The sequence below is a fragment of the Monodelphis domestica genome, chromosome 3, assembly GCF_027887165.1.
Source record: "Monodelphis domestica isolate mMonDom1 chromosome 3, mMonDom1.pri, whole genome shotgun sequence".
Taxonomy (NCBI): Eukaryota; Metazoa; Chordata; class Mammalia; order Didelphimorphia; family Didelphidae; genus Monodelphis; species Monodelphis domestica.
The window spans coordinates 344,058,269-344,202,447 of record NC_077229.1 but is presented as its reverse complement, the minus strand read 5'-3'; the positions used below and the strand labels follow the sequence as shown (position 1 = coordinate 344,202,447).

General features: G+C 36.6%; 3 protein-coding genes and 1 long non-coding RNA gene across 6 annotated transcripts; 3 read left to right on the top strand and 1 right to left on the bottom strand.

Annotated features, from left to right (window-relative positions):
• The first annotated feature begins 47,147 nt into the window (after nt 1-47,147).
• Nucleotides 47,148-72,246, top strand: SERPINB2 (serpin family B member 2). 2 transcript variants are annotated; one of them, XM_056824228.1, is made up of 9 exons: nt 47,148-47,256; nt 56,995-57,175; nt 57,766-57,942; nt 60,970-61,092; nt 64,377-64,505; nt 66,170-66,287; nt 68,670-68,812; nt 70,760-70,924; nt 71,263-72,246. In XM_056824228.1, exons 2-9 carry the CDS (start codon nt 57,023-57,025, stop codon nt 71,665-71,667), a joined length of 1,413 nt encoding a protein of 470 aa, XP_056680206.1. In that variant the 5' UTR covers nt 47,148-47,256; nt 56,995-57,022; the 3' UTR covers nt 71,668-72,246. The 2 variants fall into 2 exon arrangements, with proteins under 2 accessions (XP_056680206.1, XP_001365843.1); XM_001365806.5 differs by lacking the exon at nt 56,995-57,175 and having other exon boundaries at nt 47,185-47,256.
• A 6,111-nt stretch (nt 72,247-78,357) lies between these two features.
• Nucleotides 78,358-115,751, top strand: LOC100025066 (serpin B10). Of its 2 annotated transcripts, XM_056824226.1 has the most exons (8): nt 78,361-78,797; nt 85,653-85,829; nt 88,097-88,162; nt 88,632-88,769; nt 88,954-89,071; nt 96,552-96,694; nt 100,580-100,735; nt 114,887-115,751. In XM_056824226.1, exons 2-8 carry the CDS (start codon nt 85,662-85,664, stop codon nt 115,289-115,291), a joined length of 1,194 nt encoding a protein of 397 aa, XP_056680204.1. In that variant the 5' UTR covers nt 78,361-78,797; nt 85,653-85,661; the 3' UTR covers nt 115,292-115,751. The 2 variants fall into 2 exon arrangements, with proteins under 2 accessions (XP_056680205.1, XP_056680204.1); XM_056824227.1 differs by lacking the exon at nt 100,580-100,735 and having other exon boundaries at nt 78,358-78,797.
• LOC103101266 (uncharacterized) lies at nt 79,879-99,512 on the bottom strand. The gene is made up of 2 exons (XR_464217.3): nt 98,240-99,512; nt 79,879-80,159 (listed from the first exon to the last, which is right to left on the bottom strand). It is a non-coding gene; the product is annotated as an uncharacterized LOC103101266 (long non-coding RNA).
• Nucleotides 115,752-122,297: 6,546 nt separating the features above from the next.
• On the top strand, nt 122,298-135,234 carry LOC100025080 (serpin B6-like). The gene is made up of 7 exons (XM_016431443.2): nt 122,298-122,365; nt 123,084-123,261; nt 123,838-123,975; nt 125,149-125,266; nt 128,921-129,063; nt 131,748-131,903; nt 134,690-135,234. Exons 2-7 carry the CDS (start codon nt 123,094-123,096, stop codon nt 135,092-135,094), a joined length of 1,128 nt encoding a protein of 375 aa, XP_016286929.1. The 5' UTR covers nt 122,298-122,365; nt 123,084-123,093; the 3' UTR covers nt 135,095-135,234.
• Nucleotides 135,235-144,179: the final 8,945 nt, after the last annotated feature.

Genomic DNA, 144,179 nt, shown 5'->3' with positions numbered 1-144,179 from the left:
ACAGGAAAGTAGGTGAGAACTTGTAGGACTAAGATCAAATTAGTGTAAGCAAAAGTAATCCTGGAGATGGAGTACTCTCTCAATAACAGAAGGGGGAGGCAATATAAAAGAAATAAGGAGATAAAAAGGCATTCTCAGGTAACTGGGTGGCTCAGTGGATAGAAAGCCAGGTTTGGAGATGGGAGGTCCTGGTTCTGGTTCCAGTATAACCTTACATGATTCCTAACTGTGTGACCCTAAGCAAGTCACTTAACCCCCATTGCATAGTCATTACCACTCCTGCTTTGGAACCAGTATTTAGTATATGCTCTAAAATAGAAAGTAAGAGGTTTTTTTTTATTTTAAGGCATTTCAAATGATTATAACTTTAAATGTAAGTATGCTAATGTTTACCACCTCCTCCCACCAATGAAAGAGAATGACAGAAGAGATAAGGAAATATCCTCAGTCTATTGCATACAAGAAAGACATTTTTAAAATTCAGGTATATACAGAATAATAGGAATGATCAATATTTAATAAGCCTTAGACAATTTTTCTTTTAAAAAGAACTGCAATTATGCTTTTAGACAAGTCAACCATGGTATATTCTCACTCTTCTTTCCCTTAGTCCCCCATATATACTTTAGTGGTAGTCTCTCGGTGACCGAGAATGATTGTCTTTGTGCATTATCAACTATTGATGTACCCTCATGTGGCTTTGGAGTCCAAAGGCTGAGGCGCACAGTTTGTGGCACACGGGGCCTGGGACTCCAGTTGTTACGGGAGGTGCGGTTGTGGCCTGGTGTCGGCCTTCATGTGCAGCGGCAAGACGTCAACGTCGCTCATCTTCAAAGGTGGCGGCCTGGTGAATGTGGGTTCGCCAGCTGCTTCTGTCAGAGGCAGCGAGTTCTAGTTGCTTTGGTGTAATGCCAGCCCACTTCAAGTTGGACTTTAGCTGATCCTTGTATCTTTTCTCTGGTCGGCCTTGTTTCCTGAGTCTAGCTGACAGTTCACCATAGAATACCTGTCTTGGTATTCACTGTGGGTCCATGTGGATGACGTGTCCAGACCATTGTAGCTGGGCTTTGAGGACCAGGACTTCGATGCTGGTGGAGTTGGCTCTGTCGAGGACTTCCTGGTTGGTGATTCGGTCCTGCCATCGGATCCTCATGATTGACCGGAGGGAGCGTTGGTGGAATTGCTCCAGCTGTTTCATGTGCTTCCGGTACAGTGTCCATGTCTTGCAACCGTACAGGAGCGAGCTGAGGACCACTGCGTTGTACACTTTGAGCTTCGTCGCAGTGCTTACACCGCTGTGTTGGAGGACTTTGGAGCGCAGCCGCCCGAGTGCCTGGCTGGCCTTTTGGATCCTGGCATTAATCTCGTGGTCTAGGGACCCATCGTTGGCGATGGTGCTGCCCAGGTACTTGAAAGTGTTGACATTAGAAAGCTGCGTGCCATCGATTGTAATGCATGGCTGGTTAGTTGGCCTCCCTGGTGCAGGTTGGAACAGCACCTCTGTTTTGCTGAGGCTGATAGTCAGGCCAAACAGTTTTGTTGTGGTGGAGAACCTGTCCACAATGGTTTGGAGATGATTTTCTTGGTGGGCCATGAGAGCACAGTCATCTGCGAAGAGAGCTTCCAGGATGAGTCTCTCTGTTGTCTTTGTTTTTGCAGTCAGGAGGCGAAGGTCGAAGAGTGAGCCATCCAGCTGGTATTTGATGTAGATGCCCAGGTCTAGATCCATCACACCATGGCATAATACTTGGGTGAAGTATAGGTTGAATAGTACCAGAGCGAGGACACTGCCATGTTTCACGCCATTGGAGATGTTGAAGGGATCAGAAGTCTCTCCACCAGATAGGGCTTCCCCTGTCATGTCGACATGAAAGAGCTGGATCAGTTTGACGAATTTTGCTGGGCAACTGAGCTTGCTAAGGTTGCCCCATATATAGTAAGTTGCTAAATCGTTATATTTCTAAAACATTTCTAAACATTTCCAAAACATTTCTAGAATTTGAATATTTCTTTCTATTTAGCCTCAACCTTAGTCCCACCTCTCATCAATCCTTTCCTAGATTATTGTGGTCACTTCCTAATTGGTCTCCTTGTGTCAAATCTCTCTCCATTCCAATCCATTTTTCTTAAAACCCTAACCTTCAGTCTTGGAATCAATACTGTGTATTGGTTCCAAGGCAGAAGAGTGGTGAGGGCTAGGCAGTGGGGGTAAAGTGGCTTGCCCAGGGTCACATAGCTAGAAAGTGTCTGAAGATAGATTTGAACCTAGGACCTCCCATCCCTAGACCTGGTTCTCAATTCACTGAGCCACCCAGCTGCCCCCCCCCATCCATTTTTCATATAACTGCTAAAATCATTTTCCTTTAGCCCATGTCAAATCCCTAAATAATAAATTCTAATGAATCCCTATTGCTTCTAAATTTAAATAAAACATCTAGTTTTTAAGGCCTTTTCTGATCCCAGCCAATATTTCCAGCTTTATTATACATTTTTCCCTTTCCCACATTATGGTCAAGTTAAATTAACCTTCTCTCCATTTCTCACACTCAATAAATACATCTCTCAGATCTGTTCTTTTATGTGGGCTATACCTTAGCTTTCAAATATACTTCCTTCTTATTTCTACTTCATAGAATCATTCTTTTCCTTTCAAGATGAAGCCCAAACACGATCTTTTAAGTTGTGGAGGAAATATAAATACCTGTAAGGCAGAGATTCTAATCTCATCTTTTATAGCCTGTGACACAATTAAATAATAAAGGCTATGGAGAACATTGCTAAAAGCCATGGATTTAGAATTGGAGAATTTAGATTTGAATCCTTCCCTCATTTGATCTATGTGACCTTGAGCTAATACTTTAATTTTTTCAGGCCTCTGTTATCTCATATATAAAATGAAGAGGTTGTCTTTTACCTATGAGGGAGCTAGGTGGCCTCTAACATTGCTACTCTCAATCCATGATCTTATGATAATAAAAGAAACACAAAAGTAACATACAAACATTAAAGAATGCTAAGTCATGACATTTTTTACAAAATGAAGTAAGTGAATTCAAAAACAGAAGAAAGACAAAGACTTCTCATAAACTAACAAAAGATTATATATCAGCAAAACTGATAAGGAAATGGATTATTACCTAATATATGTGGTACATATAACATATAAATAAACATATTCAAATTAATAAAATTGAAAGTATAAGTTTTTATCTAATTTCTGGAAAATTAGAAGAAATAAACTAAAAAGGTAAGGATGGGAACCTGTGGTCCAAATAGATCTATTAGTTCATTCTATCAAATGTTTAAAAAGCAATTAAACATATTTTATAAAATTTTTTTTTCAGTAATGGAATAAGTGCCCTATTACATTATTTCTTTGTGACAAAAATTTTCCCAGTAATAGAGTTATAGATCAATATCACCAACATATTTTGATGAAAAAATGAAATAAAGTTGTAGCAAAAATACTAGAACAAGATACCTCATTCTAAACAGAGAGCTGCCTGGATAGTTCAACAGTAGGGAAAATTAGCATTGCTAATAAATTACAAAACAAAAACTACATGACAATGGATAGATTTCTAGTAAAATAAGGGATAAAAATCATAAATAAAAAACTAAAAGACATTTGCACAAACAAAATCAATGTTGTAGGATTAGAAAGGAAATTGTTAATTAGGGAAAAAATCTTGCACCAAATATTTTGTAATGAAAGTTTGATAGCCAAGATATATAGGAAATTAATGTATATATATATATATATATATATATATATATATACATATATATATATATATATATGACCCTGAGCCACTATTTAAAAAATAATTGGTAAAAAACATGAACAGTTTACAAAAGAAGAATCGCAAACAGCAAATGATCATTTAGAAAGACCCATTAATAAAAGGATGGAAATATAATTAATTCTCATGTTTCATCACATGTCATGCAAGTTAGTAAAGATAATAACAGACAAAAGTAAAGATAATAACAGACAAAATCTGTTAGTGTTGAAAAAACCATAGGAAGACAGAGATACCAAAACATTACTCTGTCAAACTGTTAATTGCCCCAACCATTCCAGAAGGTAATTTGGGATTGGGTGAGAAAAATCACTAACTTCCTAATAATACATGACCTTAATACCCTTCCACTCAGCATTTGCTCAAAAAGGGATCAAAGAAAAAATATCCATGTCCAAACTTTTTGGTAGAAAAAAATTAAAAGAGTATAGGTTCCCATTGATTTGGGAATGGCTGAACAAATTGTGTTAATGTAAATGTCATGAATTATTATTGTTCTACAAGAAAAAATGAGATAATAGAAACATAAGAAGGTATTTATGAACTACTCAATGTATGAATAGTATTTATAATTCTAGTAACAAACCAAAAGAATACTCAATCAAAACTGAATATTGAGTAATAGTGATGATTAATATTAATTTCACACACACAAAAATGAGAAAATGCAATCTTCTCCTTTCATTAGAGAAGTGGAGGACTATAAATGCAGAATACTATATACATTTTTAGATCATCAACATATCAATTGCTTTTGTTTAATGGTTTTTCTTTGTTAAAAGTGTTACACAAAGGTTATAAAAGCTAAATGTACAAGATGTATCTGGAAATGAAAAATAAAAACACAAAGCATCTATAAGATGTATTATTTTAAAGAATTGAAAAAGGGGACAGAAATATTTAATATTGATTTAATAGTCAATGAACTTAAGAGAAACCTTATAGATTAACAAAAATATGCAAATCTACCAAAATTATTTCTATAATTTGAAGATTTTATTTCTAAAAATACTCCTAAACAAGCACATAGAAAACATTCCCTAGATATCACATCAATGGACAGATTCAGATGACAAATTTTAACCTGTTTCCAGCCTCATTGCCGGGTCCGTTCATAGGAGGCTGTCAAATCTTCCAAAGACAGGGTTGATGTACTCTGCTGCCTAAGTCATGGTGCTTCCTTCTCTGCCTTCTCTTCCTTCCTACACTGAAGGGAAGACTTGAAGTTGCGCGTCTTTCCATGGTGTCCACTACTTCTGTTCTCTTAATCATTTTCTTTTTAACTAAAAACATTACCTTTTCAACCTCTTGTTTTTAAAGAACAAGTCAGTTTTCCAGTGTAAAGTTCTTTAATAACACACAGTTGCCCCTAACATAGGACCCATTGCTGCCCTCTTTTCTAACATGGATTGTTCTCTCAGGATCTGAGGAAGCATTGCAGTATGGCCTTCACACACACACACACACACACACACACACACACACACACACACACACACACACACAGGTCAGCAAGGAACCTGCCTAGAAACTCAGCCAGTTTTTTCAGCACTGAGACCCAAAGCACCAGAATTTAACTTCAGGAAGCCTAGATATTGCTTTTTGGATGCTTATAATTAACTGATTTTTTGTATCTAAAATTCTATATTAGTACTTTGATTTTAAAGTTGATTCCTTACTAAAAAAGAAAATGAGGGTTTTTCTCAAAACATTATTATTATAGGGCAGGTAGGTGACTCAGTGGATTGAGAGCAAGACCTAGCTAGCGATGAGAGGTCCTGGGTTCAAATTTGGCCAGAGACATTTGACCCTGGGCAAGTCACTTAACCTCCATTGGCTAGCCCTTACCACTTTTCTACCTTGGAACCAATACACTGTATTGATTTAAAGACGGAAGGTAAGGGTTTTTTAAAAAATTATTATTATTATTAGCATTCAAATATTATAGTGTAACATATTGAATTGATTTGCTCACTTTGAAAATAATAGGATTAGACAACTCTAGAGTTCTATGATGTAAGCACTGGGACCAGGGACCTATGATTTCACTGGTCCAAGGCCGACATTCTCAAACTTTTGGATTTAGAAAATTAAGAGTTAGGCCTATTCATTGTTACGGAAGATGAAAATACAGTGGAATAGATCACTGTCTCAAATATATCCCAATTTCTCGAAAAATATAGCCATTTGAACTTCCAATTGGATTCCCCCCACCTTTTTGTAATATTCTTACATGGGCCAGAATATATATAGTAACAAAACGATTGATCATTTGTTATAGAGAAAACGTTTCAAGCAATCATAAACTAAACCAGGTGAAAATGACTGTAATAGAGGAATGTTGCCAGAGGGTGTCAGTATATCATAAAAGTAAAAAGAGGAAAGCCTGCTACTTTGACTCTGTACAATGTATTTAATACTGTCAGCTTTTCATTCTCTCCCCTTATGTGTTGAGCAGTGATATATACCTAACTCCAAAGGGTAGACCAAACAAATGTTTATCATTAGCTTTTTGAATGTATATTTTAATTTCATTTAATGTGTAGATATGAGATCTTCACAATATTTGAAGCAAAATAATCCAAGTGTGAAGACTTAACACTGAAGGAACTGAAAAGTTTGCTCGATTTTCTATCAGGACTTGATGGCATCACTTTCAGAAACGAACATGATTGAAAACAGAAAGGCAATTATATTTTTCATTTGAAAAAGTCTTTCTTTGTAAAAATAAATGTATAGGAGCTCTTTGAACCTCATAAATCCTGAGTTCTTACTGGACTATAAACTAAACACTAAATTAAAATTAGTAAAAGCTCAGTGAGCATTTGGTAGAAGTTAGAAAACATTGATTTCTAGTGAATCCAGCCAATCAGGTTACTTGGATTCTTCTAACCATTATGGAAAGTAAAATGGAAATGGTATAGAGACATGCACTGAGTGTGAGATGCTTGTATTTTGGCATAGTGAAAGGATTGATCTGTGTTCCTAGTTTAGGCAGCCTTCTTCAAGGAAGGTGAAGGAATTTGAAGAATGTCTCTCCATGCTCAACAACAGGTCATATTGAAAAGTCCCTTGGTCTTTGTGGTACAAGAGCAAAGGAAATGGTAATGATTCTGAATTAATTTTGTTTCCATTGATAGAACTATGTAGGTTCCTAATGTTGAATCATTTGATATGCTGGAAGCAGGGGATGCTGCTGTTCTCAGGGCTGCACATTGGTGGCATTTTGTTGTGATGGAGATGGAGAAGAGAAAAGATCCCTTTTACAAGGAATTATAGGTCTCTTCTCCACAAAGATGGCTTCCTTTGGTGATGTCTACAAGGGCTAAACTGGCTATTCAATAAAAACCTGAGGTATTTTGGATTAAGTGGTTTCACTCAGAATATAATGGGCTGGCTGGTCAAGAGAAAATTTATTGAAGATCCATAGAATGGACTGAGAAAAAATTATCTAAGGTTTTTAAGAATATTTATCAAAACCTACAGATTCTAGCAAAAATAAGTGGCCAAGGGAGTGGTTGGGTGGCTTGGTGGATTGAAAGACAGGCCTAGAGATGTGAGACCCAAGGTTCATATATAGCCTCAGACACTTCCTTGCTGTGTGACCCTGGGCAAGTCACTTAACCCCCATTGTCTAGCCCTTTCTGCTCTTCTGCCTTAGAACCAACACACAGTATTGATTCTAAGACGGAAGGTAAGGGTTTAAAATAAATAAATACCCCCACATAATGGCCAAAAGTTTATTCCTATAGACACAACTCCCACATGTGGGGAGGCTCATGTGTGGAGAGGACTGTCCCCCACATATAACATGCAGATATATTGCTCAAAAGGAGGTAAAATAGACATCTTTCACTTTTTTACCTCACCCTCTGCTTTTCCAAGGGAAACTTTAATTCCTGACAAGAGGGCAAGTAGGAGGGCAGGTGTCATGGGAGAAGGAAGGGCACCAGGCTAGAATTATAACTATGTGCTCCCTTAAATATTATTAGCCAAGGGGATATGATTTTGAGGTTCAATCAAAGTTCTGATCAATGTTCCTTGTGGAAGTGAAGCAGGGCCTCAAATTCTACATCTTACGTTTGACCTCTTTCCCACCAAATATCCATTGTATAATGAACATACATAGCACTTTGGCAAGAAACCTTTTATCCAAATCAGTAGCAAAACAGATACCAGAGAAACTCTGTGTCTATATCTATATCTAGATACAAATGAGAATATATACCAGACAATATTGAGTGATAGAGCTCTCTTACTAGGAAGGAGGTAACTCAATTCAACCAAGAAATTGTGCCCTAGATTTCACACAAGGGGGTGTTCCCTGAAGTCTGTAGTGTAGCAAGCTGCGGATAGAGACCTAATGGAGAATGCCCAATTCTCTCATATCTTCCTGAAGTCTTTCCTTCAGCCATCTGAGGTGCGGATGGCATCCTCTATTTTTTCTCTGATAGCTGAAAGTATCTTAGTGACTTAAAGACAACTCAAAGAAGTATGAAGAGTTCCTACTCTTACCAACTCCACCCTACCCCTCACAGAGGCACAGCGTATTGATCTCCACCAATAAAGATGGAGTTCCATACCAATGGGCTTTGAAAGGAGTGACGTATATCACCAAAATTAGATATTATAGAGAGTCACCACAAAGAAAGATGCAAATGAATATGACTATAGCAGTTCTGGAGAGAAAAACTCTGGAAAAGAGCTTATAGTAAAACCTCTAGCTTCAAGTGTCTATATATAATTTTCCGACAAACTAATGTAAATATAAGTTGTAATACCCTGAACAAATTTCATCTCATTGGAGTCATTGAACTTTGGTAGGATGAAACCCCATGGCTGGGCTGTGGAGCTCTCTCTCTGTCTCTCTCTCTCTCTCTCTCTTTCTCTTTCTCTCTCTCTGTTTCTTTATATATGTGTATTTGTGTACATATATGTATAGATCCAATATATGTATTGATAATGCTACTTCATCCTATCTCTTTCCCCTTTTATTTATCCTGCTTCTTTTGAATAAGGTGAGTATATATGAGTATGTATGTATATGTGTATATAGAGACATCAAGGTATAAATGGTATATCTATAAATGTAAATATATACATGAAGTCACACTGTATATTAAGAAGATATAATTATGTTAGAAAATACAGGAACCAAAGGAGAGAAACATGATGAGGAGAATTTGGGTGGCGGTCAAAAAAGGGATTGACAATTCTTGTCACTAAACAGAACACCTCGGCAAAAAGAGAAAATAGATGAAGAGTTCCAGGAAACGATCATAGGTCTGGCACAAAAATGTAATGTAGGAATGACAAGGGAATTCAATCATGCTTATATCTGTTGGAGTTCTCAAGGTACCACAAGCAGAATAACTAATACTTTCTTGACTTGCCTTACTAATATTTTCATCCTTTAAAAGATAGAGGAAACAACAAGGGAGAAATTCTATTCTGAATATTATTCTTACTAAAAAGGAAAAATTGGTTGCTGGGATGAAAATAATGGGAACTTCTGGAAGAAGCAGCCATTTTGTAAATGTTATAATAAAGGAGATAAAATCTGGGCCAGCTCTGATATACATCATAGATTTTTGGAAAGCAGAATTTAATTTATTCAGGATAAGATAGTTAGAACATTATAGACATAAAATACCTCAAAGGAAATCAGACTAGGATGGATGAGAGATACTCAGGAATGTCAATCTGGAGATGTAAAAAGAAAATATTCCAATAAGGAGGAAAAGCATAATTTTTCTGGAGAACAGTAATGATGCACAGGAAATTCATAAAAAAACTTAAATTTTAAAAAGAAATGTAGAGAAGATAGAAGTAAGACAAGATAACAGGAGATGAATATAAGAATGTGGGAAATTAATATAAAATTGGGTAAAGGATACTAATGGTCACAATGAGCTGAGGTTGATAGGAGAAGCTAAGGACAACAAGAGGTTACTGTGTTTGTAGGAAAAGTAAGATAAAAAAGCACTATAACCTTTACTTAGGAGCAGATGAAACAATGTATAGCCTTTATGAATTCTGGAAATCTTTATCCCAACTCCTATTCTCATGGATGAATCCAGACCCTATATCTTCCTCTTCCCCCCAGGGCACCTAATGAATTGAGGATATCCAATGTCACTGGCTCAAGACCCCATTTTGGCTTTCTTACACAGACTTCTTTTTCCTTCTTTTTCTCAGCAGCCTTCTTATGGGGAAGACACTTTAACCTTGACTGATGCTCCTCCCATTGGTGAATTCTACCCTATGGTCTCCATTTTAAAAGTCATACATTTCAGCCATACTCACATCTAACTCAGCTCAGCTTCTAATTCTGGACTCTTGTTCTTCTTTTTTCCCATTGCATCACTGCACCTCTTTCAGCTCTATTTTATATGACATCTTCCCCTATTAGAATGGGGGAAGGGCACTAAGAGATAAATTATCAAGGTATCCAAAGGGACAAAGATAATAAAGTAGTAAGAAATCCAAATTGGGCGGACCATAGAGTGCATGAAGACATGTAATGTATATAATAAGACTTGAAGAGGTATCTTGGAGGCAGATTATAATGAATTTTTAGAGTCAAATATAAGGAGGTAGCATTTAATCCTAGAGACAATAGGAAGCCACCAGGGTCTATTAAATTAGAGGACCAACTTAAATCATAAGAATATCTTGCTAGGTCAATTGGATGAAGATGAGAAAAAAATCATCAGAAGTTGTGTGGAAGATAGATTGGAGAAGGAAAGAAACTTAAGTTTTGAAAAAATAATTAGGATTACAATTAACAATAGTCTAGGCAGGAGGTATTAAGAGGGGAGGGGAAATGAATAAGTAGCTCTGTGATGGATGAAAGAGATATTATGCAAGTAAAAGTAATAAGTCTCCATTGCTGATTAGAAGTAGAAAGTAAGGGCAAAGGGCCAGAGGTTCACCTGAACATCTGGCTCTTCTTCCCCTCAGCAACTGGAGTTGATAATGCCCTTCTAGCTCTACTTCAACCTCAAGCTTCTGGCACTTCCAGATATGGAGATTAATCATCAATTTCTTATTCTTTGGACCAATTGGATTCAATTTTTCATTTAATATGATTTTCTTGTACCATTACTGCTGATTATTCGAAGACAGCTCTTTCTGAGCAGACTTTGTATTTATGTTTCTTTTGGGGGGACTAAATAACTGTATCCTTCAGCAGCTGGCAGGACCCCCCAAAAGCTGTAAAGACCATCCTCTGTTCTTCTTCATGCTCTTTAGTCAGTCTCCAATCCAGGCTAGTTACTCCAAACTTGTTGCCCTTGTTGCAAAGCCTAGGATTTCTGGGTTCCCTTCTTAGCCTCGCATGGGTTGGATGGGCTGCTTCTCTGTGGTGGTGTGAGGTCAGGGAATCTCCACTCAGGAATTGCAGTTGGACACACATAATTTTTCTTGGAAGATATATTTCCCATTCTGCCAGGGAAAGCAAGAATTCTGAAAATACCTGCATTTTGAAGGCAATTTTTATACACTGGATGCTGATCTCAATTATAACTTCTTACCTAAAAAAGCAGCCAGTAGGCTTTCCATGGGTGTGCAAAGTGTGGAGTACAGAAATCCACCTGAGGAGGAAAGGCTCTAATGCAATCTCTGCAGTGCTTTTACTCTGTTTCAGAATTGTGGACACACTTGACCACTTTCCACTTTTTGAATCCAGAAGTAATTTATACAATGTTCCACTACTTCATACTGAGAGACCTCTGCAGTAATTTACCCTTATTTCTTTATTTGACCATTATTTACACTCATACTTAAAGTGAAATCTACTAGTGCAAACCCCTCCACTCCCCCTCCCCCCCAAAAAAAACCAGGAAGAGACATTTGCTGCCATCTTGTTAAGAAGTATGGACTTGTCTGTTTACTTCTGTAATAAAGTTTAAGGCAGATTTGGTAGAAGAGCTTGGTGTACATGGAAGTTTTGGAAAGGACAAAAATAAGACTGGATTCCTTCCTTCTCATTGAGAAAAAATAAGTGAGGTAGAGTCAAGTCTTGAAGATGAACTTAAAGTTGTAAACTTGGGTGACTTGAAGCATTGTACAGCCTGGTATAATAAACAGTATGTGGTGTTTGGAGTCAGAGGAACTACATTTGAGATCTAGCTTAGCTACTTACTAAATATGTGACCTTGGGCAAGTCCTTAATCTCTCTGAGCCTTATTTTTCTCATCTGAAAAAAGAAATAATAACTATAACTCCTCCCTCATAGGGTCATTCTTAATATTAAAGAAAATGTTATACATAAACATAATTACATATAAAATATGTAAATATAATTATATATAAAATAAAAAATAAAGATCTTCCCATGCTAAAAAATACTAAACATGGCTATTTCTAGATCTACATGCCCATAACCTATGACTTCTGTTTAAAATACTTCTTTGGTCATGGCATCAGACCTTGTGATAAGTGGAAGAACTGAAATGACTAAGAAAAAAAAGGTTTGAGTTCCTAAGCACAACTAATACATGTCAATTAAAAAACAAATTGAGACCCGGTTTCTTCAGCTTCACACTGGACCCTGAATCCAGGGGGAGACAGATTTTTATGCATTGAAAGTACCAATAAGCAGGATAGAAAATGGTGTATAATTAGGTATTTGGAGGAAAGTTTGAAAGCTTTCTGAGTGGGGAGGGAGAAAAAGAATAGATATAATTGTTTGAGACCAGAAAAAGAGGTGACCCACTCCCCCTAAGTAAGTATCTGTATTTAATCAAAGGAACATGGAAACAATAACTGATTGACCAGCATGGTGCCAGTTTTAGATAAGGCATATGGCTTGCTTGAGATGTATAATTGTGAGAAAACTCCTTGAATCAGTCTTTGGATCTAACTGGGTTTCTGGTCAGCATAACCTAGGTCTCTAGTTAAGGATCTCTAAGCAACAAGTTGAGTGATCTAGCTTCCCAGACATGCAGAGCTAGTTCAAATAATGTAATAAAGCTTTCTTGAAATTCCCAAAATTGAATAAAGTTTTCTCACTAGAAAGAAATTAAAATAGATTAATAATCGAAAGGAAAAGGAATTGAACTAGATTCTGAATTGAGTTGGAAGATGGAATCAGCATGGCTCCCTCAATTCTTACAACTGTTTCTTGAGGTTGTGAACCTATAGATGAGGGTGATAGCAGAGTCTATTGAATCTAAAAGTCACATTTTACAAGAAAAGGAAAGAAAGAGCTATGATTTTAGTACAGTAGGAGGGAAAAGATTGCTTTTCATTTCATTAGCAAAGTGCCTTGAATAGAGTAGGTGATTAATAAATGCTTAGCGAACTATTATTTGGTGAATGCTAAATATGGGCATTACATCCATACTCATTGCTTGGGTCATCTCTACTAAGGGAAATTCCCTAAGTATCTATAACTAGTTTTGAATTTAATATGTACTAGTATGAGTAATGCCCCCACACCTTTTCTTAAGTATGTGCACATGCCTGTGGGAATCCAGAAAATTCAGTGTAAGCTTTTCATCATGCTTTGTTTTTTCACATCACCCTGGATGCATGACTTTGCTATAGTTTAGAGAGTGATTAACAATTAATGCCAAGCTTGTAGGAAGTGCACTTCCTGACCTTCTCACGCAAGCAATTATTCTTCTGCATTCTATTTAAATACTGAACCTTTGTTTCTTTGCATTTGTCAAAGAGCAAGTGTCAGTTGCCACTAGACTTTCAGGACTCATATTTCATTATTTAGTGAGCTTTTATTGTTGAATATTGAATAAAGAATTAGGATTCATTGGATGTTTATTGTTATCAGAATAACAATAAGAAAAATTGTAACTAAGAAAGAACCTTAGAGATCTTGTCAGAAACTTCTTCTTTTACATATGATGAAACTAAAGCCAAAGAGGTGAAGTAGTTTTTTCAAGGTCACAAAACTAGCAAGTACCAAAGTTAGGATATAAATCTCAGTCTCTTGATTTTAAATCCAGTGCTCTCTCTACCTATTCTACAAAAATACATTCACATTCAAAGTGAAAAAGTATGGACCAGGCATTGTCAGGAGTAAAGATCCATAATTTTGCTGATTGTGTCCACTACAAATTCATATTATCTGACCTCAAATAGACCTTCCTACCGTATGGCAATGTTTTTATTCTTTTCTGATTGCCTCTCGAGCATCGTCTCCATAACCTGAAATAGTGCTGCTGAATGAAGGGGGAAAGTATGCCACCATTTTGATTAAATCCTCTACAGATTTGTTACCCAACCTTAATTGGATCTTCAATGCTTCTAGACAATTCTACTGTACTTCCCTTATCATATCACTATCCCACTCTCCACGGCAATTCTTCCAAACACTTTCATCCCACCTCAAATGTCCCATGGTTTTCCCTCTTCACCTCACAGCTAAGAATATTTCCTTAGGTTTTACAGAAAAAAAAAATGAGGCCATTAATTGTGAGCTCCTTGTCCTCTCTTCCTCATCTCACATTACTTCTACATCTTCTATCATTATCTCTTCCCTCACCTTTGTGTCACATAAGGTGAAGGCTTTGAAGTTAGGTGGCACAATGCATAGAGTGCCAGGCTTGGAGTTAGAAAGACTTATCTTCATGAGTTCAAATCTGGTCTCAGACACTTACTACATGACCTCGGACAAATCATTTAACACTGTTTGCCTCAGTTCTTTATTTGCAAAATGAGTTGAAGAAGGAAATGGAAAACGACTCCTGTTCAGTCTCTTTGCCAAGAAAAACTCAAATGGCATTTCAAAGAGTGGGACATGATTAAAACAACTAAATAACAACAATAGATTGACTATATCTACTGTTGATTTAATGTCTCTGATATCAGACAACTACCTGGATAGGGTTATAGAAAGCATTTTTAATTTATTTTACTTCCTTAATTAGGATCCTTTGTTTCCACAAACTATTTGGGAGTTTCTTCCCCATCCCCTCCTCACTTTCCCCAGTCTCCATAAGATTTTCAAAGAGACTGGATGTGCCTAATTGATGTTGGGTAAAGCAGGGAGGATAATTGGGTCATCTTATTCTTCCAAACAGAGTATTTTGGGAGGAAGACAAAAACCATTCTAAGACTCCTTGTAACTATTGTCCCATTTAGGGATGCTTGGACCTTAGAAATTTTCCCTGTCTTTTTCTTCTCCAAACCTTCCAGTTAATATTGAAGGTTGTCCAGGGAGACATAAAGCATTATTTTATGTTTTACAGTAGCCTCAGATTTCTGGGAGGGATCTTCTTTTATATCAAAATCTGGTTTTTGAGCCATCTATTATGTGCCATAGAATGTGTTTGACATTGGGAATACAAGTACACAGCCTGAAATAGGCCCTGCTCTCAATGAGCTTATATTTTACTAGGAATGGTAACAAATATGTATAAAATTATATGCAGCATAATATAATGTTAGAAAAGTGCAAAGCTGTTAAATTCAAGGTAGTATAGGAGGCAGGGCACTAGCAATTACAGGGAGTAAAAAAGCCTTCCTCTGTAAGATAATGCTTGAGTTGCATCTTGAAGGAACATAGGAGCCCCACAAGGTAGAAGTAAATGGATAGGGAGCAGCTGGGTGGCTCAGTGGATTGAGAGATAAGGCTAGAGACAGGAGGTCATGGATTCAAACCTAGCCTCAGACACTTCCTAGCTCTGTGATCCTGGGCAAGTCACTTAGTTTCCATTGCCTAGCCTTTACCTCTCCTCTGCCTTGGAACCAATATACAAATTGATTCTAAGATGGAAGGTAAGGGTTTGAAAAAAAAAAGAGAAGTAAATGGATAGTGAATTCTAGGCATGGTGGACAACCAGTACAAAGGCACCGAGATTGCTAATGGAGTATCATGTATGATAAATGAAAAAAAAGCTAGTTTGGCTAGATCACTGACTATGGGGGATAACATAATATCTCAGTAGGCTAGAACAATGAGATAAGGCTAGGCAAGGACTTAAAAAAATACCAATCCTTACCTTCTGTCTTAGATCTATACTAAGTATAGGTTCCAAGATGGCAGAGTGGTAAGGGTTAGGCAACGGGGGTTAAGTGACTTGCCCAGGGTCACACAGCATGGAAGTGTCTGAGGTGAAATTTGAACCTATGACCTCCTGTCTCTAAGCCTGGTTCTCTATCACTGAGTCACTAGCTGCCCCCATATAGGCTTTGAAAAGCTAACCAGAAAAAATTAATACAAGATACAATGCAAAAAATAAAAATAAAATTAAAAAGATGGTAATGCAAAGCCATTGGAACTGGTTTAAAGGAGAGTCACATACACAGTTAAATTTGGTCTTATGGAAAACTACTTGGTAGGGTTGTGTAGGATAGACTGGAACAGGAAAGAACTTGGGTCAGGGAGATCACTTAGGAATCTTGTAATAATTTAGGTGAAAGGTGATGAGGGTCTGAAATAAAGCTGTAGCTATGTGAGTAGACAAAAGGGGTTGGCTGTAGGAAATTCTGTGGAGGTAGAAATGCCAAGATTTGGTAACAAATTTCTACATCTCCTGATAAGGTTGGCTGAGATATTAGTCAGTCTCAGGCAGTCATGACTTTCCTGATGTTGACTGAGACATCAAAAAGGGGGGGGTGCAGAGAAAATAGTCTTCCCCTATTTTTTACATTTCTCATAACTGTTCCTAGGACCCTTCATTAATAAGACAAAGAAAAAACAACCCTGCATATGCCCTTGCTTGATAAAATTAATTACCTGTTAGACTTTAAAAGTAAGAGCACATGCTGTCTTGTTTCCTGTTTTATAGTTTTCAAATTACTGTCATTGAGTAGAAAGGATGAGGATATCTGGTCAATATTTTTTCCCAGTAGTAAGCTTTAATTTCACTCCAAAAAAAGACATAAAGTATCATCATCATCATCATCATCATCATCATCATCATCATCATTTCAGAGTCCTTGTATAAGTCAGGGGGTCACAGGTAGCACTTAAGTATTATGGTAAATGCTTTGGTGGTCAAATAATAGTGAGAAGGGAAGAAGGAATAGGGGAAACAGCTCCTTGTGTTGTTGCCATCTCTTTCCCAGTGCTAAGTTTTGCTTTTAATGTAGAAGAATATGAACATTTCCAGTAGCATATAAACATTTTGAAGACAGGAATTATTTTATTTTTGTCTTTGTCTCCTGAATGTCTAGCATAGCACTGGTCCCATAGCTGGTATCTCATAAATACTTATTAAATCAAAATAAATTGAGTGTCAATAACATTAAAATACTGCTTGCTTTCCTAAGATCACTAGTCATTCTTGCTTCTACTCCTTCTCTCAGTTTGTTTCAGAGAGAAATAATTCTCTGAAAATTATTAAAAACCCATTAATGGCAATCTTCTGATCATTTCCAAATTCCTCTAACTGTTCTGTTCCTAGCCTCTTAATTTTGTTCACAAGATTAGCATGCAAGTGTCATCAAAAACTTTGCTGAAATCTAGGTATACAATATTTAATTACTCCCCTGATTTATCTGACTAGCAAGTCAGTCAATAAAGGACATGACATTAATCTAGCATGGTGCATTCTTGATGAAACTGTATTGGCTCTTTGTGATTTCTGACTTTTGTTCTAAGTGCCAGAATATCATCCCTTTTAGAATATATCAAGAACTCACAGGAATTAAAGTCAAGTTCAGAACCTATATTTTGAAGATTCCATTCTTTTTTTGAAAATATGCACCACATTTGCCCTTCTGCAGTCCTGCAGCATCTTTCCTACAGGACTATTTTCTTTCAAAATTTCACTCCAAAGTGAATTTTTTTCTTCCAAAAACTACTCCAAAGATATATTGCCAGGGGCAGCTAGGTAGCTCAGTGGATTGAGAGTCAGGCCTAGAGATGGGAGGTCTAGCCTCAGATACTTCCTAGATGAGTGACCCTGGACAAATCACTTAACTCCTATTGCCTAGTCCTTACTGCTCTTCTGCCTTGGAACCAATACACAGTAGTAATTCTAAGGCAGAAGGTAAGGGTTTAAAATAAAAGACATATTGCCTTAGAATCTGCTAAATTGATTTCACTGAGGTCAGCTAAATGCTCATATCTCCCCACACATCATAGAATTCAAGTCCCTGCTAAATACTTTTCCCTTTCTTTCCAATCAGAAGATTATTCCTCTTGGCAGGGAAAGTCTAATAAAATAAAAATTAAGTGATTCCCCCTTCCTTTCTTCATCCATTACCATTGTTCTATTTGTGTCAGAGTTGTCCTCATCCTTCCTTGAGCTTTCTCTTTCTGAAAGATAGTTTAAATTTATTTTTTTCCCTGTTGTGTCTTCTGTATCCAGAGGACTCCTTTCTTCTCCCTCCCCCACTGATTCCACTGAGAACCTGCTGACTAAACTCCAAGGGTGAAGGCTGCAATTACTACAGAACATCTAAATAACAAGGTGGGAAGTCCATCTCCTTTTCAGCTTCTGCTTACAGCTGAGGAAGATATGGCATCAGGACTCACCCTGACCAATTAGAAGAGCAAAGAAGAAGCCCTTTGAGGACAGAATAGCCAAACCCACAGATCCAGCACACAATGAGAGAAGCAAGGCTACAGGTAACTACAGGGGGTGGGTGGGAGGGAAATGGGGTATATATGAGCAAACAACAGAAAAAGAAAAAAGAAATTACAATCGACAGCTTCTATCCAGGAAGTGAACAAAGAACAAATAAAACAGAGGAGGATCAAAGAACAAGAAGCAAAAACACAGAAACTCCAGTGAATTGGGCACAGGCTTTGGAAGAATTCAAAATACAATTAAAAAAACAATTAAGAGAAGCTGAAGACAAAAGGGAACAGAACTTAAAAAGCAAAATAAGGCATCTGGAAACAGAGACTCTTGAACTAAAATGAGAAAATAGTGTCTTGAAAGCCAAAATTAACCAGTTTGAAAATGAGGCAAAGGAGATAAAAGATGACCTCCAAAGAAAATCAGACCAGAAGAAGAAGGATGACCAAAAATCCAGGAAGGAAATTCAGTGTTTAAAAACTAGAATATAACTAGAAGCAAACAATTTCATAAGGCAGCAGGAAACTATAAAACAAAATCAAAAGAATGAAAAAATTGAGGAAAATATGAAACATCTCATGCACAAAACAGAAGATTTAGAAAGCAGGTCTAGGAGACACAACTTAAGAATCATTGATCTACCAGAAGATCATGACAAAAGAAAAAGCCTGGCCATCATACTACAGGAAGTTATCCAAAACTGCCCTGAAAATTTAGAGCAAGAGGGAAAAGTGTAGATAGAAAGAATCCACAGATCACCTCCTGTATTTAATCCCCAACTGACAACACCCAGGAATGTTAATGCCAAATTCAAGAACTACCAGACGAATGAAGGAATATTATAAGCTGCTAAGAAGAAGTCATTGAGATACCATAGAACTACAGTTAGGATAACACAGGATCTGGCTACATCTACACTGAAGGACCAAAAGGCATGGCATATGATATTCCGGAAAGCAAAGTAACTAGGTCTACAATCTAGAATCAACTACCCAGAAAAACTGACAATATTCTTACAGGGGAAAGTATGGTCATTTAATAAAACAGAAGACTTCCGAGCATTCATAAAGAAAAGACCAGACCTGAACAGAACATTTGATGCCCGAACAGAGAACTCAAGAGAATCATCAAAAGGCAATTAAGAAAGGGGAAACAACAACAACAACAACAACAAAACAAACCAAAACCTTTTTTTTTTTAAAATATATTTTATTTGATCATTTCCAAGCATTATTCGTTAAAGACATAGATCATTTTCTTTTCCTCCCCCCCACCCCCCATAGCCGACGCGTAAGTCCACTGGGCATTAGATGTTTTCTTGATTTGAACCCATTGCTTTGTTGATAGTATTTGCATTAGAGTGTTCATTTAAAGTCTATCCTCTGTCATGTCCCCTCAACCTCTGTATTCAGGCAGTTGCTTTTTCTCGGTGTTTCCACTCCCATAGTTTATCCTTTGCTTATGAATGGTGTTTTTTTTTCTCCTGGATCCCTGCAAAACCTTTTTTTTTAAGGAAACCAATAAGTTAAAATGATATATATCCCTACAAGAAAAGAGGATAATGGTAACTCATTTTTTTAAACCCTTGCCTTCTGTCTTGGAATGAATACTGTGTATTGGTTCCAAGGCAGAAGAGTGGTAAGAGCTAGGTAATGGGTGTTAAGTGACTTGCCCAGGGTCACACAGCTGGGAAGTGTCTCAGGCCAGATTTGAACCTAGGACCTCCCGTCTCTAGGCCTGGCTCTCAATCCACTGAGCTACCCAGCTGACCCCAGTGGTAACTCTTAAAAATTGTTATTATCACCTGGGTAGCTAGAAGAATTATACTTAGAGGGAACAGTGACAAAATGTATAGGATGAAATACCAAGACATAAATATGTATAAAGATATATTTATGCATATATATATATATATATATATATATATATATATATATAACTAGGGGTAAAAAAAGAGGTTAATGCTAAGAGAAATGGGAAAAGAAACAAAATTGGGTAAATTTATATGTCATAATGAAGTGCATGGCAGGAGTGGGGGAGAACACCATTACACTGGAAGGTTAAAGAGGTTGGAGATAGGAAATACTCAAATCTTACATGCATTGAAATTGACTCAAAGAGGGAAGAACAATCAAATCCATTGAGGCAGAGAATTGATTTTTGCCTTTAGAGAAGTAGAAGGGTAACAAACAGACTGGTAGGGAAGGAAACAATACAAGGGGGGAGAGGGGGGATGGTTTAAAAAGACTGTAAAGAAAAATAAGAGGGGAATAAGAAGGTGGGGTAGAAAGGGAAGTAAAATAAGGTTGGGAAATAGGGGGACTGATTAAAAACAAAATACTGGTGTAGAAGGAAACAGTGAAAGAAGAAAGGGCAGGACTAGGAGTAGAAATTAAAATGTTGGGAAACACATAGCTGGTAATACTAACTTTGAATGTGAATGGAATGAACTCACCCATAAAATGCAAGCAAATAGAAGAGAGGATTAGAAACCAAAAACCTACCATATGTTGTCTACAAGAAACACACATGAGGAAGGTAGACACACAGGGTAAAAGTAAGCAGATGGAGCCAAATCTATTGGGAGGAATCACAATCACGATATCTGACAAAGCCAAAGTAAAAATAGATCTAGTCAAAAGAGACATGGAAGATAATTACATCATGATAAAAGGCCATATAGACAGTGAGGAAATATAAGTACTCAACATGTAAGCACCAAATGGCATAGCATCCAAATTTCTAAAGGAGTAAATGGTGGAGCTCAAGGATGAAATAGATAGAAAAGCTATACTAGTGGAAGATGTGAATCTTCCTCTATCAGAACTAGATAAATCAAATAAAAAAATAAATAAGAAAGAGGTAAGAGAAGTGAATGAAATCTTAGAAAAACTAGAGTTAGTAGATATGTGGAGAAAAATAAATAGGGACAAAAAGGAATACACCTTCTTTTTGGCAGCACATGGTACATTCACAAAGCCTGACCATGCACTAGGACATAAAAGCATTGCAAACAAATGCAAAAAACAGAAATAATAAATGCAACCTTTTCAGATCACAATGCAATGAAAATAATAATTAGTAGGGGTACATGGAGAGATAAATAAAAATTTAATTGGAAATTAAATAATACAATTCTCCAAAATTGGTTGGTTAAAGAACAAATCATAGAAATAATTAATAATTTCACTGAAGAGAATGACAATGAGGAGACATCATATCAAAATCTATGGTATGCAGCCAAAGGAGTACTTAGGGGCCAAAGCAGTACTGAGGGGGAAATTGAGTGCTTATATTAACAAATTAGGGAGGGCAGAGGTCAATGAATTGGGCATGCAAATTAAAAAACTAGAAAGTGAACAAATTAAAAATCCTCAGATGAAAACTAAATTAGAGATCCTAAAAATCAAAGGAGAAATTAATAAAATTGAAAGTCAAAGAACCATTGATTTAATAAATAAGACTAGAAGCTGGTACTTTGAAAAAAAACAAATAAAATAGACAAATTACTGGTCAATCTAATTTAAAAAAGGAAAGAAGAAAACCAAATTAACTGTATCCAAGATGAAAAGGGAGAAGTCACCTCTAATGAAGAGGAAATTAAGGCAATCATTAAAAACTATTATGCCTAATTATATGGCAACAAATATGGCAATCCAGGTGATATGGATGAATATTTACAAAAATATAAATTCCCTAGATTAACAGAAAAAGAAATAGAACACCTAAATAGCCCCTATCAGAAAAAGAAATTTAACAAATCATCAAAAAACTTCCTAAGAAAAAATCCCCAGGACCAGATGTATTCACAAATGAATTCTATCAAACATTCAAAGAACAATAAATCCCAATATTTTACACACTATTTGACAGAATAAGCAAAGAAGGAGTTCTACCAAATTCCTTTAATGATACAAATATGGTCCTGATTCCAAAGCTAGGCAGGTCAAAAACTGAGAAAAAAAACTATAGACCAATCTTCTTAATGAACATAGATGCAAAAATCTTAAATAGAATACTAGCAAAAAGACTCCAGCAAGTGATCAGAAGGGTCATCCACCATGATCAAGTAGGATTTATACCAGGGATGCAGGGCTGGTTCAATGTTAGGATAACCATTCACATAATTGACAATATTAACAAGCAAACCAACAAAAATCACATGATTACCTCAATAGATGCAGAAAAAGCCTTTGACAAAATACAATACTGATTCTTATCAAAAACACTATAAAGCATAGGAATACAAGGGTCTTTCCTAAAAATAATAAACAGTATATATCTAAAACCATCAGCAAACATCATCTGCAATGGGGATAAACTAGAAGCCTTTACAATAAGATCAGGAGTGAAACAAAGATGCCCATTATCACCTATATTATTTAGCATTGTACTAGGAACACTAGAAGTAGCAATTAGAGAAGAAAAAGAAATTGAAGGTACTAAAATAGGCAGTGAGGAGACCAAGCTATCATTCTTTGTGGGTGATATGATGGTCTACTTAAAGAATCCTAGAGAATCCACTAAAAAGCTTGTAGAAATAATCAACAACTTTAGCAAAGTTGCAGGATACAAAATAAACCCACATAAGTCATCAGCATTTCTATATCTTTCCAACACATTTCAGCAATAAGAACTAGAAAGAATATAAAATACTTAGGAATCTAACTGCTGAGACAAGCACAGGAACTATATGAACACAACTACAAAACACTCTCCACACAATTAAAACTAGACCTAAACAATTGGAAAAACATTGATTGCTCATGGGTAGGACAAGCTAACATAATAAAAATGACAATCCTACCCAAACTAATTTACTTATTTAGTGCCATACCCTTCAAACTACCAAAAGAACCTTTTTACTGAATTAGGAAAAACCACAACAAAGTTCATTTGGAGGATCAAATGATCAAGGATATCCAAGGAAATAATGAAAAAAAAAACGTGAAGGAAGGTGGTCTTGACATTCCAGAACTCAAACTATATGTTAAAGCAGTGGTCATCAAAACAATATGGTATCAGCTAAGAGACAGAAAGAAGGATCAGTGGAATAGACTTTGGGTAATTGACCTCAGCAAGATAGTCTGTGATAAGCCCAGAGATCCCAGCTTTGGGGACAAAAATCCACTATTTGATAAAAATTGCTGGGAAAATTGGAAGACTGTATGGGAGAGATTGGCTTTGGATCAACATCTCACACCCTATACCAAGATAAACTCAGAATGGGTGAATGACTTGAATATAAAGAAGGAAACTTTAAGTAAATTAGGTGAACATAGAATAGTATACATGTCATGTCTTTGGGAAAGGAAAGATTTTAAGACCAAGCAAGAGTTAGAAAAAAATCACAAAATATAAAATGAATAATTTTGATTACATTAAATTAAAAAAAGGTTTTGTACAAATAAAATCAATGCAACTAAAATTAGAAGGGAAGCAACCAACTGGGAAAAAAACTTTTTAACCAAAACCTCTGACAAAGGTAAAATTAATCAAATTTATAAAGAGCTAAACCAATTGTACAAAAAAAATCAAGCCATTCCCCAATTGCTAAATGGGCAAGGGTAATTTTCAGATAAATAAATCAAAACTTTTAATAAGCACATGAAAAAGTGCTCTAAATCTCTTATGGTAGTAGTCTCTTGGTAACCGAGGATGACGATTGACTTTGTGTGTTTTTGTGCACAAAGACACTTGTGCATGAAGATTTAATTGGAAAAGTCGATGCACATAGACAGTGCCACTCTCTCGGCATTGGAAGCCTGGGTCCATTGGCACGAAAAGTCGTTACACTTGGAGACTTCCTCAGCTGCATTGAATGGCCATGTTGTCCTTTGTGCTCCAACATGCCCTAAGCACTCCACAGTGCTTTATGCTGCGTCGCCATCTCAGCCGTTGAACCTTCTTGTTGGTTTCTTCCGCCTGTTCCACTGAAGCAGTCTTCACATGTTGGGTGAGCAAAGCCCTGGTTCACCAGGGGTCGACAACCTGATGGCTACCCTCACAAGGTTTAGCCGGCTTGTCGAAGCTGTTGCCCAGGGTGTGGCCACTGCCACATGCTAGCAGCTACTAGGAGCCACAAGTGAGAGCTGGGTGTCAGGTGAGGGACAGAGGCTGGAGAGCTGCCCTAGGAGGGCACAACAAGCCCTCCATACCAAAGATATTACTAAATTCAAATCAAAACAACTCTGAGGTATCACTGCAGAGCTACCAGATTGTTCAACATGACAGCAAAGGAAAGTAATGAATGCTGGAGGGGATGTGGCAAAGTAGGGACACTAATTCATTGCTGGTGGAGTTGGGAATTTATCCAACCATTCTGGAGGGCAATTTGGAACTATGCCCAAAGGGCGATAAAAGACTGTCTGCCCTTTAATCCAGCCATAGCACTGCTGAGTTTGTACCCCAAAGAGATAATAAGGAAAAAGACCTGTACAAGTATATTCATTGGCTTGCTCTTTGTGGTGACAAAAAATTGGAAAATGAGGAGATGTCCTTCAATTGGGGAATGGCTGAACAAATTGTGGTATCTGTTGGTGATGGAATACTACTGTGCTCAAAGGTATAATGAATTGGAGGAATTCCATGGGAACTGGAATGACCTCCAGGAATTGATGCAGAGTGAGAGGAGCAGAACCAGGAGAATATTAATCATCGAGACTGATACACTGTGGTACAATCGAATGGAATGGACTTCTCCATTAGTGGCAATACAGTGATCCTGAACAACCTGGAGGGATCTAAGAGAAAGAACACTATTCACATTTAGAGGAAAAACTGTACAAACAGCAAAGAAAAACAACTGATTGATTACATGGGTCCAGGGGATATGGCTGGGGATGTAGACTCTAAATGAACATCCTAGTACAAACATCAGCAGCATGGAAATAGGTTCTGATCAAGGACACATGTAAAACCCAGTGGAATTGTGCGTCAGCCATGGGAAGGGGTGGGGGGGGAGGGGAGGGAAAGAATATGATTCTTGTAACCAATGAATAATGTTCTAAATTGACTAATTAAATAAAATTTTCAAAAAAAAGTTTTGGTGGCATTTGATAAGTAATAAATTCTAGTATAAGGTCAAAGTAATCTATCTTGGCCATATTCCCCAATCTCTGGGGAGCTGATAGCATAAATCTTCACAGGATCAAGCAATACCTAGACATGCCGGAGTTTTTTTCCCTATGATCTCATCAGGTCAACTCACCATTTCAAATGAGCAGTTTATTTTATACTGCATGAATTTCAGGTCCCTAGATAACTACACAGACCTAAAGTTTTTATTCCTCTGACAGAGGAATCTAGTTAGTTGCTGTAATATTCTAATACTCCAGAGTATATCCTTTTTAATATTATGGTTAATATTCTAATATTATAATTGATATCTTATACATGGCTAGTTTACTAACTGGGTCTAACTTTTTCTAAAAATCATAGTTGCAGCTACCTACGTAAAGGGTTACATATGATCTATCATGTGGTTTATTAGCAATAATATAAAAACAATAAAGGCAATTGCCTTTTCACTTTCCAGATCAAATGTGCTTTCCACTATAGCACATGCAGTGGAATCTTCCCTCTGTGGAGCCACTGTAATACTTTATATTTCTCCTATATATTTTATTCTTCAATGCATTATACTCTGTTTTTAAGCATCATTGGATCTTTCTGTATAGAGTTTCTCTCTTCTATAGTGTATTTTCTTTGAAGGAAGGGAACATGACATTCATCTTTATATTTTCCTTTTGTCCTGATCAGAAAAATCTGCAACATCATGTCCAACTGTGACTGCCATAATTTAGGAAGGACAACTGGCAAGTTGGAAAGCACTGAGGAGAGAGCATGATGCCAAGAGAAAGAGTGACAATGCTATATGAAAAGCAATTAAAGGAAGTCAGAAATTCTACTGTGGAGAAAGCTTAGATGGCATATGATAGTTATCTTCAAGTATTTGAGGTGCTTTTGTGTGGAGAAGGAAGTTGGATTCATTCTGCTTATCCTCAGGCCAGAATTTGGAGAAATATGTAGAAGTTGAGGAGTCCTATTGATGTCAATCAACTGTTATTTATTAAGCACCAATTGTATACAGGGCACTGGACTAAGTCCTGAGGAAACAAAGATAGGGGAAAAAAAAACCAAAACTACCTACCCTCAAGGAGCTCTTAGTCTAAGGAGGAAACAACATGCAAACAGCTCCAGTTAAACAAGATACATGCAAGAAGCCACCCTGCTTCCAGTATTTTTGTTTTATTTATTAATTTTTTATGCATTCAGTTTACTTATTTTTATTTTCTTTGCCCAAGATATTCTATGACAGTATGATATGGAACAGAGAACCACAGTGTTGTAGATTTAAAATTGGAAAGGATTGGAGAAGTCATTGAGTTCATCTTTCTCATTTTACATATGAGGAAATTGAGATTTAGAGAGCTGAAGTGACTTCACATATCACTTTGGTATTGATAGAATTGGAGTCTGAACCTGGGTCCTCTGCCTTTCAATCCAGGGCTCATCCCAGAAAATCACACTGCTTTTCTAGCTCATGGAGTGAGAAGTAATTCTCAGGAGGATCTTCTTATCTATAGTGACATGGGTAGTTATAAAAACATTTCTGGGAAAGGTTAGCATAAAGCTACACAAATGCGAGAAATTCATAGCAAATTATCCCTTGTGCTTGCCAAGGAGTCTGAGATATCTCATTATTGAGTACAAAAGAAAAGAATCATTACTGTGTACTACAAACATTCTCTACCTGTATTTTAATATTGTAAATGAGATGCTTTATTTTCTGCTTTGCCTAATGGGTCTCTGCCACTTCTTATCATAGCTGAGATTAGCTTGGGGAAATATTTAACCCTCTCATATTCTATTTGCATTTTCTCTAAATGATACAACTTAAAAATATCTCTCCTTGGAAAGACCAAGTATGGTATCACTAAACTTCTGCTTTTGGCTGCCTTCCTGAAATGTTGCAAGCATTACCCTGCTGACTTACCACGTATTGAAAGCAGTCATGTACTGCTGGACACGAGCTGTTACTATAAATATCTGGGAAATGGAAAAGCCAAAGCTGAAGGAATAGATCTTCCTGTCTTTCCTTAAAAGCCGGTAGGCTTCCTGAGGAGGCATAGGAGGCATGGCTATATGTTTTGGACCAACAGCATCCAAGTTTACTCCATGGGGGTTGGGTACGTGGAGATAGGTATGGCATGATCAGAAATGCATATGTGTGAGCTGCGCAATTTGAAATTTTATAATAGTGAAGAGGGGGCAGTTAGATGGTACAGTGAATAGAGTCCCAGCCCTTGAGTCAAGAAGACTCTTATTTCTGAGTTCAAATCTGCCCTCACACATGGGGCATCTGTGTCATTCTGGGCATGTCTCTTAACTGTTTTTGACTCAGTTTCCTCATCTTTCAAATGAGTTAGAGAAGGAAATCACAAAGCACTTGAGAATCTTTGCCAAGAAAACCCCAAATGGGATAACGAAGAGTCAGACATAACTGAAAATGGCTGAACTTAACTTATAATAGTGAAACTATTCACTATTCAAATATTAAGGTATTTAGTTTAGTAATAAGAATGAATAAAAAACATTTGTGCTTAAATGTGTCAGATACTGTGAGGACACAATACAGAATAGTAGTAATTACATAAAAACCATCTAAAAATAATTGTTAACCTTATTCCTACAAAAGTACAATGTCAGAGGCCTAGTGCTTGCTATGGATAAAATATTGACCATTAAAGAGAATATCAGCACTTAACACATTAAATTATTCTTGAGAACAGTTTATGCAGTCAAGGTTTGTATTAATTTTGACTTCAGGTTTCCATTACGAAAGGTGGCACTCAAGCTTCTATGTCAGTGATTTCATATAAAAGAATGTTCTTTCATAGAACCAGCCAGATGCAAACACTGTCCAGTTAGGCCACCATATCTATAAATTTTCATCATTTAGATCATTTGGACTTATAAGCTCATAGTATGCCACCAAACTTGGCCAAACTTTCTTTTTGGGGTGTGAAGCTAAAAGTAGGAGGTGGATTGTACCCCTGGCTCAGCAGGCACATCTCATTTCTTTTCAATTCTCATCTTTTTAGTAATATGGTTGTTCTTATAGTCTCCAACCAATATTTTTATAAATTGCTTTCATAATAAGTATACTCAATTTAACCCCCCACTTCTCCATTTCTGATTTTATTAATATGACCTGACCTTTCTGTCTCATTCTTTTGCTTAAATTTGTTAGTTACTAATCAATTTTATTAGTTTTTTAAAATCATATTTTAGATAAATTTGTCTTTTCAACTATTCATCATTTTGTCTATTTGCTGTCATTAGCTTCTTCTTTTACCTTGTGCATAATGATCATTAGAGGTTGGAGAAGTGATCAATATGAGTATATCCCCTGCTCATTTTCTAACAGTTAACAACAAAGATGAGAATGTGGTGAGATCCTAATTATCTCTGTGGCTCTCAAAAGGGAAAGCAGAGTCTATCAAATAATGTATATACCCAAACTGTATTAATTAGAATTTTTCTCACAGTGAGGCAGATCCCAAGAATGGAACTAGATAGACAGAAATCCCAGCATGAAAATACTCCAATAGGACTGTCTGTAATGTCTTCAGGTCTCCACACAGTGAACTTCCACATCTATGAAGGTCGGGTAACAAGGACTCTGGTTTTAGTGAAATCTAAGAATAAATTCTTCTTGCTTCCAGACAGAGCTTTGTTTCTCCTATTCTAAACTACTTAGTGTATCTGTTGAAGGCACTACCATTCTTCTAGTGTACCAGCCTCAGGGTTTTCTATCCTAGGCTCCTCACTCCCCTATCCTACATAGCTAATACTTTCCCAATTCTTACAATTTCTATCTCCACAGCATCTCTTGGATAGAACTCTCTCTCTCCACTCACATAGCTATTACATTAATTTGGACCTTCTTTGCTTCTGGCCTAGACTGTTGGAACAACCTCCTAATTGGTCTCTCTACCTCAAAAGTCACCACTACAATCTTTCCTATTCACTGCCGCCCAGGTAATTTCCCTCCAGTGCAGATCTGACTGTAATTCTCTACTCAAACAACCCCAGTGCTTTCCTATGGCCTCTGTGTGTTTTCTAAAACCCTTTACAATATGGTCCCAATTTTCCTTTCCCATCCTCATTAGATTCCCATTCTCTTTTCTACTCTCCAACGCAGCTAAACCAATCCTTTTTGGTCCTTACATAACATTCCACCTCCAACCTATCTGCCTTTGAATGTGTCATTCCACATTCCTGGAATGTCCATTTCATAGAGTTCTTCTCTTCCTTTAAGCCTCAGCTTCAGCATAATTTTCTGCACGAAGACTTTCCTGATAAGACCTAAGTATGAGTGCTTTCCCTCCCAAACTACCTTCTATTTCCTCAGTTTCCCCATCTATAAAATGAGCTGGAGAAGGAAACATCAATTCACCCAGTATCTTTGCTAAGAAAATCCCAAATGGGGTCACAGAGAGATGGACACATCAGACACAACTGAACAACAGCAATGATTTCTTTGTATTTCTTTGCTTAATTTATATGCTATATTCAAAGTCATATATTTGTAGATATGTGTGTTAACTTCCCACAATTAGTGAACTCTCACATCTATGAAGGCCAAGTAGCAATGAGTAGCAAAAATGTAGCAAAAAATGTCAGGTAGAAATGTGTGTGTATGTACATATACATACGTATATACATACAGTACATTTGTCCATTGAAATACAAGTTCCTTGGAAGTAGGCATGTTTTTATTTGCACTTGATTCTCAGCAACTAGCAGAATGCCTGGAGCAGAGTAGGCACATAACAGATATTTATTGATTAATTAATTAAAATATTGTAATTTTTCTTCCTCTTTACCCCACTTCCCATACACTATAGACTTTTTTTTCTCTTCAGCCCTTGTTATTGATAATTTATCCACCATTTTAAACTGTAAAGATTAAAATTTAGGGGAGATGGGGAGACTGAGGCAGGTAGAAATTAGTTTCTCTCTGCAAGGAGTATTATATTTTTTAGAGGTTTATTAAAGGTTAAAGATTAAAGAATATACAAGTAAGAAACATGTGCCTAGGCCAGAGGCCTAGACAAAATAACCTCACATCACGCAAGAGACCGCCTGCTCCAAAACGGAAGTCCAAAAAGATCCGAGAGCTCCTCAAAAGCCTTTGAATCAGCTTAAATACCTTCTCGATCTCGGCCCAGGTGAGATTACAAGGCATTCTGGGGAAGTGGAGCAAAGGCTCGTGGGGATTGTAGTCCTGTATTCAAGTCTATTTTTTACAAAACTCCTGGGTTGGGCTTCTCTGAAAAAAAAAAAGGAGAGTCATTGCCCTTATTGAAACTATGGTTTACTTTTGTGCTATGGATACCTCCCATGAAAGTATTTCCCAGCCTCTGAAGTTCATGATTTATTTAATTCATTATCATAGAGGCTTTGAGAGCCTGGGAGTGTCTGCACTCTGGCATGTGCTCATTATTCAGAGGTCCCCGAGTTTCTTTTGACGTTAGAAGGAATTTTCTTGCTTTTCTTGCTAAAATTCCTTAGCTCACATTAAAGATGGAAGTGAGGACATTATTAGAGAGAGAATTTCTTCAATGCTAGTGATCTCTGAGATAGTCATATGTTTCAGATTTCTTATGAACCTGAGAGACAGAGATAGAGAGAGACTTAACAAGGAAACAAGCTAATAGCTGTGAGCAGTGAGAGTTGGCAGGCTTGTTCATTCACCCACTTTGCATTTAACTCTGCTGACTTCCCACCTGGCTGCATATGCAGTCTTGAGATGGTAGTATTCATCATTTGAGTTTGTTTTGGTGGGCATAATGTTTGGGGACTGGGTAAAACAAAATTGTTCAATAAATAAAATTCTTGTCTTTGGTTCTGTATGTGCTCCCTCTTCCTTCACCTCCTTTTCAAGAACATATCTTCTTACCCAGCCAAGTAGTCTGTTACAAGTTATTATCAGGGGAATATTTCCCCTAATTTCCTCCCATTTTACTAACTATCTTCCCCCCTTACCTTAATCCCTGATTAATTGTGGATTCCTTCGTTCTACTTATTATACAATTTATAGCTGTTTCATAGTAGATTAAAAGTTATAACAGACCAGTTTAATAGATCTAGTTGGTATTTGGCTCAAAGATACTCAGAATTCTTAGAGTTAAATATAAAACCATAATATATAGAAAAGGAGTCATCCACATACCTCAATGGCTTCAAGAATCTAGGCATGTGAAGTAGTCATCAAAACAATATGGTATCAGCTAAGAGACAGAAAGAAGGATCAGTGGAATAGACTTGGGCTAAATGACCTCAGCATGATAGTGTATGATAAACCCCAGAATCCCAGCTTTGGGGACAAAAACTCACTATTTGACAAAAACTGCTGGGAAAATTGGAAAACAGTATGGGAGAGATTAGGTTTAGATCAACATCTATTTTTTTTAAACCCTTACCTTCTGCCTTGGAATCAATACTATTTATTGGTTCCAAGGTAGAAGAGTGGTAAGAGCTAGGCAATGGGTATTAAGTGACTTGCTCAGGGTCACACAGCTGGGAAGTGTCTGAGGTCAGATTTGAACCTAGGACCTCCCATCTCTAGGCCACTGAGCTATCTAGCTGCCCCCCCCACCTTTTTAAATCCTTACTTTCCATTTTAGAATCAATACTGTGTAGATAAATTCAGAATGGGTGAATGACTTAAATATAAAGAAGGAAACTATAAGTAAATTAGGTGAATACAGAATAGTTTACCTGTCATGTCTTTGGGAAAAGAAAGATCTTAAGACCAAGCAAGAGATAGAGAAAATTACAATATAAAATGAATAATTTTGAATATATTAAATTAAAAAGGTTTTATACAAACACCAATACAACCAAAATTAGAAGGGAAGCAACAAATTGGGAAAAATATTTATAACAAAAACCTCTGACAAAAGTCTAGTTACTCAAATTTATAAGGATCTAAATCAAGCCATTCCCCAATTGATAGGTGGGCAAGGGACATGAATAGGCAATTTTCAGATAAAAGAATCAAAATTATCAATAAGCCCATGAAAAAGTGTTCTAAATCTCATATAATCAGAGAAATGCACATCAAAACAACTCTGAGGTATCACCTCACACTTAACAGATTGGCTAATATGACAGCAAAGGAAAGTAATGAATGCTGGAGGGCATGTGGCAAAATAAGGACATTAATTCATTGCTGGTGGGGTTGTGAATTGATCTAACCATTCTGGAGGGCAATTTGGAACTATGCCCAAAGGGCGATAAAAGACTGTCTGCCCTTTGATCCAGCCATAGCACTGCTGGGTTTGTACCCCAAAGAGATAATAAGGAAAAAGACATGTACAAAAATATTCATAACTGCGCTCTTTGTGGTAGCCAAAAATTGGAAAATGAGGGGATGCCCTTGGATTGGGGAATGGTGGAACAAATTGTGGTATATGTTGGTGATGGAAAACTATTTATTATGCTCAAAGGAATAATAAAGTGGAGGAATTCCATGGGAACTGGAGCAACCTCCAGGAATTGATGCAGAGTGAAAGGAGCAGAACCAGGAGAACATTGTAGACAGAGACAGATATACTGTGGTACAATCGAATGTAATGGCCTTCTCTACTAGCATCAATGCAATGATCCAGAAATATTCTGAAGGACTTATGAGAAAGAATGCTATCCACATTCAGAGGAAGAACTGTGGGAGTAGAAACACAGAAGAAAAACAACTTCTTGATCAAATGGGTCGATGGGGATATGATTCGGGAGATAGACTCTAAATGATCACCCTAGTGCAAATATCAATAATATGGAAATAGGTCTTGATCAATGGCACATATAAAACCCAGTGGAGTTGCTCCTTGGCTACGGGGAGATGAGGGTGGGAGGAGGTGAGGAAAAGAACATCATTCATGTTACTATAGAAACATTTTCTAAATTAATTAAACAAACAAAAAAGAATCTAGGCATGTTTGTATCAATACATATATAATCTGAAAGGGGATTTATCAACTGTCTCAGTGGAAAGGATGCAAGGTATGAATCACCTCTAAACTGGATAATTCAAAGTTAATTTGTATTGGGCTCTGGAGAGAGTTCTATAACTACTTTTTTTTCTAAAAACTCTAAATTTCTGTTCCAAGACAAAAGAATAGTAAGGGCCAGGCAGCTGGTGGTGTGACTTGCCCAGGATAACATAGCCAGGAAGAGTCTGAGGCCAGATTTGAACCTAGCACTTCCCATCCCTAGGCCTAGCTTTTTATCCACTGAGTCACCTAACTGCTCCTTATAACTATTTTTGCTAGGTATTTTGCTTTACAGGATGTTTTTATGGATAATTAATTAATAATAAATTTTATTTTAATAAAATATAATATAAAATAATAAATAAGAATTAACAATAAAATTCATTGTGTTCTCCAGAGTCATTCTCACCAAGCACTTTCAAGCACATTGTGAGATCATACTAGGCTATAGGAAAAAAAATGAATTGTGATTTTTAAGTTGTAGAGAATTCAAAAGATATGATGGACAGTTGACAGTTGGCAGGTAGAGGCAACTGAGTTCCTATGAAATTAGCATTCTTTTATTAGACTTGAGAGAAAAGGTTTGTCTAATAAGCAGATAAATCCACTTGGTGCATTGGTAAAGAAGAACTATTCAATGAGAACCCAATCCTTTAGAGCAAGGATAATATGTTCTGCCTGATGCATTCCCCATATGGAGGTGAGCCTTCTTCCAGACAGGCACAATGGAGGGCATTGCTGTCCACTTTGGAGCATGTGAAGATATTCTATGACTGCTTCCTCTGTGCTTATTGGGTAGCAAAGAGGAGCCATTTATTTGGATGTTAAGCTAAAACTAGATGAGCAAACAAAAATTACTAACTGGCCAAATGGAGCTCCATTTCCTCCAGGGTTGAGTCTGAGTGAAGAGGATAAACTTCTATAAACCTGGAGATGGGGAAAGGATCCTCTTTCATTAGGAGCTTCCATGAAGTATGTGAGCACATGGCCTCCTAAATCAGTCTGTCTCTATAATAGAGCCACCTTTTATTTGAGCTGTGTCCAACTCTCTGTGACTCTACTTGGGGTATTCTTGGCAAAGATACAGGGTTGGTTTGTCATTTCCTTCCCTAACTCATTTTACAAATGAGGAAACTGAGGCAAACAGGGTTAGGTGACTAGCCCAGAGTTACACAGCTAGTAAGTATCTGAGACCAGATTTGAACTCAGGTGTTCCTGCCTCCAGACCCAGAGCTCTATCCTCTGTGCCACCTACCTGCCTTAGAAGTCTATACTAGAATTTTTTGGCAGCCAAGTCAGAGAAAGTACCAGCAAAGCTCTGAGTTGTGACCTACAGAAGATAGTCTAGCAGTATTTGAGGTGCTGTAGCTTTTATCTCTTCACAACTTCTTCATGCTTTCAGAAATGAATTTGCTGGATTTTTAGTGGCTACTTTAGTTTTGAATTCACCCTCCCCAGTGTCAGAGAATTGTATCCCTGGCTCAGGGAGATGTGTTTGTACTTCTATTCTTTATCTTTCTCTCTACTAGTTGTGTTCATTGGTTAAATTGATAATTGGGCTGCTATTCACTGGATCACCACCTATACGGTTTGGAGGAGGGAAAGAACACACCATAAGGAGGGCTCCAGCACTAGAAGAATTGATCCAAATGAATCACCCTCCAACGCCTTAAATTTACCCCTCAAATTCTGAGGGAAGAGAAATAGCTTGGCTAAGTTCTGAGGGCCTGACCTGCCAGTGAGAGTGGGAGTTGAGCTAAAGACGCCTAGAGATTATGTAGGCTATATATAGACTGAATTCCATGACTCACCAGAATCTGATGTCACTGGAAACATGCAGGTTTCTCAGAGTGAGTTTTTGGCATTAAGTGCGAATGCCGTAGGCTTTCCCCCAAACCTGAATCATAGAATACTGAATCCTTATCCCTCCAGAAAAGGTGTGGGATCTGTTAGTGTTTTGACTTGACAACAAGATAAATACTACACAGCTGAGTTTTGACACTCCCTGATAATGCCATTTTTTTCACTTGCAAACTTTTACAGAGCTAGGATTATTCTGTGGCAAAATTCTAGTGGAAAATAAATTCAATCAGAACCACATCTTCTTGTATGACTATCCTGCCTTTCTTCCACCTCTCACTCTTTCAGAGACACAATACTGCCTTCTGCCTTCTCTATAGAAGTTTGTTCTGCCAAAGACCTTCAAGATCAGTAGTTTACACCTTATACTGGATCTGACCCAACATGCCACATAGTCCAGAGATATTAACATCTTGTCTTATAATGTCCCCCAGGAAAATAACTTTTGAGGGTATCATTCATTGAGCATACGAGGGAAATATTTTCCTAATGTCCTTTTGTTCACCCCTAAAATACCATGTTATATTTCTGGAGTGAAAAAAAAAAACACCATTTGAAAATAAATAATTAATTCCTTTATTCTATTAATTAAAATAATAATTCTTCCATTTTGAAATTATAAATAATTTATTGAACCTTTCAGCAAGCATTTATTAAAGCCCTGCACTGTGCCATAGGGTGTAGGGGACAGAAGAATGAATGACTTCATAGTCTAGTAAAGTAGAAAATACATGTTCACAAATAACACTGAATAAATTGAAGGACAAGATAAAGTATGAAATGCTGGAAGCCTGGAATTCTCTCCATCCCTACCTCTTCTGCTTGGCTACCCTGTGTACTAGAGATGAAAACTTGGTGAATTATAATGGGGAAAATTTAGAGATGCTGCACCAGGAAGTAAGCAAAAGAAAGAGACTGAATCTTGAGCCCCTCCTCTATACTATTTCCTGTTTCTTCCTTCCCAACTGTCTTGATGGAGATTTTCTCATAGATGATAAATTGTAAAATTTCCCACTAATAACCAATCCTACAAAGCTAGTCTTTAACTAAAGGATCTTTTATTCTTTGGGGAGAAGGAGATAAGATGAGGCTGGGGAAAGAGGGAAATTAGGGTCTCACTAATTCTAAATTATCCTGTTGATTGATGGCTTTGAAATAGTCACTTCAGAAAACAAAAATATCTTCCCCCTAAGGGTAGATAATAACAGCACTGTTAACAAGTCTCTTTTGGGCAAAAACTAAATATCTCTTCAGCTCACAGTATAAGTAAAAAGTAATGGCCAGAGAGAAGATGAAGGGGGTCTGTCATCCACCTTCAGGCAGAAACAGTCAAGTGAATTCCCAGGCAGCTGGAGCCTCTAACTGCCTCTCCCTCAAGCTTCCATTGGAACAGTCTCTCCCCTCCCCTGATGATTTCTGTGTTCCAAAAGTTCTGAGCTCTCATTGCTTCATTTGCCCCTGGATTTCTTCAGTTCTTCAATCCAACCTCCTACAGGAAGTCTTTTCTTTTTAACTATCTACAATCATATGAAAAAATGTTCTAAATCACATTTATTAGAGAAATGCACATTAAAACAACCCTGAGGTGCTACCTCACATGTATAAGATTGGCTAATTTGACAGAAAAAGAAAGTGATAAATATTGGAGAGGATGTGGAAAAATTGGGACAATGATACATTGTTGATGAAATTATAAACTCATCTAACCATTCCCTTTGATCCTATAACACCACTACTACATATATATTCCTATGACACGCCAAAAAAAATGGAAAAGGAAAAGAATCTATTTTCACAAACATTTATAGTAGCTCTTTTCATGGTGGCAAAGAATTGGAAATTGAGGAGATGTCCATCAATTGGGAAATGACTTGATCTTTCTTAATTCTAGTACCTTCCATCTCTTGGTTATCTCTAGTTTATATTATCTACAGATTCTATGGACATAGCTGTTTATGGATCATCACACACTTTAGATTATGAGCTTTTTGAAAGCAAAGGCTCTTTTACATTTCTTGTGTATCCAGGGCTAAACACAGAGCCTACTTAATAAATAACTATTTTGAAAAACCTATTTCCAAAAGACTGTAGGCATTCTGCTGCCAAGATCTTTCTTTTGACAGTAGAAAACTTGGAAGAAAAATAAAATGATTTCCTTACAGGCAACAAAGGCAGGATGTGGTTATCGGGCCACAGATAAGTGAATTATGTCTGGATTATTTCAATGATGATGCAAATGCTGATGCAGGGGACTTCTGATTTCACTCGCCAGGGATTGCTACAACATTTTCTGAGCATTCTCTAACTACCACGCATGAAATGAATCAATAGGGAAGTTCTTGTCCAGCAGCATTCAAAATGTTTGCAGGATATCATGCTATAGGCAAGTGCTGAGCATGAACAAGACCCTGGACCGAAAATATGTCCAATGCCTTGACATGCCCCAAAGTGATGCAAAAAATGAATTTTGAGATTAGTCTGAAATGATTTTCTCAATCTTCTTCCTAGATTCTTGCAAAATCAAGTTGTGTTTTTTCTAAATCCTGACACTGCTCCTTCTATAGTTCATCTCTTAACCTTCCTGACAGTTTCCTTCCTAGCCTACATCTCTGTTTTATCATCATGTTCCTTATATTGTGATGTGCCTCAAAATTCTCTAAGACCTTCTCTTCTTCCTATACTTTATCATATGGTGAACTTGTAAACTCCCATAATTTTAATTATCATCTCTACATTGATATCTCCCAGATATTCACCTCTAGTCTCTTTCCTACTTTCTAATAATGTACATTCCACTGCTTATTGGACAAATCAAACTAGATATCCCATAGATATCACATCAAAATAAATGTGTCATAATTAGAACTATTGTTTTTCTTCCACACCAACTTTTTCTGACCTCTCCTATTTCTTTAAATGTTATTAGACATCAGGAAAAAACTAGGCCTGAGAGAACTTTGTGGTACATCTTCATATAGGGAGCATGAACAGAGATGTAGACCAAGAAAAATCACTTGTCATAACAAAGCTAAGAGATAAGTGGAACCAGTATTGGTCCCTACTTTATGGATGAGGAAACTGAGCCTTTGAGAATTGGAATGATTCGATTATGTCCATACAGATCAATAGTGCTGGGGATTCTAACACGGAACTCTTGACTTTTTGTCTAGTACTATATTCACTATGGAACCTAGGTAACAGAGAATTCAGATACTGTGCTCCTAGGCAGCAGAAAATTCAGAAATCAAAGTCGTTCCTTTATATAAATAATTAATGCAATTATTCATTCAACAGACAATTACCAGTGACTATAGATACAGAATTACTTCATAGCCCTCTGGAAGTCAGGAAACTTTCCATAAAATATTACACCTAATAGTCTTGTGACAACACATCTCACCTTATTTGTTTTATAAAGACAAGGAGTACTTTGTAATAAGGACATTCCATCTTTTCTAATGGCCACATTAAATTGTTATCCTACTGCATTACTGAAGTCCTTGATCTTATTCCCTCCTCAGCTACCTCTAGATTTTCCATTGATGATTCATTCCCTGGATTTCATTTGTTCTCATTCTATTATTTTATTATTTTCTTCTGTACTGCCTACAAAAATACTTTGATCTTTCTTATCTTTAATTTAGCACACCCAAGGGGCTTGTCCCTTCAAACCACAATGGCACTGGCAGGCTGGATCCCTAGAAGAGTGGTTGTTACTAGTTCCAGGGTTTTAGGAATAATCTTATGGGTAGTTCTCCTCCCTAACACTGTAGGACACAAATTCCCACTAGGCTACTTCCCCTTCCTCCTTTGGTTTTTTATCTTATTTTATTTTTAAAACCCTTACCATATGTCTTAGAATCAGTGGTGTGTATTGGTTCCAAAGCAGAAGAGTGGTAAGAGCTAGGCAATGGGGGTTAAATGACTTGTCCAGAGTCATACAGTCAGGAAGATTCTGAGGGCACATTTGAACCCATGACCTCTCATCTCCAGGCCTGGCTCTCAATCCATTGATCTATCTAGCTGCTATTTAGAAAAGATGTTTACTCCAACCACAGAGCAAAAATAGTAGTTATAAAACCTTTCTTTCACTCCTAAACCTGAGGTATGTGTCCACATAAATACACACAGAGTTCATGGAAGGGGAATGAGTAGATACTCATATATAGTACAAAGGTAGTATTAAAAGAAAAACTAGGGGGCAGCTAGGTGATTACATGGATAGAGAGCCAGGCTCAGAGATTGTTGGTCCTGTGTTCAAACACGATCTCATATGTCTTTGGACAAGTCACTTAATCCCCATTACCTAGTCATTACCACTCTTCTGCCTTGGAACCAATACTCAATTGAAGGTGAAGGCCGGCAATTGCTGGCCGTGGTGGGATCCTGAGGCCTTGGTCCTTCTTCCCTGTCCTACTGAGGGTGCACCACCTGCCCGTCTTGCCTGTCCTGCCGGGGAAGTGGAGCATGAGCGTGTGTGTTAGGACCCAAAACATGATGAACTATGCCTGGGCAGGGCGAAGATAGAGGAAACTCTGGTGGAGGTCCATAGCGGTCTTGACGTGCAAATCGGTTTTCCAACCTGGGTGTAAGGGCGAAAGATTAATCAAACTATCTAGGAGCTGGTTCCCTCCGAAGTTTCCCTCCCGATAGCTGGAGCTCTAGCAGTGGTCGTCGGGTAGGGCAGGGAGCTCCCCCCTCCCTCTCGGGGGTGGTGTTCCCCTGGCACCTGCCGCCACGCAGTTTTATCAGGTCAAGCAAATGATTGGAGGTCTTGGGGCCGAAAAGATCTCAAACTATTGTCAAAGTTTAAAAGGGTAAGAAACCCGGCTCACTTGCTTGGAGTGTGGAATGCGAGTGCCTAGTGGACCACTTTTGGTAAGGAGAACTGGCTCTGCGGGATGAAATGAACTGCGGGTTAAGGCGCACGCTCATCAGTAGAAGGTAGGGGAAAGGAAGGAAGGAAGGAAGGAAGGAAGGAAGGAAGGAAGGAAGGAAGGAAGGAAGGAAGGAAGGAAGGAAGGAAGGAAGGAAGGAAGGAAGGAAGGAAGGAAGGAAGGAAGGAAGGAAGGAAGGAAGGAAGGAAGGAAGGAAGGAAGGGAGGAAGGGAGGAAGGGAGGAAGGGAGGGAGGGAGGAATTTTTGTTCAAGTCTTGCCATCAATAAGAAAGCAAAGTCAGGCAGAGAAAATTAAGTTTATTGAGTATCTCTAAGCAACATGATAACATTTAGAGAAGCTGGACTCCACATTCAAATTGTGGCTATAATAAGGAAAAGACAATCCTAATAGGTGTAAATTTCTGGAAAAGGATGGATCAAGGGCTCTCAGCTCCTCCCTTACTGATGCAACATAGGAAAATAAGATTAAAGATAAGGAGATAGAATGATGGCACATAGGGCCATTTGCCCCTACCAGGTATTACAAAGCATATGGGGTTGGGATCAAATTATTTACTTCTTTTCTCTACATACATCCTAGCTCATAATGGGACTGGAAACAGTGGGGTTACTGGAACTGACTCAGCACAAATTTCCATAATTCCCCTCTGGTTGTAATCACACTCAGGGTACAGCACCACTAGATCAGCTCTCTCCTCCACTATTTAATCCTAATCTTGGTTGCCTGTAAATGAAAGAGCTGTCTTGTGAATGAGTTCTTTACACCAAGGGAGGCACTGTAAACACAAACATCCCACAATCCCTACCTATGGGTATGCACAATAGAAATCCCACAAAGAGATTCTTTAGCCACTGACAAGTTTCACATCCCAAAATGTATCTGTTGTTCACAGATGGCTGATTCAAGATAATCACTCTGTGGGTTTTCAAATGGTAGGATGCTGACTTTCACCTCCTTTTTTTATCACAGTTTTCTTCCATGAAGAGTTAATTTGACAAGAAAGGCAGCTAAAGTCTACAAGAAAGGCCTATGCATAAATATGGTAGGCAAACCATGACCAGCAAACATGCTATACAGAAGGGCATTCATTGGTTCCTACTGATTGGCATCAGTCCAGATGGAAATGATAAGTAGATTATAGAAGAGATAATTGGGCTATAACATGCATAGGGAAAACAACAGGCAAAGCCATAAATAGGTGAAGAAAGAAACCCAATATAACAGTAGTTTAGAGGTATCGAGTCCTTTTGCAGCATCCATGATCTCCAGATATGTCATAAGCATTTCCTGTGCATCTCTGTATATAGATGAGGGAAGGTGTGTTGAAGCATTTCCTCAATCATTTCCAGACTTCTGGTTACTTGCTGCTAAGTCCTGCTAGTCATGAGACTTTGCATAATTTAGCAAGCCATGACAAAATCTAATCAGATTAGTCTTTCAGTTATTAGTTCATGTGGTTAAAACCCATTCAGTGTTTTTGACTCTAAAACTGTTTCTGAAAAGAATCCATGAGGTCTTGATTTGGAAAACGAGTACTTCTGTCTCAATTTTATCACATAGATACTTCAAAAACACATTTTGGAATTCCATATAGATATTACATATGTGATAGTTCACTCAAACACTCCCTGACCACAGAAAAAATAACAATAAAAACCTCTTGCCTGCTTACTGTAGAACTCCAGACCAACAGATATGCATTTCTTAAGACAAACGGCAAAAATAAACCATTAAAACTGGAATCTGTTGGGATCAAGTTGGCTCAAGTTGTCACTTCAATACATATTATTCTAGGTATAGTTCCATAACCACAAATTATCATATAAATCACTACTATAAGTAAATTGTGAGTGTTCCCACACACATTTTGGTGGTGTTTGTGAAGGGAGAAAGGATTCCAATTTTTCAGGAAGCCAATTTATTATTTTAGAATTTCTCATGATTTAGCAACTTCTTTCACAGGGTTGATAATATTTAATGGTATTTCCCAAGTAGATCCAAGGAATCTGGAGAATACAAATAAGGAGATTTTATAGACAGTGGGATCACTCAGACTTGACTCAGCACAAATTTCAAAAGTAGTAAAGCACATCTGTAGAGAAGATGCACATTTAAGGTGAGTCAGAACTTCACAACTGCAGGGTCACTGTGCCCTTTATTTTTTTTTTTAATTAAAAAATGTTCCACATTGCTATTCTGGATATTCTTTTTTTCTTCAGGTCATGGTATCCATTATGGCCAAGTCACTCTGCTGTTCAGCTAATCTCATTACTTATAGAGTATGGCATCCCAGCTGGACAGTTCAGTTAATCAGCTCCTAGGGTTGAACAAGCTAGTAACTCAGCTGAGGAACTGGCTCCTTACTGGGCTGCAGTGGGCAGGTCATTCACCATTGGACTGCTATAACATTGGGACGAGAGGATTGTTCTACCACCAGGCAGCTGCAGTCACACTGGGCTGGACAAGTCACTCATTTGCTGGAGTCTTCACAGTGCATGGCTTCTCTGCTGGGCGGCCTGACTCCCCTGGGCTCCCTGGACCTGATCTTCAAAGGGATATCTTTTTTCATTTCAGCCTTTGACTTATCTGGCTGATAACTGTTCTCCTCTGCTTAAACTGCAGTTCTATGATGTTCTTTCAGCAAAAACGTGACTTTTACTTTAGAATCGAGAGATATTTCTCCTCTTTTGGACTTTATGGACAAAACTCACAAGCGTTGTCACCTCTAGGCAGGTGAAAAGTCTATCTTCTCATCTTTGACAAGTCTTTCTGGATCATTAAAAGTTCCCTCCATGAGGTACTCTATCTTTACTTATAGTGAATGGTCCATCAGTTTCAATTTCCAGATCCTTTTTGGGTCTTAGGCAGATGGGTGACTGAACATAATGGCCATCTATGCCCTAGTTCATTGTTTCTACTAGTCTTTTCATAATGAGCTATACAAATTTCAGACTCTTCTAAGAGGCAGAGTGCTCTCTGAAAAACCTTCTCCATAATAATTTGATTTTTCTGTTTTCACTTCTTTTGACTTTCAGCTTTTGGTTTTTGCCAGGTCCTTTTTTCAGTCCTATCTGACTCTCCCTGATTCCATTTGGGGTTTTCTTGGCAGAGATACTGGAGTAGTTTACCATATCTTTCTTCAGCATGTTTAACAAATGAGAGATCTGAGTCAAATAAGGTTAAGTAACTTGCCCAAAGTCACACAGCTAAGTGTCTGAGGTCACATTTGAATTCAGATCTTTCTGACTCCAGGCTGAGGACTCTATTCACGGTGCCACCAAAGCATATTTTTACATTAAAAAAAATTTTATGTGATCTTTCCGGCCCCTCATTTTTTTTTTATAATTCTGCTCTCATATTATCCAACTCTTTGAAAAGAAAACATGCTGACTCTACATCTTTCCCATCCATTCTTCAACCCTTACAATCTAGTTTTCAATTTTACTAGTCTAATTGAAAGTCTTAAGGGGCATCATTGTTCTTGCCGTTCTTAAATTCATTGGCCTTTTCCCGGCCCTCATTCTCCTAGGACTTTCTTCAGTTTTTCACACTGCTAACCATCTCTGTCTCCTGGATAGCTTACTTATTTTCCATAACAATGTTCTTTCTTCTTAAGTGTCAGATGACTCCTCAGTTTCCTTTGTTAGTGTTTTATCAATCACTATCCCCTAAAAGTAAGTGTCCTCTGTGGCTACTCTCTAAGTTCTATTTATTCCTTCTCCATGTTCTCTCCTTTGGTGAACTGATTTGTTCCAAAGGGTTCAAGTATCATTCTATGCAGATCTCTCTCAAATCTAGGTATTGAACCTTAATCTCTCTCCTGAATTCCAATCCTTCGATGGCAAACTGCCTATAAATTAGCTCCAATTGCACATTCCATGAGTATATCTCATCTGCAAACTCAACATATATCTAAAACAAAGCATATCAGTTTTCCTCCTAAAACCACAACTCTCCAAACTTCTCATTTCTGTCGAGTGTCCCACTATTCTCCAAGTCACCCAGGTTAATGACCTCAGAGTCAACTGTGACTCTTCTCTCTCCTTCACCCCCCCCATATCCAGTCACCTGACAAATTCTTCCAATTATGCCTCTTTAAAACACCATTTTATCTACTCAGATAAATGCCAAATTGGATTAGGTTTCCCTCACTTCTTGGCTGAACTATTATAATAATTTCCTAATTATTTTCCCTTTGTCCAGGTTACCTATCTCTAATCCACTTTCCACAGAGTTGCCAAAAAGCAAAAGAACAAAAAAGCACTGCCCCCCTTAAAAAAATACCTTCAAAACCAAGAAATGCTTTCCATCATTCCTCTGATAAAAACACTTTAGTGGAGGAAATATAAATTCTCCACCAGGGCATTTGAGACCCTCTATAATCTGGCTTAAAAGTCAGTTGGTTGGCACAGTAGAGTGCCAGATCTGGAGTCAGGTAGACTCATCTTCATGAGTATAAATCTGGCCTCAGGAACTTACTAACTATGTGACCCCTGTACAAGTCACTTAATACTGTTTACCTCAGTTTCCTCATCTGTCAAATGAGCTGGAGAAGGAAATGACAAACCATTTCAATGTCTTTGCCAAGAAAACTCCAAATGAGGCAATGAAGAGTTTGAAATGACTGGACAAAATAATCTGGTTTCAACCTGCTTTTTCAGCTTTATCTCACATTACTCCCCTTCATACATTTGACATTCCAGCGAAGCTTTTCCATGACCTCAGCATTCCACATCCTTCACACAAGCTGACCTATATTTTTATAATGAACTTTTTCTTCATTTTTTTTTCCCTCTCAGAATCCTTATCTTCCTTCAAGGCTATTGTTGGGGATCTCTTTCTCTGTGGAGACCTTTTCTGATCTGCAGTTCTCCCTCCCCCAATTTATGCTCCATTTTCTAACAAACACTCTTATTTTACTCATCAGTGTACATGTGAATCCGCCGACAAAATGGAAGATCTTTGGGTACAGGAACTATTATTTTTTTCTTTCCAACTTTAGGTTCTACCTAGCACAATGCACTGCACATAGTAGATGTTTAATGCTGTAATAAAATTGAATTGAATTTATTAATTTAATCAACAAATATTTTAAAGTACTTAATGTGTATAAGCCACTTTTCCAGTTAAAGAGTATGAAGAAGAAGAAAAAGAAGATCCCAAAAATTTCCCTTAAGGAATTTGCTAGATTAATTTCCCTAAAACCCCACTTCCATGAGGACATGCTTTTGTTCAATTCAAGAGGGTCACTCCAAACACTAAATTCTCTGTGGTATTCATGGGCCTCTGAACCTAGCCTTGCACCCCATATGTAGCCTTAATTGCTCTTTACTGCTCAACATCAAACTGGTGTACATTTTGTCTCAAGTCTTCCATGCTCATTTGTCGCTCTGCTTCTTGGATTTTGATATGTCCTTTCTGTTCTGACAAGATCAATCCTGTCCATCTTTTAGTGAAGATAAAAGAAATCTGGTCTGTGGAATAAAGGTGAGCCCAACTAAACTATCCAAACAATTGTGTTCCTAGGCAAGGAGAAATTCTAGTTTACTGGTGTATTTTAGCCATATTGTTGTTCATTTGTTTCAGTCATATCTGACTCCATGACCCCCATCTGGGGTCTTTTATTAGTAAAGATACTAGAATAGTTGGCCATTTCTTTGTCCAACCCATTTGACAAATGAGCAAAAGAGGCAAATATGGTTGTGACTTGACCAGGATCATATAGCTAGTTAATGTTTGAGGCTGCTCTATCCACTACACCACTTAACTCCCCCATTTTATTTTATTTTATTTTAATAACAAATTTCCACTTAAGTTTTCCAAATTTATATGATTCATGGTGTCTCCCTCCTTGTTCTTTCCCCCTTCCTGGAGCTGACAAACAACTAAATCTGGGTTATACATGTATTATCATGCAAAACTTATTTCCCTATTATTCATTTTTGTAAGTAAATAATCTTATAAACAATCAATAATAAACAAATAATACAAATAACAATAAACAAATACAAATAAAAAAATAAATAATAAACAAAAAACCCCAAATAAAACAAAAATAATAAAAAACAAACCCCCAAATCATATACCCAAACAAACAAGTAATAAATCATATGTTTTCATCAACATTTCTACTCCCACAGTTCTTTCTCTAAACGTGGATACTGTTCTTTTTCATAAGTCCCTTAGAATTGTCCTGAATCATTGTATTGTGGCTGCCCTATTTTCACCATACCTGGCTAGTTTTTATTTGCTTCAAAATATCTTAAGGGATAAAGGATACTTGAGCATATATCCAAGGAATGGTGTGAGTTAAATTTTGAGTTGTTAATAAATAGTTAATGTGAAGTTTCACAACTTTTTCTTCAAGTTATCTAACTATTTATCTATGGATTAGCTCTTGAATAGCACAGATTATTAGTCATTTAAGTCTAGGCTTCAGTGAAGAAAAAGAAAAAGCTTTCAAGGTTGATTTCTTTGAGAGGCCTCTGAACAACATCACTTAACTACTGCCTGGCCTTAGACATATTTTTCTGGTTAAGAAGATATAAATTAAGTTTAAGATAAAATTATGAATTAAAATAACTTTAGTTGGATCTGTGGCAATTTCACATAAATAGAACCTCAAGAAAAGAAAAGAAACATTGGCTCACCTATTTCCATGTCAGAAGGGTGGTTAAGGTCCCCCCCACCAAGGAAGAGATAAATGAGCTCATTATTTCTAAGGACGAATAACCACACATGGTCACTGTAGTGTCTTTCTGATAAGGGAGGAGAATGTTGAAAGGGCTTCCCTAAAATGAAAAAGCTTCAACTTTGGTCAGTTAGGGAGATCCTGACCAGTTCCAGCTCCTTTTGATTAATTTTTATAGTTATTGCCAAACTTCAAAGTTTCTGCATGATGTCACTTTCCCAATAACTCTCAGTTTCTGCTACTCTACAGATAAGTATTACTACTCTACTGATGACCTCCTGAGTAAAATGTTGAATCACTCTGAATGATAAAGGGAAAAAAAATGGGAAAGCAGTTTGGGAGTGGCAAGAGCTGTATAAAACCAGTCAGTCATCCCAGCAAGTAAACTGAAGTAAGCCTGAGAGAAACTTAGCTGTCAAGCCAATAGTTCCTCAGTCTCAAAGGTAGGTAACTTTTCCTGTGATCATTTTTGTGGAAAATGGGGTTTCATTTTCATTATGGGTCTTTACTCACATTACTAATATTTTGAGAATAGAAATGTAGGGGAGAATCTGGTGGGAAATCAAACAGCAATTATGAGGCTTTTTAAAAGGAAATGAAAAGATTTTAATTGAACATTTTAACAATTTTTAAGGTTAGGGAGGGATTTTTTGCCTTTGTTTGGTCTTAGACCCCTTTGGTATTCTGGAGAAGTCTATTCTCAAAAATCGTACTTTCATAGATATGAAATACAATACAGAGGATTATAAAGGGAGCAAATTATATTGAAATAGAGTTTTTTTTTAAACCAACCTAAGTTCAGATTGCATATTAAGGCCATTTCCTCTAAATCATTTTAACATATGAATCAGAAGGTAGTCCTGTGAATTTTGGGATTAAATTTATATTTAAGATGTTTAATTAATTTTATGGAACAAATTAGGAAAAATACATCTTGAACTACCATTTGTTTGGGTTTTTCTATTTATCAACTAAAAGCAATATGGAATGGGAGGAAAGGTCCTATGTCTGAAGTCACAGGACTTGGGGTTGAGTCTCTATTCAGCTACTTATTGCCTGTGTAGCTTCTCATAAGTTATTTAACCTCACTGGGCCTCAGATTTCCCTTCTATAAAATAGAAGAGTTGGATTTAATGATATTTAAAATCCCATCTAGATGTAGATCTATATTCTTCTGAAAACTACCCAAATAAAACTGGAATTTTTTTCCTGAAAAGATATATTCTAGAACAAAGCAATAAAATTGTAAGTGAAGATTTTTTCGTTTTTATTTGACTCTATACATTTAAGCAAATTTAAATAACTGAAGATGCTTTGAATAGGGAGAATGAATTTCCATCAGTCACTTTCATTAATATTTAACTTTCATCATTAGTTGGTGACCATAATGTGGGGGATTTAGGGAATTTTCTTTAGGAATAATGGTGGTATCAACAAGACTCCCAAATATGTTCTCATTTATTCAAGGAACTGGATTCATGAGATGGAAATACTCATGTCATTTGACAATTCTGACCAGTTATTTGACTGTCTGAATGAACCAGTTGCTTCCAAACTATGGTTCCATTTCAAACAATCAATTATTCTATCATGCAATGTTCCAAACTGACATCAGTCCTTTTTTTTTTCTTTTGGGTGTGGAAGAGATGTGTTGATTATTTTGGAGGTTTATTTGAAAAAACAAGCCTGTTCATCTTGTTTTCCATCTCCTTATTTTGGTTTCATTCTCTGTTTGTTGCTACCATGTACCAGCAAAGGATAGAAGCTAACCCATGACCAATATGGAACTAGGTTAAGGGGAGTGGAGAAATGGGCAGAGCTTGGATTTGTAGGGTTTGATCAAAGTCTGAGATCTCATACTCTTGCCAAGGTGCAAGGGATCTTTTATTATGTTTGAGAACTGACAGGAATAGCAGCAAGTTCAGGATATGTGCACTGTTTCTTCCCATTGTTTCCAAGGATAATATTTATTCCATAATAAAGTCCTTTCCAAGGATAACTAACTAAGAGCCAACTCTTTGTTATTTGAGAATGAAAGGATTATCATTTCTGGCATCATTGAGAAATAATCATCTGGTGTTCTCCTCTTTGATGTCCTTTGTTGTGGTTATATAAATAACTGTATAGTATTAGCATCCCTCAAAAAACAAAGAAAACTTCAACATTCTGAGCTTACAGTGGCAGTAGGGACTTGGGTATGTGGTCCTACCTAAGAAAAGGCATGCTTTGTGTGAGATTACAAGGGACCTCTGTGCTTGAACTCCTAAAAGTTTGGAGTCACTAGGCTTCCATGCTGTATTTATGTAAAATGAATCTTTATATTAAGACAACTGAGTTAAAACTTTAGATTCTAGGAGGCGGTAGGATTCACAGCCAAAATGGACGTTAAAGGACATCTAGACCTATCCGTCCATTTATAGATGAACAAAATGAAGCCCAGTGTAAGTCATGTGACTTTCCCAAGTTCACTTGCATGTAGGACCATTAACCAACCATGGTTTAAAAAGAGTACATTCAGTTCAATTCAATGAGGATTAATTAAGCACCTACCATGGGCTGGGCATTGTGCCAAGGGTCAGAGCTAGAAATGTAAAAACAAAATGCTCCCCAACCATAGGGATTTTGAAACTCAAAAGAGATAAGATTTACAAATCATAGTGTTTAGCACATAGTAAGTGCTGCATAAATGCTTCCTCTTCTTGTAGAGGCACCTCGCCATGAAGGTAGGCTAGTTAGTATAGAACGTAGAGTGCATGAGCAATCATTCCAGAAAGATAGGTTGGATGCAGACTGAGAAAGGCTTTAAAACAGCAAACAAAAACACTACTATGTTATCCTCAAAGCAATAAGAAGATACTGAAACTTCATTAGGAGGGGAGTCATATGGGCAAACATGAAATTAGGAGGAATTCAATGTCCTGCCTGGGATCATATAGCTAGATTTGAATTCAGGTCTCTGTGAGCCCAGGTTAAGCAATCCTCCATCTACTGTGCAACCTAGCTGCCCAGGGATTCGTGGAGGGTGTCTACCAAAGATGGAGCTGAATGGAAACATTTTCCTCCTCACTCTAGACATTAAAATGCCATTAATGTGGTTCAAGTCTGGGCAAACTTTTGGGGCTGCCACACAACACTGTCATCATATATCAAGCCTGCAGTCTTGTTTTAAGAAGCTTAAATTGGGAGGATGTCTGGGAGGAGAAGTGTTAGAGGGAACCTTGAGGAACAGATGCTACAAGCCTACGTTTGAGAACTGGGTTCATTGGAGGACAACAGACACAGTTAATCAACAGCCAAAGAAGACCCTGGGTCTTAAGCTTCATTGTGATGTATCCTGATAATGCTAGGTAGCACAGTAGATAGAGTGCTGGGTCTACGGTCAGGAAGACTCATCATCATGAGTTTGATTCGAGTCTCAGACACTTACTAGCTATGCGACCCTGGGCAAGTCACTTAACCTACTCATCTCAGTTTTCTCATCTGTAAAATGAGCTGGAGGAGGAAATAGAAAATCATTTCAGTTTCTCTACCAAGAAAATCCCAAATAGCATCACAAAAAGTCAGACACATTTGACCTAATTGAATAATGCCTCCACACTTTGACTTAGTCAGATGCTATTTACAGTATTGTACTTAATTTGGTATCATATATTTTAGGCAGGACATGGACAAGCTGCATACTATCCATAGGAAAGGGAATAGGGTGGGGAGACGGTAGAAACTATTCCATTTAAAGGAATGGTTGAAAGAAATTGAGGTCCTTTAGCCCAAAGAAAGGAAGACTGAGGGGAAGGGGAGGGGACATGCCAATTGTCAGATATATGAAGGGCTCTACTATGGAAGAAGGATTACATTTGTTCTATTGGCCTCAGAAAATAAAAAAGAGAACCATGGATGGAGGTTCTATAGAAGGAGATTTTGGCTCAATGTAACAAAAAACTTCCTGACAATGAGAGTTGTCCCAAAGCAGAATAGGGCAGCTGCAGGAAGGAAAAAAAAAGAGAGAGAGATAGAGAGAAAATAAGCATTTATAAATGCCTATTATGTGCCAAGCACTGCCCCCACATACTTTACTGTTATCTCTTTTGAAACTTACAGTAACTCTGAGAAATAGGGGCTATTATCTCCACTTAAAGGTAACTGAGACAGAGAAGTTAAGTGACTTGCCCAAGGTCACACAGTTAACAGATTTCTGAGATCAAATTTGAACTCAGATCTTTTTGACTCTAGACTCAGCATTTCCCTTTCTTCAAGTGGGGTCTGTATAACCATTTCTTTGGATTATTAGTATCTAACATTTATATAGCACTTCAGGCTTTATAAAACACTTTACTAATCAAGCAATCCTGGGAAGTAGATGCTTTATTCCCAATTTACAAATGGAAAAACTGAAGTGGACAGTTTAAGTAACTTGCTAGGGGGTCACAAAGTTATCAAGTCCCTGAGACAGGATTACCTTCCTTCTGGACCAGTGTTTTGTCTACTGTACTACCTGACTGCTTTGTAGTATAATGTGGAAGAAATTCTAGAAAGGTAAAAGCTAGACTAAGGGACCTCTGAGATCCCTCCCACTTTATATTCTATCATTTTGAGTGTACCTTCGATCGTCCCCTACCTCTATGAAAGGAGGCATAGCCCTTACTCCAAAAGAAACACTGTGAACAAAATTTATAAGAGATTTTTTTAAAAAATTGAGATGTTTACTTGCCTTAAATTCAGTTTAAATACCTTTTCCCTGATCAGTTTGAGTCCCCAAATCCAAACATCAAATATTGCCATAAAGTATAAAGGATTAAAAAAATAAAAGACAAAAATGAGCCCATGAATGTGATTAAATGAAATTTAAGAAGCCCTTTCCGGAGGGGACCAACTGAAAACTTTGTAAATTGAAATTCCTAGTGAAGCAAAATGCTTCTGTTGGGCAGAACTTTGTCACTCAGTGGAAGTTTGTCTTATTACACTGTTTTGTTAAACAGTGGTCTAACTTCATAGAAACCCATTTCTATTTCAGCCTGCAGTGTACTCACACATAAATTTCTAGAAGGACCTACGAAATTACAGTTTGCTTTTAGATAGAATAATTCTTGCATATTCAAGATTATATTTCTCCCAACATAGAATAAGAAATTGTTTCTGTATTGTTTAGTGTTTTCAAATATCAAATAGGATTTTATTTTTAAACGGGTTTGTGAGCTCCAATATGGCTGCACTCATTATTGTTTATGACAATAGCATTAATTGTAGTCTCCATGTGAGAATATGTAAGAGCTAGGAATTGACAGACATGTAGGTGGAATAGATAGCCATCTAAATGGTGTCATTGGAAGGACAATTGGAGACATTACCTCCTCCATTCAATTTCCCTGAAATTCCACCATCAGAGAGCCAATCCTTTTAATTTTGAAATATTCTCTTTGAAACCCTTACCATATACACTTCTGAATTTGATTATGAATGGCTACGGAAGCTGACTGAAAACAGGAATCTGAGGAACTTAGAGTTTTGATAGGATAGATAGAAGGGAGTCATTGTAGAGAAGGGGCACTTCCTGGAGAAGACTGGTGAGGACAATGTGCTGTATGGGGAACGAGAGAAAAGAGAGAGATGCAGAAAATGAAGGTCGACAGCCACTGAAAAATAAATAGCCTATTTCATGGTTTGGCCAGTGGATAACTTTGAGAAGAATATATTTCAACTAATTAATAATTAGGAATACTGGTAGTCTGCCATTTTATTTATTTATGAGAATTAGAAACACACACACACACAAATATTTAAAGAATCCTAGGACTTAGGGTAGTAATCATCTAGTCCAAGATCTCATCTAACTGAACAGGTAGATAAATATCTTTGTTTTTAATTTCTTTTTTCAGTCATGTCTGACTCTTCTTGACTCCATTTGGGGTGTTCTTGGAGTGGTTTGATATTTCCTTCTCCAGATTATTTTACTGATGAAGAACAGAGGCAAACAGGGTTAAGTGACTTGTTCAGGGTCTGAGGCTGGATTTGAACTCAAGAAGATGAGTTTTCCCAATTTCTGGCCTCACACTCTATCCTGAACTACCTAGCTGCCCCTGAATGAATATCGAGCTTTTGTTTAAACTCCTCAGTCAAGGGACATATTATTTCATGAGAGAACAACTCTACTAATTAGGATCTTGTTCTTTACTTAGAATCACACCTTTTTATGTTGGAAATTAAAAGAGGGAGTAGAGAAGTTACTTAGACAGGAGAGAATAGTGACAAAGACGTAATGTTAGTGAAGTGGTAGGCATAGGATCTATGATTTCTTTTGCATAAAATACTTTTGGATAAAGAAATTCCCTGTACCAGTCCAGGTCTGCACTTTCTCTGAAATTTAAAGCCTCTGGAGCTGCCTAAAACACTGAAAAGTGGGCCACTGTCAGCAGATATTAGAGGCAGGACTTGAATCCAGGTTTTCCTGGCTAGCTTTCTAGCTCTCTCTCTTAGCAGAGAGCTTAAGTGATGACAGTTCACTTTTATTTGTCACTTGAAAATTTGCATCACGTTTTCTTCATAGTAATCCTATGAATCGTTGTGCCCATTTTTATAGACAAGGAAGCTCAGGTTTGAGAGGTTGAGGCCATAATCGCACACCCAGCAACTACAACAGGGCTGGGAAGTCTGCAAGACCTTCAGCATCCCTGGGGCATTTTCTCTCACACCTCACCCAAGCTCTGTGAAACTTGTCACTGAAGAAATATTTCTTTTGGGAACATCATTGTCCATTTTCCTTGGTGTATTTATGTTCTTTAGTAATTGTAGGGTGGCTTTAAAAAGGCCATTATGTAAGCCTATTACAATATATACATGGAGATAGGTTCACTAGCCCAGAGAAATACACTTCTCAGATTGTGCAAGCCTTCCGCCACACCTTGAGCCTCAGGCACACCCAAGGTGTGTCCCTGTCAGTTGATGAATGCATTGTCTATCACTCTTGTCAGTTTACTTAGTGTAACTAGTTGTATTCATGTCTTTTGGCAACTGGATACCCTCCACGGGGCTGGCCTTGGGGAACCAGGCTTTAGCTGAAACAATGTGAGAAAGGAAACCTTTTTGGGACTTCCAGTGATGAGCTCAGTGCCTGGCACATGAGCAACACTTCACAAATGCGTGTGGACTGCTAGTGAGGAATTTCAAATTCTGTGTGGACTCATTCTTTCAAATAAACATCCAACTGGCGAGTTCTGACAGCAAGCCTCAGGGAGCTATGACCGTGTCAAGAATTCTGGCACCCAGGGCAGATTCAGTCATGGGGGCGTCCAGAGACATTCCACTGCACAGGTGGGTGCAGGAGCCTCCCCTCCGAGAGGAGACATGGGGATGCAGATAATGGGCAGCAAGGGCAAGAGACTGAACATAGGAGAGTGGAGAGGTGCAGAGGAGAAGGGGGGATCCAGGATCCAGGACTGCGCTGGGACTGTCATGGTACTCCATGTTATGGGCCAACTGGAACACTGTAAAGACCAAGGGAGAGCGGCAGGAAGAAACATCCTCCTATAGATTGGCATCCTGGGTCAAAACCCTTATCATTCTGTTCTAGTTACAGGAGAGAATTTTTTTACAGACATATATGAATGTACCTACACATGCAAATATATACATGAAAATATATTCATATATGTACACACATGAAAAGCTATTCATATATACATGTGTGTTTGTATTTGTATGTAGCAGTGCAGTTAGGTGGTATAGCAAATAGAGTACTTGACCTGAAGTTAGGAAAGCTTCTTTTCCTGAGTTCAAATCTGGCCTCACACACTTATTAGCTGTATGACCTGGGGCAAGTTACCTAAACCTGTTTGCCTCAGTTTCCTCATCTGAAAAATGAGCTGGAAAAGGAAATGGCAAATCACTCCAGTATGTTTGTCAAGAAAACCCCAAATGGAGTCACAGAGAGTTAGACATGACTGAAAATGACACATGTAAGGTATTAAATATGTATATACACATATGTGCATATTATTAGAGGATAATATGTGTTTTATATATATACATATATATATATACACACATATGTGTATAATTTCCAAGTGTGTATTTATGGATCTATCTGTCTTTCTCCTTTCCCTCTTCTTTTCCCTTACCCTCTCCCTTTCTCTCTCCTCCTCCCTATGTGTGTATACACACACACACATACACACATACATACATACATACATACATACATATATATATATACAAACACATACTAAGGAGAGGAAAGAGATTTAGAGAAAAAGGAGGAGAAAGGAACATTTTAAAAAATAAAAACATATACCTATAATACTGCTGTTTGATTTACCCTTCCAACCAACCCAACCAAAAAACAAATCTTCCCAGGTGCTATGAATAGATGAGTGCCTGCACCCACATTCCATAATTGTCCACATAGGATCATTTCTTTGGAACTAGAAAGAACCTTTGAAATCTTGTTGTCCAAATCGCTCGTTTTCCAAGTAAGGAAATTGAGACTCAGAGAGGTGACCCATTTTAAATCCCACAGAAAGAGGCTGAGCGTGGATTTTGATCAAGAGCTTCTGATCCCAAATCCAACACTCTCACCAGTGGTCTTCCTTATGGTCAGATTTGTGCCACATTGCAGAGCATGGGAGTAACCCCAGAGAAAGAGTCTGAGAAAATGTCAAAGTGGATGAAGGGTCAGTCAGAAGGCAGGTATGGGAGCAGGTCTGACTCACTGACAAAAAAACAGCAAAAAAGACTCAGAACTGAAATGAGGCGATGGCATTTAAGGAGGGACTCAGTTGCAAGTAGGCAGTGCCTTTAGTTAAGACAAGACTAACACATTCATAATAACAACAGCAACAGTTACTAACATATAGCACTTAAAGGTTTGAAAAGTATTTTGCATCTGTTACATCAGTATATTCTCACAACTCAGTGATGTAGTTACTAGTGTCATCTCTAGTTTGCAGATAGGGACAATGACAATGAAGGAGGCTATGTGATTTGTCCAGGGTCACACAGCTAGTAAGTATTTGAGGGAGGATTTGAACCCAGGTCTTCCTGTATCTATGTTCTATACCACCTCCATGGGAATCTGGGGTGAGACATAATTCCACAAAGCAAATAGAAACAGAATGAAAATATAGAGCTGTGAAATGAGAGGTTGGAGTTGTTTGGAAAGCCTTGAATAACTGTGTTATCTCCCACCCACCCAGATTGACTGTATGACCTTAGACAAGTCACCTAACCCCCTAGGCAGCTCTCTAAAACTATCAGTTGCAGAGAATGTGTTAATTTGCATGATCTACATTGCTAAAAGGAAATTCCCTGATCTTGGAGCTTCCCAAAATCAATGAAATCACACATCTAGTTCTTAATTCCTATGAAAGTGAAAAGTCTATTTAAAGGAAGGAGTATTATGTATTTGAAACAATCTCTGCAAGGTTTTATAATGATGGTGAAATTGCATATGTAAGCACTTATTAAGAAATCAAATGCTTTGTGATTATAATAGAGTATAGCTATTATCATATGTCTGATAGGGCATTTTCTGTGTAAATAGATGCCTGATGACTGCATAATCCTATGAAATGGAGAACATGCCTCCCCCAGAGCTCTCTCTTTAAGAGAGAGGATGAGTAAGGGCCAACTAGAGTAGTATTGCCTCATTATCTTGTACTGTATAGACAGAGGATCCTTCTGGGAACACCACAAGGTGATGGGAAGAATGCAAGCTCAGGGAAGTCATTATGTTCAGGGTTCATCAGTTTATTTCCATATCTGATGACAAGTATATTATTTTTCCAGGTTCCCTAGATTTACAAATTCCTCCAGTTTTATTTTAGGTACGTGCATCCTATTGTTTTTGAGTCTCCAGTTGGCTAAGAGGAAAAGAACATAAAAAAGTAACTATTGCAACATATTTATCAACTTGTCCTCATCAAATCCCTGCCTCATCAAATCCTTTTCTCTCCATGGCCACCCTACAAGTTCAGGCTCTTATCATTTCTCAACTGAACTGTTTATGGTAGCAGCCTCTTAAACAGTCTCCCAGCATCCACCTTTCCCCCTGAGTTGGTAAGCAGCATAATCGAGATTTTACATGCACAATCATGTAAAATGCTTTTCCATTGTTAGTCATTTTGTGGAAGAAAACTAAAAAAAAAATGAAGAAAGAAAGTGAAATCTAGTATGCTTTGGTCCGCATTCAGACTCCATCAGTTCTTTCTCTGGAGGTGGATGGTATTTTTCATCATGAGTCCTTGGGAATTGTCTTGGATCATTGTATTGCTGAGAATATCTAAGTCATTCACAGTTGTTCATCGTACAGTATTGCTGTTACTGTGTACAATGTTCTCCCGGTTCTGCTCACTTCACTCTGCATCAGTTCATGTAAGTCTTTCCAGGTTTTTCTGAAATTCTCCTTCTCGTAATATCTTATAGCACAATAATATTCCATTACAATCACCTGCCACAACTTATCTGAATAAGCATAATTTTGAGGAGAAGGATTAGTAAATGGGAAAAATCAAGGAAGGCTTCTTAGAGGAAATGACACTGAAGGAAACTCCCCATCCCAAGAGAGGAAGGTGGGGAGGGTGGGCATGTCAGTCATAGGGAATCAGTAAATAGGCCAGTCTGACTGGATTGCAGAGTGCATGACAAGAGTCTTGTGTAATGAACCTAGAAAGAGAAGCTGTAGTCAGATAGGATCCCAATCCTGTCCGGGCTGGTATTTACCACCATGGTGACCTCATTTCATTTGTCTGGAACTCAGCTTTCTAACCTATTCAATCAGGGAGCTAAATTAAAGGACCTCCAAGGCCCCTTCCCCTGCTAATCCTGTTATCCTACAAGCAGTAAAGATGGCATGATGACCCTGCCTGGTGCTTATAGTAAGTTGATATTGCAAATAGCAACAAAGAAAGGAAATCACCTCTTACGTTGTATTTCTTTCCATCCCCATCTCATTTATTTCCTAGGTTGAAACAATGGAGGACGTGCAGGCAGCAAACATGGAATTTGCCCTCAACTTTTTCAAGCATATGAATCAAATAGATAATAACCAGAATATCTTCTTTAGCCCTTGGAGCATCTCCTCTACCCTGACCATGATATCTATGGGTGCTCGGGGTAAAACAGCAGAGCAGATGGCAGAGGTAGGTTGGACTTGCATCCTATTCTTAGGGTCACTATATAAAAGACAAAGCTACTACTGCAAGGTGAGAGGGATAAGGGATAGGGGAAAATGAAAAAGTTGTCTTCTGCAATGCTTTCCCCTTCTAGACTCTTTCCCCAGGGTTTATGGCTAAATTCTCCTCTCTCCCTTTTAGAGACATCTTTTTCATTTTCCCTCAATCCTTTTTCCCTCCATCCTTACGCTATCATCCTGAAAAAGGTTGACCTGAATGAAATAAGGCCAGTGCTCATCAAATATGGATAAGGCAGAAGCCTATTATAACTTTCCCTGCTATTACAAATATTCAGCTATATCCAGGGATGTACCAGGGCCAGCTTGAACCAGCTCAAGAAAGTCAACTCCCAGATTTTGAGTGTAAGTGTTTATACCTCAGATTCTGGCAAATGGGGTAACTCAGGACTTGATTTCCCATTTTATGGATTCTATATACTTAAGAAGGTAAAGGAGAAAATATTAATAATGTGGATTCAACTTTAAAAATTTGTCATGTGTAACTTTTTTTCCCCCAAGAGCCAGTTGTCAAACATTTGCCAACACATTCCTAACTACATGCTAATTCAAACCATATGCCCTGATACATGTCAACTAATACATGAAAAGCCTGACACTGTTAGGCTATAGATGGATGATTAAAAAATATTTCTTCAATAATTAAGTAGTTCAACTAATGTAAGCTCCATTGAGAAAGAGAATGATACAGAGTTAGGAATGCTCAATTTGGAGTCAGAAGACATGACTTTGAATCCCAGCAATGCTGTTTATTCCCTGAGTGACCTTGGATAAATTATTTTTGCTTTTCTGATCTTTAGGTTGCCTCATCTATAAAACAAAGAGATTGAATTATATAGTCTTTAGAATCTGTTTTAGTTCTAAATCTACGATTCTCTGAGATCCTCAGTTCAGACACTTCATCCAAAGCTGTAGTGGTGTGAAAGGTGTTTCATCCTGTTGTTATGGTCCTTTAACATAATATCGTATTTTCCCATTTTATAGTTCTTTATTTTTGGTAAATCTCTTTTATTATCTGTTGACATTATACTGTAATCAAAAGTGTGTGAGATTACAAATCAGAAGACCGGGCATCAACTCTGAAGCTAATTATGTGATCATGGGCAATTCACAACGTCCTTAGACCTATGATTCCTCATTATTAAAAGGAGTTGTATATAGATGATGTCTTTATTCTGCTGTTTGACTTATCTCATCACCTTAAGAAGCAGCAAAAGATTGTATGTCGCTTTATGCCCACTTTCCTGATGAACAGACTAGGGTGGACTCCAGGCAAAATATGGACAAAATTTTGTTTCTGACTCATTGTTTCTTGGTCTTGGTAAGTGGACACAGACCCAGATAGCAAACTCTCTTATGCGCAGAGAACAGAGATTTAACCAGCTTAACTTGGGACATATTGTAAGACCTGGATTGGATCATTTGGACGAGTTTAGAATCCACACTATTATTTTCTGGGTTAGTGAACATTATTTCGTTAACATAATAATTACAGCTTCATCAGGAATAATACCTAATTCACACTTTCAGCTGCAGGAACTGATATTCCATGAATACCAGATATGCTTCTAATTCAGCCCTGCTTCTCTCCTATAATAAAACATACTTCCCCTAGAAAGTAGTTTCTCCTTAGTACACACTGACCCATTTAGAAAGGGCCCAACCCACCTAATTATGTCAAAATTTAATGCTTCCTTGAGTTTGCTATAGGTTAAACACAGGGAATTGCAAAAAGATTACTTGCACAATGTTCCTAGACCAGTAACATTTTGTAATGTTTCTTCCTTTTTACCCTAAAAAAAATAAGGAAATTCAACAGAAAATAATTTAGACTTAAGCAATGTCAGGGTCTCCATTTGAAATGTTAAAATCACTCACAGTAAAACACCTAAAATTTTAAAATCTTTAAAAAGATTTTTACTTAAAAAATCTTAGTATTCATTTTTTCCCCTTACCCACTTGTGGTGTCAAATGTTCATACTCTTGTTTCTTAAATTTTTCCCCTGTGCATTTTAAACTTATCTCTTATCCATAGCTGCCATCTTTCTATTGAAAAGCAAAAGTGAATTTCCTTCTTAGTTCCCTAGGACCCATGTTGTTCATTATAATTTATAAATTTTTGCAAGCTTTTTAGTGATTTTTTTTATTTTAAAAAAGTATTCTCCTTTTTGCTTAGATCCATAGCAACTCTCCCACTTCCCATGGGACCTCTTTCCTCCCTACCAATAAGAGGGTTTTATAGTACAGAGAGGGTTCTATAGAGGCAATGATATTTATAGTTACATTTTTCTATTCATGGATTTTTTTAATGTTGATTTTGCATCCTTCACTCAGAGAAATTTTGTTTTTTATTGTCATGCAAAACACACTTCCATATTGGTCATTGCTATAATAGCAAAGTCAGGCATAATCAAAACCCCAAAATAAAATGATAAATACATTGATGTGAAAGACTCCAACAGTTCTTTCTTAGAGAAAATTTTAAGAAAGGCAGAGCCTAAAATGAAATAACCTAGTGACTAACCTGAAAATAAAATTCCATTACTGTTTGCCTTTATGGTCAGCTTGGACACAGCACAACCTCTCTGTGTTGCAATTAATTAGTGATTAGAAAAAGGTTTGGGGATTTTTGGAACAACTCTATGGGAGAGGCATTTTTTAATTTTCAGAAAAGAGTTATTTTTACATTTGAACATTTTTGGTCTTATATATTCCTCATAAAAGAGAGAAAGTAGGTTATCCTACAAGCCCACAGAGCAAACAATTTAGGACCTTCCAGGAGAACAAGAGGAAAACGAGTGTTTGATGGCTATAGTTGTTTCCCCAATACAATAATAGGATAAAAAAGAGAGGAGCAAACATAAAGTTATAAAAGAGGAGGGTAATATTGAGCCAAGTTCTTTACAGTGTCCTGCTGGTGCCTAATACACAATATGCTTACTTTCTCTGAATCCTTCTCTTCTCTTTCTGATCACAGGTACTTCAGTTTAATAAGACTGGAGGAGATGAGGTTGATAACCCTCTGAGAACAAATAATTATACGGACTGTGGGATGATGCAGCAAATCCAGAAGAATCACTATCCTCGTGCCATTCAGAAGGTACTTCATGCTCTGTCCAACTTGTCTCTGCTTTGACTCTTCAACCCTAATTCTCTCTTTTCCTTCCTGCAATTATCCTTCTTCCTCTCTTTCCCTTATCACTCCTCCTTCCTATTCCTGACACGTATGGGTCATAGAAAATGCTGGAATGAAGATACCTTACAAATCATGTAGTCCAATATTCTCATTTTATAAATGGGCAAAGTAAGGCCATAAGAAGTAAAGTAGGATATAATGAAGCAGTGTGGTATAATAAAAAGAGAGATTTGGAGTTGGGAACTTGGATTTATATTCCATTTCTGTCACTTCTTACCTAGCTATGTAATTTGAGGCTGTAAAATGGAGATAGCAAAATTAAACTGCCTCTTTGGGGTCTTCTTGTGAATCAGATGGAAGAATGTAAACAAAATACTTTGCCAACCATGAAGGTGAAGAGAAATGTGGCTAAGTGGATGGAGAGTTGCCTGAGGACCAGAAAGATGTGGGTTCTAGTCCTACCTCTGACGTATACTGACTGTATGGTCATGGGCAAGTCACAACCTCTTAAGAGTACTAGAAACTTCCTAAAATGAAAAAAAATTAGGAGAAGATGCCAACCAACATCAGTAGTGGGAATTTCCTTAGCTAGGAGTTCACTACAATGATCAAAACTTCAGCTACAGTCCCTATGTTAAAAAATAATATAGATGTCAATTTTCATTATTGGATAATTGCTCAGGATACACATCAACTTTATAGCCAAGGCAGAAATTGAGTCATTTTCTGTAATTAATATCAATATAAAAATTACAGGAGGATAGGAGTCCTGTTTTTTTTATTTTTGTATTTCCCATAGTACTCAGAATATTGCTTTGCATATAGGAGGCATTTACTGTTTGTTAATTTTAATTATAAATAGGCAAGATTCACCTTGGTGAGTTGTCTTAATAGTTATGTTTTTTCGTGGCATATAAAGAATTAACAGACGTTATTTTGTAATACAGAGCTCAAGTTATGAAACAAAATGTTTGTGTACTTTCTGAATTGCACCTAAAATGCACCCTAAATCCTGCTTAAAACAGGAAGGGCCAAGGTAGAATTTTAGTCATGTATCCAAAGACATTTCAATAAACACTTTAAGGCATGTACACCTAAAGGTGGCTCATTTTTTGGAAAGAAAAACAAAAGGCCAAGAGAGAGCCATTCAGATTTCATTGAATGTGATTCCTCCTAGATTCATAGACAGAGCTGCTTTTTCAGACTAAAGGATCCAAATGAGGAACCTCCAGTTCTCATTTTATAGATGAAGAAACCAAAATCTAGAAGGACTAGCTCACATTGAGAGTTTGTGGCAGAACCTGGGTTAAAACCCATGCCTGTCTCCTGGTAACTCTGGAACTTTCTACTAGGTTGACTCTGGTCTCAGTGAGATCACAGTCTCTAAAAGTTGGAAGAAACCATAGAGATCATACCTCTCATTTTAGAGATGAAGAAACTGAGGTAAAGTGGAAGAAAAGAGACTGGGTGAAGGACAAGAAGTAAAATATCCTTTATAGGGTCTCCTAAGTGACACCCAAGTGGAAGACCTGAACAACAATCCAACACAGATATCAGTGGATGGGAGGGGGAAATAACAACCATCATCAAAAACCTCAAACCCAAAAACCTTTTGGGAGAGTGGATTAGGACTGGAAATCTCCTCTGGTAACACAGAAAGTCCCAGTGAGTTACACAGCATCTTCAGGCTACACAGCCTTCGAGATACTCCAGTCTGATTTCCTCATTTTACAGATGAGAAAACTGAGTCCTAAGGAGAATTCCCAAAGTCATATAAATAACATTAGGTTAGATACTTAGTATTTATTAAAAGACTATTATATGCCAGGCAACATAGAAACAAAGGCAAAGGATATTCCCAACCCTTGAAGACATCAGTCTAATGGGTTAGACAACATGCAAACAACTATGTGCAAACAAGCTACATACAGGAAAAATTGGAAAAGATGCACATAGGGAAGGCAGTAGACATACGAGGGATTGAGAATGGTTCAATAGAAGATGGAATTTTACTAAGTATAGAAGCCCAGGTCCTCTGGATACAAATGCAGCACTCTAATTCTCTCGTCTTTTTTCTGTCTCAATATTTCAGCTGGATAGGAGATGTTTCCATTTTGTCATTCTCTGTTGACTAGAGAGGCACTAAGACAAAGTGGAGGGTTTGTTCCTGTGAACATTTTTGTGAATAGGATCAGCTCCAGTGGAACCCCTTCCCTAAGAGCCCTGACATGTTGCTACTGACCCATCTCTGGGTACTCTAGACTGCTTGAGGCAACAAAGAAAGGGAACTCTGACAGATTGCATCAGGTAGTTCTGAGAACTCTGGATTTGAATCCCAGTTTCTCAATTTACCATCTGTGCAACATTAAGTAAATCATTCCCCTTGACAGGCATCAGGTTCCTCAACTTCAAAACAAGGTGGTTGGATTAGAAGACTTCAAAGGGAGGCAATGTGGTATAATTAAAAGAGTACTGATTCTGGAGTTGAAGGAGCTGGGTTCAAATCCTGACTTTATATTACCTTAGGAAAATCATAACCTTCCTGGCCCTAAATTTCCTCAGTCATCAAATAAGAAAGTAGAGTAGATGGCCCTTGAAGTTCCTTACAAATCTAGATCTGTGACCCCTGGAAACTCTAAATGTTGTGATTCAAAAAAGAAATAAATTCATACTCTCCAGATTTCTGTACTTTCCATAGAACTGTTAAAAAGAACTCTTACCTCCCATAGATCATGGTTGAGGCATCAATCCTATTTATATAGAGAGATTGTAAGCAGAGAACTGTAATTTATAAGGACCGTTTTGGTATCTATAAGGCAGATCCTTTTGTGTGTGGCATACTTCTTAGTTGGAACTGGGTCACATCAGAAGAGGTAAAAACTTGTTTAAGCTATTTGGCAATTCAATAGAGTATAGCTTCAGGGTACTTAGAGGTTCCCAATGGATATAAAGAGAATTTATATAATTTTCTTAATTTTTATTTTCTTGCATATCATCTGTCCCTGTTGAAATTATTTCAGTGTTGATCCTGTATTCCACAGTAAAATACCAAGCCATAACTTTAGTAAGCATATTTTTAAACTTTATTTTGGTATATACTTACCAAAATATAAGAAGATATCTCTAGGAGAAAAAAGTATTAATGTAAACTTTTCTGTTCAACTCAAAAAAAGTCATGGAGTATATTAAAAAATAACTTCTTCTTTTTCTTGTTCTTGTTGTTCTTCTTCCTTCCTTTCTTTTTAAAGGCACAAGCTGGAAGCAAAATCTTCTCCTCCTTCAAGGATCTCAGTACTGCTATCAACCTACCTTCAGAAGATTATCTTCTTGAAAGTGCCAATAAGCTGTTTGGAGAGAAGTCCTCAAGATTCAAGGAAGTAAGTGATGTCTATCCAACAGAAATTTCTTATCCCTTGGGAGAAAGACAAAAAGGAAAAAAGAACCATAAGAGACATATATTTTAGGGGGGAAATGACTAATAGTGGTTTCCAAAATTTTATTCTATTCATGAATTTGCCTGAGAAAATGTTAACCTAATTAACACAAGAGTTTTCTACATAGAATCTTTTCACTCAATGATAGAATCAGACTAATTCAAATATATCCAATATTTTCCCAACTTTTTATACTTGAGTACTTCTAGATTATTATGGGCAATGTAGTATGATGGATAAAAAGCCCTTGAATCCCAGAAGACTTGGGTCCAACTTCTGTTGGGCTGTGGAATCTTAAACAATCCATTTAACGTTTAAATATTACTTTCGAAATCTACAATTCTGGGGAGGGCTCCAACCTGTTTTTATAGAGGCAATTTCTTCACCGGGGAGTTTCCTATGAGAATGAAATCACAGTTTCAGTCCATTTCCTTTTCATATAAGAATGTGAAAATTCAGCAGAGCTTCCATTTAATTTCACATATTTAACATTTCATTTCTGTATTTTGGTATGGAAAAATACTTAAATCAGTATGATAAAATTTTGGAAAACATGAAAAGGCCTTTTGGATTAAGAAATTCATTGCATACAAATGATAGATTTTCTATACTACCTAGGACTGATGTCCTGATAGTCATACTTAGATATAATTTTTTTTGGAATGACTTTTTTTGTTTTTATAAACCACAGAGTACCTTTTACTGATAGCAAAGTTGTTAGAATTAAACCCTGACATTCACACTTTTTAATTGTAATAAATATGAATAAAGATAGCCTTTTATCAGCCTGGTAGGTAGCCCGAGTTCCACAAGACTCTCAAAGGAGATCTTCCCTCCCTGTTCCGACTCCAAATAAAAACCTCAGCAATGGCAACTGGTAATTGCATACCTGTGTCCAAATTGCTTCTTCTACCGATTATAGTCATTATACACGACAAAGAGTAAGGAAAGCAGAAGAAGGAAACATTGCTTCTCACTTAGCTGTAGCTATCCTCTCTCCCGCCATAAAATATACAAAGTCTCCCTTCTCTGTAATGCTAAATGTCTAAGACAGTCAATCAAGAGAAACATCTAGGAGTGCAGGGTAGAGAGCACTGGGCCTGGAATCAGGAAGAACTGATTTCAAATCCAGTTTTGCATCACAGACTAGCTGTGTAACCCTGGGCAAGTCACTTGCTCCCCTTCTTTGCCTCAGTTTTTTTCAATTGTAAAATGGAAATTATAATAGCAACTACCTGCCAAGTTTGTTGTAGCAATCAAATTAAAAAATATTTGTAAATGTGCTTAGTGCTGTGCCTGAAACATAGTAGGCATTATAAAAATATTGTCATCATTGTTTTTATTAGAACTAAAAACAACAGATAGGAAGGTGGCAAGAAGCAAGAGATATTGAGATTCCTAGAGGAAAGACTTCTACAGGCAGCTTCCCTGCATACTTTTTGTTCTATTGCAACCTTTGCCACCTTCATTTCCAATTAGCCTTAGCAGACATTTATGTTATAATTCTCACAACTCCTAACCTTGAGAATAGGACCGGGATTTGCAGTTTTATCTCTGACCTGATCAGATAAAAAACATATGAACCTTGAGATGTTTTTACTTTTAAGGAATACCTGAGGCTTTGCAAGGAATATTTCTCTGCAGAACCACAATCTGTTAACTTTCAAGGAGATGCGAATGGCGCTAGAAAGGAGATCAACAGCTGGGTTGAAACTCAGACAAAAGGTAGGAAAATTCTCGTAGTGATGTCTTTCCAGTTACAAAACTATGACTCATTGACATTTTTACACATATTTGAAGTTGGCTTTCACTCCCTTGAAACTTAATTCAACAGATTTCATGCAATAAAATGTAAAGTTCTTTAGGGCAAAGAGAGTTTAGGTTTTGCATGTATTCTAGCATAATATTCTGCTCTTAACAGGGACTTAGAAGGAAGAAAGAAAGAAAGGAAGGAAGGAAGAAAGAAAGAAAGAAGAAAAGAAAGGAAGGAAGGAAGGAAGGAAGGAAGGAAGGAAGGAAGGAAGGATTTATTAAGTACCTACTATATTGCAGGCACTGTGCTAAGTGCAACTATCCCACTTTTCAGTTGAAGAAACTGTATTTATGATATAGATATTTTATTTGGAAAGCAGATTACTTGCAAGTAAAGATTGTTCTTTGTATTTTTTTCCCTGGTCCCTAGAATAGTACCTGCCATATAGCAGGAATTTAATGAATCCTCAGCTGATTGGATGAATTGAAAAGCAAAGACCAACTCAGTAATTTTTTTTTCTTTTGGTGAATGTGGCAGTATAAATTTTTTATTCAAAGTTGTGGTTCTCAAATATTTTCATTTCTGGAATCCTTTACACTTTTAAATATAATTGAGGACCCCAAAGAACTTTTATCTATATGGGTTCCATTTATTAATATTTACTGCATTAGAAATGAAAACATACATTTAAAGTATTCATTTATTAGTTCATTTAAAAAAATAAACCTATTATATGTTAACACAAATAACATTTATTTTTAGAACTATTTTCCAGAACAACAAAAAAAAATTTAGTGGAGTAGAAATTTGCAAAGTTTTCAAACATTTTCTTTAATGTTTAGCTTAAGAAGAAATATAAGTGCATTCTAATATTTTCTTCTGCTTTCAAACTGTTGCACTATGTTGTTTTGGTTGAAGTACATGAAGAAAATGTGGCCCACTCTGATATGTAATTGGAAAAAGGAAGAATATTTTAGTAGACAGATAATATGTTAGTATTACTATTAAAATAGTTTTGACCCCACAGAAAAAAAATCTGAAAAGAACTCATGTGTGCTTTTATAAAGTATAAAGATCTGGGATTATTTAGTTTAGAGAAGGAAATGTTAAGAGGTGACTTAAAAGTTTTCAAACATAGGATGATTATGATAATAATGCTGACTTTCCATATCCACTGAGGCTAGAACAAGGGAAAATGGGCTCCTTAGGTGAAATAAGAGAGAGATTATAGAAATAAGCCTATAGACATTAAAAAAAAATTCTCCCTTATTTGGTTGCTAGCTCCCTGATTAGGTGGATGTAAATTAATTACTTATGTTTGCTGGTGAGTTATATTGCATTTATCCCCATTATAATCCCACTTCCACTGCCCGGATTCAGTTTATGGCTACTTTTCTATCTCTGATATTGGTGCCAGGAATTTTGGGAGGTAGGGGTCATCCTTTTGAAGAAATTCTCACTTTCTCCTTTCTGGGTACCCTGTTCCAATCACAAAAATCTGAGACCACAATCTTAATTGTAGTCAAAATTACCTTTTGAAATTGGGTGGAGAAATAAAACCTTAAAATATTTTTTCTCATTTTATCTGGGATCTAACAAGCTTTAAAACAACAACAACCTGGAGAGCATCTTTGATTTCAGGAGTTGGGAAAAAGGAAATGTTAAAAGATTTGCAAAATTTAACAGGCTCTTTTAATTTGATGGTCACTGAACATAGTGAAGAGTACACAGCTACTTTACCCTCCTTCTGATAAATTGCAAAAAGTTATCATCTAGTGATTATCAAGAAAGGCAAGGTTGGGTGACTAGAATTATATAGCAGAACCTTACTAACTTTTATAAATAGGCAACAAATCTCTGTTTTACAAAAACAAACCCCTAGATTTCCTTTAGAACTCACCAAATAAACTGTACTAGAATTAGATCATTACATGCAAAGCTATTGCCCATAATTGCCCAGGTATAACAGTGAGTCATAAAATTTTAAGAACAATTTGTCATTCCCCTTATTCTTAATTTCCAAATTACATGGATTAAAACTCTGTCTAATCATGAAGACCTAGCAAAAGAAAACAAAACCAAGTTGAAAGAGAATGTCACATGTCACTCTCCTCATCCTGCCCCTAAAATTGTCCTCTATTTTCAGTGAGACTAAATAAGATGAGCTTATACCCCCAAACTCTTATTTTATTACAAAAGAGTCATTTTAGTTACTTTCGTGATAGTCCCTAAAACATTAACTATAAAATAGTGACATGTCCTAGAACCAGTTTTATCTGAACCTATAAAAAAGATAAGAAGAATGAGATGGTGCTTATTAAAATAACTCATTAAGTGTATATCCTTCTCTCCAGGTAAAATTCCAGAGTTGTTACCAGAGGGATCTGTGGATGATGATACCAAGTTGGTCCTGGTTAATGCTGTTTACTTCAAAGGAAAATGGAAAACTCCATTCCAGAATAAAGCAAAGAGACCACAGCCTTTCCGAGTAACCTTGGTATGGGAAAATATGATAAGATCTTGCATCAAACTATTATAATCTATAGAATGGAAAATAGACCAACACAAACAAAGAATGTAACTCTTGCCTAGTTATAAATTTCATAACTTTGTCTTCTTTGTTGATCTTGTTACACCTCTTAACTTTCCTGGTATTGCAGCCCCCCCCCCCCCCTTCACTCCTAGTTCTGCCTGCTAAATCCTAAAATCCCCTTCCTTCAAGGTCCAGTCTGGTGTCATATCTTCCCTGAAGCTATTCAGAATCCTTCCAACTTGAAGGAACTCTCCTTGAAAAGCTTTGCTTAATTTCTCTTTTGCCCTTTTCAAAGGACTTGGAGCTAGACATAGCCCTTTGGTACATTTGGTTCATCTCCTTCATTGCACAAATTCATCACCTTCTGACATGTCTTGCAGCTATTTGTGCCTGTGTCTCCCCACTTCTATTAGAAAGACTTTAACTGCCTTGAAGGCAGAGATCTTTTATGTTAAAAAGAAAAAAACCCAAAGCTTTGCAGTTCTCATTCTTAGGACAGTATTTTTATATAGTTAATTAATAAATGCTTATTAGGTAGATTTTAATTTCAAACTTGGACATGTCATGCATTAACTTGCCAACATCACACTAAATAATCATAATAAATAAGACATTTTGTTTGTTCTACAAAAAGCATATATTTATCCCTCCTTAAACCTGAGGGTCTTGGTGTAACTTCCCCTTTTAGCATCTCTAGTTGACTATCTTTGGTTAGATCATAGCTCTGGTGGGTTCAAAATACTGTGTTTCACTTACATGTCAGTCCAATTTCATATTCTTTGTTATTGGTTTTAAAAAACAGACAAATTTTGGATTGACACAATAGATACTGCTAAACAAACTCCTAGAAAAATTCCCCCCTGAAGAATTTACTAGGCTATGTCGCCATTCATTTTTCTAGGACTCTGTTAACAGAAAGGCAAAATGTGCCTTTTTACGCCAGTCCACATGTGTCACTTGTGTTTCATTAGATTTTTGTTGTACTGACATATTGTCTTACACAGTTGTAGTCTTTGTTCACAGTGTTCTTTTGACTGTTTTGTTCACACTTTACAAATCTTCCCAAGGTCCTCAGAACTTCTAGTAAACTAATATTTTATTTTATAGCTGTAAGTTAAAACTCATTTGATCATTCCACAATTTTTCCTTAGCTTTTTGTCATTACAAATATTGTTGTTGTGAATATTTTAACATTTCCATGGATCTTTTCTTACTGCCATTAGCCTTTTTGAAGGTATACACATAGTTCTGAGATTGTTGGGTCAGATTTATGGACAATCAAATAATTTTTGTTGGATAATTGCAGTTTTTAGCCAGAATGGTTTGACCAAATCACAGTTTCACCAATAATGAAGTGGCATGAGTGGCTTCTAATAGTTCCTCTAACCTTGATTTTTTTCTATTTTTGCCCACTTGTTGAATACAAAGTGATAATTCAAAGCTGCTTTAATTTGCATTTCTTCAGATAATCATGAATAATTGGCAAAATTTTCAAAACCTATGCAACAGGTCTATTTATATAATACTTTAAGGTTGACAGAGTACTTGGCAAATATCTCATTTTATCTTCATAGCCACCTGGGGAAGTAGATATTATTATTTCCATTTTGTAGATGGAGATCCTGAGATAGATAAAACTTTCCTGACACAATTAAGAATTTCCTTGGTTGGATTTGAACTTGTCCAGCTCCAGGTCCACTGTGCCATCTCACTTCTTTTTTTCATATCTTTCGATCACTTATCTAGGAAAGGCCATCTTTTAACTTTATAGGTTTGTATTGGGTCCCTACAGATTTTGGATATCATTTAGATTTTCACCAGAGCAGTAAAATGAAAAGATATGTAATGTAATTGAGTGTTTCATTTATATTCTGATTCTCAAACATCACATTTCTCTTTGTTGTATCTTAGACTGAGCGTAAACCTGTACAGATGATGTACCTTCAAGCTAAGTTGCACCTTGGCTACATAGAGGAGCTGAAGTCTCAGATTGTGGAAATTCCTTATGCTGGTGATATCAGCATGTTTGTTCTGCTTCCTGATGAAATTGCTGACTCTTCCACTGGGTTGGAATTGGTAAGGCAATTAGGACCTAAATCTTAGTGACTGATGCTAGAACATAGGATGATCACATTTATTTTTAGAAAATGTGTGCCTGAAGCTGTGGAAATCATCATGTTACATGAATTAAACGTTTTTACTGAAACTTTTATCTAAACCATTAAATAAAATGTCTTGAAAAATGCAGTAAATTCTATCTTCCTGCAAATATTTTACATGGCTCCCAAATTTCCCATTCATTCCCATGATGCTAAGCTAAAATCATTTTAAGTAGAAGAATTCATTTTAAACAACTGTAAAAAGAGGTTTTTAAAAAACACTGATGTGTCTTGTGTTTATTTTTGTGTCTACAGCTAGAAAGAGAAATAACCTATGAAAAACTTACTGCATGGATCAAAAAAGCCACAATGGAGAGTAATGATGTTCATGTGTTCCTGCCCAAATTCAAGATGGAAAAGAATTATGAATTCAAGTCCATCCTGCAGAGCATGGGGATGAATGATGCCTTTAGCAAAATTCAAGCCAATTTTTCAGGAATGTCAGAGAGTAATGATCTCTTTCTGTCTGAAGTGTTCCATCAAGCTTCAGTAGATGTCAATGAAGAGGGCACTGAGGCAGCTGCTGGCACAGGGGGTGTCATGACAGGGCGAACTGGTCATATTGGACTGCAAGTTGTGGCAGATCATCCTTTCCTTTTCTTTATCATACATAAGAAAACCAATACTATCCTTTTCTTTGGCAGATTCTGCTCCCCCTAAAATGGAAATATTCTGTCTGCACAGGATCTTAAACCATGAGCAGCAAACCTCAAAGCTGTTATCTAGCAGTGCAAAAGCCCAGAGGTTCTTCATTGTGTTCCTGTTTCTCTGGGCAAGTTTTATAGATTACAAATGATTAACTGCTCTCATCATTTTAATAGAAATGGAAAGAATGATGTGCACATTTGAAGTGAGAGGAACATTGGTTTGACTGTTCCCTGTTTATTTTGGAGTATAGTTTTCATTGTGTTATTTATTATTTTATAATATGGTATTTTATAAATATTAACAACTGTTTATTGAATATATAACTGATGAAGCCACAATCTGCCAATAGGAAAAGTGACATGCTAATAATGCATTTAGACTTTGTGTCTTGCAGTTAATGACTAGAAAATGTCCTCTTTCACTACCTCCAGGGGGAATTAGTACAATTAAAATGTTCAAAGAAAACAATTTTGAAGGAAATTTAAACTACAATGTATGTAAATATATCTTATGTAGATTTTTAATATAAGCACAGAGTTGTGTGTAGAACTAAAATGGCAAGACAAATAAAAATAAACAATGACAATAAAATGATTTGTTTGTTATATTTCCATTAGGCCTATGAGTATTAAGAATGTAATTTTTTTTCAAGTAGGTAGGCAACAAATATTTATTAAATCCTGACTATGACAAATACTGTACTAAAGGATGGGCTTATATATGTAAGCAAAACAAATAGTTCTGCCTTCAAAGAGTTAACATTCTAGGGCAGGTAGGTGGATATTTTCTAGCTGTGTGACCTTGGGTAAGTCACTTACCTCAATTGCCTAGTCTTTACTGCTCTTCTGCCTTGGAACAAATACATAGTATCAATTCTAAGGCAGAAGGTAAGGGCTAAAAAAAAGAGAGACAACATTCTAAAAGGGGACGGGAATAAGCCTTTATTTTAGCACTCACTATGTGCCAAGCAGTCTCCTAAGTGTTTTTACAAATATCATATTTCATTCTCAAAATAACCTTTCAAGAAAGGTGTTATTTTTTTCTATTCAAAGTTTTTTTCTATTTTCCAAATTATATGAATTAACAATTTTCAACATACATTTTCTGAAACTATAAGATCCAAATTGTCTCCCTCCTTCCCTCCTTTCTCTCAGAAATGGGACACAACTTGATCTGGATTATACTTGTGTTATCATGCAAAGCATACTGCCCTATTGGTCATTGTTGTAAGAGAATACTCATATAAGACCCAAATCCCAAAATAAAACTGTAAATAAACTAATAAGGAAGAGAGTCTGCTTTGATCTGCATCTGACTCCAACAGTTCTTTCTCTGGAGGTAGAGAGCATTCTTTGTCATAAATCCCTCAGAACTGTCCTGGATCATCTTATTACTGATACTAGTTAAGTCTATCACAGTTGATCATCATACAATATTGCTGTTACTGTGTATAATGTTCTCCTGGTTCTGCTTATTTCACTCTGCATCAGTTCATGGAGGTCTTTCCACCTCTTTCTGAAATCTTCCAGTTCATCATTCCCTATAACAATAGTATTCCATCACCATCATATACCACAGTTTGTTCAGCCATTCCCGAAATGAGGGGCATCCCTTTAGTTTCCAAATCTTTGCTACCACAAAAAAGAGCTGCTATAAATATTTCTATATGAGTAGGTATCCAACCTTAAATATTTTTCTTTCCCATTCCTTCCATTTTATGACTGTCACCCAGATGACACAGTCTCCCTTGCCACCCTTTCCAGCGCTGGTTGCCCTTTAAGTCATTTCCTCTGATGCACTGGTCAGGATGGGAGGACTGAAATACTCCTTGTTTCCCACTGATGCTTCCTGATTCCCTCCATATCACTATCACTTGGTAACCTCTCCTCCTCTGAGAGCCACACAACAATCAAAATCTGGTAGTGAATGTCTTATGGACAATGGAATGCTCCTCTTCATCCTTAAGGAGATCAATACCTGGCTTTCAATGTTTCTCTCCTGCCCTACTCCTGCCCTCACACTAGAGGACTTCAATATGCATTCTAATTAGGGCAAAAAGGGGAACTGGAGTTAGTCATCAATCGTTTATTGAGTAAAGGAACTTGCCAGAGGAACAGAGAGCCAGTTGTTTAACTGACTCCCCTGGGGAGCTCAGTACTCTTTTATGTAGTTCTGGGGTAATAGGAGTGGCCTTGAGAAGGAGATTTCCATGAAATGAACAGTGAAATAAGGTGGGGACTGGGCTACAGCAACTAGGGATTGGGTCTTTTGAACAAACTGGGAAGCAGAGGGAGGGAAGGGTCATTGAGGGTAGGAGTTGTAGGCTCTGAGAAAATTCATGGAACTTGCTCTTATCAAGAAGTCTCAGGAGCTGCTATCCTGGGTGACTGTGGGCATTACTGGCACTCCTCTGTGTCTGGTATGGCCACCTCTGTTTTCCATGTTACTTCATCAGTCCCAGGATCAAAAGGGAGCTCTTCTGTTGCTTCTATAGGTCCTGCCTCCACTCCCTGCTCTTACTTAACCCCCAAAGCTATCTGACTATCACTAATCTAACTATCCAAATTGTCTTTAAGAAGGATAAGGATAAGGAGCCTGGGGTTGGTTTCCTAGGTAACCCAGAGTCCCAGGTGACAAATCCTTGGGATTACTTTATGCAAGTGGATCTCTTACTGGTAGCTCTCAAACAGGTGAATCACTGTAGTCCAAGGAAAAGACAGTCTTCTCCAAGGCAAATTCTCCAACCCAGGAATGCCTAAATCTTTCCACAAGATTAGGTTTTCCCAGGGGTGCCAGAACAAAGATCCTCTTTCCAGCTCAGCTAGATCAGGAGTGACAGTTAAAATCAGTCAAATCCTAAGATCCTCCTCTCCTTCCATTATCTCCCCCCCCCAACCCCCAGGGCTTGTATCCAAATTCTCCTCCTTTCCTCTTAAAGACAATCTACACTTTTTCCTCTATCCTTTATCACTTATCTTTACACCCTACAACTTCCAAATCCTCAACTCCTCCATTTTCTCCCAAGGCATCACTCTTGTACTAGCCACACTCTCCCAATTCAATTTGACATTGTCCTCTTTAGTTCTTTGCACCATTATCATTTCACCAATTATATTCTGCCAACCCACAGCCTCCTATCATTCCTTGCCTTCATTCCTACACATGTGCTACTGAATGAAGGTGAAAAAATCATTCTGACTAGGTTTACTACAAATTTATTTTAGATAAACTCAACCCTAAGTTGCAGATAAGTTGCTGTCTACCCAATATGAAGAGAGTTTCCATATCAGGAAACTCTCTGCACTGAAAAAATTGCAAATATAGAGAAAAAACAATTCTTTTCCTCAAGTTCTTTGGGGAATCGTTGAAAATGTTTGGAACTAAGAACTGAAAAACAGATAATCACAGAAAGGAGAAATATCTGTACACATCACAGTGTTAACTTTTTTTTTAAATAGTCATACTACTAATTTATAACCTGCAAAAAGAAGAAGTTATTTTTATCTAAGGCAGAGTTGTGGCCAGGGCATGGTTACAGCTAGTTTGTTGAAAGTTGCTAAATTTAGTTGAGCATCAATTTTAGAAGGTGCTGATAAAAAACCATTTGCAATCCTTCTGCAGTGTAGAAACATAGCTTATCATTTAATACAGTTAATACAGATAATTAGTTAAGATAAAAAGTTACTACATGATGGTTTTCTGTGAACTACCTGGTCTGAGCCTAATCTTCTTTACCCCTCTCTTACTATCCCTGGATGCCGTATTTAGTAGCAGCCTTGAACTGATGTCCCAGGAACCCCTTTCCCCTCACTCCTACTAACTCATCCTGGACATAGATTGTGATATTTGTTTTAAGTGCAAAATATTCTAGTTAAAGTTATGACCTGTGAACTCAACCAACAAAGGTCTGACAATTGTATTCCAGGATTCTACCAAAAAAGTTCCAGAAAACCAAGCAAGACTTAGAAAGAGTCACAAAATGTAAAATCAATAATTTTGATTACATCAAATTAAAAAGGTTTTGTACAAACAAAACCAATGCAACCAAAATCAGAAGGGAAATAACAAACAGGGAAACAATCTTCATAACAAAAACCTCTGACAAAGGTCTAATTACTCAAATTTATAACCAGCTAAATCAATTGTACAAAAAATCAAGCCCTTCTCCAATTGATAAACGGGCAAGGAATATGAATAGGTAATTTTCAGTTAAAGAAATAAAAACTATTAATAAGCATATGAAAAAGTATTCTAAATCTCTTATAATCCAAGAGATGCAAACCAAAACAACTCTGAGGTATCACCTCACACCTAGCAGATTGGCTAATGTGACAGTTATGGAAAGTAATGAATGCTGGAGGGGATGTGGCAAAGTAGGGATATTAATTCATTGCTGGTGGAGTTGTGAATTGATCCAACCATTCTGGAGGGCAATTTGGAACTATGCCCAAAGGGCATTAAAAGACTGTCTGCCCTTTGATCCAGCCATACAACTGCTCAGTTTATACCACAAAGAGATTATAAGGAAAAAGACCTGTACAAGAATATTCATAGCTGTGCTCTTTGTGGTGGTAAGAAATTAGAAAAAGAGGGGAGGCCCTTCAATTGGGGAATGGCTGAACAAATTGTGGTATATGTTGGTGATGGAATATTATTGTGCCCAAAGGAATAATAAACTGGAGGAATTCCATGGGGACTGGAACAACCTCCAGGAAGTGATGCAGAGCGAAAGGAGCAGAACCAGGAGAACATTGTACACAGATACTGATATACTGTGGTACAATTGAATGTAATGGACTTCTCCATTAGTGGCATTGCAGTGATCCTGAACAACCTGGAGAGATCTATGAGAAAGAACACTATCCACATTCAGAGGGAAAACTGTGGGAGTAGAAACACCGAAGAAAAACAACTGCTTGTGACTACTTGGTCAAGGGGATATGGCTGGGGATGTAGACTCTGAATGAACATCTTAGTGCAAACACCAACAACATGGAAATGGGTTCTGATCAAGGACACAAGTAATACCCAGTGGAATTGTGCATCGGCTATGGGAGGGGAAGAGGGAGGGGAGGAATAGAATATGATTTTTGTAACCAAGGAATAATGTTTGAAATTGACCAAGTTAAAATAAATACTGTTAAAAAAAAGTTCCAGAAAGAGAAAAGAGCAAGAGTTTCCAAAATTTACAAAAAAACAGGGAGAGGAATGTATGAATAATGAAGATGAGACAAAAAGGAAAATGTAGACATGTAAGCAATTACTTGTAGAATTAATCTCCCCCCAATCCAAAAATAGTATTGAAAACCAGCCCGTTTTATTAATAACTACCTTGACTTTCTACTATAATTCTTGAGTTTAAACACAGATAGTACAAGTGAGTTAACTTCTTATGAACTACACTTAGTGAAAATGAATTGCCTTTCTATCTGTTGCCTCTATATAATTCTTCTGGCTGATAATCAATTCAGGAGCAACTAGGGATTAAAAATATTTGCTAACAAAAATCGAGTCACTTTCTTGAGTACTTTCCCAGAAGGAATGACAAGTATCTGCCAAATAGAAAATCAGAAGCTATGAATGAATGAATGATTTATTTTTTAAAAAAATTTTTGTCATGCAAAATACACTTCTACATTGACTGTTATTGTTAGAACACACTCTATAAAACCAAAACACCAAAATAAAACTGTAAATATACTGATGTGAAAGGTGAGTCCAGCAGCTCTTTCTTTGGATGTGAATAGTCATCCCCATCATAAGTCTTTCAGGATTGTCCCAGATCATTGTATTGCTGAGAGTAGCCAAGTTTTCACAGTCGATTATATGATATTGCTGTTATTGTGTACAATGTTCTCCCAGATGAAACATTTAAGCTTTTACTAAACACCATGCTAAGTATTAAGTATATGCATCAAAAAGTGAGTAGGGGGCAGCTGATAGTTCAGTGGATTGAGAGCCAGACTTAGAGATGGTAGGACGTGGGTTCAAATTTGACCTCAGACACTTCCTAGCTGTGTGACCCTGAGCAAGTCACTTAGCCCCCATTGCCTAGCCCTTACTGCTCTTCTGTCTTGGAACCAATACTGGTTCCAAGACGGAAGGTAAGGGTTTAAAAAAAAACGAGTCCCTTGCTTTCAAGCAACTCATATTCTAAAATTAAGGGGGAAATATATTGGCAACTTTTATGAATTGAGCAGGTTTCTTTCTCGCTGTACCTCTATTTCCTTTGCATTTTCTTGCTAAGCTGTGTGTATAGAACAAAAAGTTTAAGGTGTCTCCTCTAGAGTGGGATGGACCAGGAAGGCTGTATTCATTGACAGCTACGTCTATAAATCTGCTATAAATCCTCTAATCCAGTTTTACCAATGAGAGCATGGAGAATTGGCCCTCCACTCCCTACAGCCTGCTTCTGTGGTCAGAATCTTTTTCATTCCCAGAATCTGTTCCCGTGAACTACCTGCAAGACAACATAAACGCATCTGAAAAACCAGAATGCAATCTAAAAACCAATTCTTAGTTTTCTGAGCCCTGGAGGAGCAACCCAGGTTTGAGGAGAGTGAAACCACAGGCTGTAGCTGCATTTGAAAGTCAGACGAACTTATTTTTGCGTGCCTGAAAGCAGTTAAAAAAAAAAAGACAGCGCCTTGCGGTCTCTATTTACAGAGATCACTTTCCACTGCCACTCCCATGTGCTGCAATCAGAGATGCCTAAATCTAGCAACAACTTGAAGGTCCTCCACAACAGCACTTTTACAAGCCTGCTCAGAAAATAAAGGATGATAAATATCCTCCATTGGCAGATGAAGAACTTGATTCAGTCAGAAAATCAGCCGCCACGATCAGCCCTAAATCAGGTCTGCACAAGCACCATGAAATGGAAAATCTTGATCATTCCTTAATCAGTCAAAACCCTCTGATCTCCACCTACCTCCAGGTGGCTTTTCTTCTTCCCTGCTCTCTAGGACAGGTCTGAAAAGAGGGATGGGAGTGTACAGGAATGAATGAAGGGGGCGTAGTCAAGGAGGAAGAGGAGGTCCGAGCTGAAGCTTTTTCAACTGTTGCAAGTAAACTAACTGTCGCTCCGCAGCCTCTTTCTAAAGCACGATATTGCCGATTCTGCTCCTTCCAAGAAAACCAAGGTAACGTTAATATTTCCTAAATGTTTTAGAGTTTACGTTTTCTTTCTTCTTAGACCTTCCAACTGCAGCAAATTATCAATGGAAAAACTTCTTTCTGGGGTGTGGTTTCTTTGCAGTCAAAATCTTGAAACATCATGGAAATGACTACCTTAGTTACTGGGACCTTTTTGCATTCTCAGTGAGGTTAGATGGATTTTGAGGAGGCAGAAGAAATGAATGGTTGCGTTGGAAAAAGCAGGGAGGGAAGGTTTACTGATTTGACTTTGGGGTGTGGGCTTTGGGTCGTCCTCTGCTTTTGCTTTCCCGGGCTCTGTCAGCACAGACAGAGTAAAAGAGGGAGCTCCCGCAACTATCAGGATTATTTTTGTGTGTTTGTTTGGGGCTCAAATGGAGTGGACCAATCTTGTGATTATAGTCAGCTGCTGGCAAGGAAAGGAAAATAATAATCACAGCTAGCAATTTTACAACCCTTTTAGGTATGCAAAGTGCTTTGCATATATGGTCTCAGATGATTCTCAAAACAGCCTTGGAAATAAGTGCTTTTATCATCTCTTTTATTATACCATTTCTATTTTACACTTGAAGAAACTGAGATATGGAGAAGTTAAGTGACTTGCCCAGGGTCACACATCTAATAAGTATTGGAGACTCGTTTAAAATTCAGGCTTTCCTCTACTTGTGTAGAGGAGCACATTTTTGCAATTTAAAGTCCTGATTTAGAGGGCAGCTCAGTGGATTGAGAGCCAGTCTTAGAAACAGGAGGTCCTAGGCTCAAATCTGGCCTCAAACATTTCCTAGCTATTGGACCCTGAGCAAGTCACTTAATCCCCATATTGATTCTAAAATGGAAGGTAAAGGTAAAGGTTAAAAATAAATGATATTAAAAAAAATCCTGACATATCCAAAGTTACATAGTATATGAGGAAGTGGTGGGTGGGGGAATAGAGGGTGATGAACTCAGGTCTTCCCAATTTAAGGTCAGCCCTCTAAACATTATTACAGATTGCTACTTTCCAGGCTAATTCAGACAACAAGAAAATCTCTCCAAACTTGTCAGTAGAGGAAAGGTGATATGTGCATCTTGAATTCTTAGGGTAATTTAATAAGGAGGGTGCTCCCCAGTTAGGTCCTTTGTTTCATTCTGTGAATTCCCTTTGAATTCATATATTATGAATCACAGAGCTGATAGGATAGTGTGGGGAGGATCAGCACTAATCCATTATCTAGGGATAGTTATTGACTTAACATGTCCCCCCCCCTTCCACCAATTCTGGGAGCTTTCATGGGATTCCAAGAATATCAGTTTTAATCCATAGCCATGAATCAACTCATCACTTTCTGATTTTGTTCTTCCAGGCTTTCCTGTTAAAAAAAATAGAAAAATTAATTGAACTGACTTTTCCGTTTAGTCAATTACCCATTTAATTAATTAAGCATACAGAATTGTATTAGTAAAGAATTTATTTCTGTTTGCAGACTGAACCTAGTGTCCCGTGATGATTCCCACTAAATTGAATTCCCCTTTTTCTCAGTGCTAATATAGTCCACAACTAAATACATATTTTCCTTTATAATTTTTAAAAATTGTTTTGATTTGGACTTAGTGCATAGAAGAAATTTTTGGGGAATTATCTTATACAATGAGAAGGTATTGCTTCTTTTCTCCACTTTTTTGTGAACCCTTTATGGAGGAAAGGAGTCTACAATTACATCATTTAGCTCATCTTATTGGAATCAAACATTACTCTTTGCCATTTGACCAAGATTTCTGACACTAAATCATCATCTATGTTCTAGTACACATTTATGGAAAGGGAAGAAAGGAAAACAGGAATTGAAAAAGATACTTTTGCTTCTCCTCCCCCTTCCCGCTCCCTACTTTATTCTTCCTGAACTAGGAACTAATTTTTTAAGTTTATTTATTTAATTAATTTAGAATATTTTCCCATGGTTACATAATTCATGTTCTTTCCCTCCCCTCCTACCACACCCCTCCTGTAGCCAATGATCATTTCCAACAGGTTTTATATACGTCATTGATCAAGACCTATTTCCATATTATCAGTATTTGCAGTAGGGTGATTGTTTAGAGTCTACATACCCAGCCATATCCCCTTGACCATTTAGTCAAGCAGTTGTTTTTCTTCCGTGTTTCTACTCCCACAGTTTTCCCTCTGAATGTGGATAGTTATCTTTATCATAAGTCCCTCAGAATTATCCTGGATTATTGCATTGCTGCTACTAGAGAAGTCCATTACAATTGATTGTACCACAGTGTATCAGTCTCTGTGTACAATGTTCTCCTGGTTCTGCTCCTCTCACTCTGCATCACTTCCTGGAGGTTGTTCCAGTCCCCATGGAATTCCTGCAGTTCATTATTCCTCTGAGCACAATAGTATTCCATCACCAACATATACCACAATTTGTTCAGCCATTCCCCAATTGAAGGGCATCCCCTCATTTTCCAATTTCTTGCCACCACAAAGAGTGAGACTATAAATATTTTTGTACAAGTCTTTTTCCTTATTATCTCTTTGAAGTATAGACCCAAAAGTGGTATAACTGGATCAAAGGCAACCTGGACTAGGAAATCATTACAGTTGCTCCTTGAGTGGCCCCAACTTCTTTTAACAAAGGTCTTCTGCTCTGACTTGGATCCATGGATCAACTCATAGGTTTTGCCAGCCTTCACCTTCAACAAGTTGTTATTATATTTTAGAACATGCTGGCACTATGATGGACCCCGAAAACAACAAGAAAAATAATAAGAAACATCTATTTCAAAGGATGCTGAAGAACTTTTGTTTATTGAACAGGAGAATCTTTTTTTTCAAATGGTTTAATTATGTTAGATTGTTATCCTATCAATGTAAAAGTTGGGAATACAAATTCTTAGCAATCAGGAACTATCTTTTGTGAATTTGTTTTGTGTAGTACTAGATACTAAATAAATCAGTAAATTGTTTTTTATTTGTTTCTACCTTTTTTAGAAATTGTAAAATTTATTTATTTTTAAGTATTTTTTCCATGTTATATGATTCATGTTCTCCCTCTCCCCCTTCTCTCACCCCTCCAGGAGCTGACAAGCAATTTCACTGGGTTATACATGTATTATCACTCAATACCTAAGTAAATGGTTTTTAAAAAAAATTGTTGAGGAGTAAAGAGCTTTCCAGATCTGTAATTACATTCCTGTAGACAGCTCTTAGTGGCAGTTAGACAACTATATGGAACAGTAGGTAAAGTACTGAGCCCGGAGGCAGGAACACATGAGTTGAAATCCAGATTCAGACTCTAACTAGTTATATGACCTTACCCAGTGGAATTGTGCGTTGGCTATGGGAATGGGGGTGGGTGGAGAGGAGGGAAAGAATATGAATCATGTAACCATGGAAAAATATTCTAAATTAATTAAATAAATAAAACTTTCTAGTTATGTGACCTTGAGACAGTCATTTAACCTTTGCCTGGTTGCCTCAATTTTCTCAAATGTAAAAAAAAATGAGAATAATAATAGTATCTATAACCCTCCCCCAAGAGTTATTATAAGGATCAAGTGAGGTAATATTTGTAAAACAGCACAGCACCTGATACATAGTAAGTGCTTAATAAATGCTTATTCCCTTCCTTTCTCCTTCAACTTCCTTTGGAAACTCCGTCCATTGATTTATATCAGCAACTCATCTAACATATTGTTATAGAGCTGCTTGGGACAGTGAGAGATGATATGAAATTGCAAATGATTACACAACGGATATGTGTTCCAGGCTTCAAGGGCTCCAAGGTCTGAAACTCAATCTCCCTTCACACTGATATTAATTAGTGATTAGGATTATAGTTATGATAAGAAAAATGAAGATAAACTCCTACTTTCCTTCATTAAAAAACTCAACTGTTGCACTGCAGAGAATTCTTTTTCTTTGAATAGTTTAAGAATAAGTTGAGAACTCTAGAAAAACCAAGTGGATAAAATTCCAGTGGATCCAGATACTGAGATCCTGCTAAGATTACTTTTCTGCCGTGAGTGTGTGTCTTGGCCACAAAATCAAAGAAGCGCAGGATCTAATGCAAGAGACTTGAATTTATGACTCACAGGCAAGTTGGTCTGATAAATAAAAGCTCGTGGCACATGCTGTTTCGATATGATCTTCAAGCAAGGTAAAGAAGAGTATGTGACTTTTGTGATAGCAAAGAAGCAAATCCCATAGAGAGACTGAATTATTTCCCTCCACAGTTATATGGCAATATATTTGTGGCAATATCTTTGTGTTGAGAGAGGTGATTAGGTTAGAAAAATGTTAGCCAGGAAAATCATGAATTTCTTAAATAGGAGAAAACCATGACCAGAATGCAACTTGCCCACTGAGAGATGTGTTACTAATTCTAAATTCAGTCTCAGGAGTTTGGCCCTTTTATACTCATTCATTTCTGAAAGAAATTTAATAGTGGAAGGAATTGTGTCATTTAATTATAGAGGGCTCAAATTCAGTCAAGTGACTGATAACATGAGTTTGTACTCTGAGTCCTAATATAAAGTTTGCAAAGAAGCCCTCTTCTAGTCCATCTTCCAGGGATATATCCTTTCTCGGTACCTTGGAGGCAGGGAAAGATGGGAGAAAAGGATGATGGACTAGCCTAATGTAGCTCATTTAATCTACATCCAAATACTCAACTACAGGGCAGATATTTCAAACCCTCAGCCTATAGACGGCATATATATATATATATATATATATATATATATATATATATATGCATAAAACTCCAACGGTAGGCAGAATCAGACAAAATATAATTGGGAGATGTTTAACAAAATAAATAAAAATAAAATAAAACATAGTGTTAAGTTTGTGGTTTTCTAAGTGAATATATTTGTTTTTATCCAAGTTTAACACCACTGTATAGAGATGATTTTGCAGTTGTTATGTCTATGAATTTGCATTTTTCCACTAAAATAATCAAATGTATTTTAGCCTCCTGTGAATACAAGTTTCCTTGAATGCAAGGCAGCAAGACTTTGATAAAAAAATATCCATTTGCGAATAGGTTTGTTTATTAGACATCTGATTTGTATAAATGCCAAGGTTTTAAGGTGCAGTAGTTAGAAGTTTAATATGATGATATTAGAAAGACAAAATTAAAAATCCAAAATTTATAGTTATTCAAGAGATAAACCTCCTTTTTCTCATCTTTCAAAAGAGCGAGAGCAGTAAAATAGAAAGAACCCTAGAGTAGGAATGAGGTCTACCACTTGTGGGCTCTGTGACCTTGGGCAAGTCAATTATTCTCTCTGATACTCACTTTACACATTTAAAAAAAAGACTAATCCTACTTTTACAACCTACTTCATAGTCTGTAAACTGTAAAGTGAGGGAGGAATTGCTATAAAGCTTTTTGCTCAATCATCTTTGAACAAAAACTGTTGTGCAAATGTGAACTTTTCTTTCCCTAAACTTGAGTGAGGACGATATCAAAATGTATATTCTTTGAAGGCAATGATTGTCTTTGCCTCTGTGTCCTCAGAGCTTAGCCCACTACCTGTCGCACAGTAGGTGCTTAATAAGTGTGTATTGTCTGATCAATTGCTATTTGCCATCCTATTTTTTGTATGAGATTTTAAAAAACTAATATATGCTATAATTCAACTGAAATCAAGAAAGAGGCAACATCTACATCTCCAAATTATAAACACAAATTTACTGAGTACTTTGCTACTGCAAGGTGATAACACTAGATGCAGAGTGGAAGAAATAGTTCTTGCCCTCAAGAATTTTCAGTTAGAGAGGTAAGACATGGTAGGAAAACGACATATAATGGGTCAGATCAATAACACTGACATTAGAGTGCTATAAGAACTCAGAAGTGGGAAGACCCCATCCAACTAGATAATGCATGGAAAGTATCAAAAAAGAGCATTTGAATTGGGCCTTAAAGGAAGTATAAGATGAAGACAGAAAGAAGGAGATGTTGATTATTTTAGGGAGAGGAGAAATCATAAGCCAAGGCTAAAGGCAGGAAAGAAAATGAACAGATTAGAATTATGAATTCTGGTAGTTTAAAACAAAAGAAAGATTTAAGGTTCAGAAATTATATCATCTATTTTTTAAAAAGAGTATTAGGAAATAATATAGCAAGCTAGGAGGCTAGTGAAATAAAGAAGGAATTGGGATGGACTGAAAGTTAAGACCTTGGTTCTAGTTTTGGATCTATAATTAAATAATTCTGTAATTTAATATGTCTGAGCTATGTATTCTTAATCTCTAAATGAGTCCATTGGCCTGGATGATTCCTATATAGGCTAGTCTAGTTCTATGAACATATTGAGTGTGGACTAATGAATATTTTTATCATTGATTGAAAAGCATATATAGTAGTTGTGAGAGAAAAAAAAAAAAGATGTTCTTTCATGAGAGTGAGATGACTGGCAATTTGTCCCAGGCATCAAAATCCCAGATGTGTGTTTCTTTCTCCAAATCGTCCTCTAATTGTCATCTCCATAGCTCCTGATTCTCTGCTGGTTTCACACTGACACCTCCTAGGGTCTTCTTGTTGCTCTCCTGGAGCTTGCCTTCCTCCATTTCTATGTCCATCACCTGCCACTTTCCCCTAACTTTTCCTCCAACTAGGGGTTCAAAGATAAGATATGATGGTTACCATGTTAAAGGGACCGGGGCTATATTTTCTGGGCAACAAACCATTCTTTCTCCTGGCATACCTATATCTTTTCCCCAGGAATTAGAATTGTGGTTGTGATGTGGAATAAATGAAAAGTTCTTTTACAAAGGGACAATTGGCTAAATATATGGAAAGGAATATTTTACAGACTATTTTTTTTTACATTTTCTTTTTTCTCAGGTTTTCTCAATGGATTCTCTAGCAATCTCAAACAATCAATTTGCTATTGAGATGTTCAAAAAGCTATCTGAGTCATCTGAAAATGAAAACATCATCTTTTCCTCCCTTAGTATCTCTTCTTCCTTAGCCATGATTTTTTTTGGTGCCAAAAGCAACACCGCAACCCAAATGGAACAAGTAAGTTGCAACATTCATTGATGGCTTTAAAAAAAATCAAGAATGTAGTGCAATTAAATCCCCACAAAATATGTTTCTTAAAAGCAAAGGTTGTTTTTCTTTGTCTTTATATCCTTAGTGCCATAAATAGTGCTGTGCACTGTTGAATTAAATTCTTGAAAACATTAACTGACAAAAAATGTCCACAACATGTCTTAGGGAAAAGACAGATTATTGCTAATTAATTAATGACTAATTAAAGTTAAGTGACTTGTTCAAAGTCACACCATCCACATGCAACAAAGGATAGATTTGTGAAAACTTCTTTAGTTACTCCTATACTCACAGTGGTGGGTTGAAGAATAACTTGGGAGGGTGGTGCCTGTGGTCAGTCAAGTGAATAACGCTATTGGAAATATAGTTGCTCACTACATTAGCATTATCATCCTGGAGCCATTCACCAGGGATATCACTAAAGTTCAATTTATCTGACCCATAAGCTTTATTTATCTACTGAATTAATGAGTCACTAATCCATTTTCAATAAATAAAAACACTAAGGAAAGATGGATAGTCACCAGTCAATGAAGTCAAAATAATAACCTGAGTACTGGGTTTAGAAAGGTATCTGCTTCTTGCCCACTTGATATAAGGAAACAGTAGAAAATAGTACTGATGTTTGCTCAAAAATTTTAGTTGTACATTCTAAAATGCTCAGTTTAGGGGGCAGCTGGGTAGCTCAGTGGATTGAGAGCCAGGCCTAGAGACAGAAGGTCCTGGGTTCAAATCTGACCTCAGACACTTCCCAGCTGTGTGACCTTGGGCAAGTCACTTTAACCCCCATTGCCTCGCCCTTATCACTCTTCTGCCTTGGAATAGTACAATACACAGTATTGATCCTAAGATGGAAGGAAAAGGTTTTTAAAAAGTAAATAAATAAAAAATAAAATAAAATGCTCAGTTTACAAATTATGTTTTCCCATCTATAATAAGACATCTGATCAAGCCTTCTTTCCATCTAAAAGATATTCTTTGACCTTTAGGTTTTGTGGATGTCCATCCATGGCTCTTCTTTATGTTAGCCTTGGCCCAGGATGTTTTGGTCTCTGAATGGACATTGGATCCTTTTGTATCATTTCCTGTTAGCTCACTTGCTTGAGATCTAGCTAGGACCCTCATCTCATCCACATCCTTCCTGCTGACTTACAAAGGAAACACCAAGATAGGGATAGAAGGGACTAAGGCAGTATCAGCAAAGCCACATGGAGATGCAGAATGGAGACAATCATGAGAACGAAAAAAAAAATAGCTCTCTCTCATACAAATGTGCACGATACATTAACGTTTGCTTTATACGTGTAGACGCACAACCAAGGCTTAGGTTCACTTTTAAAATAGCCATGAATGAAAGTGAATGATGAAGAATAAAATAATTTCGTCTATAAGGTTCCTTAACTCTAGTAATAAATGAATGGGATTGCTGACTAAGGAGGTCATTGAAAGTGTAGTTATCATCTCATTCCTGCCTGGAATGAAGTACCAGAAATGATCACTCAGTGACTAGAGATCCAGGTCTGGAGGAGGGAGGTCCTGGATTCAAATGTGGTCTCAGACACTTCCTAGCTGTGTGACCCCAGGGCAAGTTGCTTAATCACAAATGCCTAGCTCATAGTGCTTTTCTGCCTTAGAATCAATATTAATAATTTCCTTGTTTCTGGTCATCCCCTTGTTCACAATTCTAAGGCAGAAGGTAAGTAAGGATTAACAAAAAAGAAAAGAAACAATGGAAATCAGGAAAAAGACAAATCCAATTAAAATACTTAAATATGAATAAATACATTGCTGTTATTCAGTCATTTTCATCTGCCTCTGACTTTTTGGGACTCCATTTAAGGCTTTTCTTGGCAAAGCTACTGGAGTGATTTGCCATTTCTTTCTTCAGCTCATTTTACAGATGAGGTAACAGGCAAACCAAGTTAAGTGACTTCTCCTGGGTTAAAGTTTCTGAGAATAAATTGAACTCGGGTCTTCCCAATTCCAGACCTGGTAATGTACCCAATATACCTCCTAGCTGCCCATAAAAATAAATACACCTTTTATATTTTTATGACTATCAGAATTCTTGACTGAGAGCTCATACTATCTACCTAATACACTATTTGGATGATTTTAGTCATTTTAGCTAAATAATTGCAGGTAGTTGTATGAATGAGATCTATTATATTTCTTTTAAAAGACTTTAAAAATAATTATTATTTGAAAACTTATTTCTGCCATTCTAATTACAGGTGCTTCAACTTAAAGACATTGGAGCTGAAATAACTAGTTTTCGCTATGAGAAAAGAAGGAAAACGGTATATCCTATTCTCCTTATTAGAATAATCACCAGCATTACCTAGATTTTATGTCCTAAGCAGGCATGCAAAATAGGCCCCCTACTCCCTAAAACCTTGCAGGAATATTTGTTTCGGGTTCTTCCTTGTTTCTTGGCCTTTCATCTTCCCCCTTCCCCTCCTCTTCATGAACTTCTTCTGCCTTTAAACTTATCATCCCCTGCCTTTGGAAATCTATACTTCAGGACATTTGCAAAGAACCAGCCATGACTTCTAAATTTCTGCAGTAAGTTAACTGTAGGTCCCAAAAAAAGTTCTTGATCTTCCAGTTCAAATATTTCCAGCATCTTCTCTTCTTGCTAAAAGGATCTGCCCTGTGGATAGCACACCAGAAAACACAATTTATCAAGGATATAGGATGGGTACAACAAGCCAGTGTTCTCACTGTTTATTTTTTTAAGAGTTTTCCCACTCTTCTTGTCTTTTTAAGGAACTTGGCCCAAGCAAGGCAGAAGGCTTACTGTCAGATTTCCAGGCACTCCTATCAGAAATCAACAAGCCCAGCGATTCCCACATGCTGAAGATTGCCAACAGGTCATATGGAGAAAAAACCTACCCCTTTCGTTGTGTAAGTATGCTAGTGTGTTGGGGCTCCATGGTAGAAGGTATTTCAAAATTGTTCATTTATCTCATTTTAAATAGGCTGAATGTAATGGATAGCCTGACATAAGCAGGTTAGTAAAATAATAAATGTTTGCTGAATGAATAGATGATTTCAGATGCTGAAAGCTAGCTTCACCTATATTTTGCAGGAATACATGGAAAACATAAAAAAATTCTTTGGTGCAGAGCCACAATCTGTTAATTTTTTGGAAACTCCAGACCAAATCAGGTCAGAAATAAATACCTGGGTTGAAAACCAGACTGAGGGTAAGTTTATTTTATTTATTTATTTTTTAAACCCTTACCTTCTATCTTAGAATCAATACTGTGTATTGGCTCCAAGGCAGAAGAGTGGTAAGGGCTAGGCAATGGGGGTCAAGTGACTTGCCCAGGGTCACACAGCTGGGAAGTGTCTGAGGTCATATTTGAACTTGGGACTGCTAGTCTCTAGGCCTGGCTCTCAATCCACTGAGACACCTAGCTGCTCCCCACAAGGGTAAGTTTAAAGACAGTAATGATGCCCCTACCTTTTGCTGAACGGTTATTTCATTTATCTATTATTTGAAATAAATGAAAAATTGGGTTTTGTATTTATATTAATGTATATTAATGTAGGTTTATTATTCACGGTCCAGATTAACTAAGGTCAGACAGGGTCATAACCTGAGAGCTGGCCACCAAGTGATACATGTTTGAGCCATGGCAACTCAGGAAAATAGTCTCTTCTAAGATGTAGATACTGTGACATGCATAGAAAACATATACCCAGAAAAGTCATGGAGTATGCCTTATTGCTAGGTTCCTGCGTTTCCTTAATTAGTTGCATGGTAGTTTACCTAATTAGCCCCAGAGAGACATAATAAAAGTTCATAACCTTTCTCAAACAACTTGTGTGTAGATTGTAAAATTAAAATTTGTAGCTTTAATCCATTATAAACTGTAATTTAAATCAATTGCCATTACATGGAAAAGTCTTTGACCTACATTTCTTTTATTAAAATCGTCATAAACATAGCTCATCTGTAACTTATGAATGAAAAAGTGATGTTACTTCATGCCAGGATAGTTGTCTGAGGCTCCAACCAGTTAAACAACTGGCTCCTGGGGACCTCTGGTGGCAATTTCCAGAAATAGGTTTTAACCAAGCCATCCTTACTCCAGGGAAGTTAGATGGTACAGTGGGTAGTGTTGGACCTGAAATCTGGAAGATTCACCCTCCTGGAACTCAGACACTACTTGTGTGACCCTAGGCAAGTCACTTAACCCTGCTTGCTTCAGTTCCTCATCTGTAAAATGATCTGGAAAAGGAAATGGCAAACTATTCTATTATCTTTGCCAAGAAAACCCCACATGGGGTGACAAAGAATCAGAGACAAATGAAAATGAGTGAACAGATCAAAACCCAGTGGAATTGCTTGTTGGCTATGGGAGGAAGGTGAGAGGAGGAGAAGGAAAGAACACAAATCATGTAACCATGGAAAAAATAATCTAAATTAATTAAATAAAAATTTTCAAATCACACAAAAAAGAGTGAACAAAAACATTCCTTGCTCCATGGGCAACAAGCTAGCTAGCAACTTCATTATAGTGTTTTTTTTCCACAGGAGCTCTATCAAACTCAATTTATTTCAGATAAATGCTAAAGAAAAGGGGAAAGACAAAAGGAAATTGGAGAGTAAAGATAAGGAATAGTCTTTTTTTAGGCAAGATACTTTCATATCTATATTGTCAACTTGTGGTTTCCCTCTGAGGGCACAAAGAACTATAGCAAGAATAACTATTGATGACCATTCAAGTTGGAGTCTTTGTTCCATATCACAGTGAATTCTGTATTGATGTGCTGAGTTTAGAATGCTTCTCCTTGAAGGGTTGCTATCCCTCACCAACTGCACAGAGAGATCCCTTGTCACTGAGCTAGTGAATGAAGCCTCATTTCAAAACAAGAATGATGCCAAAGGATCTGCTGAGTTAGGAGAGTGGAGTGGGTATAACTCAGATCTGGTTTTTGTCTCAGCCTCTGGAGGTGACGTATATTTTTCTCACTGAGAGGAGGTTTGGGAAGACCTGTTGCCCCTGAAAATCACCTGAGTTGCTTGCCAGTCTGGGGATTTTCCAGCTCATGTACCATCCTATGAAGGATTCTCTTGTCAGAAATGCACATCAGAGGACAATTGTATATGTAACTATTAGAACTGTGGTTATTTCTTTCAGCTGCTGCTATTTTGTTTTGTAAAGAAGGAGAAGAGATGATGAGGAGAAAGAATGAATAGGGGTGAGAGAGAGTGAAAGGATTATTCTATTTGTTCTTCTCCTCCCTTACTTCTGGGAGGAGATAAGCCAGATCCTGTCCCCTTGAAGAAAGGAGTATGTCTCCACAGAGCTATTTTCTGGGAGATAGAGGACAGGAAACTAGAGTGGGATTGCCTCAGTGAGATGGCAGGATGCTTCCCTCAGAGGAGCTCAGGGCTCCTAAGGTCAAATCTGTCCTTGAGAGGCAAGATGATCTCTTATGCCTCTGCTTCCCCCAGGGACATTAACTGTCAGAGATAGAGGGAGGAAGGAGGTAAGCCATAGCCAGCCTCATAGGTCCTTTAAGAGAGGTCTATTGGTAGGATCACCAGTTAGGCTAGAAATTGAAGGAGAAATACTCTATAGAGGTAAGAATAAGCCATTCTTGTGTCTTTTCCTGTGTGTTTGCCACAAACCATACTAAATGAAGCAAGGAGTCTTTATATAGCCAGGGAACTTGGTCCTCCACAACCTCAGTGAAGCAGCTCTATATATTCTTCCTTTCACTCAGTCTGGATCTGCTGGGACTAGTGGAAAAGATGGACCGTACTCCATTTTTAACCACTCTTTTAAAATAGAGCATGACGAAAATTGAGAATACGGATTAACATGCCTTACCCAGTTTCAATTCACTTGTAAACACATACATTTCTTAAGTGCCAACTATGTGCATGGTGCTCGGTACTGTGCTGTCTTTGTTCAGTTGTTTCAGTCTTGTATGACTCCTCATGACCCTGTTTGGAACTTTCTTGGCAAAGATACTGGAGTGGTTGGACAATTCTTTCTCCAACTCATTTTACAAATAAGGAAATTGAGGGCAACAGGGCTCAGTGACTTGTCCAGAGTCACACAGCTTAAGTGCCTGAGGCCAGATTTTAACTCAGGAAAAAGTCTTCCTAATGCCAAGCCTGGCACTCTCTTCACTGTCACACCTAGCTGCCATTCTAAGTACTTTAAAGGCAAATAAAAATCAACATCATTGTAATGAATTTACAATCTAGTAGGAGATAGGTGGCTTGTTAACAGATGTTATAATACAACTTTTAATATTCATTAACTTAGTTAATAATATTTGTTAAGGGGGCAGCTGAGAGCCAGGCCTAGAGATGGGAGGTCCTAGGTTCAAATCTGACCTCAGACACTTCCCAGCTGTGTGACCTTGGGCAAGTCATTTCAACCCCATTGCCTAGCCATTGCCACTCTTCTGCCTTGGAACCAATACACAGTATTGATTCCAAGATGGAAGGTAAGGGTTAAAAATTTTTTTTAAATAATATTATTTGTTAAGTACCTCCTAGATTCCAAGTAAGACAGCTGGGTAGTACAGAATATAGAGCACCAGGCCTGGAGTCAGGGAGATCTGGGTTGCAATCTGGCCTCAGATACTTGTTAGCTGTGTGACCCTGGGCAAGTCACAACCCCAAATTGCCTAGCCTGTACTGCTCTTCTGTCTGGGAACCAATACTTAGTCCTGATGAAAGAAAGAAAGAAAGAAAGAAAGAAAGAAAGAAAGAAAGAAAGAAAGAAAGAAAGAAAGAAAGAAAGAAAGAAAGAAAGAAAGAAAGAAAGAAAGAAAGAAAGAAAGAGAGAGAGAAAGAAAGAAAGAAAGAAAGAAAGAAAGAGAGAAAGAGAGAAAGAGAGAAAGATAGAGAGAGAGAGAAAGAGAGAAAGAGAGAGAGAGAAAGAGAGAAAGAGATAAAGAGAGAAAGAGAAAGAGAGAAAGAGAGAGAGAAAGAGAGAAAGAAAGAAAGAAAGAAAGAAAGAAAGAAAGAAAGAAAGAAAGAAAGAAAGAAAAAAGAAAGAAAGAAAGAAAGAAAGAAAGAAAGAAAGAAAGAAAGAAAGAAAGAAAGAAAGAAAGAAAGAAAGAAAGAAAGAAAGAAAGAAAGAAAGAAAGAAAGAAAGAAAGAAAGAAAGAAAGAAAGAAAGAAAAAGAGAGAGAGACTGGATAGGGTTTAGGAGGTGGGATAAGAGAGAGAGAGATAGAGTAAGGAGTTGAGCATAACCTAGGTTGTGAGTCTGGGGATTGGCAGGACTGTGCCAACAGTAATAGGGAGGTTTGGAAGGGGGTGGGTTTAGGGTGTAAAAATAAAAGGTGAACTGTAAAACTAATAAAGCAAAGGATTGATTATGGGTTTTAAACTGATTTAGATACTCTGCTTGTTGTGCTTACAAAGTATCTTTAGTTTATATCAGTTAAATGAAGCTCATAAGTGAACTTCTCTTCAGGGTCAAGTGTAAGAATGCTAAAAAGACTCTTGTTATAAAAAGTAAAATATTTGTTGAAAATATAAGGATTAAAGGGTTTCTAACTCTAAGGGATTCTAACTCCAAATAAAACTCCCTGGGTTCCACAAGGAACCACTTCTCCTATTCCACAGGCTACACTGATACTTCCTGATTTGACTAATGCAAAATTTTATTATTCTAAGTAAACTAACACTATTATACTTATAATTTTTAACTTCATCTTCAAGTTATAAAAATAACAAAGACTATCTGGTTGAGTCTCAGAAAGAACCAAGTTAGGACTCAGCCCTAGCAGACTCAGAATCCAAACCAAAGACCTGGGTTTTCCTTGGTCTTCTCAGAGTTAAAACAATATATAAAAACAATAATAGATAGTGAATAGTGTTTCCTAAGTTGGAAAAAGAAAACATTAAACTTCTTCAGGTCTTTCCCTCTTTTCCTTCTACTTCAGACAGTGAGAGAGAGGGGTAAAGATGTTACCCCAGAGATAGAGAGTCTAACTCTGCCAACTGCCAGAGAAAAATCATTAGACATGAAACTGACACTCTGTCTCAGCTCTGTTTGAAACACCAATTCTTTCTCAAGCCAGCTTCTCTACTTCATATCTCTCAACTAATATAACAAGACTTAATTTCTAATATCATCCTTATAAGGGGAAATAATGAGTTTGCATTCAAATATATTGTGTTTAAGACATTTATAGGAATCCAGTTATAGTCAGAGATCAGAAACTGGAGAACAGGCATATTAAAGAGTTGTATTTGTCAAATTACAAATGTATGTAATGTACATTTGGCAAATTGTTAGCAAATTAACTTCTTGTATTTGTCTCTCATTTTCCAGGTTAAAAAAAAGAATATGGTAGCTTAGTACAGAGCCTGGCAGATAATAAGCATTCTGTAAATACTAGTTGACTTGACTTGAATTTATATAGCATGTTGTAGCTTATATTTATTAGAATGTAAACTTGATGCTAGGGCATCTAGGTGGCCCTGAGGATAGAGTATAGAGCCTGGAGTCAGAAAGACCATTCTTTGTGAGTTCAAACCTGACTCCAGACATTTACTGACTATGTGACCCTTGGCAAGTTACTTCACCCTGTTTGCCTCAATTTCCTCATCTGTCAAATGAACCAGAGAAAGAAATGGAAAACCATTCCATTTTCTTTGCCAAGGAAACCCCATTTGGGGTCATGAAGAGTTGGCACAACTGAAAACAATTGAACAAAAGTTTGAAAACACCAATTATCAAAAAATAAAGAATTCCTGATATTCTAGCATTTCTCCTTTCATCAAAAATTACTTACCCAGGTTGTGGAAGTATTCCATTCATTAGTGGGAATAAGGCATCTTAGTTAAATTAAAGGGATCAGGTCTTAGATTGTCAAGGATATAGCAAGGCAAGAGATAGTAGTAAGAAGGACTAAGCATTGGAAAGAGTGTGGAAAGGAGGAGAAAAATAAAAGAGGGGGAAAAGAAGAAAGGGAGGATGGAGGAAAGGAAAAGAGAAGAAGATAGTAGTAAGAACACTAGATTGAGAAGCAGAGGTAGCATGGTACAATGTAAAACAAAAACAAAAGTAGACAAATAGACAGAGTCAGGATCTGGGTTTTAACTCTTACCCCTAATGTTTAACAATGCTGTGATCATAGATAAGTCAACTGGCCTTAATTTATTAAGCTGTAAACTGGGAACATGTATTACCTCAGAGGGTTATTATGGGGAAGAATATATCATATTGATTTGTTAGGATATAAAGCTGAAGTGGAGGCAGCTAGGTGGCATAGTGCACAAAGTGCCAAGCCTCAACTCAGGAAGATTCATCTTCCTGAGTTCATGTCTGGCCTCTGACATTTATTAGTTGTGTGACCCTGGGCAAATCACTTAACTTCCATTGCCCTAGCCTTTACTGTCCTGCCTTGGAACCAATACATGGTATTGATTTTAAGTCAGAAGGTAAAGGTTATTTTTTAAAGTCGTTTCCCTCTCTGGGCCTCAGCTCCTTCATTTCCATTATAAAGAGATCATAGGTTCAGGATTGGAAGGGGCTTTAGAAATTCTCTCCTCATTGAACTAACTCATTTTATAGATGAGGAAACCCAGGGAGGAAATGTGGTTTGGCCATGGCCACATTGGTGTGGTTATGGCAGAGTTTGAACTCAGTCCCTATGATTCTTTTAGGCCATGCTGCTGCCTTTATATCAGATGTACAACTACAAAATCAAGACTTTCTGCCCTCAAGGGCCTTATACTCCAGCTGACATCTTATTACATAGGGTTTGTGTTAAATAATAAAAATCTTTCCTACTTATTTGCCATCTTATTTCCCAATTAGCACCTTACTCACAGTTCTTTTAGGAGAGAGGGAGACTTGTCTCCCCATTGTGTTTCAAAACACAAAGAACTCTTTCATCTTCTGTTGCCTTGAAGAATCTTTATGTGATTTCATGTGCATTTGGGTTCTGGGAACCATCACTTCTTTCCCTAAGCCAAATCACCAGAGATTGCCCATGGAAACTTGCTTCTTGACAGGAGCTTCTTGGGGATGGGAAGAGCATCTTCTTTGGGAAATTGAGTCATCCATTTGTGATAAGTTGTATTAGAATTCCTGGAATACTCAGGAACTTTCCAGATTGTTCATGGCATGATCACCTCTTATCTGGTTCATAGAGCCATGAGGAAGCCACATATCAGCAACCCCAACAAAATCAGTCCTGACTGTCTGAGCTACAAGGACCCTCTAGTTCCCACCACCTCCCCCCCATACTCGAGGAGTCAAAGTTCATTACCCTCCTTTCTTTACCTTTTCCTTTCCACCTACCCCTTTAGATTAGGCAGGCTGCTTAAGTAAGGAACTAGTGTAGTGTTAGGTTTTAGATTTGTTTGGGTTTTTTTTAAAGGAATACAGAAGCAAAACACCAAAAATAACACTAAGAAGCCACATCTTTTTATACTGATCAAATCACCTATAAGCTTTCCTCTGGCTTTAGGAACTTTTTACAGAAAACAAATGCATTTTACTGTTCCCAACGAGAGCCAAGATCTGAACCCCTGCCTTCTATCAAGAGTCTCTTTTCTCCAGAATTTCTTAAGAACTAAAAAGGAAAGAGGAAGAATAATCCTAGCAAGAAAAAAAAGGCCTTGATAACTTTAAAGGCAGATAGACCCATAAATATATTGCTGTTAAACATTGATTCTCTTGCTTTTTTAAGGCAAAATTGTGAAGCTTCTACCAGATGATTCTGTTGATTCCATGACCAGATTGGTTCTAGTGAGTGCCATATACTTCAAAGGAAAATGGCAAGAGCAGTTCAAGCCTAAAGACACAGTAGAAAAACCATTCAGAGTAAACCAGGTGGGTATCTCAGTTTGGGGTGTTAATGACCAATAAAAGTTCTAATAGGGCAAGATATATGTGATTCTACGTTAAAACCTTTTCCACACTTTACCTATGTTACTCACTTTCTGGAGGCATGGAATCATATATGGTTATATATATATAATATATTCATATAAATAAATTATATTTATGTTCATTCACACACACACACACACACACACACACACACACACACACACACATATATATATATAAAACCAGTGTCCAATGATCCTGTGAACTATAGGTTTTATGCCTCAACCCTGATCAGGACTCTTCCCCCAAAACAATTTCAGCCTTGGCAGTCCAAGGACAAAGCTAGGTCAGTCTCCAGAATTGCCTCCCACTCAAGCATTTTGGGTACACTTAGCCTATCCATGGTATAGTCTGTAAGGAGAGGAGATTGAGGAAGTTGAGAACTGGGAATTCCCAAATGAATGAATTCACCGGTCCCTTTGAGAGAAGACAAGCACTGCTAGAAGCCTGATATAGAGCTGGAAGTGAGGAAAGTCACTCATTGAGAGTATTTACACAAGTATATCGACAAATAACTATGTATATATAAAGACACATTTATACATATATACATATATAAACACACAAACACATATACCTATGTGCATATGTATATATTGTTGTCAATTGTTCAGTTGTGTTCAAGTACATGATCCCTTTTGGGTTTTCTGGGCAAAGATACTGGAATAGTTTTCCATTTCTTTCTCTAGCTCATTTTATCAATGAGGAAATTGAGAGGAAAAAAAACTTGCCCAGGGTCATGCAGCTATTAAGAGTCTGAGGTTAGATTTGAACTCCAGAAGATGAGTCTTTCTGACTCCAGACTCACCATTTTATCCACTGCTACTCCCTAGCTGCCATATGAATCTTATTTAAACAGCAAAAAAAATTTTTTACATAAATTTATTAATTCCATTTTATAATATAAATAATATGTATAAATAATATACTTAAAATACAATGTCCACATAAATAAACATATATATCTTTACTTTCTTTAGATTGAAGGAATTAAGGAAGAGCTACAACTACATCTATTCCAATCCCTTCATTTTGCAAATGAAGAAATAGGTTCTTGGCAGTCAATAGTATGGTTTCATTGTATTTAGAGTAGGTAGACAGGAAAGAAGGAAGATGGTTAAAAAAATGTAGTAAGTAGGCATTTATTAAAAATCTATTGCATGCCAAGCATGCACTAAATACTTGACAAATATCTCATTTGAGCCTTAGGAGAACAAAAAGAAGTAGGTTCTGTTGGCATTGTCTTCATATCACTAATGAAACTGAGATAGACAATGGTTATGTGACTTGCCCAAGGTCACATACCTAATAAATGTCTAAGGCTGGATTTTTGAACTTAGGTCTTATTGACTCCAGGCCCCGTATTCTCTCTACTGAGCCACCAACAAATCAATCTACTGTTAAATATTTATCAAGTATTTCTTACAAGCTAGGCACTATGCTAACTGCTGGGGATGCCTAAAGAGACAGGAAAGAGTCCCTGACCTGGATTAGCTTCCAATCTAGAGTCTGCCTCTTAAGGGATCATCCAGTCCATTTTCCTCATTTTATAGATGAAGTTCCTCTCAGTGAAGAGGGATGACTTATTAAGAACATTCTGAACCCAAACCTTCCTATCAGCGATGTGTTGTCAAGGTTCCATTGTTAGATCAAACTCTGCTGTGGGTAGAGAATAGTTTATCTGATAGACTCCAAGCTTACCATGAGTTAACAGTGTTATTACAGTGAAAAACCTGATACAAACTTAAGTTGCAACAAGAGAAATAGTATCCAGGACAAGGAAGGCAACAAACAGCCTTAGCATACTCTGGTCAGAGCACATCTGTGCAATTTTGTCTAGTTTGTGGTTCTACATTTTCAGAGGAACGTTGTTAAGTTAGGGAACATCTATAGGAGAGCAACAAGAGAGTGAAGGGTCTCGGGATGGAATTGGGGAAATTTAATTAACCTGAGGAACAAAAGACATAAGAGAGACATGGTAATTCTCTTTTAGTAGTTAGAGAATTATATTGAAGACAGGTTAGTTTTGTTCTGCTTGGTCCAAAAGGGTAAAACTTGAAGAAATAGGTAGAATCTGAGGGGTAAAAAAAGAAGGAAATAAACTATGTAATTATCCACTATTTTAATTTTTATGTTATTTTTAGCATACTAAACTTTACCAAAATTTGTAAATTTCTTTAAAAGTACTTTTGCCACAAATAAACAGATAAAATGCCAAACACTCTTGCAGAAATGAAGATTCATTCAATTTTGTAAATAAAAGAATTTTGACTTCAGAATTGATATTATTACCTTGAAATAAACTGTATTAAATTATTCAAAATTTCTTTGAAATTAAAAAATATCATTTCAAGTCCTTTTTTTCATTTTATGCAAACTTTCATAGTAGCCAGCTTTTATATGGGTCATTGTTTGCAAAGTGACTTAAACATGTTATCTTATTTATTCCTCATAATAACTTTGTGAGAAAGAGGAAAGAGGAAACTGAGGCGGAGGGATCAAGTGACTAGACATTAAGTGTCTGAGGAAAGATTTAAACTCACATCTTCCTGAATCTATCCAAGTCTGGGTCCTATGCCTTTTCTTCCTCATGTCATTACTGTCTGCAACATGCCCTCCCTTCCTCTGGGTCTTCCAATTTCTGACAATTCATTAGTCAAAGAGTACTGGCAATCTCCAGTCTTTTTTTGTTATCTAGAAATCTAGGAGCTGCCTCCCACTTATTTTGATCTGCAGCATTCGTATTCATGAATATTAAAACTATTTCCACTAATGGGGATAAAGAATGAAGTCATTTCACTGATGTTGGGAAGCACTGGATGAGGAAATTCCCTCTAACAATAAAGATTGGAATTTGCTTTGTATCTTAAGTTTTAGAAGATCTTAATGAGATATCCTTGAACACTGACTTGCTCTGGCTCACAAATCAGTATTAATGAGAGGTAGAACTTCCAAGTAGGTTTCTATGTCTCTCAGGATAGCTGCCACTTTACTACACTATAGTGTCTTTGCAAGATATGAATTATTTTATTTTGTTAATTGTAGGGGAAGCTAGTTGCCATAGTGGATAGAGTGCTGGAGCCTGGAGTCAGGAAGTTTCATCTTCCTGAGTTCTTCTGGCTTCATAAACTTATTAGCTATGTGACCCTGGGTAAGTCACTTAATCCTTTTTGGCTCAGTTTCTTCATCTGTAAAATGAGCTAGAAAAGGAAATGGCAAACCACTTCAATATTTTTGCTAAGAAAACCTCAGATGGGATCACAAAAAATTGGATGCAATTGAAATGAAAGAATAATAAAATTTTATGTAGTTCATGTTCAGGACTATGAGCTCTTGGTCTTGTAAGTGCTTTCAGGAATCCAGATTACAATGCTTTATTAAGGCTGACAACCAGAGAATGACATTTCCACATTTCTTTTTTTTTTTTAACTTAAAAAAAATTTTTTTAAACCCTTATCTTCTGTCTTGGAATCAATACTGTGTATTGGTTCCAAAGCAGAAGAGTGGTAAGGGGTAGGCAATGGGGGTCAAGTGACTTGCCCAGGGTCACACAGATGGGAAGTGTCTGAGGCCAGATTTGAACCTAGGAACTCCTGACTTTCAGACTGGCTCTCAATTTATTGAACTACCCAGCTGCCCCCTATTTCCATATTTCTTATCTATGATTGACAAGCTTACTTCTGTGCAGCAGGTGGCACAGTGCTACATATTTGCTAGGCACCTGAGAAACAAAAGTGACGAAGAATTTGACAAAACCATTTTGCTGATCTTAGCATCTCTTTTCAACAGAAGTAAAAAATTTACTTGTACATATCTTTTTACTAGACAACAACCAAGATGGTGCAAATGATGTCAATGAAACGCAACCTTCAAATATTTCATATAGAAAAGCCAGAAGCCAAAGGCATTCAGCTTTACTATGGCAACGGTGATATGAGCATGTTTATATTGCTACCAGATGACATCAATGGTCTAAAAGAGGTAAAAAAAAAAGTCAAGTATTACAATGACACAATAAAGCAGAAGTAGTATAAGAGCTATGACATTTATTATCACTAATTTAATCAGTTAGGGAATCCTACCTTCAGTGCTGAAAAGCATCTCAAGAATGGTATGAGAATTGGAGACAGTAATTCCAGGTTCAAATCTGGCCTCAGCTGGATGGCCTTGGGCAAGTCACTTAACTCTTAATTATCTAGCCCTTACCATTCTTCTGCCTTGGAACCAATATTTTGTTTTGATTCTAAGACATAAGGTAAGGGTTTAAATTTTTTTTAAATGGTATGAGAAACACTGAGGCTGGACCAATGCACATAATGACAGCAAACTCCAAACTGCCTTGTGTGGAATTAAGGATGTAGCCCAAGCAGTAGAGCTTTGGTTTTTAAAGTTAGAAACTTTGTACATCTTTTAGTTAGGCAAATTTCAATTCTTCGATGTCTCATGTATATTCAAACTGAGTGGGAGCTGAATAATTCATACCTATCTATTTATCTATCTAATGTATCTATCTCTATCCAACTATCCTATCTACCACTACTATGTATCTCTCTCTCCCTCCATCCATCCAATCTAGTTATTTATCTCTCTATCCATCCTATCTGTCATCTATCTATCTATCCATCTCTCTCTCTATCCATCCATCCATCTATCCATCCATCTATCTATCTATCTATCTATCTATCTATCTATCTATCTATCTATCTATCTATCTATCTTTCTATCTCCCTGTCTGTCTCCCTGTCTGTCCATCCATCCATCCATCTATCTAATCTATCCATCTATGTTTTTATGTATCTATGTATCTGTCTATCCATTTACCCTTCTGTCCATTTCTATGTTTACATATGTATGCATGCATTAAATTAACTTCAGGATTTTTTTTTTCACTTCAGCTGATCAAGGAAAATTTTAACAGCTTTTCCAAAAATTGTTTATGAATTTCAAAGTAGAATGCTATTGATACTATCTTCAATTTCATCCTTTTCCTCATCTGTAAAAATGAGATTGGATGAAATAACATGTTAGTTTTCTATCATCTCTAATACATGATGTGATTTATAACCTAAATTCTTTGACACCCTGGAAATAGACTCATGATGATTTACATGGTTGAATTAAATATCTAAGATTCTAAACAAAGTTTCAGTAGCTACTATTCAGACAATAAGTTCCCAACATCTTAATTTAGTTTTAAGTTATTAAGGCTTAAACTTTTAGTAGAGTTTTAAACTATTTGGGCTTAATAGCCTAAGTTTTAAGTTATACACTTTAAGGTTTAGGAAATGCTTTATAAATATTATCTCATTTGATCTTCACAACAGCTCAATGAGAAAGGTGCTATTATTGTACCCATTTACACAAGAGGGAAGGCAGCAGTTTAGTGATTTGTCCAGGGTCATAGCTAAAAAGTGTCTAAGGCAAGATTTAAACTCAAATCTAGCTAATTCCAATTTCAGTACTCTATTGCATCATAAAAGCTACCATTTCTTTCAGCTGCTAATTTTTTTTTGCACAAACTATGAACAAAGATTGTTGTTTGCTTTTTAAAGAATATATTAAATTCAAATCAATACAACCAAAACTGTCCATTCTTTATCTTTTTTTTCTGAACTTTCTTCTGATTTGTCCATCTGTATTTTAAATATTTCATTGGCACTCTTTTTTTCACTATCCATTCTTCTTTTTTATTTTGAAATTTTTATTTTTTCAATTAAATGTGAAAACAATTTTCAATATTAATTCTTTAAAAAATTTTATTTCCAAATTCTTTCCCTCCCTCATCTCCCTAACCCATGAGAAAACAAGTAATTAGATATAGATTATACAGATGTAGTCATGCAAAATAATTTCCATATTAAGTATGTTGCAAAAAGAAAAATTAATTGTTTTTTTAAAGTATGTCTTACTCTTTATTCAGAATCCATCAGTTATTCCTCTGGAAGTGGAGAGCATTTTTATCATAAATCCTTTGGAATTGTATTGGATTATTGTATTGCTAAGAATAACTGTCATTTATAGTTGATCATCATTCAATGTGGCTGTTAATGTATAAAATGTCCTCCTGATTTTGCTCACTTTAATTTGCATCTGTTCCTTTAAGTCTTTCAAGATTTTTCTGAAATCATCTAGTTCATCATTTCTTATAGTATAATACTATTCCATCATAATTATAAATATATACATATATATATCAAAGCTTGTTAAGTTATTCCTGAACTAATCACCATCCTCTAAATTTCCAATTCTTTGCAATCACAAAATACAGCTATAATTATTATTTTTTTTACATAGAGGTCCTTTTCCTTTTTTTCCCCTTTTTTAAAACAATCTCTTTGGAATACAGAATTATGCATGGAATTGCTGGATCAAATGGTATGCATAGCTTTAGAGACCTTTTGGCCTAGTTCCAAATTGCTCTCTACAATGGTTGGATTATTTCACAACTCTATGAATATTAATGTCTCAAATTTTCCACATCCCCTTCAAAATTTGTCATTTCCCTCTTCTGTCATATTAGCCAATCTGATAGATATGTAGTAACTTAGAGTTTGTGTAATTTGCACTTCATTAGTGATTTAAATCATTTAAAAATATTACTATAGTTAGTTTTGAGGTTGTTGTTTTTTTTAAATCCTTACCTTCTGCCTTAGAATGAGTACTGTGCATTGATCCCAAGGCAGAAGAGCAGTAAGAGCTAGCCACTCGAAGTGTGTGAGGTTAGATTTGAATCCAGGACCTCTCATTCCATTTCTAGGCCTGACTGTCTTCCACTGAGCCACTCAGCTCTCCCCAACTTTGATTTCTTGTTCAGAAAACTGCTTGTTCATATCATCTGACTACTTATCCATTGAGGAATGAGTTTTCTTCTCATAAATTTGACCAAATTTTCTATATATTTGAAAAATGAGACTTTTATCAGAGAAACTTTCTATGAAAATTTCTTCCTAGTTTTCTGCTTTCCTTTTAATTTTTGCTGTATTGAATCCATTTTTACAAAGTATTTTTTATTTAATGTCATCAGAATTATTCATTTTATTTCCAGTTATCCTCTATGTTTCTGTTTTGTCATAAATTCTTTCCTTATCCATTGATCTGATAGATAGGAAATTTCAAGCTCCCCACATTTGCTTGTGATATCACCTCTTATGTCTAAATCCTGTATACATTTTGATCATATCTTGATATATGAGTGGAAATGTTAGTCTATACTTAGGTTCTGCCGAAGTGCTTTCCTGTTTTCCCAGCAATTTTTTCATTATAGTGAGTTCTTGTCTCAAAAGCTTGGATCTTTGCATTTATCAAATACTAGGTTATTATGGTTAATTACTACTGTTTATTGTGTACCTAATTAATTCCACTAGTCCATCACACCATTTATTAGCCAGTACTAGATTGTTTTGATGATTATCACTTTGTAATTCAGTTTGATTCACCATCCTGCTAGGATATCAGAACAGTTTCCTGTGATAATTTCTTGAAATATGATGTCTAGGCACTTTTTGTGATCATGGTTTTCAGGTAATCCAATAATTCTTAAATGATTTCTCCTAGATCTATTTTTTAAATCAGTAGTTTTTTCATGAGTTATTTCAAAATTTCTTCTATTTTTTCCCATTCTTTCAACTTTATTTTATTTTTTCTTGATGTCTTATGGAGTCATTAGCTTCTACATGCTCAATTCTAATTTTTAGGAAATTATTTTTTTCTGTTATTTTTGTATCTCCTTTTCTATTTTGCCAACTCTACTTTTAAGAAGTTCCCTTCTTTGAATCTTTGTTTATATTTTTTTTCCATGTGGCCAACTCTGCTTTTTAAAGAATTATCTTATGTAGATTTTTGTGTCTATTTTCCATTTGGTCTATTTTGTTTTTTAAGATATTATTTTCTTTTTTGTGCCTCCTTTCCCAACTTTTGGTTGTTTTTTCATGATTTTCTTGCATTACTTTCTTTTTTCCCCTTGATTTTTCCTCTACCTCTCTTATTTGATTTTTAAAATCTTTTTCGAGCCCTTCCAAGAATTCTTTTTAGGACTTATGACCAATTCACATTTTTCTTTGAAACTTTGCACATAGCTGTTTTAAATTGTCTTCTTCTGAGTTTGTGTCTTGAGCTTCCATGACACCATAGTAACTTTTTACTGTCATGTTCTTCTTTTGTTGTTTGCTCATTTTTCTAGTCTGTTTCTTATTACATGTTAAAGTTGGGCTTTGCTCTTATGATGAAGTAGGTCACTGTTCCTAGCTTTAGATTTTTTTGATGCTATTTTCTGAGCTAGCTCTGGAAATCTTTAGGTTTTCAATCCTTCCGAGGCAGTATGATCTAGTAAGGGTCACTACTTTCTAGGTCTCTGCTCTGGTCATAAGTACTCTTTTCTCTCTTGTAATTGTGACAAGTGCTCCTGTACAACTGCAACCATAAGTCATATTGAGCTAGGACTATAGCTTGAACTGAACATGGGTAATGTGACAGAGTCTCACACCCATTATTAGCAAAGGATACCCCAAAATCTTATGACCAGTTGTCCAATTCCCTTATTGTTCATGGGTTGAGATCTCATGAAGCTGCTCTTGCTGCTTATGAACTACCTTCAAGGCCTGCTGCTGGGCACCCTGGCACTGCCTGCCCTATTGATCTGCATTGGAACCACCAGCCCACTGAGTGAGATCTTTCCTGTCAACCTCCTAAGTTTTCTTGGGAAGGAAAATTGTTTCTTGCTTCTATTCCTCCAGAATTCTAGTTGAGGTGTTAGAGTTGTTTGAAGGGAACTTGGGAGACCTCAAGTGAGTCCCTGCCTTTACTTTGCCATCTTACTTGCAAACTCTGCTTCTCTACTACACCACCCCCAAATTATAAACTCTTCCTTTTAACAAGTAAATAAAATAGAGAAAAGGAAATTCACACATTGACTCAGTCAGAAAATATATGTAAAATGAGTCAGGATAATGTATGAATTTGTAGGAATCATGTTTATTTCTGCTTACATTTTATATATATATATATATATATATATATATACACATATGTATAAATGTTGCCTAATAGATAATTATGTTTGGTTACTTAGACATATACTGTACACATTAGCTGATTCTATTTACTTATAGCATAGTTGTCAAAAGTTTCCAACTGTAAATCTTGAAATCTCTCAGACTTCTGAATGTTAAAAATTTCCCCATCAGGGAATTCTTAATTGGAACAAATTCCCTACTGAGAAACATTCCCCATTTTGATGTGAGAACTTGCCAGGATCAGAAATGGGAGGACCTCTACTCCAATCGTACTTAAGACTGCTTTAGGGAAAAAAAACTCCTTGCTAAACAATGAAAGTACTTGGACCCATGCTTATAATAAGGCAAGGACTTCTTTGAGCCAGGCCTGTTTTTAGAATTGATACAATGGGATGCTAGGTACCTAAAAGGGTTGGGCAAGTTTTCTCTTGATGAGATTAGTTGACTCAACTGTGTTTTCTCTAGTTCAGACTTACTGAGGAGATTTGGTCAACTTAGCAGGAATTTAGATGGACAGTCCTTTGGAAAGCATCTACAGTTATTGGTAGATGTAGGGACTTAGGGGAGGTGACATGGGAGAAAAACCCCTATATAAGAAAAAGCAGAATCTCTTGAAGATATCCTTTTGGAGAAATCCTTTTGGAGGATCTCTGATGAGGATCACTTGGGAAGAATCTCTTGAGAGAGGCTCTGGAGAAGGGAAGCTCTTGGAGGACAATCTCTAAGGAGGTCTTGCTGGAGCTCTCTTTGGTGAAGTCAGCTGAGATGGAGCTGGCCTGGTGTCACTAGAATCCTTGTTTAGGCAGACCTTGTGGTGAGTGTTAAAAAACTGACTGATTTCTCTCTTAAGACTCAGGTCTAGACCATGTTGGCTTAAGGCCCTTCATACTTATTTCCTTTTTCTCTCTTTCTCTCTTTTCTTTAATTCCACATTTGTATTAATTAAAATCTCTATAAAACCCAGTTGACTTGGGTATTTGAATAATTGGGAATATTTCCCTGGTGACCACCTTATATTTGATTTAAAACCAAGACATTGTAGTGAAACATATTTTCTGCGGTCAAATTTACTCACCCTCTCTTATATCTATCACAATTTATATCTTCCACCATTTTAATCACTACAGTTTAAGACCTCAACCATTTTAAATCTCACACAACCCTCTACTTTGATGATGAAAAAGGGTTGTGTTTATAGGAAGTAAGTATTGGTGTTAAGACTAAATGAAACTCACCTAACTACAGAGGAGTGAAAGTTTGTCCTACTTTAGAACCAAGACTTTCAACATCCTTGCCTAATGTGGTGGGTGGGGTATATTCCTCTAGATGCAGATACCTCATTCTGAATGCTTGTTTTCATATAATCACAATGTGCTTTCTTCTGGAAATTGCCCTCTACATGGCAGAAGCAATTCACAGAATATCAAATCTAGAAGGGAATGCAAAGACTAATGCAAACCTGGCAAAGAAAGTTCTCTACACTATATATTCTCAACTTGTGGTCTATCAAGATGTCTCAGGAGGGAGAAATCATTACCCCACGAGGAAGCTCATTCTACTTTGAAGTAGTTCTAATTATTAATATTAAGTAGTTTTTCTTTATATCAAATATGTACTGGTGGTATGATCTAATAAGGGTCACTCCTTTCTTGGTCTCTGCTCTGGTCATGAATCCTCTTTTCTACCCTGTAACCATGACGAGGGCCCCCATACCACTGGGACATTTATCTTATACTCCTATTTCTTCCTTTGGGGCCAAATAGAACAAGTTGAATTTCAACCTTATATATGTTAACAATTCAGATATCCTGTCCTCTATAAGTTTTCTCTTCTTTAGCTGAGAATTCTCTTTTCCCTCAATAGATTTTTGAGGCCCTTCCCTACATCTCAGATATCATTCTGTATAAAATGCTCAGTGTTCTCATCATAACAATGGAGTAACCAGAATTTAATACAATTTTCAATGTGTGATCTAATTAGGGCAGATCTTAGTTCTGAACACTACCAGTTTTAATACAGCTTCAGAAAAAAAAATAGTATTCCAGAAGGTGGGATTGGTTTCTTTCAAAAAGAACTAATGGTCATTACTTATGCATACTTACATTGTTTGTCTCCTATAAACTACTGGTCTTTTTGCCTAGATATTGACTAAGTATACATTTACATAAATTCATATCATGTTAAAATTGGAAAAAAAACTGAAGATTGCCCAGGTAGTCCTTTCATTTTATAAGGGAAGAAGGAGGCCAAGTGAGTTTGCCAAGTTTATACAGCTGAATAGTATAGATAGATATGTAAATTATATCTAAACAATACTGTTGAAGAATGAATCACTAACACTTTGCACATGTATCATTCACAATTCTCATAAGGCAATTCTGAGACTTATATACATTGTCTTCCATAATAAAGGACAAATTCTGAAGACAAATTGTATCAGAGAAATAAAAAATGTATTTGAATCTTGACTTTATGACCCAGTATTATCATGTTGTCAATTGTATGAACAAACAAGGAAAGAAAAAGAAATTGCCTTTTGGTTTTTTAAAAGAAAATATAATTAAGAAAATTAAAGATATATTCTATTCATGCCTTTTTTTTCCTTTTTAATAGCACAGTCATTTCTGAGGAAAAAAATCTTCCCCATCCTCCAGATTGAACTCTCCTTTGTAACAAAGAATGACAATTAAGCAAAAACACCCGCAAGATGTCTATATACAGTGTCATCTCCTACTACTTCTTGAAGTCCTTGGCTTCAATGCCATAAGGAAAGTGGTTAATACCAAAGAGTGGAAGCTATATTTATTCACATATTCTTTGGGTTGTTTCTGGTTTTTCAATTACTCAGAGTTAAGCTCTATTTTAGTGATCTTTTATTTCCATAGACAGAGTTCTATATAATGTTCTTTTGCTTCTTTTTATTTCATTCTGTTTCAATTTGATCAATTTCTTAAAGTTTCTCTGAATTCCTCATTTTTAAAATTTCTGTCTTTACAAAAAAAGTTTCTCCATGTTCATATACAAAATTATTTCAGACATTGCCTTTTTGATTGGAACCTATTTTGTTTCCCCTTCTTTGACAAGACAAAGACTGGTACTATGGCTGTTTTGGCCTATATGGGGTCTTTGTAGTTGATTTGGTTAGCCAGTCTAAGGGGTATAAAGTAGTACCTCAAAGTCATTTTAATTTGCATTTCTCAACTTCTGGGCTAAGATGGCCACAGAGTAGAAGCAAGGGTCTTCTGCCCACCACTGACCAATATAAAGGACCTCAAAAGGACAAAAATCAAAATGAGATGAGCAAAGAGGCTCTACCATAGGGCACAGTCTTGAAGGTAGGCACAGTTTGGGCATTTCTACACTATAAGGTGGCAAAATTACTCCTATCAAAGTGTAAGCTCATCACCCTTCCCCCATTCCTACTGTGTCAGAGTCAGAGTGAGCATGGGGCAATCTCTAGGTTCTTGGGGGGAGGGGAGGGTTGGCTGAGGACACCACAGACTTTCACATGAGAGCAGTGAGACTTAGGACCCCAGAAGGCTGAGGAATGCAAAGCTTGGGCACAGAGATTGGGCAGAGAGGGGCTGCTCACAGCAGATGCAGCAGAGACTGAAAAATAACCTCAGGGCAAAAATCACTCTGTAGCTTGATACAAAGAGACTAGCCTACCATCCTCACTCAGATTTCAGGCTGGGAAGGGAAGAAAAATTAACACATCAATAGTCACCAACACCCAAGAACTACAATATACAACTACAAAAAAAAAAGAAAAAAGAAAAAAAAAGAAAAAGATTTGACCCTGGATAATCTCTTTGGAGAAAAACAGCAGGCTTGAGAGGAGACAACAGAGGGTGACAAACAAGCAAACATCCAAACTTTCCTTCAAAAAAGGAAATTGGTCACAAGCTCTTGAAGACCTCAAAAAGGACTTCAAAAACCAAGTAAGAAGAAACTTAGCAAGAAAAGCAGGAAGTAGTTAAAAAAGAAAATAACAGTTTAAAAGATAGAATCTCCCACTTGGAAAAAGATGCCCCCCAAAATCAAATAAAATGATAAGCAAATTGGAGACCAGAATTAAACTGCTAGAAGCCATGAAAAGCAGGATAGATCAACCTGAAAAAAGAAAATCAAAAGATCGTAGCTGAAAATCAGTCTTTAAAGACTAGAATTGGGCAAGTAAGACTAGAATTGGGCAAGTAGAAACTAATGTTCTCACGAGACAGCAAGAATTAATAAAGCAACATTAAAAGAATGACAAAACAGAAGGAAACATGAACTATCTCATTGAGAAGACAACTGACGTGGAAAACAGGTCCAGGAGAGACAATTTGAGAATCATAGATCTACCTGAAAACCTAAAAATAAACAGAAACCTTGACATCATACTACAAGAAATTATCAAAGAAAACTGCCCTGCTGTTCTTGAACAAGAAGGAAAAATAGATATTGAAAGATTCCATAGATCAGCCTCATCATTCAATCCTCAAAAGACAACCTACAGGATGTAATTGCAAAATTCAAGAACTTCCAAGCTAAGGAGAAAATATTGCAAGAAGCCAGAAAGAGACAATTTAGATATCAAGGAGCACAAATCAGGATTACATAAGATCTGGAAGCCTCCAACTAAAGAACTGCAAGGCTTGGAATATGATATTCAGAAGAACAAGAAAATTGGATCTACAACCAAGTATCACTTACCCTTCAAAACTGACTATATACTTCCAGGAGAAAGTATGGACAGTTAACAAAATAGATGGTTTCTAAGTATTCCTAAAGAAAAGACCAGAAATAAATGAAAAATTTGATGTCCAAACCAAAATTCAAGAGAAACATGAATGGCAAACAAGACAGGGAGGGGGGATTTTTTTAAGGGCTTCAGTAAGACCAAATTGTTTATATTCCTAGATGGAAAATGATCTTTGTAACTCTTAAAAACTGTATTCTATACCATAGTGGTTAGAAGAATAATTCATTGGTAGTGTTTGGGGTACTAATTGGTTTAAGATGGTATGTAAAAAAAGAAAAGAATCTGGGGGGAATAGAAGATGGCACCAAGAGAAACTTGAAGGAATAAGAAAAATAGGATAAATTATACCACATTAAGCAGTGTACGGGAGGGGAAGAATACTACTATAGGAAGGAAAGGGAGAAAATTCTAATAGGAAATACTTAAACTTTATTTTCAGTGGAATAAATTCTGAGATGGAATAGCATCTAGATTCATTAGGGTATTGAATTCTATCTTACCCTACAGGGAACTTGAGAGGGAAAAACCAAGGGAGGGGGGATGGACCAGGGAGTATCAAAAGGGAGGGAAATAGTGGGGGGGGAGGGAATTTAATAACCCTAAAGAAAAATAAGAGAGAAATAAGAAGGGAGGGGATAGGAAGGGAAGTAAAATAAGTGTGGGGATTAGGGGGGCTGATTAAAAGCAAAACACTTGTGTAGAAGGAAATAGTGAAAGATAAAGGGCAGGACTAGGAGAGGAAATCAAAATAATGGGGAATACACTGGTGCTAATCATAACTCTGAATTTGAATGGGATGAACTCACCCTAAAACTGAAGCAAATAGCAGAATGGATTAGAATCCAAAATCCTACCATATGTTGTCTACAAGAAACATACACGAGTCAGGTAGATTCACACAGGGTAAAGGTAAGAGGCTGGAGCAAAATCTATTGGGCATCAACTGAGAAAAAAGAAGCAGGAATCACAATCATGATATCTGATAAAGCCAAAGTAAAAATAGATCTAATGGAAAGAGATAAGGGAAGGAATTATATCCTGATAAAAGGCAGTATAGAAAATGAGGAAATATCAGTGCTCAACATGTATGCACCAAATGGTATAGCATCCAGATTTTTAAAGGAGAAACTACTGGAATTTAAAAAGGAAATAGACAGTAAAACTATACTAGTGGGAGACCTGGACCTTCTTCTGTCAGATCTAGATAAATCAAATCAAACAGCAAATAAGAAAGAGGTAAGAGATGTGAATGAAATCTTAGAAAAATTAGAATTAACAGATATATGGAGAAAAATAGATAGGGGCAAAAAGGAATACACCTTCTTTTCAGCAGCACATGGTACATTCCACAAGGGTGACTATTTATTAGGGCATAAAAACATTGCAAACAAATGCAAAAAAGCAGAAATAATAAGTGCAACCTTTTCAGATCATAATGCAATAAAAATAATAATTTATAAGGGTACATGGAGAGGCAAGTAAAAAATTAATTGGAAATTAAATAATATGATTTTCCAAAATTGGTTGGTTAAAGAACAAATCATAGAAATAATTCATAATTTAATTGAAGAGAATGATCTGTGGGATGTGGCCAAAGCAGTACTTGGAGAAAATTTATATTTCTGAGTGTGTATATTAACAGATCAGAGAGGGCAGAGGTCAATGAATTGGACATGCAAATTAAAAAAAAAACTAGAAAGAGAACAAATTAAAAATCCCCAGATAAAAACTAAATTGGAAATCCTAAAAATTAAAGGAGAAATTAATAAAATTGAAAGTGAAAGAATTTTGAATTAAAAAATAAGACTAGAAGCTGGTACTTTGAAAAAACAAATAAAATAGATAAAGTACTAGTTAAACAAATAAAAAAACAAGGAAAGAAGAAAAAAAAATTAGAAGTATCGCAGATGAAAAAGGAGACCTCACCTCTAATGGAGAGGAAATTAAGGTAATTATTAAGAAGTATTTTGTTGGGGGCAGCTGGGTAGCTCAGTGGATTGAGAGCCAGGCCTAGAGATGGGAGGTCCTAGGTTCAAATCTGGCCTCAGACACTTCCTAGCTGTGTGACCCTGGGCAAGTCACTTGACCCCCATTGCCTAGCCTTTACCACTCTTCTGCCTTGGAGCCAATACATAGTATTGACTTTAAGACAGAAGGTAAGGGTTTTTTAAAAAAAGAAGTATTTTGTCCAGATATATAGCAATAAATGTGGCAATCTGGGTAATATTGATGATTATTTATAAAAATATAATTTGCCTAGATTAATAGAAGAAGAAATAGAATACTTAAATAATCACATATCAGAAAAAGAAATTGAATAAGCCATTAGAGAACTCCCCAAGAAAAATTCCCCAGGGCCAGATGGATTCACAAGTGAATTCTATCAAATATGTAAAGAACAACTAATCCCAATACAATACAAACTATTTGATAAAATAAGCATAAAAGAAGTTTTACCAAATTCCTTTTATGACACAAATATGGTACTGATTCTAAAGCCAGACAGACCAAAAACAGAGAAAGAAAACTACAGACCAATCTCCTTAATTTGCATTTCTCTAATCAATAGTGATTTGGAGCATTTTTCATATGACTAAAGATGATCTTAATTTCTTCATGTAAGAATTGCCTATCTATTTCCTTTGACCATTTGTCAATTGGGAAATGCTTTATATTCTTATACAGTTGACTCAGTTCTCTATATATTTAAGAAATAGAGCCTTTTTCAGAGAGACTTCTTATAAAGATCCCCCCCTCCCCAGTTCATTGTTTCCTTTTTAATCATGGTTGCATTGCTTTTGTTTATGCAAACTTTTTAATTTAATGTAGTCAAATTTATCTCTTTTACATATCATAATGTTGTCTGGGTCTTGTTTTGATCTAATTTCTTCCCTTATCCATAGCTCTAAGAGCTAAGTTATTGTGTGCTCTCTCTTTTTATGGTATCATCCTTGATTTATAAATCATTTATTCATTTTGACTTTACCTTGATATATATATAGCATGAGATACTGTTCTATGTCTAATTTCTACCATATTGTTTTCCAGTTTCTCAGTATTTTTTGTCAGATAATGAGTTCTTCCAAAAGCTTGGATCTTTGGGTTTGTCAAATGCTAGGTTATTTTGGTCATTTACCATTGAGTGTTCATTGCCTAATCTATTTCATTATTCCTCCACACTTGTTTCTTAGCTAGTACCATATTGTTTTAATATTTGCCACTTTATAGTATAGTTTCAGATCTGGTAATGCTAACCCACTTTCCTTCATATTTTTTCATTAATTTCCTTGATATACTAGGTCTTTGGTTTTTCTAGTTGTTAATTTTTATGGTTGTTGTTATAGTATAGATTGTTCTCCTGGTTCTGATTCCTTCTCTTTATATCAGTTCATACAAGTTTTCCAAGTTTCTCTGAAACTCCTAGGCAATTTTCTTTTTAATGTCCCTAAAGAAATATTTTCTCTTTTCCTTTTGATTTTTTCCTTTTAAATTTATTTTTTATTTGTTTGTGACATTTAAATACTCAATTAACTCCCTCTTTTTCTCCTCTCCCCCATTAGAGAATGGAATGCATAAAATAACAAAAAGATACATGTACATATATATATAAAACTATGTCTTATTTATCTCTCTGTATCAGTTCTTTCCCTGGAGGTGGACATACACAAGCTATTTAAAAAAATATTTCTGTTTCTGTATATAATGTTCTCTTGGTTCTGCTTTTTTGACTTCATAATTTCATGTAGATCTTCCCACTGTTTTCCAAAATTAATCTGTCTGTCATTTTTGATGTAGCAGTATTCCATCACAATTATATGCCACAACTTGCTTAACCATCTTGCAAGTTATAGACATCCTTTCAATTTCCAGTTCTTTACCACCACAAAGAGAGAAAAGAGCTGCTATAAATATTTTAGGACATACGGTTCCTTTTCTACTTTTTTTTTTAACTCTTACCTTCCACCTTAGAATCAATATTATGTACTGGTTTCCAGACAGAAAATGGTAAGGACTAGGCAATGGGGGTTAAGTGACTTGCCAAAGTTCACACAGCTGGGAAGTGTCTGAAGTCAGATTTGAACCTAGGACCTCCCATCTCAAGGCCTGGCTCTCAATCCACTGAGCCACCTAGCTGTCCCCTCCTTTTCTACTTTCCCTTGATCACTTGAGGAAATAAATTTAATAGTGGTATTGCTGGGTCAAAAATACATATACAGTTTTATAACTCTTTGGGCAGAATTCCCGATTGTTCTCCAAGATGGTTGGATTGTTTCACATTTCCACCAACAGTAGATTAGTATCCCCATTTTTCCATATCTCTGACATTTTGTCATAATTTTTAATGATCCTCTTTTCTTTGTTTTATAACTCTAGCTGGAAAAGACAATCACTTATGGGAAGTTGAGTGATTGGACTCATGAAGATATGATGGAGAAGTATGATGTGCAGCTGTACCTCCCCAAATTCAAGCTTGAAGAGAACTATGATCTCAAATCTATCTTGAGCAGCATGGGGATGAGTGATGCTTTCAGCACAAGCCATGCTGACTTCTCAGGAATGACTGAGATGAAAAATTTGTTCTTATCAGAAGTTTTCCATAAGGCTTTTGTAGAAGTCAATGAGGAAGGTACTGAGGCAGCAGCAAGCACTGCAGAAGATTTTTCAGTTCGGATGAAACTCCCTTCCTTAACATTTAATGTGGATCATCCATTCCTATTTTTTATTAAGCACAAAAAAACTAATTGTATTCTTTTTTATGGAAAAGTCTACTCTCCCTAGATACTGCCTCTCATTCACATAGCAGGATAAACTTCTAGCTCTAGAAATGAATCAAAGGATGGAAATACTCATTTAACTTAGAAACTCCTTGACTACACAATTCTCTTTTCTGTATCCTACTTAATAAAATGTAATGAAATAAATAATTATGAAATGGCATATGTTGTAAAAGCTGATAACTTTGAGCACAAATAACATGTATCCGCAAGTAGAATTTAGATTTTTGTAAATCTGGCATTTCTTCCTATATGATTATGATGAATTGCATTATCTACTGTTGTTTTCTTTTTGCATTTTGTGTTGTATCATTTGGGTGGCTCAGACATTCTTGATTCATCTACCTGACATTGTGATGACTATTTAGTGGATAGTTTATCTGTGCTCTGCCTATTTAAAAATTATAAGTCCATCTTTTGGCCAACTAATTAAGAAGTTAAATACCAAAGTGTTTGTATAATGACATGGGCTAAGGTGTGTCAATTTATTAAGTAATGAGAATTATTATTTCTATTCCTAGGTAATATTATCTAAATGTATTTGTTTATTAACTGGTTTTTGCTAAAAAAAGTTATTCACAAATACTTATTAGTGATTTCATCAAATAATATTCTATATTCTAAATAATATTCTGAAGACCTACTTGGATCTACTAAGGTTGCCTTTTTCCTATTAGTTTTAGAAGTATCACAACTATTAAACATCTCACATTTGTAAAATACAAGGATTAGAAAATGCACACTCTGAAAAATATTTGGACAGTTGTGATAGGAAAATGACTCTGAGAGAAGATATGGTGCTATATTTTTAATGACATTTTATTACTACAATGTCATAGTCACAATTTTATTCACTTTTTAAAATGCCTTATTTGGATACTCAGTGTCTTAGATTAATGGAAGTCAAATGAGTTTAATAGTGATTCAATGTTTTATAGTTTTTTTTTAATCAAATTTAGGCATGTAAAAAGTTTACATCATTTGGGTATGATAGCAGAAATAGTAGTATATAGACTGCAAGAAAAGATAAATAGGCAAGAATAAAGAGAAGCCAAGGAGAAAATTATTTAAATGGACTTAATTACAAAAAAGACAAAGTCTGTTTTGTTAGATTTAAAATGGTTGAAGGCCTTAAACTGTAACAGTTAAAAGAGTGATGTTGTAAACTGTAGTGAGTTAAAATGGGGAAGATATAAATTGTGATAGATATAAGAAAGGGTGAGTAAATTTGACCACAGAAAATATGTTTCACTACAGTGTCTTGGTTTTTAAATCAAATATAAGGTGGTCACCAGGGAAATATTCCCAATTATTCAAATACCCAAGTCAACTGGGTTTTATAGAGATTTTAATTAATACAAATGTGGAATTAAAGAAAAGAGAGAAAGAGAAAAAGGAAATAAGTATGAAGGGCCTTAAGCCAACATGGCCTAGACCTGAGTCTTAAGAGAGAGAGATCAGTCAGTCAGTCTTTTAACACTCACCACAAGGTCTGTCTAAGCAAGGATTCTAGTGACACCAGGCCAGCTCCATCTCAGCTGACTTCACCAGAGAGAGTTCCAGCCAGAGTTCTCCTTAAAGAGCCTTCCAGCCAGAGACTGTTCCAAAGGGCCTCTCTCCAGAGCCTCCAGAGGGACAGAGTCCCCTCAGAGGAGCTCCAGTGAGACCTCCTTAGAGATTGTCCTCCAAGAGCTTCCCTTCTCCAGAGCCTCTCTCAAGTGATTCTTCCTAAGCGATCCTCATCAGAGATCCTCCAAAAGGATTTTTTTCTCAAGAGATTCTGCTTTTTCTTATATAGGGGTTTTTCTCCTATGTTACCTCCCCTAAGTCCTTACATCTGCCAATCACTGTAGATGTTTTCCAAAGGACTGCCCATCTGAATTCCTGCTAAATTGACTAATCTCAGTAAGTCTGAACCAGAAAAAATGCTGTGTCGACTAATCTCCTCAGTAAATGTGAACCAGTGAAAACACAGCTGAATCAACTAATCTCATTAAGAGAAAACTTGCCTGACCCTTTTAGGTACCTAGCATCTCATTGTATCAATTCTAAAAAACAGGCATGGCTCAAAGACCTCCTTGCCTTATTATAAGGATGGGTCCAAGTACTTTCATTGTTTAGCAAGGAGTTTTCTCCCCTAAAGCAGTCTTAAGTACGGGTGGAGTAGAGGTCCTCCCATTTCTGATCCTGGCGAGTTCTCACATCAAAATGGGGAATGTTTCCCATTAGGGAATTTGTTCCAATGGAGGATTCCTCAATGTGGAAATTTTTAACATTCACAAGTCTGAGAAATTTCAAGATTTACAGTTTCAAGAGAGAAAAATAAATTAAATTAAATCTCAGAAATGAAATTGTAACCTAAAAATTATATTTTATTCTGGAAAATGATCCATATTTATATAGCTCTAAGGTTTACAAAACATTTTTTCATTCCAATCTTAACCTCACTTTCCTCAATTATAACTATTTGGTGAGTACCTATTACAATCTAAAACTTTGTGTCAGAGGCTGTCATGTGGCACAAAGGACACTGTTATTTGTCAGATTTATCACATCTCTAGGCAATTTCCTCTGCCTCGAAAACCTGGAGATGTCACTATATGATAGGATCTAATCATATAACTTATTGTGTCAATGCCAACTCTTCTTGTAAGCAAACAGCTCACAGAGCTTAAAAGGGTGAAGGGAGTTGTTTACAGATCAAGGGAAACAAACAGAACTCATAGGAATTCATTTTTTAAAAGAAACATTACCTTCCAATGACCAATCCTTCTCCAGGGACTGGTATGATGATTTGTTGTGCATAGTTTTGCACATTACAAGCCTCTCATCATGAATCACTTGCAGCTTTCCACAATTCCCAGCAGGTGGCATCTTTAATCTCTCCTCTGCAGAACTTCCAGCCTACAAGAGACTCCAGAAACGATGCAAGGATCCCTCTTAGAACATCACTGACATGCCATCATTCAGCCTTCACTTGGGCAAGAGCCTAGATACCTGGAGTTTCATGAATGCTGGCTTGTGATCCAACTAGATTTTGTCTCATTCTGTTAAGATAGTGTTAAGATACAGGGCAGATGGGTAGCTCAGTGGATTGAGAGCCAGGTCTAGAGATAGAAGATCCTGGGTTCAAATCTTGCCTCGGACACTTCCCAGCTATATGACCCTGAGCAAGTCACTTGACCCCCATTGCCTAGCCCTTACCACTCTTCTGCCTTGGGACCAATACACAGTATTGATTCTAAGATGGAAGGTAAGTATGAAAAAAAAAGATAGTGTTACAGTTACAGTTTAGATTCAATATTGCTTCAGACTCTTAGTAGCTGTTAGCACTTAATAGACACTTAGCAAGACACTCTCCAAGCTTTAGTATCCTCATTCGTAAAATGAGGATAATAATACCAATAGATATTAGCTTGTTGTGAGGTTCAAATAAGATAATGGGGCAGGGGGAGGAAGGCAGGTCAGTGGATTGAGAGGTGGACATAGAGATGAAAGGACCTGTGTGACCCTGGGCACATCCCTTAACCCCCGTTGTCAAGCCCTTACCACTCTTCTGCCTTGGAACCAATCCACAGTTATTGATTCTAAGATGGAAGATAAGGTTTAAAAAATAAAACAAGGTAATATAAAATGATTTATAAATCTCACAGCATCATTGGTTGGATTGTTGTGGTGGAAAGTAAATAGTACTCCTAGCTGTGTGATCCTGGGCAAATCACTTAATCCCCATTGCCTTCTCCCTACTATTCTTCTGCCTTGGAACCAATACTCAGTATTGATTCTAGGATGAAAGGTTTTTTAAAAAAGAAAAGTGGTACTTGGATCAGGCCTTTGAAAGGCCTGACTATCTCTTTCCTTCCTCCCTCTTTGCCTAAAGCCAAGGAAATGTATAGAAGTTAGAAGAGAGAGAAAATAAAAATAAGAAGTAAAAAATAAGAGAGAAGGCAAGCAGAGGAAAAAATGGTAGGAACTAGAAGAAAGTGGTGATGGTAATAGCGATAGTAGTAGTAATAATAATAATAATATTAATAATTAGCACGTACATAAAAGGTTTGCAAAGCACTTTATAAAAAATATCTTCTCATGTTATTCTCACAACACTGTGTGGTAATTGCTATTGCTAACTCTATTTTACAGATGAGTAACGTGAGGCCAAAAGAAGTTAAATGACTTGCCTAGGGTAGCATACCTTATAAGTGTCTGAGGTAGGATTTGAACCCCAGTTTTCCAGATTCTAGATTTAGTGTACTATCCACTGTGCCATGTAGATGACAATTGAGTTGGTACTGCCTAACTACTTAGAGACAATCTTAAAGTAAATTATCAGACAGGCAACAATTAAGAGAGGATACCAAGTCATTCCAGGAAGTGTGTAATTATAAATCTGTTACCCTAAAAACTACATTTCCCAGAGCCCACTGACTTCCTGTTGTTACATACTTCCTGTTGACAGAGGATATTGGGCAGTGGGATTGCTGGTCCTGACCCTCTTTGATTCATGTCGCAATCATGGTTATGGTAAACAGGGTTCTTAAACAGGCTAATTAGCCATGGGCATGTGGTTTTTATTTTGTTACCTTTTTATTCCTTTACTTCTAACAATCATTAATAAATCTCTTAAAATATAATATTTTTATTATTTGAGATTAATTTAAAAATTTCCAGAAGCCACTGTGAATTCTTAGGTTCTGGGCTGAGTAAGGCACCGGCCCTTTAAAACAAAAATGATGGCCCTTAATTCTGAGTAATTCAAAGGTGGCTGAGCCCACTGAACTCCCCTCTCTTGTCTGAGGACTGTTAGCCTTCATCCATGCCACCATTTTTTCACCGGGCTGCTCACCTGACTCCATCATTATCCTCAGAAACTCATTTTCCTACAAGATCAAACTGATTTTGAAACATACTTCTGCAATTCTGGTCAAGTTCCTTTTCTTGATCTCTTTCTTGCCTCTGGTTGAGGTTTGAGGCAATTAGGTGATTCCATAGATAGAGTATTAGATCTAGAGTCAAAACAATTGGAGTTCACATTTGACCTCAGAAACAAACTGTGGGATGCCGAGTGAAATCACTTAACCTCACTTTCCTCAATTATAAAATGGGGATACTAATAGCTCTCGGGGTGATTCTGAAAAAAGAGATAACATTTGCTGGCACTTAGTGAGTGTTACTTAAATGCTTTTTCTTTTCTCTTTTCTTCTCTCCAATTTGAGAGGGTGAAAGGGGGATGAAGGAGAATTCTTGCAGATTTTCTATTTAACAAGGATCCAGTACAAACAATTCATAATTCCCACCTTACTATAGGATTTCATCATGCCTGTGTTCTAAGTACACTCCTCTTCTACCTCTCTGACACACAGTAGTTAATATTCATTGGCCATATGACCATCTCTTTGCATTTCCCAAATCTATCTTGGTATTGAATCTAACCTTTCTCTCTATTCAATTATCCTATTTTTTCCTACATTCATTCTATAAACAGGTAACCTGGACTGCCACTTTGGTTTCATGAATCCTGCCTTCTGGCCCAGCCAGACTTTATCTCACCTTCCATTCTGGAACTTTGATCGATCCCTGCCCTCCTTGTTTGGTGGGGGCTGGGAAAGAACTGGACTGTGTATTTGGTCTGTAAATTTTCCCCCCATCAACTTGGGTCCATCACTTGGATACATTTTGCTGGACCTATAAAAACTGAAGATTCACAGGTACTTTGAGTCATTTATAGAAGTGATCATTACAGCAATAAAGGTCTGGTGTGGGAGGAAGGGGAAAAGAGAGAGAGAGACAGACAGACAGACAGACATAGAGATGGAGGGAGGGAAGAAGGGGGAATTCAGTATTAAAAGAGGGGTCATATATGAGATTGTACCATAAGGGGTAGAAGTTTGAAGAGAAATTTCTGGAATGTTGTAGTTATTAAATGTATTTGGGATTGGGACAAAACTAAGTATATTTGCAGGTAGAAGGAAAGGACCCAAAGGAGAAACTGATTTTTTAAATGCACAGAAGAGAAGAAATGATCAGTAGAATAAGAGCTTAGTGTATGTGATGATGGATTACTGTTGATGTGATTTAGTCATGAGCAGAAATATTACTTCATCTAAAATAGGAGCAAAGGGGGTTTGAATTGATGAAGATATGGAGTAGTTATGAGATGTGGAAGAGGGCAGCTTATATAGGATCATATACTGGATCTTCAGAATAAAGTAAGAGTTAGTCAGAGCCTATAAGAAAAGGTGTGAATTTTGTGGCTCGAGGAAAGAAAAGAAAAGTTTAGAAGTTTTGCCATGGGAAAAGTGATAGAAAGTTGGCAAAAGTTGTGAATGAAAGGATTTCTGAGTAACTTTTAGATGAGATTATTTAGTGTATATTTGTCACATAAGACAGGCAAAAGAGTGGACAGATGACCTATTTGGGTGTCCAAAAGACCTTGGTTTAAATCCTACCACTAATAATCTCAAATTCTTGGTAAATACTTTATACTAAAAAATAAAAAAATCTACTTATCTTGCTCTAACTTCTCTGCTGACCTCCAGTCTTTCATCTCCAATTGCCTTTCACAAATCTCAAACAGGACGTCAGAGAGACATTTTAAGCAACATATACAAAACTGACTCACTATCTTTTGCCCCAATTCTAGAACTTTCCTATAACCTTTGAGCCCAACATCCTTCTCTCAGGCTCTCAGGTTTATAAACGGTGGTATTTTAACGTTTCCAGAAAGTATAATGAATAGTTAAGAAAACGGGACAGAATGAGAATGGGGCCTGTGAGGAGTACGGTTGTATTACAGTAGATAAAAAACACTAGTGGCATGTATTTTCTGTCAATGGTATAATATCATGTGAAAGGATTGGAGGTGGTGTGGGAATGAAGGAAGAAATGAGTAGGGAGGGAGGGCAAGAGGTAGCAGCAAGAGAAAGTCATTAAACTGATCATAATTTGTGGGGGGAGCAAGAAGAATGAAATGAACCAGAAATTCCAACTGGATTGTTTGTGAGGTAGAATGTTGCCATGGTAGCTATCTGTCTTCAGGGACTGGTTCACAGATAACTTCTGGCTATCTGTGGGAGCTCTGGTGAGGAAAGGACGGGAGGGGAATGAGAATTATCATCAAAGAGTGATCTCCACAGGTAGTTTTGGGGACCCCTACTGGGGGTGGTGTCCTCACTAGTGGGTGACTAGGAAGATTAGAAAGAAAAAATGGCATATGATAGATTCAAATCCACCACTGGGGTTTTAGAAGAGATAGATCACAGAATTTGAAAGATGAACCTAAATGGTCATCTAGTTCAATCTATATGCAAGAAGAATCTCCAATAGAATATATATTATTGTAATATATGATGTAATATGACATGACATAATATGATATGATATAACATATGTTTATTTAAGGAGGTAGCTAGGTGTTACTGTGGATAGACTTAGAGTCAGCATGAGTGTAACTTGAATTCTGCTTTTGACATTTACTAGCTATGTGACTGTGAGCATCTTACTTAACTTAACTTAACCTAACTGCCTCTATTTCCTCAGGTGTAAAATAGAGATATCACCTATCTGGAGGGGTTATTGTGAGAATTAAATGAATTAACATGAGAAGTACTTTACAAACATTAAAGTGCTTTGTAAATGTACTTGTTTTTGTTTGTCTTAGGGATTTTTTGTACTTTATAATTATTATGATTATTTAATAGGTACTATCGATGGAAATTATCTACTTTGAAAATGGAATTGGTGAATACTTACAGAGGTGCCTCATTCATATAGCTTATCTCTTTGTCCTCTTTTTCTAGGTGTGTCAGGATGCCTGCTCTTTCTGAAGCAAACAATACTTTTGCCTTAAACTTTTTTAAGAAGATTGGTGAAGAAGAGAGCGAAGAAAATGTGTTTTATTCTCCCTTGAGCCTCTACTATGCCCTGACTATGGTCTTAGAAGGGGCCACGGGAGAGACTGCTGAACAGATCCAACAGGTATTTACCACTGTTTAAGAGAAAATGAACAGAACTAGAAAAAAACCTGTGTGAAACTTTCTATACTTCTCTAAAACCACATCTAGGAGAAGCTGTTTACAAAGAGATCTTTGTCAATGGAGCAGCAATAGAGAGGTGAAGAGGAAATGGAGTAGAAAATGTTGAGAGAGTAACTACCTTGTAGAATCTGCAGTAAGCATTCTGGATAGAAAATTTCCTGAGGTTTCTAATACAGAATAAACTTATTTTTTTGTCTTGCTATGATAAATAATAAAAAGGCCACTTTGGGTGTGGGGAGGAGCAGGTGAGATGTAGTTAGGAAAAGCAGTAATGCATAATTAATATGGAAAAGTAAGTTGGAATCCAGTAGTGAAGGACTTTAAGTGCTGAATAAAGTTTTCTATTTTTTCCTTAAGGTAATAGGGGACCATAGGAGATTTTTTAATAGGGTAGAGATATAGTTAGATCTTTCTTTAAAATATCCTCATTCTAGGTGGAATTTTCAATTAAATTTCCTTTTAGTTTGTATTTTTAAGAAAGAAATAGTACTGAAGCTGATTTGTTTTTCTTAAATAGGTTCTTTCTTTAAGCAAAAATACAGATGTCCACCAAAGCTTCCAGTCTTTTCTTGCAGAAGTTAATAAAACTGGTGCTCCACCCCTGCTAAGAGTTGCCAATGCACTCTTTGGAGAAAAAACTTGTGGTTTTCTCTCAGTAAGTCTTGTCTGTTACTTCTTCCTATATCAGCTTAAGGAAATCAATGAAATTTTCAAGGTAAAGAGAAATGAAAGCCTTGTATATGGCAGGAGTTTCTCTTTTGTTGTATTTCTATTACTGTTATAGTTTGAATTATTTGAAAAAGTTGGTTATTCCTAGAACACAATGTTCTTTTCCATAATCTTTAAGGACTAACAATATGGTTCAGTGGACATCACACTACCCTGAGTACAAATTCCACTCTGCTACTTATTACTTTGGCAAGTCATCTCACTAGGTCTCAGTTTTTTTCTCTATCAAAATGTATGGGTTGAAGTTCTAAATGTGTGAACCTATGATCATTTTAGAAATTGAGTGCCTGCTTTTTTCATGCTAAATGTAAAAGGATTTTTAGTTTCTGAATGTGTTGACTTTCAAATAGCAAATTGTTGATTTGTTTATTAGAAGATGTTGGTATCTCAAAGAGATGTTAGTTTTCCTTTGAGTTTTCTAACCATTATCATTACTTTTAAAGTGATTTCTTTGACCTCCATGAACTGATTATGTTGAGTATAACTGAAACATTGTGGGATGATCAAATGTAATTGACCGCAACTAAAAGCAATGTAATGATCCCCAGGACAAGCCCTGTGAGAAAGAACTGTGGGAGTAGAAATGCAGAAGAAATCATATGATTTATCACTTGTTTATATGGGTATATTTGGGGGGTTTGTTTTTAAAAGATTACTCTATTACAAAAATGAATAATATGGAAATGGGATCTGAGTGATAATATATGTGTAACCCAGTGAAATTGCTTGTCAGCTCCAGGAGGGGAGAGAAAAAAGGGAGACAACAAGAATCATGTAACTTGGGAAAAAATTAAAAAAAAAAAGAAATGAAAGGGACAAAAACCAAAAGTACCAACAAAAATTATATTACTTAAAGTGATTTCTTTGTACTAATAAGCCTTAAAGGGATTTATTAAGTCCTTATGTCTAATTTTTAAATCTTTAGCTTCCTTTGGTTAAAGACTCAATCAAAATCAGCAAGGCCAAATATTAAGATTTAGGGTCAATACAGGGAGTTTGGAAAAATATTTTTGAGTATTATAAAGAAGCCATCCAACTGATGAAACTGGTGATGTTGACTTTAGTGACATTTGGTTATGTCATTTATTTTCTTGTTTAGCCTTTTAAGGAATCCTGTCAGAAATTCTACTTTTCAAATGTGGAAGAACTTGACTTTGCTCACATGCCAGAGGCAGCAAGAAAGCACATCAATGACTGGGTAGAAGAAAAGACAGAAGGTAAGAGATTATCGGATTTCCTGTTAACTATTTGAGAGCTAATGGCTATTGATTTTGATAACTCTTTGGCAAAGTATAAAAAGGATTAATTTTCTAAATAATAAATGAAAATGAAAAAGTTTATCCATTAAATATTATTAAATTTTCTTTGTCTTTCTCTGCTTTCCAGTGTCTGCGGTATTAATAATTCTGAATGCTGTGATCAGTCTGTAGAATGGATCATTTGAAACCACAATGTATTTCTTCTTTTGTTTGAATGGCTCAACTAAACATACCTATTCTAGGAGTATGAGGTTTCTCATATAATGCTGCCCACAGCTTCCCTTTCAACTCAACAATGTTACTATATCCTCATTCAAATCCATGTAGAACCATATTTTCCTGTCTTTTTATTCCTTTTAAGAATGTATGTTTGCATGCATTTCTTATTCATGTTGTCCATATGTTATTATGATGATCATATATGATGACATTTTCATTTTCCAGAAATTTTAAGTACGTGTTCTGCAAAGAACATACTATTTCAGGGCCATCTAATTTGTGGTACCTCAAAGAGCTGTGGGTTTTTTTTCCCCTGGGAATGAAGTATTTCTCTCAAAAGGTAGTATAGTAGAAAGAAGGCTTAGATTTCAAAAACTTGAGTTCAAAGCCAAAGTATGTTACTAGCTATGTGAACTTAAATAAGTCTCCTCACTTTTCTGAGCCTCAGTTTTCCCATCTATACAGGCAGAATAATCATAACTGAGCTACTTACCTCATAGGGTTTTTGTGAGTATAAATGCAATTCTGGATGTTAATACATTTTGGAGTTGTAAAGAGAATTTTTAAGTTACTTAGGAAAAAGGAGGGATGCTGTTTATTTGGAAATGATTCCTTATCACATGATCACTGCATGCAGAGGCATTTTAATAATACATGGAAAAACAGAAAAGACATTAATTTTTTTCTGATATCATTTAATGAATAGATTTTTGCAGATCACTGCTTAGAGAGTTCTATATGAAGATGAGTGATTATGTTTAACTTAAGAAGAATGAAAACCTGCTTAGTATATATCCTGCCAGAATACATAATCTTTACTGTTATTATTCTGATGATGAAGATGACAACTAGAATTTGTAGACTGCTTTAAGGTTTGTAAAGTGTTTTATATGAGTTAATGCATATATTCTGGATGCCATTATGTCTCCATTTATGCTAAACTTATTTTCTAATGTTCTTTTTAAATTTAATTTAAATTTTTTTCTGTTACATATAAACAAACATTTTGACATGATTAAAAAAAATTTCAGATCCAAATTCTCTTCCTCCCTCCCTAACCTTCCTTCTTCTTGAAAAGGATAGTAATTTGATTTAGATTTCTCATATGTAGTCATGCAAAACATTTCCACATCAACTATGTTGCAAAAGAAAACTCAGGCAAAAAACAAAACAAGAAAAATAAAGGATTTTTTGTTTGTTTTAAGTACTGCTTCAGTTTGCCATCAGAGGCAATCAGTTCTTTCTCTGGAGAAGAGCATTTTTCATCATAAGTCTTTCAGAATCATTTTGGATAGTTGTATTGCTGAGAATAGCCAAGTCATTTACAGTGTGTCATCATACAATTTTGCTGTTATTGTGTACAATATTGCTCCTGGTTCTGCTCGTTTCATTTAGCAACATTTCCCAGGTTTTTTCTGAAAGAATTCCACTGTCCAATTGAAATAGTACAATAATATCCTACCACAATCATATACCACAGCTTGTTCAACCTTTTCCCAACTGATGGCATTTACTCAGTTTCCAAATCTTTGCCACTACAAAAAGAGTTACAATGAATATTTTATACAAATAGGTCCCTTTCCTTTTTCTTTGATCTCTTTGGGGTATAGACCTAATGGTAGTATTGACAGGCCAGTTTTTATGCAGTCTTATAACCCTATGAGCACAGGTACAAATTGCTTTCCAATACAATTGCATCCATTTGTAACACAACCAGCAGTACATTAATGTCTCATTTTTTTCACTTCCCCTCCAACATTTGTCATTTTCTTTTTCTTTCATATTTTATTGTTCAAACATTATAGTAGTGTCCAAATCTCTGTGACCCCAACTTGGATTTTCATTTTTTTGCAAAGACCTGGAGTGGTTTCCCATTTCCTTCAGATAAGGAAACTGAGGTAAATAGAATTAAATGACTTATTCTAGGTCACACAACTAGTAAATGTTTGAGGTTGGATTTGAACTCAGGTGTTCCTGAATCTAGGTCCATTCTTCTATCTACTGCACCATCTAATTGTCCTGTTAAATTGGCAAATCTGATATGTGTGAGATGGTACCTCCCACTGTTTTAATTTGCAAACATTTTTCATATGATTATAGATAGCCTTGATCATATCCTTTGATGATTTATTAGTTGGGGAATGAATCATTTTTACATATTTGAGTTCTCCATATTTTCTGAGAAATAAGGCTTTTATCAGAAACATCATAAAAATTTTTCCACTTTCCTCCTAATCTTGGCTACATTAGTTTTGTTAGTTATACAACCTTTTTTAATTTCATGGAATCAAAATTATCCATTCATTTTATATCTCTCAGTGCTTTCTAGCTCTTGTTTGGTCATAAACTCTTTACTTATATGAAGAGTTTATCTCATGGGAAAGATATTTCATGCTTTCCTAATTTGAATATGATATTACCTTTTATGTCTAAACTATGTGCTCATTTTGATCTTATTTCAGTATATGGTGTGAGATATTAGTCTATACCTAATTTCTGCTGAACTACTTACATTTTTAAATCTAGTACTTTTTGGGCCATTTTCCTTCATATTTAAAAAAAAAAAATTATTCTCTTGATATTCTTGGCCTCTAGTTGTTCCACAAGACTGTTGTTATTATTTTTTTCTACCTCTATAAAATAATTTTGGGGCAGTTTGGAATGGCTCTGAATAAGTAGATTAATTTAGGCAGAATTGTCATTTTTATTGAGCAATTAATATTTTTCTAGTTGTTTAGATCTGTCTTTATCTGGGTGGAAAGTATTTTGTAATTTGTGTTCATTTAGTGTCTTGGTTTGTCTTAAAAGATAGACTTGTATTTTATATTATCTAGAGTTAATTAAAATGAAATTTCTTTTTTTTCTCTCTTGCCATTGGGCTTTGTTGGTGGTAAATAGAAATACTAAAATATGAATTTATTTTGTATTCTGTAATTTTGCTAAAGTTGTTAATTTTTTCAACCAATTTTCAAGTTGATTCGCTAAGATTCTCTAAGTATACAATCATATCATCTGCAAAGAATGATAGTTTTGTTTCTTCATCACCTATTATAATTATTTCAATTTCTTTTTCTTCTCTTATTGCTATAGCTAACATTTCTAGTATAATATCAAATAATAGTGATGATAATGGACATCCTTATACCACTAATCTCACTGGAAAGGCTTCTAGCTTATTCTATTACAGATAATGCTTGCTGATATTTTCAGATAGATACTACCTATCATTCTAAGGAAAACTCTATTCATCATATGCTTTCCAGCACTTTTAATAGGAATGAGCATTGAATTTTTTAAAAAGCTTTTTACACATATTCTGATATGATCATAATTTTTGTTGTTTTTATTATTGCTATGTAAATTATGCTGATATTTTCTAATGTTCCTTTAAAGGTAAGATTTCAGAATTGCTAGCCAATGATTCCGTTGATGTAATGACCAATCTGGTCCTTGTAAATGCTATCTACTTCAATGGAAAATGGGAAAAACCATTTGACAAAGCCAAGACGGCGGAAAAGATGTTCAATATCAGTGAGGTAAGGAAGAATTTTGCAATGTCTAGGAGCCTAGTGGGCAACTGAGACAATGAGAAAGAATCAGCATAATCCCTTTTTTCTAAAAATACTGAAGGGTTAACAACATATACAACTACACTCTTCTTTCCCTTTTCTTTCCTTAACTAGACTTCCTTTCTCCATCCTTCTCTTTCTCCCCCCAGAAAGACTCCCTCAGTCTTCTCCTCTGTGTGTGTATGCATATATGAATGCTTTATTATATTGGACTACATATATACATTTATGAACACATATATGCATATATATGCATTATAAAATATACATATAAAGAATTCAACCCTACAGCTGTTTCCCTTCATTTCACCTCTTAGCCCAGGCAGTTTCCTCACTCAAATTCTTAGAACCTCTCTAATGACAATAACCTCTGAAAGATATCTTCCTTACTTTTCTTGTATGATTGTTTTTTTTTAAACCTTGCCATGATAAATAATGGAAGAAAAAACATTCTTTTAATGTTTCAGTGCTGCAATAAATTTTGCTCTGGGAAATGAGGACATATTTGTCTATAAAGTATTTATATTTAAGAAAAACCCTAGAGAAGGGCAAAAACACATTTTGGAAAGAACTGCTATTTTCCTCATTTAGACTGTCTCTGTTTTTCTGTTGTCCAGTTCTTCTTTCTTTAGGACTCTTTTGATAGCATCCTAAAGGAAGGTATATATTCCTTTTCAGTGTTTTTATCTAAGGCTTAGAATAGTCTATCAGTTGCCTAAGAAGTCAGCTTTCTTTTCTTATACTCAACTAAATTTTACTCTTTTCCTTTTCTTTACTATTATTCCTCTGTATTCTCTTTTGTCCTATAAGGTATCTATCTCAATCTTTTATATATATATATATATATATATATATATATATACATATATATATATATATACATATATATATATTCTGACATAATACAGAATTATATTATACAGTTCAGAAACTAGAAAAGTATTTAACCTTCCTATTTTATAAAGCAAGAGATAAATGCAAAAAGGAAAGTGAAGATATCAATTTGAGTTAATATCATCAAGTAATAAAAGGTGGAACAAAGGTTAGACTTTGTGGAATAGAGATATGTGTGTGTGTGTATTTTGAAAAAGTTAATGGAATACATACTAAGTATAATAATTGGTTGGATTTCCTCAAGCCTCCATTTTTTCATACATAACAAATGTATGATACATAACAATAATCCATTGCAATTATAAGCTAAACTTGAGAAATGGGAACCTACTAGATGAACTCTGCCCTCCAACTGCATCAACAGGGACTGTACTGAGAATAATCCTATAGGCCTTTCCTGATAAGACAGCAGTTACATCACCAGGAAGGGTTCTAGAGATTTCCAGATAAGATAGCTATTATCAGGCTATCTCCTCAAGATCTAGAAAGTCACTCCAAGGAGTTATTGACAATAATCTGCTGTTACATCCTGTCCCACAAACAATAATCTTATTTTTTTCCTTTTCTTTTCTTCATCTTTTAAGCAATAAAAGCTAGCTAGTTTCTGAATTTAATGGGCTCCTTTTCTTAGGAGAGGGGTTTCTACATGCATGCTCATCCAGCTGAGAAGAATATGTTAAAATACCCTTTCCTTCTTCCTCCGTTTCTAGTGTCTTTCACTCAAGTTCGACTGGTCAGGTGAAGTCAAGCACTCAGGAAAATAGTGGGCTGATATTTCATATACATAAATGTTCAAGAAAGGCATTATACATTTAAGTGCCTTGCAGTTAAATATTAAGCACTTATTAAGTACCTTGGGTTGAACGGGGAAAGTTCTATGAACAAAGAAATCTTTTCTCTCAGTAGTACACCGTTTTGTCAGAAACTTCATCATCAACAACAAAAAAGCAGTAAAGGAGCTAGTGACTTTTAGGACCTCAGTTGGAGATAAGATGACACAGCATGTCATTAAATGCTGATTGCAATAATGTAAAATATCCCATAAATTATACAGTATATATAGAGGTCTTGGGACAGTGGGACAAATTATCACTTCAAAAGGTTTATTGGCTAGGTAGGCCTTTTGAGTAAGAATTGTGTATTTTGAGTCAGGTAAAAGGTTCTGGAGCTTTTTTTTTTTAATTAAGACTTCTAAAATTTGGTAAGATCTGAAATTTCTTTAACTATGGATAAAGTTTTTCATTCCACAGTCAGATAAAATTTAAACTATAAATGCAATCTGAATGAAACTCCTTCATAGTGAAGGTTAACTGAACATTTAATTAAGTGGGAATTACCCAAATGTTGGGCCTTCCTTGTTCTTATAGGAGGAAGGGAATGAAGAAGAGAAGAGAACATTGGGTATCTTGATTGAGAGAGAGGTCCCTAAGGAGGAAAAAGGAAAGTAAGGGACTCCAAAATACTGCTTTTATATTAGAAATGCTTTTCTTTATGTGTTCCTGTTAGTAGCAGCTCTATATCACATGCAGGGAGAAAAGATGCATTTTTTCTATAAATAAATATAACATTTCCTTATGAAGAAACAAGCCCTAGAGTATTAAAGTATCACTCTGTAAATAGAGTATTTAATATATATTAAGGTATACAAGGTAAGAACAGAACAAATATGCCTCTTATTTTTTAGTAAGTTGTATTGATTCTAGCTGCTCCCTTTAATTGCCCTCAATTCAGTTTCATTTTCATTAATCTCATTTTAGAAGAAGCAGAAACCAGTACAAATGATGTATCAGAGATCTACATTTAGCATGACCTTCATAGAAGATATACCTACTCAAATCCTAGTTCTGCCTTATGCTGGAGGACATATGGACATGGTCATTTTGCTTCCAGTTGAGAATAAGCATTTAAAAATGGTGAGAATCATATTACTGCGTGCTACTTGCTTGCTGTAGGAACTACATTAGAATTTCAAATATTATAATTGAGTCCTTTAAAATGAATCATCTTCTTCCAGCTCAATGATGGTGAATCTCTGCCATGCATGCCAAGGATAGCACACAGAGCACTATGTGGGCACGTGTGGCACGTGTAGCACTTACTCTCACCCCCAGTTCATTACTAGAAAGACAGAGTGACTCATGTGGAGCTGCTCCCCACCCTCTCCCCACCATGCCTGATGACATTTTTTCACATCACTGATCCCTTTTCCCAGCAGCCAATGGGAATGCACAGGGGGTAAGGTGAGTGGCTCACAGGCAGCACAGCTGGAGGGGAGCAGGAGTGCTTGGGCCACTCCTCTCCACCTCTCTACACTAACTGAGGATATTCCTCACTTCATTCACCTCTCCTTCCAGCAGCCCAATGGGAGTGTTTCCTCCCTCCCATGTGTGGGGTAAGTGGGGGAGATGGAAGCACTCAGTGTGTGGGGAGCATGGCACAGATTCTCTAAAAGGTTTACCATCACTATTCTTGCTGTTTAGATAAAAGTCTGGAGATTACAATGATTTCTTTGTGTTAATCACCAGGAGTTGGGGAATTGTAATGGAAATGGGAAGCAACCTTTGGTGTTCTAGGTATCAATTCACTAGGAATAGGGACTGACAGTGGAAGGTTATAGAATCAGGACCCACCAGAAACTAGAGGTAACTGGAAGTCTTCTAATAACATTTCTGGGTTTGGAATTGCTAGAGGGGAAGGGGAGTTTCCAGATCCTGCTTATGTGAGTAGGTAGAGCTGAATGTGAACTAGATAAACAAAGCTGGAGATATTTTGGGAAATCACCAAAATCTAGAGGCATGTTTGAGAAAGGAAGTTTGGATAATGGTCAGCAGCAAACACAGAGCAGTTTTCCCTTGGATGCTTCACTGGAGGAGAACCCCATGCTAGAATTCTATAGAATCAAAAAACTGATGCTCTATTTGTTTAAGAGGAGCTCCTTTCATAAATGAACTGACCCAGTTTTGCAAATACATAATATGAAGAAAAGTCCAGCATTAGGTTATGTTGAGAGCAGCATTGTCAACTGAACAGTTGACAAAATTATTTTACTTTCTCAGGAAACCATGGAACTTCTTTGAGTCACTTTCCCCATCTGTAAAATGGGAATGATCTTTGCCTTAAATGTCTCAAAGGGCTGTTGTGGGGAATGACTTGAGTTTTAAATAGATTTTAGGAAAGAGAGGGGGAACAACAGCAAGGCTACATTAAAGTTCCCTGAAGCTTTTGGGCAAGTCCCAACAGTCAGTCATAAAAGTTTGGGAAAGATGCAAGAAGCTGAGGCTAGGTGGATTGAAAAGGTACTTTCAGTTTGATTGTTTTCTTTAATTCAGTCCTGGAAAAGAGACAAAATCAATTCATAGTTAATGTGATCTTTGACTTCTTTTCTTTATCTTTGGCCTTCTTTGTTTTAACCCTCTGGGAAAGAGTCTGGGAATGAGTCAATCTAGTGATTCCTTGAAGAAAATGCTGTCACTACAAAGTGCTAAAGAAGTTTAGGTTGCAAAAGGCAGGAAAGAAAAGCGGCACTAAAAGAATGAAACCTGTAATCTCAACTAAACTAGAAGGATTTAGGGCAAGTATGGATGTCTTCTTTTAAGTGAAATTTGATGATTATGAGGTGAGGTAGGCAGGGGAAAGGAGAGCTGTATTTGAATCTGGGAAACCAAGGCCTTGTTTGTAATTCTGGCCCAGCCTCTTACCATCTATGAAATCTGAAGCATCCTCAGTATTCGCATCTGTAAAATGTAGGGTTATATTTGTCAACCCACTACCCTTCTGGGTATACAACTCCACAAGACCAGAATCAGACTGAGTGAAAGAAAGACACCAGAAATAGAGAGGCCAAGAGCATGTTTATTGTATTCTTAGCAGAACAGCATGCATTCTGGAACTCCTCTCCCAAGGAGAGAAGTCTATTAGATCCAGGAATTAGCATCATTTTATTGTATCTTGAGGAAGGAGAAAAAAGAAAATACAGAGTAGCTTGAGGGAAAGGGTGCAACAGCAAATTCTTGCCAGTAACTCCTTGGAGTGACTTTGGAGAAGATAGGCTGATCACAGTTATTCTCCTGGTGAGATGGTGGTTTTATCCAGAAAATTTCCCAGGATTGCTCTCAGTCTAGTCTCAGTTGGCACAATCAGGTCAGGGGTCAGTTGGTAGGTTCCTATTTCTCAAGTTTAGCTTATAGTCACCAAGGATTACTGTTTCATATCAGAAACTCCTGGAAAAAATGGAGGCTTGAGCAAATCCAACTAATTATTATTGCCAATATTCCTTATATTAGGTAGCCTGTAAGATTACTTCCAGTTCTGAACCATAGGACTGTGAGGGAAAGCACACAAGAGGGAGATATTAACTAACTAAATGGTGTATGTATGGGGGGTGGGGGGAGAAGGGGGAGCAAGAGGGGGGGAAAGGGAAAGGGGGGAGGAAAGAGAGAGAGAGAGAGAGAGAGAGAGAGAGAGAGAGAGAGAGAGAGAGAGAGAGAGAGAGAGAGAGAGAGAGAGAGAGAGAGAGAGAATGTATTTGGCCTGGTTGTACATTGAATAGAAGCTCCTTAAAGATATAAACTTTATTTTTGTCTTTGGATACCCTACAACTAGCACAATAACTTTGTATATGATAAGTAATTAAGGTATATTGGTGTAATTAAATTAATTTTGGGGGGACTTACATTATAAAATTCTTTTTTATTTCTAGCTGAAAAAAAGACTTACTTCTGAGAACTTAGTAGACTGGATAAATCCAGAGATGATGAATGAAATTGAGGTGGAAGTTTTCCTTCCTAAATTTATATTGGCGGAGCATTTGGATGTAGAAGTCATTCTTCAAAAATTGGGAATGTTAGATGCATTTGATAAAACTAAGGCTGACTTTTCTAAGATGTCAGCCAGAAATGACCTATGTCTATCCAAGGTTATACACAAGGCTTACGTGGAAGTTAATGAAGAAGGGACTGTGGCAGTTTCTTCTACTGCAGCAGTCATGATGACTAGATCTGAGAGAATGAGTCTTGAATTCAAAGCTGATCATCCCTTCATTTTTTATCTCATAGAAAAACAAACAAATAAAATAGTATTTATTGGAGAAGTGACCTCTCCATAAAGAGATCATTATCTGGTCGATTCTTTCAGCTTTATGCTATTATGTTTTATTCAGATCCTAATGTACCTATATTTTGAAGGATCCTTGTTAATGTGGTGCTAAAAATCTAAAAATAAAATTCTTGATAGGTAAATTCTCAACTTGGGACTGCATGTGTATGTTTTTGTGCATTGAAAGTTATGATTTCTTTTTAAAAATATTTTTATTTACTTTGTTAAATATTTCCCCATTACATGTTTCAACCTGAAAAAATAATTCATAACTATCAGAGAAGTTATATTAGAATAAATCTTTTATCAGAACCAGGAAGACTTTGATCACAGACACCACTGAGAGCCAAAAGCTCTGGGAAGACCACGATTCTAGAAAAGATGACATTACTGAGAATTTCCACTGAACTACAAAACTTGAGGTCTTATACTAAACTTGAGGTCCCTTGCTATATTGCGGTTTACTTATCATTGATTCATTGTATCACCAGTTTATATATATATACACAATTCTATTTCTAATGTACACAATGGAAATGCAGCATACTCCACTACAACCTGTGCAAGTTTGCCAATGTGAGATTGTACATGGCACAATATTGGCTGACAGAATTAAAGGTGACCAATCACAGCACTGTGTTCTGTATCCTGAATGCTGATTGGCTTGGTGTTTATAAGAGTGTGGGGAAGGTTACTAAGAGTGCTGAAAAAGGTTTATAGGAGAGTGGGAAGAGTTTATAAAGCCTTTAAAAAAAAATATATATATATATATATATATAAAATAAATATAAAGTCGCTACTTTGTGGATTTTCCCTTATCATGGGCGTCTCTGGAACATAACTCCCAGGATAGGTGAGGGATTACTGTATATACTGTAGAGAGTATAGGAAGAACACCTGACTGTTTATATAGACATTGACAAATATATGACATTTATTTAAATGACTGATTAACTAAAATTTTGGGATAGAGGATCTAGGCAAAGACCTAAGTATCTGAGAGCAGTCTAAATACAACAAGAGAAACTAAGAAGACAAAATAAGTACTCAAGATAAGATTGTATCAGTGAATATTATCTAGGGTGATTAAGAGGTACTTAAGGTTTAAGTACCTTCATACAAATTCAGTATTTCAGGATTTTGGTAAAAAGTCTAGGAATAGGAAAACTTATTCATAATCAATTCAGCCTCTTCAGTCTGGAACAAGGGTCAATCTGGGGGTTTCCAGAAACAAGGTTCTCACATGAAAATGTCTTAATTAAAAAAAATTTAAATCATTGTCTTGATCAGTGTAGTTAATTCACAGTTTGTCATAATTACAGTAATGTTACAATGTTTGCTTTACTTTGCATTAGTTCATATATGTCATCATAGGGTATTTTCCCCCTGAAAACATCTTGCTCGTTATTTCTTTTTCTAGAAAGCCACATAAAATGACTTCTGATGAAGAATAGAGAATCAGAACAATATAACAGAGATTAGAACTACATGAGTGATAATAGGTACAAACTCTGAAAAAAAATATTCAACAGAAAAGGAGATCAAAAAGGGATAGAGATGCAAAATGAATTCTGGAGCAGCAGAACCAACAAAAGAGAGAGTTGAAACAGTTTTTTAGCCCAAGACACTGTGGAAGGTCATCAGTAGAGATCCATCACACTAGGGTATGAGGAAAGTGAGGTCCAACTTGGGAGTTGTCTAGGTTTTTTGAACAAGTCTAGGTAAACCAGCTTAAGGGAGATGGGATTTAAAAAAACCCAGATTGAGAGCCTATACTGAGAGCAAAGAAAATAACTGTAGACCTCTCTACAATAGGCCAGCCAGGCTTGCTTATTTTATTCTTTTAGTTTGATGAAATTTTCCACATTTCTCTGACTTCCATATTTTCTTTATTTCTGCCTTCCCAAAAATGTTTCTTAGTAGTCAAACACTCCAATTTTTAGATATTCTACAACTGGTGGAAATCTACTTTGTTTCCTCCTCTTTGCTACCATAAAAATGCCACACTGGATGTTTTGATACATATGGAGTCATTGTTTCTGTTTTTTACTTTGTTGAGGTATAGGCTTAGTAGAAGGATCACTTTGTGGACAAGAGGACTTTATAGACAATGTAGTCATCACTTCTCTTATACATTTTCAAATTCATATTCTGAATGGTTGAATTAGTTCAGAGATTCATTAACAATGTTTTAGGGCAGTGATGGCAAACTCATGGTACAGGTGCCAAAGATGGCATGTGCAGAGCTCTCTGTGGACACTTGGCCACCCTCCCTTCCCCACCTGCCACCCCAGAGTTTGTTACTAGAAAGGCAGAGGGACTCAGGCAGAATTGCTTACCTCCCTCTTTCCATTCAACTTGCTAAAATGGGAAAATTATATTAACACTTGAAAGGTTTCTATTCAGTTTGAGAAGTCAGCTAAACAAAACCTATCCTCTCTTCCCCCTGAGATGTGACCATTAATTAGACACAATTCTCTCTTCATTAATGCTGCTCTCCCCAACTGGACCTCAAGGTTAATCTGGACCTGAGATTTTTCTTCTTTAACCCAACAAAAATCTCTGGAACTAAATCTTACTAGTTTCATATCCCTTCTTCTTCATCTCCCATCTCCTGTTAGTTCCTGGAAATACCAGGAGAAGGGAGAGATGATGAGACCTGGAGACTGTCCTACCTGCAGTAACTCCCTTGAATTCATATTTTATTAAATATAAGGACCTTCAGTGGTGGGGACAAATCCTTTGTTAATTACCATCAAATGAGAGAAGAATTAGGAGTTTCAGGCCCAGATGATAGTTAATTGTAAGGGAGGCAATGTTTAAATGTTTTGGTGTCTCCTGAATATAGGAAGTCAGGGGACACTTTGGCACCTTGCTTTGATTAGATATAGAACTACTACAGAGGTGGGAAGTTTTGCAGGAAATGTCACATTAGAGACAAAGGTCACTGCAAATACAAAATGGAAAAATGTCCCATATATACCCCCATAATTATAAAACAGACTGAAAATATTTTTGGTATAAATTTTGGGGGTATTAGAGGAGGGAAAAATGTTGCTAGTTAGGCCATTATTTTTCAATACAATCTATTACCATGGAGAAAGCTCACTGGTAGGACTTCAATTTACCCAAGCCCTTCTGTATTTTAAATTCAGCAGTGCTATATCTAAGACCTTACTAAGATTTCCAATGTTACATTAGACATAAACATTAATAGAGTAGATAGGAATACACTGCGCTTATCACCAACATCCTACATGAAAATCTCTTGAGATTAATACCTCTATAGAACCTCTTTCCCATTGTCAGTTCTTTCCATTTAGACATTACCTCTCATTAACAGATGAACACTTATCTACTGCTTGACTTGTGAAAAGGACCCTGCTTTGGGGTAGTAGGAAAGGTGTCCAGTGTTAAACATCCACCATGTGCAATTTGTTTTTTATTGTTTTTTGATTTCTCACAAAATCATTTATTTATAGCTGCTCAGTTCAATTTTTAAGGCCTGATTTTCCTCTATATGCTTTTGGGTCTTTTTCATTTCTTCCATTTCTCTTCCCCACTTTTCCTCTGCCTCTCTTAATTGGTTTTCAAAGTCTTTTTTGAGCTCTTCCAGAATCTGTGTACAATCCATATTTTTCTTCTGGACTATGTGTGTGTTTCCTTTGCTTTCCATGTCCCCTTCAATGTCTGTACCTTGAGCTCTTTGTCTCCATAAAAATTCTTTAGAGTTGAGTGCTTTTTTGTTGTTTGCTCATTTCCCCTACCTTTTTTATAGATAGACTCTGTTTTCTGGGAGGTGAGGGTACTCTCTTAAACCTTAGTCCTTCCTTGATGTTCCCCCTAGCTTATTTTCTGGGTTTCTATCAGTTTTAGTTCTTTGGAGACAGTATGATGGCCTGAGGACTGAAAATTCTGAGGGCCTCCTCCCACTGCTAATTCAATTAATCTTTGAGATGCTGATAGCTCAAAGACTTGCCTCAGGCATTGGCAAAGGCTTCTGATTTCACTCTGAATTTGATCAGGTCAGAGATTGCTCAATTTCTAGCCACAGGTTTAGGTGTAAGTTTTTGGTCTCACTGTGTACTTGATCCAATTATGCACAGTTGATTGCCCTGTCTTGGAGCTACTTGAGTCTCTGGCAAAAATATTCAGACCCCTCTCTTGGGTCAATCAACTAATCCAAATTGGGATCTATGTCCTCATCACAGGCTCAGGCTGGAATTCTTGGCATCATTCTGGGCCCACATAGATCAGCCTACATGCACAGATTGCCCTGAGCTGGGATAAAAGACTTCTTCACAGGTTTGAAACCTCAAGGGGTGCATGTTGGCTTGGACTTCTATTTGCCCAGGTGGGGTCTCAGGGTGTGAATATTGGCTTGAGCTCAGGTTCAGAACCTGGTACAACAGATGTGGGTTTGGAGTGTGACTAACTCTTTGCTTGCTCTTTTCTCCTTGCTACAACCTCTTGCTGACATCGCTCCCCTCTCACCCTAGTGCCCAAGATGTTCTCTAGTGCCCCAGATGTTCTCTGCTTACCTTTTTCAGTTTTTCTTGAAAGTTATTTCTCGAAGGTGGAGTCAAGATGGCAGCATAGAGGCAGCAAAAATTCATACCTCTGAAAACCCTTCCTTACCAATTAAAAACTAAATGCTCCTTGGGGACTGAAAATCAAACATAACAACAAGACATAGCCAAGGAACCCTCCTGCTGGACTCAATTCAAAAGGCACACTGCCCCAAAAGCCAGAATTTGAGAACACTCAGGATTAAGGGGAAGGAAGAAGGAAGGTCCCAGGACCCCTCCCCCACCCAGAGCACTAATCCTCCAGCAGCAGTGGGAACTTCTGGGTGGTCAAAGGCACTGGTCTGGAGGGAGTACCTTGTGGTCAGGGCTGTGCCAGGCTCAGAGCATCAAATACAGGTGGTGGGGTAGGAGCTGGAGAGGGAGCACAGAGCGGGCAGCCTCATTACAGCAGCAGAGACCCTCCATATTGCTCCAGCCTCCCAGGAGGCTTTAGCCTCAGGGCACATCCAGCCCAACCCAGAAAAGGCCTGGATGTCATACTACAGGAAATTATCCAAGAAAACTGCTCTGATATTCTAGAATAAGAGGGAAAAGTGGAAATTGAAAGAATCCACAGATCACTTCTAGTACTCAATCCCCAACTGACAACACCCAAGAATGTTATAGCCAAATTCAAGAACTATCACACCAAGGAAAAAATATTATAAGCTGCCAAGAAGTCATTCAGATACCATGGAACCACAGTGAGGATAACACAGGGAACAAGGTCTACAACCAAGAATCAACTACCCAGCAAAGCTGACTATAATCTTATAGGGGAAAGTATGGTCACTCAACAAAACAGAAGAATCCCAAGCATTTGTAAAGAAAAGAATAGACCTGAACAGAAAATTTGATGCCCAAGCACAGAACTCAAGAGAATCATCAAAAGGTAATTTAAAAAGAAGGAAAAAAGAAAAACAAAACAAAACAAACAAACTTTTTTAAGAGACCCAATAAGTTAAAATGATATATATCCCTGTAAGAAAAGAGGTCATTGGTAACTCTTAAAAATTGTTATTATGTGTAATGAATGCTGGAGGGGATGTGGTAAAGTCGGGACATTAATTTATTGCTGGTGGAGTTATGAATTGATCCAACCATTCTGGAGGGCAATTTGGAACTATACCCAAATGGCGCTAAAAGACTGCCTTTTGATCCAGCCATTGCACTGCTGGGATTGTACCCCAAAGAGATAATAAGAAAAAAGACATGTCCAAAAATGTTCATAGCTGTGCTCTTTGTGGTGGCAAAAAATTGGAAAATGAGGATATGCCCTTCAATTGAGGAATGGCTGAACAAATTGTGATATATGTTGGTGATGCAGTACTATTGTGCTCAAAGGAATAATAAAGTGGAAGAATTCCATGGAGACTGGAACAACCTCCAGGAAGTGATTCAGAGCAAAAGGAGCAGAACCAGGAGAACATTGTACACAGGGACTGATACACTGTGGTACAATCGAATGTAATGGACTTCTCCATTAGTGGTAATGCACTGATCTTGAACAACCCAGAGGGATACAGGAGAAAAGACACTACCCACATTCAAAGGAAAAACTGCAAGTGAAAACACCAAAGAAAAACAACTGCTCAATGACATGGGTCGAAGGGGATATGATTGGGGATCTAGACTCTAAATGAACAGCCTAGTACAAATACCAACTACATGGAAATGGGTTCTGATTAAAGACACATGCAATACTCAGTAGAATTGTGCATTGGCTATGGGAGGGGAGGGGGGAAGGGTGGAAGGAATAGAAAATGATTTTTGTAACCAAGCAATAATGTTTGAAATTGACCAAATTAAAAAAAAAGAAAAGAAAAAGAAAGTGCCTATTTAAAAAAAAAATTGTTATCATGACCTAGGCAGCTAGAAGAATTACACTTAGAGGCAACAGTGACAAAATGTATAGGATGAAATGACAAGACATAAATACATTTATAGATATATGTATGCATAAATACATATATATTTGTATATATGTATATATACATATATATATATATATATATATAGAGAGAGAGAGAGAGAGCTAAAACAAGAGGTTAATACTAAAAGAAATGGGAAAAGAAACAAAAGGGGGTAAATTTATATGTCACAAAGAAGCTCATGGTGGGAGGTGGGAGAACATCAATACACTGGAAGGGTAAAGAGGTTGGAGATAGGAAGTACTCAACTCTTACAAGCTTTGAAATTGACCCAAAGAGGGAAGAACAATCCAATCCATTGGGGCAGAGAATAGATTTGCGCCCTATAGGGGAGTAGAAGGGTAACAAATGGACTGGTAGGGAGGGAAGAAGTACAATGGAGGGAATGGGTGGGGGGGTAGTTTTAAAACTACTGCAAAGAAAATAAGGGGGTTAAATAAAAAGGGGGGTAGAAATGGAAGTAAAATAAGGGTGGGAACTAAGGGAACTGATTAAAAACAAACTTGGTGTAGAAGGAAATAGTGAAAGAAGAAAAGGCAGAACTAGGAGTAGAAATCAAAATGCTGGGAAATACACAGCTGGTAATCATAATTCTGAATGTGAATGGAATGAACTCACCCATAAAAAGCAAGAGAATAGCAGAGTGGATTAGAATCCAAAACCCTACTATATGCTGTCTACAAGAAACACACATGAAGAAGGTAGATACGCAGAGGGTGAAAGTAAGAGTATGGAGCCAAATCTATTGGGCATCAACTGATAAAAAGAAGACAGGAGTCGAATTCATGATATCTGACAAAGCCAAAGTAAAAATAGATCTAGTTAAAAGAGAGAGGGAAGGTAATTACATCCTGATAAAAGGCAGTATAGACTGAGGAAATATCAGTACTCAACAGGTATGCATCAAATGGCATAGCATCCAAATTTCTAAAGGAGAAACTAGTGGAGCTCAAGGATGAAATAGATAGAAAAACTATACTAGTGGGAGACATGAACCTTCCTCTATCCAAACTAGATAAATCAACCAAAAAATAAATAAGAAAGAGGTAAGAGAAGTGAATGAAATCTTAGAAAAATTAGAATTAGTATATATGTGGAAAAAAATAAACAGGGACAAAAAGAAATACACCTTCTTTTCAGCAGCATATGGTACATTCACAAAAATTGACCATATATTAGGGCATAAAAACATTGCAAATGAGTGCAAAAGAGCAGAAATAATAAATGCAACCTTCTCAGATCACAATGCAATGAAAATAATTAGTAAGGGTACATGGAGAGGTAAATAAAAAATTAATCAGAAATTAAACAATATGATTCTCCAAAACTGGTTAAAGAACATATCGTAGAAACAATAACTTCATTGACGAAAATGACAATGATGAGACATCCTTTCAAAACCTATGGGATACAGCCAAAGCAGTACTCAGGGGGAAATTTATATCCTTGAGTTCATATATTAACAAAGTAGAGAGGGCAGAGGTCAATGAATTGGGCATGCAAATTTAAAAAAAAACTAGAAAGTGAACAAATTAAAAATCCTCAGATGAAGACTAAATTAGAGATACTAAAAATCAAAGGAGAAATTAATAAAATTGAAAGTCAAAGAACTATTGATTTTATAAATAAGACTAGAAGCTGGTACTTTGAAAAAACAAATAAAATAGACAAAGTACTGGAAAGAAGAAAACCAAATTGACAGTATCCAAAGGGAGACCTCACCTCTAAAGAAGAGGAAATTAAGGCAGTCATTAAAAAGTATTATGCCCAACTATATGGCAACAAATATGGCAATCTAGGTGATATGGATGAATATTTACAAAAGTATAAATTACCTAGACTAACAGAGGAAGAAATAGATTATCTAAATAACCCCATATCAGAAAAAGAAATCGAACAAGCCATCAAAGAAACTCCCTAAGGAAAGATCCCCAGGTCCAGATGGATTCACAAATTAATTCTATCAAACATTCAAAGAACAACTAATCCCAATATTATACAAATTATTTGACAGAATAAGCAAAGAAGGAGTTCTACCAAACTCATTTCACGACACAAATATGGTACTGATTCCAAAGCCAGGCAGGTCCAAAACAGAGAAAGAAAACTATAGACCAGTGGTTCTCAACCTTTCTAATGCCGTGACCCCACAATACAGTTCCTCATGGTGCAGTGACCCCAAACCAAAAAATTATTTTGGTGGCTACTTCAAAACTGTAATTTTGCTACAATTATGATTTGGAATGTAAATACCTGATATGCATTATGTATTCTCATTGCTACAAATTGAGAGGTTGAGAACTGCTGCTATAGACCAATCTCCTTAATGAATATAGATGCAAAAATCTTAAATAGGATACTAGCAAAAAGACTCCAGCAAGTCATCACAAGGGCTATTCACTATGACTATGTAGGATTCATACCAGGAATGCAAGGATGGTTTAATCATCCAGATAATTGACCATATTAACAAGCAAACTGACAAAAACCACATGATTATCTCAATAGATGCAGAAAAAGCCTTTGACAAAATACAACAGCCACTCCTATTGAAAACACTAGAAAGCATAGGAATAGAAGGGCCTTTCCTAAAAAT

Bases quoted from the DNA above. Each gene is read 5' to 3' on its own strand.
- SERPINB2 (XM_056824228.1), top strand. From the start codon at position 57,023: ATGGTATTTTTCATCATGAGTCCTTGGGAATTGTCTTGGATCATTGTA. The intron at 57,943-60,969 runs GTAGGTTGGACT...TTCTGATCACAG, and splicing joins CAGCAGAGCAGATGGCAGAG to GTACTTCAGTTTAATAAGAC. The intron at 64,506-66,169 runs GTAAGTGATGTC...TTTACTTTTAAG, and splicing joins AGTCCTCAAGATTCAAGGAA to GAATACCTGAGGCTTTGCAA.
- LOC100025066 (XM_056824226.1), top strand. From the start codon at position 85,662: ATGGATTCTCTAGCAATCTCAAACAATCAATTTGCTATTGAGATGTTC. The intron at 88,770-88,953 runs GTAAGTATGCTA...TATATTTTGCAG, and splicing joins AAACCTACCCCTTTCGTTGT to GAATACATGGAAAACATAAA. The intron at 100,736-114,886 runs GTAAAAAAAAAA...TTATAACTCTAG, and splicing joins ACATCAATGGTCTAAAAGAG to CTGGAAAAGACAATCACTTA.
- LOC100025080 (XM_016431443.2), top strand. From the start codon at position 123,094: ATGCCTGCTCTTTCTGAAGCAAACAATACTTTTGCCTTAAACTTTTTT. The intron at 123,262-123,837 runs GTATTTACCACT...TTTCTTAAATAG, and splicing joins CTGCTGAACAGATCCAACAG to GTTCTTTCTTTAAGCAAAAA. The intron at 123,976-125,148 runs GTAAGTCTTGTC...TTTCTTGTTTAG, and splicing joins AAACTTGTGGTTTTCTCTCA to CCTTTTAAGGAATCCTGTCA.